The sequence below is a fragment of the Aquarana catesbeiana genome, linkage group LG12 (assembly GCF_042186555.1).
Source record: "Aquarana catesbeiana isolate 2022-GZ linkage group LG12, ASM4218655v1, whole genome shotgun sequence".
Taxonomy (NCBI): domain Eukaryota; kingdom Metazoa; phylum Chordata; class Amphibia; order Anura; family Ranidae; genus Aquarana; species Aquarana catesbeiana.
In genome coordinates, this window is record NC_133335.1 from 182474063 (window position 1) to 182618241 (window position 144179).

Consider the following 144179-nt stretch of genomic DNA (forward strand, 5'->3'; position numbering starts at 1 on the left):
AACCCAGAGGTGATCAAATACCACCAAAAGAAAGCTCTATTTGTATGAAAAAAGGACAAAAAATTCATTTGGGTACAGTATTGCCTGAGTAATTGTCATTCAAAGTGTGACAGCGCTGAAAGCTGAAAATTGGTCTGGGCAGGAGGGGGGTTTAAGTGTCCAGTGGGCAAGTGGTTAATGTCCTAACCGCTTGCAACAAAAGTGAGTACACCCCTAAGTGAAAATGTTCAAATTGGGCCCAATTAGCCATTTTCCCTCCCCGGTGTCATGTGACTCGTTAGTGTTACAAGGTCTCAGGTGTGAATGGGGAGCGGGTGTGTTAAATTTGGTGTTATCGTTCTCACTCTCTCATACTGGTCACTGGAAGTTCAGCATGGCAAAGAACTCTCGGAGGATCTGAAAAAAAGAATTGTTGCTCTACTTAAAGATATGTCCAAAATACGGTATATAGGAAATCCGCCCACTCTTATACTCCAAACGCTGCGCTAATGGAAATAAAGCCTCAACAGAGCAGCCACTTTGATGTGTGTGAATATATAAAAAAAAATTTGATTCACCATATAACTAGCTCCTACCAATAGTGAAACCAAATAGCGGCGCTAAACTAATTAAACTAAATCAAACAAGTGGATAATTACATAAACAATATAAATATTGTAAAGTGTAAATATAAAAATAGTGGTTGATCCACACCACAGTGCACCAAATATTACAAACAGTGTCCTGAAAAAAATGTATGATCAATTATGTGAGTAAGTGATCTGTAAAGACAATACATATATGAAGTCCTTTAAATGAACAACCAAAAGTGTGATAATATATATATATATATATTCCTTTGACGTTAATCCGTGACGTGATATAATGAAGATCTTCAATAAAACAAATCTTCCCCCACACCTCTGTGTCCGTGATTTCACTCCCCTTGGGAAGACAAACTCACCAGCTCCTATTGCCTTACACTCTCGTGTTTGGCTAAATGGCTTTAACCCACACAGAAGGGGGTAAAATAATGACCTCCGATGGTCCAACGTTTAGCATCCAGAGTTTTCAACAACAGTGCTCTCTCCACATGTAAAAAAGAAGTGATCTAATAGTGTAGTACCGTAATGAAATTTATTTAAAATATCAAACTCTTCCACCATTAAATTCACATCTCAGAAAATCACATCAGGCAGAGAAACACATCACGGCAGATTGTCACAGCAACAACTCCAAACGAAAGAAACCAGTATATGGTGGTCACCGCGGACCCAAGGAGTGCACTCTTTGGTGACAGTCTCACCCGTCCCTTGGAGCCGCTTTCCCACTTCCTGGTGTGTCACAGTGTGCTACGCCACACATATTCGATTGTCGAATACGTTTTGACTGAAAAGTCTTCAAGTCTTTTCAGTCGAAACGCATAGGTCTAGCATTTTTAGCTTCCCACATTGCCATTTTATCACCACAGTGATCACTTTTTAATTTTTACCCTTGTATGGTGTTTTACTTCAATAAATCCCAATTTTGTTGACCTGCACGATGTGAAGTTCCCTTTTTCCTTTTCCCATGTTTGAACGCTGAAAACCATCCCTGGATCATCTCTCCCTGGATACGGGTACTGTGAGTGACAGTTGTTGAACCTTCGTCTGGGACCACCCTCCTTGTGGTGTCTATTGGTGCTCGCGACCCACAGGATACTGTCCAGCTTGACATCACGAGAGATCCTCCTTATGCCTTTTCAAAGCACTGCTATATGGTATGTGCGTCCTACAGATCTGGTAAGGGTACCTTTTCCTATTGAATAATCCACACACCCTTTGACGTTCACCGTCTGATTGAAATTGAGGAGATATCCTTTCATTATTTGTTACTGCACATGTGGACTTTTTTATATAATTTTTGCAGTTTCATATTTCACTTATGGACATTTGAATATTATTATATATAATTCTTCATTTTTTCTTACACTTTCTGCACTTGATTGTGTGTATGCTTCACATTTATATGTCAATTATTGCAAATCTGACATTTCTAGTGCTGCATTTGTTTTTAGTTATTTTCCAGTTGACTTGGTTTGTTTGTGTGCTAGCTGCTCCTAGTTTAAACATTTTTGGTTTAACGCAGCATTTCCACTTTTTCTTCACACAAAATATTGACACTTTGGCCCCAATTTGGACATTTTCACTTAGGGGTGTACTCACTTTTGTAGCCAGTGGTTTAGACATTAATGGCTGTGTGTTGAGTTATTTTGAGGGGACAGCAAATTTACACTGTTATACAAGCTATACACTCACTACTTTACATTGTAGCAAAGTGTCATTTCTTCAGTGTTGTCACATTAAAAGATATAATAAATAATTTACAAAAATGTGAGGGGTGTACTCATTTTTGTGAGATACTGGATATACACACACGCATGTGTGTTTGATCTCTGGGGTGCACACCCTAATGCAATAGTCTGTGCACACCAATGCACATAATATACAGGCTCCATCCCCCCAACCACATGACAACATTACATTGTGGGTAGACACAGAGTGTGTCCTGTCTTCTCCCATACTTAAAAGTACAGTGTATGTCTCTGGACTGTAATCTGCACTGGACTGGACTTGAAAGTAAATGCTGCTGGCACTCCCTTCTGTAAAGAAAATCTTTTACATTGCTCATAATGGATAAAGCACAGGTTCTCGTTAAATAAAAAAAAAATTCTTAATACATTAATACATGCCATCATTTTTTTTTTATTTTTTTTTTACTTAGTTAATTTGTATACTTAGTATTACTTAGTATACTTTTTGTTTGCTGCCGTTGTGGGTTGCTATCCTGTATATTTTTTGGAGCAAATTTCAGGACTCCTGTGGTTTATCATTCTATGTTTGTATTTAATGTCTTCATGTTGTGTTTTTTCCATCTCCAGTCTCTATTACATGGAGCTGCAGCCTCAGGGTCTGTTCTGTGTCCAGCTGTGTGGTCTGTGGGAAAGAGGAGGAGCAGAGCGTGCTGTGTGTGTATGTGTGTGAGTGTGTGCTTTATATAAGCCTTTGCAGCCCCATCGTTGCTGTAGTGCCATTGCAGGATCTGCACAGCATCTACAATCTATAAGTGAGCACAGGGGTTAGGTAAGTGAAAACTGAGTAGTGTGTGAACAGGGAAATATTATGCTTTTATTTCTGCCTTAGACTATAATGAATTTGTTTGCTTTTCCTGTTACTTGTGCTTTTATTTCTTCATAGCTCAGACTTTTTGTAACCGTCTAACCAATATATATAATTTGGATTACTCTGTATTACAAAAGCTTGTATTATTACTTAACTTTTAATAGGTATACACAATAATAAGTCAATAAAACAATACAAAGAGAATGGATGTACAGTACAATATCCTACAGCAACCATTGACATCCACCTTTCACCAGTTCATAGAAGTCAGGAAATCAATGAATGATGCATTGCTATGGGTTACTTTATATATTGCCCTTTGCCTTGATCAGTATGACATTTTGGAACTTGATATCCATGCCTTTCCTCTCAGTAGTACAGACCCAGGATTAGATTCACATACTGTATTAGGTATGTCTTGCAGGAGTTTAGCTGGAAATGACAGTACTTATGGCTTGCTCCACAGGTAAGTATCATGAATGACCATTCTATAAATGATCACTGATCCCCCATGGGGCTGTAACTTCTTACTTTAATTCCCCCCCAAATTGTTTTTCTTCTGCATAAAAATATTTTTTTATATTAACAGAGTTTGATTCTACACAAAATATTTCCATTCTTTTTTTGTTGTTGCTGGTGATCGTTTTTCTTACTTTGTTACCCATGTCCTGCTCATTAATAAGAAATCCTAATCAAATCCTAACCCATCCTATTGAATCATATATGCTTCATTACACAAGAGCTGGAGAAGAAGTGGACCAGCTGCCCATAGCAACCAATCACATTTTATTTATCAAATGATACAAGGATTTCGCCAACTTTGAGAAACAAAATACTACCCCCCCTCCCCCCAGTTCCCTTTCTCCAAATTTTGTAACTCATCATCATATAACCTAACATTCTAAATGGGTTCCTGGCTCATCCACACTTTATTTCCTTATCTCAGTTGCTCTAGGAAGATTAACATAATCACAGTCCTCACAGCTGTACTGATTTCATTTTTTGGGCAGTGGGGTTAATTCAGGAAGATGAGGTTATTATGTGTTTAGTTCTCTTATCAGGAGTAAACCTAAGAGTTCTTAGAAGGTTCTTTTATATGGATGAACAGGCTAAACAAAGGCAGGATATGGTGATACAGTTAATCATTGGTGCTCAACTGCAAATATCCTATCCTCAGACAATTTATTCAAACTGCCTATAAATCAGTGAACACTTCACAAGTGTATTCTAGCACTGTCTTTTCCCTTCCAGAGGAGTCAGATGCATAAATGAACATACTCTGCAATTTACAGACATGATTTTCTGGGTTCTAGTAATCTTAGCTAAACATTCCTAACAAGAGTGTCTTTTACATATGCTTTTTGATGGACTTTTCTTTAAGCAAATTCCAACAAGCTTTTCAAGGTCAAACAAGAGATGGTGATTCTTTTTTTCTACTTTCTTTTGCAGATTTAACATTAAAATGGTAGAACAACACATGAGTTGAGAGTTGTGTTGCATCTTGATATAGCACAGTCCTTTACCCCGAAGGGTCCCAACATGCTTACAAACAAATACACATACTAGGGCCAATTTATAGACAGGTTCTGATTAACCTACCAGCATGTCTTTGGAGTGTGGGAGGAAACCCACGCAGGCACAGGGAGAACATGCAAACTCCAGGCAGATGGTGTCGTGGTTGGGATTTGAACCAGCGACCCCTATTGCTGCTAGGTGAGAGAGCTAACCACTACACCACTGTGCTGCCCTTCCATATCATAACAAGCAAAATAGGGTAGTCTGTAATGGTTTGAATGTAAAGTAATAGAATAGTTTGTCATAAAAAACGTAAGAAATGGTTAAAAATCCATCAGTTTTTTTTTCTGCCTGTGTCAAATTGAGGAGATTTGCCTTCACTTCCTGCAATGGAGATGCAACACGATAGAAGAAGAAATGTTTTCATGCTGAGGGAAATTTCCCTCTTAGTCCTGGTTCACACTGAATGCATTTCATGTGTGGCTTGCCGACATCTGTGCAACTTCATGCACAGATGTCAATGCAAGTCTCACATGAAATCACCAAAATAATGCAGGAAACTTTTCAAAATTGGTGCAAGTCAGAGTCACGCTGATATGAACATTTCCATAGCCAGAAAAAGGGTTCGACTTGTCATGCATTTTGATCTGTCAAACTTCATGACAAGTCGCACCGGTGTGAACGGGAGCTTAGCTGTCTCTGGAACAAGTCACCTCAATGAAAGATTTCCCCTCACCTCTTGTTCTGTTGACAGCTCTAAAATGTTGGATCTACCATCACTTTCTGTTTTGGTGACAATGGCAAAGAGGGTGAATCTCTCCAGCAGGGGTACATTCAGCAATGAAAGTCTGAGTGGGGTTCTATACTTTCCCTGCTCTATTCAAATTCAAGAGAAGACATTATGGCTTAACTGTAGTGATCGAGTACCCAATACATATACTCGATCACTACATTAACATATACATTAAACAATAGTATCCATACAATTAATCATTTTACTGCATAAGCCCTGTGTTTACCTGTGCTGCATCCCTCTCACATCTACAGAGGCAAAGAAGAACAATGCACCATCAAATGAAATGCAGAAATTGATTTTTCACATAAGCTCCCTGAGACTGCATGTGACAGGCAGCCCAATTGTCATTGAAACATATGATTTTAAAACATATTTGAAGATAAGCACGTATTAGATAATTTATAAAGCAGTGAAAATGATTTGCTGTAACTCATAATAGCTAGCCAGGCTTCACGGATCATCAGATCAATGAAAGACAATTTATGGCTCTAGGCTTCTGTTGTTTGCATCCTGCTTTTTTGCTTTTGCGTTGGATCAAGCCACCAAAAAATGTGATACTTCAGTTACAGGTGGGGTTTATTAATCTGGGTCACAAGGGGGTAAAGATCCCTCTGCCATTGCTTCTTCCTCTCTTCTCCCCCACCATTTATTTCAGTGTTCCCAACCATCTCAGAGTGTTCCAGTTTGTCCTGATGTAGAAAAAAATTAGATTAGAAAAACAACTGAAAAAAAAGTCCAGTGAGGATAATGAGACCCCACATAATCTACAAGGTAGATGAAACTCAAGCTAGCACATATGAAAAGCTGCCAGGTGATAAAAAAAATAAACTTGTACAGACCAAAATATGGTACTAATACTGGTTGAGAATGTCTAACCATCCACATCTACTGTTTGTTATTTTGATCTTGGCTGTTCTGTATTCATTATTATTGTACTTTGTGTGCAATCTCATCTGGCTGCTGGACAAACCCAAGGATTTGGTAAAGTTTTGCCCATTGACCAAGCTTTGCAAAGATCAAAATTCACTAATACCACACAATGTTTCTAAATTCATTATCAAACTCCAAATATCGACATTAGCACTTAGGGTTAGCACTTGGACACACCAAATATGAGCATATACATACACTAGTTGCTAATAGGCAAATTCAACTTTTATTAGTCTAGTAAAGATGGTTCTGTTGACTGTCCAGCAGATGAACATGCACACTTGTTTCAGGTAGATGTGCATGTTTACACATCATACAGACACAGCTAGTGTTGACCTGGGGCAAATGCAGTCATCTGCTAAGAAGCTGATGGATTCTTTCTCTGATTTTGATCAGTAAGAGGGCTGATTTTCTTAGGCTAAGTAGTACAAATAAATAATCTGATATGAATGGATCATTTGACATTCATCTCATTCATGTCTATGGACCTGGTTGCCCTATCTCATACAATGGGCGTCCTCAATCCTGGTACCTACCTGTTGCTCTGATCTACTTCAGATGCTGAGAAATTGATCACATGATCCCAGCAAAAGCAGTTTAGGGGACTGATATTCAGTGAGAGCTAGCCAAACAGTGGACAAACTTCTTCCTTCAGCTTGGACCACCTGACCAATGCCTAGGCATTTGGTCACAGGACCAATAGTGGAGTAATATTTGCACAGTTTTTTTTTTTTAGTTGAGGTATTTCTATGCCATTTTAATTTGTATTCATGTACTGTATATATGTATTTTGTGGTATTCTGTGGCAGGAGATAGAGTGTTAAGTCTCGAAAACCATTTGCATTGAATGTCAACCTTGGAAGTACTAATTAAACAAATTGAACTTTGGTTTATTAATCAGTCTCAAGTCTCTGACACTACTGTCAGGTTTTACTGAGGTAAAATTCTCAGTCATCTTATATCTTCCCAAGTCTCTTGACTAACAGAGACAGATTTACAGTAGGGCAAGGAAAGCATTTCCCTAGGCGTTTTGTCTTAAAATGACTGTGTAGACCAAGGTTTTTTTGGAGGAAATGCAAAAGTTCTGCTTCAAATGCAAAATGTTTATGCTTTGATTGGACTTACAATATGCTAATGATATATTAGTGTTGAATATACATACTGGGATGTGTTATGGTTAAAGAGTACAGTGCATAGTATGCACTATGGATTATGATTCATTTTCCCAGCGGGTATGTGATAGCGTTCTTCCTATGCCCTCTGGTCCTGTTCACTGACCTGACATGTGCATAGCCGGGAAAACCATTAACATGCACAAGTTGACAGGTTAGGACATGCTGCAGAAACAAGCTAAAAAAAGACAGTAGCATAACGTAACTTACTATGAGCAGATTGAATCACTTTTATGTAAATTCTTATGTTAAACGTATTACAAGATAGAACCTCCAGTGGCATTCTATATCACAAATATGACTTAAAGTAAAATATATCTTGTTAAGTTTGAATTGCAATTTTTAAATTTAAAACTTGATTTTTCAAGGAAATTGACAGTTTTGCCCTTGTCACATTTTGCCATGCAGACTGCTTAGGTGAAATGTGCTTTAAAAAATTACTTGACTTTGTTTTTTTAACAAGATCATGTGACCATTATGTCAGCTGAATGTTTTTTTCGCCCCGAGCCCACCCTTTTTTGAAGCCTTTTTTTATGCCAGAGGCTCTAATCACGTGCTTCAAAAAAACCAAAAAAACCCCTCCCATCCCCATCATAGGAGTTTATGCGTCCGGTGTCCTCAAATGGGCCCAAAATGCACGGGCCGCCACTGCTAACACATGAATATGCTTTGATCTAAACCATTCTATTGTAGCTCTGGCTGTATGTTTAGGGTCGTTGTCCTGCTGGAAGGTGAACCGCTGCCCCAGCCTCAAGTCTTTTGCAGACTCTAACAGGTTTTCTTCTAAGATTGCCCTGTATTTGGCTCCATCCATCTTCCCATCAACTCTGAATAGATTCCCTGTCCCTGCTGAAGAAAATCATCCTCACAACATGATGCTGTCACCACCATGTTTCACGATGGGGATGGTGTGTTCAGGATGATGTGAAGTGTTAGTTTTCCGCCACACAGCATTTTGCTTTTAGGCAAAAAAGTTCATTTTTGGTCTCATCTGGCCAGAGCAACTTCTTCCACATGTTTGCTGTGTCCCCCACATGGCTTCGCGCAAACTGCAAACGGGACTTATTATGACTTTCTTTCAACAATGGCTTTCTTCTTGCCACTCTTCCATAAAGGCCAGATTTGTGGAGTGCGCGACTAATAGTTGCCCTGTGGAAAGATTCTTCCACCTGAGCTGTGAATCTCTGCAGCTCCTCCAGGGTTACCATGGTCTTCTTGGCTGCTTCTCTGATTAAAGTGATTGTAAGGGTTTGTTTTTTTAAAAAAAAAATAACAAACATATCATACTTACTTCCACTGTGCAGCTCGTTTTGCTCAGAGTGGCCCAAACCTTGTCTTCTGGGGTCCCCCGGCGGCTCTCATGGCTCCTCCCCACATCAGATAACCCCCTAGGAGAAGCGTTCTCCCGAGGCGGTTACCTTGCGGGCACGCTCCCGAGTCCAGCAATCGGTGTCCATAGCCGCCGAATGTATGACTCGGCCCCGCCCCAAGGCACCCGCGTCATTGGATTTGATTGACAGCAGCGGGAGCCAATGGCTGCACTGCTATCAATCTATCCAATCAAGATCCAAGAACCCCAGGCTGAGAGACAGAGCGTCCCTGCCAGGTCAAGTTCCAGGGCTCAAGTAAGTAAAACAGGGGGGGCTGGGGGGCCGGTCACTGCCAGGTGTTTTTTCACCTTAATGCATAGGATGCATTAAGGTAAAAAAACACGAAGGTTTACAACCCCTTTAATGCTCTCCTCATTTCATTTATCATTTTCATTCCACTTCACAATTATGTGCCACTTTGTGTTGGCCTATCACATAAAATCCCAATAAAATACATTTACGTTTTTGGTTGTAAAATTTCAAGAGATATGAATACTTTTTCAAGGCACTGTGTGGTAATCACTTAGCTTTGTTTATCAAGAAATGTATTATTAGTATCATTATTCTTCTGCTTTCCTTAAGGGTACATTCACACCAGCCAATGCTTTATAATGCAGTGCAGTGCTAATGCTACTCTTTTTCAGTGGAAGGTGCTCACACATCACCGCAATGCAGTGGTGTGAATTAGGCACAAAGGAAACAAGGCATTTTGCCTTGTCATGTGGTGGGACTGCACTGGAATAACCACCCAGCGCAGTCCCACAACATCTGGTGTGAGTGGAGCCTTAAAGCGGATTTCCAGTCATAAAACTTTTTACATTATTCAGCTGAATTAAATACAAAGAACAACCTTTGGAATTTTTTTTATTTACTCACCTTTTCAGGTCTGTTGCTAGGGGGTCCCTCGTAATCTGCCTCTTCCTCTCCAAGGTGCCTGACGTCATTTCCCTCGGCGCCCGTGCTCGCTAGTGCTCCTGGGAGATGTCTGTCATCATTTCTCAGGAGTCACTGGGCAGCACCGAGGGCTTCCTTGCCATCACAACGGGGGCGGGCACTTTCGACGACGCCACCCGTTGTGATGGCAACGTCAGAAGTGTAGGCCGCTGTGCCGTACATACGGCGCATGTGTGAGAACGGGCGGTGCATGCTGGTCGCTCAGCTGCACCAGAGCCTGGAAGATAGTGCTTGTGGGCTTCACATGCCCACAAGCAAGATGGTAATATAGAAGAACAAGGAATAAAAGAGATCTTTCTAAGGGCCCTTTCACATGGACATGTCCATGTACGGGCTCCGCTTTGCTCAGCAGGGGATCGCTCCGTCGATCCCCGCTGAGCAGGCAGATGACAGGTCCGTCGCTGCACACTGTGCAGGGACCGACCTGTCAGAGCGCCGCTCTCCTCTATGGGGGATCGGATGAAGACGGACCGTAGAGTCCGTTTTCATCCGATACGCAGACGGATGGAATAGTAGGGTTTTCACACTTTAGCGGATCGGAACAGGTCGGATGTCAGCGGATGTCAGCGGACATGTCACCGCTGACATCCGTCGCTCCATAGACCTGTTTGGAGTGTCTGTTCAGGTCCGCCTAAAAAACTAACAGGCGGACCTGAACGGTTCACCCGTGTGAAAGGAGCCTAAATTAAATTGGCAATTGAGCATAGTTTAAACAGAGACACGTGAGTGCTAATAACAACTTTATAAATATTAAGATATTCATACTAAAAATTTATTTTTTTTCACAGCCCCCCACTGAAACATTTTATTAATCACTAAATTCAGTTTAAAAACAAGCCAACAAGTCTTGGGGATCCGTAGGATCCTCTTTGTTAGGGCTGGCTTTTACTGAACTCGGGTAATGTGATGGAAATTATGTCCAATGTTTAGAGCCTGCTTTGGTCACCAGTCTAAAACCTAACAATGTTATCAAATTACAGGATATTAATTAAATTGGTCACTGGTAAACTGTATGTATGATTGTAAAAAACTCTCAATATAGTGACTCAGGGGCTCCACCACAGCATCTGTACTTCAAAGAGCCCTCTGTCCAACTTCAACATATTTTGAGTCATTTTCAAGTAATGTCAGAATTTATGTCAGTGTCTTAAAAAGTGCAGAAGGCTTTACATGCTGATGCATGTTAAGGAAATAATATTTTCAGAAGGAGAGGGTCAACAATGGCTTTTTGTTTCCTTCAAGAAATATGATGCTGGGTTTGGGGAAGTGAGGATAAGGATGAGTTTTTCCTTTACTCAGAGCGGCACGATTCTGGATAAAATGAGAATCATGATTTTTTGCTTAGAATAAAGATTTCCGGCGTAACATCATCTTTCACATTATACAAATTGGGCTACCTTTACGGTTTAGTTTGTTTTTTTAATTCATTGAAGTGTATTATATAACGCAAAAAACTGCGTTTGAAAGACCGCTGCACAAATCTGACATAAAATATTGCAGCAACCGCCATTTTATTCTCTAGGGTCTCTGCTAAAAAATATATATAATGTTTGGGGGTTCTAAGTAATTTTCTAGCAAAAAAATACTGATTTTAACTTGTAAGCAAAAAAAGGCTAATGCCCCGTACACACAGTCGGATTTTCCGACGGAAAATGTGTGATAGGACCTTGTTGACGGAAATTCCGACCGTGTGTGGGCTCCATCACACATTTTCCATCGGATTTTCCGACACACAAAGTTTGAGAGCAGGATATAAATTTTTCCGACAACAAAATCCGTTGTCGGAAATTCCGATCGTGTGTACACAAATCCGACGGACAAAGTGCCACGCATGCTCAGAATAAATAAAGAGATGAAAGCTATTGGCCACTGCCCCGTTTATAGTCCCGACGTACGTGTTTTACGTCACCGCGTTTAGAACGATCGGATTTTCCGACAACTTTGTGTGACCGTGTGTATGCAAGACAAGTTTGAGCCAACATCCGTTGGAAAAAATCCTAGGATTTTGTTGTCGGAATGTCCAAACAAAGTCCAACCGTGTGTACAGGGCATTAGGCTGGGTTCGCACTAGTGCGAATTGGATGCGGAATTTGCCGCATCCAATTCGAATGTCAGGAGATTGTGATTGGCTCTCAATGGAGCCTGTTCACACATCTCAGGTGCAAATTGCACAGGAGTCCTGTGCGTTTTCTGGTCCGTTTCAAGTCCGAATTCAGCCAAAAATTCGGACTGAAACGGTGAACAGGGACGCACCGGACCCTGCTGTGAACCGCTCGATCCCTCATTGTAAACCCAGCCTTAGTCTTTAAGTGGTTAAACTGACCTAATTTACAGTTCATCCCTTTGATTTGAAAAGGAACAGAATGATACAATGTTTCTTTTTATCTCTTTCAGCGTTTTGTTGATAAACATTGCTGGCTGCTTTTTTTTTACATCTGTGAGCAGGAAACTGCACTGCACTTGTTACATGAATCGTTGAAATGCTGGATTAAGATCGTGTGATGGGTGTTAACGAATAATTGCGCAGCTCTCCCTTTACTTAAGGAAGAACTCCAGCAATTTTTTCCCCATTTATGTTATTTATTTATTACAGGTACTTATAGAGCGCAACGCTTTACATGTATATTGCACATTCACATCAGTCCCTTCCCTCAAGGAGCTTAAAATCTAAGGTCCCTAACTCACATACACATACTAGGGCCAGTTTAGACAGGAGCCATTTAACCTACCAGCATGTAGTAGTTTGTAGTGTGGCACACTCAAGCACAGGGAGAACACGCAAACTCTAGGCAATTAGTGCCATGGTTGAGATTTGAACCGATGACCCTGGTGCTGCCAGGTGGAAGTGCTTACCACTTAGCCACCGCACTGTATGGGTTAATTGCTAGTTTTTGCCTATAGATGAGGATGACAGGAACAGTCCACCACTGGACGTGGGGGGGTGTTTTTTTTCCAGAGGATCAAGGATAATGTAAGTATAGCCTTTCAGTGTGCCCCTGGACAAAACGAGCAGTTAACCCATCCAGTGCAGGCACAGCCCCACTGCATGGAAGAAAAAACTTTTCCCCGGAGTTCTTCTTTAAGCCGGCCATAGATGGATCAAATCTCAGCTGGTCCCTGCTGAACTCCAACCATCTATGGGCAGGCTGGATGTGCTGAAGTCAATGCATCAATCGACTTCAGTACAACCAGCTTGTTGGATCTTTTGCATGCAATTACTGCCAGGAGGGAATGGAGCGATTTTCTTTCTTGCAACCCATCATCTACTGTATGACTTGCCTTACTGTCCCTGTAACAACTGTATGAGACAGGTTTCCTTTAAAATTACTTTTTAACATGTCAGTGTGAGTATCTGGGAGGACGGGGGATATAATGGGGACAGCGTAATTTTGTGCCTGTAATTCTCCCCCCCCCCCCCAAGTGTAAAATATACAACATATTTGCACCAATGACTGCCCTGGTGTTGGTCAAAGCTTATAACAGATTGACAGGAAGCTTAAGGGAAAGTTGAATATTATATTGGGAAGTAGGTCACCCATGAACCATCTGTTCTTATATTTTATCATTTAGAATAAATTATGATTCATATGATTGATCCATTTATTAAACGGTCTTCTGAAGTGTTTTATATAGCAAATTGTGCTATGGTTTAGGGGACACTTTACAATTATAATATAAGGAATGTATTGTAAATACAAAATCTTACAAGTGTATCAATTTATAGTATAACAGATTACTGTATGTAGGAAGTGTATCTCTAGTCTCTACAGAGGGATTTCTTTTAAACAAAAAGCAGAAAAGGCAGGGGGCCCCCGGCCACACCAAGAGGTCACCCAACCATCCAACATTGGCAGACAATCACACAAATGACTTCTATCCCAAAGAATATACTGTTTGTGTTTTGTTAGTGTTTTGACTGCATGAACAAAACTGAGAATTCCTTACTAAGATAATATCTCCTGTTGTGAACAGCAAAACATATTTTTCATGACTCTTCCAGCTGGGACAAAAAAATACATCATGAAAAATATTTACTAAAGAAGTCATTCAAAGCTGTTGTGTTGCTTAATTTCTTTGTCACAAAATTTTCACTGTAGTTTGTTAAAGGGGTTGTAAAGGTAAAAGTTTTTTCACCTTAATGCATTCTATGCATTAACCACTTGAGCCCCGGACCATTATGCTGCCTAAGGACCAGAGGTCTTTTTCCAATTTGGCACTGCGTCGCTTTAACTGCTAATTGCGCGGTTATGCAATGCTGTACCCAAACGAAATTTGCGTCCTTTTCTTCCCACAAATAGAGCTTTCTTTTGATGGTATTTGATCACCTCTGCAGTTTTTATTTTTTGCGCTATAAGCGGAAAAAGACCGAAAATTTTGAAAAAAAATGATATTTTCTACTTTTTGTTATAAAAAAAATCCAATAAACTCAATTTTAGTCATACATTTAGGCCAAAATGTATTCGGCCACATGTCTTTGGTAAAAAAAATGTCAATAAGCGTATATTTATTGGTTTGCGCAAAAGTTATAGCGTCTACAAACTAGGGTACATTTTCTGGAATTTACACAGCTTTTAGTTTATGACTGCCTATGTCATTTCTTGAGGTGCTAAAATGGCAGGGCAGTACAAAACCCCCCAAATGACCCCATTTTGGAAAGTAGAAACCCCAAGGAAATTGCTGATAGGCATGTTGAACCCATTGAATATTTATTTTTTTTGTCCCAAGTGATTGAATAATGACAAAAAAAAAAAAAAAAAAAAATATTTACAAAAAGTTGTCACTAAATGATATATTGCTCACACAGGCCATGGGCCTATGTGGAATTGCACCCCAAAATATATTCAGCTACTTCTCCTGAGTACGGGGATACCACATGTGTGGGACTTTTTGGGAGCCTAGCCGCGTATGGGACCCCGAAAACCAATCACCGCCTTCAGGATTTCTAAGGGTGTAACTTTTTGATTTCACTCTTCACTGCCTATCACAGTTTCGGAGGCCATGGAATGCCCAGGTGGCACAACCCCCCCCCCAAATGACCCCATTTTGGAAAGTAGACACCCCAAGCTATTTGCTGAGAGGCATATTGAGTCCATGGAATATTTTATATTTTGACACAAGTTGCGGGAAAGTGACACTTTTTTTTTTTGCACAAAGTTGTCACTAAATGATATATTGCTCACACAGGCCATGGGCATATGTGGAATTGCACCCCAAAATACATTCTCCTGCTTCTCCTGAGTATGGGGATACCACATGTGTGGGACTTTTTGGGAGCCTAGCCGCGTACGGGGCCCCGAAAACCAATCACCGCCTTCAGCGTTTTTAAGGGCGTGAATTTTTGATTTTACTCTTCACTGCCTATCACCGTTTCGGAGGCCATGGAATGCCCAGGTGGCACAAAACCCCCCCAAATGACCCCATTTTGGAAAGTAGACACCCCAAGCTATTTGCTGAGAGGCATGGTGAGTATTTTGCAGCTCTCATTTGTTTTTGAAAATCAAGAAAGACAAGAAAAAACTTTTTTTTTTTTTCTTTTTTCAAATTTCAAAACTTTGTGACAAAAAGTGAGGTCTGCAAAATACTCACTATACCTCTCAGCAAATAGCTTGGGGTGTCTACTTTCCAAAATGGGGTCATTTGGGGGGGGGGTTTGTGCCACCTGGGCATTCCATGGCCTCCGAAACTGTGATAGGCAGTGAAGAGTGAAATCAAAAATTCACGCCCTTAGAAAGCCTGAAGGCGGTGCTTGGTTTTCGGGGTCCCGTACGCGGCTAGGCTCCCAAAAAGTCTCACACATGTGGTATCCCCGTACTCAGGAGAAGCAGCAGAATGTATTTTGGGGTGTAATTTCACATATTCCCATGGCATGTTTGAGCAATATATCATTTAGTGACAACTTTGTGCAAAAAAAAAAAAAAAAATTTGTCTCTTTCCCGCAACTTGTGTCGCAATATAAAATATTCCATGGACTCGACATGCCTCTCAGCAAATAGCTTGGGGTGTCTACTTTCCAAAATGGGGTCATTTGGGGGGGTTTTGAACTGTCCTGGCATTTTATGCACAACATTTAGAAGCTTATGTCACACATTACCCACTCTTCTAACCACTTGAAGACAAAGCCCTTTCTGACACTTATTTTTTACATGAAAAAGTTTTTTTTTTTTTGCAAGAAAATTACTTTGAACCCCCAAACATTATATATTTTTTTAAAGCAAATGCCCTACAGATTAAAATGGTGGGTGTTTCATTTTTTTTTTCCACACAGTATTTGCGCAGCGATTTTTCAAACGCATTTTTTGGGGAAAAAACACACTTTTTTTTAAATTTTAATGCACTAAAACACACTATATTGCCCAAATGTTTGATGAAATAAAAAAGATGATCTTAGGCCGAGTACATGGATACCAAACTTGACATGCTTTACAATTGCGCACAAACGTGCAGTGGCAACAAAATAAATACATTTTTAAAAGCCTTTAAAAGCCTTTACAGGTTACCACTTTAGATTTGCAGAGGAGGTCTACTGCAAAAATTACTGCCCTCGATCTGACCTTCGCGGCGATACCTCACATGCATGGTGCAATTGCTGTTTACGTTTGACGACAGACCGCCGCTTGCGTTCGCCTTAGCGCAAGAGCAGGGGGCGACAGGGGTGCTTTTTTTTTTTTTTTTTTTTTTCTTTATTATTTTTTTGCTTTTTTATCTTATTTTTAAACTGTTCCTTTCATTTTTTTTTTTTAAATCATTTTTATTGTTATCTTGGGGAATGTAAATATCCCCTATGATAGCAATAGGTAGTGACAGGTACTCTTTTTTGAAAAAATTGGGGTCTATTAGACCCTAGATCTCTCCTCTGCCCTCAAAGCATCTGACCACACCAAGATCGGTGTGATAAAATGCTTCCCCAATTTCCCAATTGCGCTATTTACATCCGGCGAAATCTAAGTCATAAAATGCTCGTAGCTTCCAGTTTCTTAGGCCATAGAGATGTTTGGAGCCACTCTTGTCTCTGATCAGCTCTATGGTCAGCTGGCTGAATCACCGGCTGCATTCTCAGGTTCCCTGTTGGGAGAGCCAGAGAAAAACACGGAAGACGGTGGGGGGGGGGGCATTCCCTCCCACGGCTTGTAAAGGCAGTCTAGAGGCTAATTAGCCGCTAGGATTGCTTTTACATGAAAGCCGACCGCTGGCTGAAAAGAATGATACCAAGATGATACCTAAACCTGCAGGCATCATTCTGGTATAACCACTCAAAGTTGTGAATGGCGTACCTGAAGACAAAAAAATGGTTAACAATAAAGCACAGTAAACAGTAAAGTATAAATAATTACATACCTGAAAAACAAACATGATAAAACATAATAACAATAACAATAAAACACTGCAGAATAGAATACAGTAAAAAAAGAGCAGAACAATAGAGAGAGAGAATAGAGAGAGAGAACAATAAAACGACAACTATTTTTTTTTATTTTATATATATATATTTTTTTTTTACACTTTTTTTGTAACTAACTTTTATAACTGTAACGGTTCCAGGTTCGGGTCTCTCAAAATGCGATGGCATCTTGGGAGACCCTGTGAAAGTGTGCCTAGTCTGTGCAATGCTGTACCCTACGCTAATACTCAACTAGTGCATGGTAGCGTTCAAAACATTCACCAATGCAAAGACCAGGATTGTCAGGACAGGAGGGACAATAATAGTGGGTGTCACGCCTATATCCGCGCTTGCTGCAGACACAACATCTTTTTTGGGGGGGTTCGTTGGGTAGCGGTACCCGGGAGGACATAAAGAAAATGCCTCTCATGCAGCTGACTGCATTTGGTTGGGGATGTGAATGGGGGAAGTACGGGCGCTGCAGAAGCGGTGTGTTCCCAATTAGGATTGGCGAATGCAGCAGGAAGGGCACTATGGGCATGACGGGCCTGTGTTTGTCTTTTTGGTGGCAGCGGGACACTAACTTGTGCTTGCCACCTCACCAGCTTGAACTGCACTTATGGGACTCGCCACGTCACCAAGTGTTACTGCAGCGCTGGTTTGACTACGACCGGGGTGTACTAGGCCGCTGGTGCTTGCCAGTTCAATAAAAAGCTTCCAAAAAAACTGTTAGCGATCGCAGGGATCAGGCCTGACTCTGCAAACGCTGCAGTTATGCGTTTAGTGTTTTGTAAGTGACAGTGATCGATCGATACTGCACTTGGGTGGGCTGGGCTGGGCCGTGCGGAGGGCAAAACGCAGGTGCTAGAAAATATCTGGGCTAATCCCGCTAACACTGCGTTTTTGGGAACCCTAAACTGCTGGGGACGCTAGTATAGATCTGATCGGATCAGATGTTGATCCGTTCAGATACTATACCACTAAAGGAGGCGTATGCTGCGTGCGTGGGTGTTAGTGGTACTGGCGCTAACCTGACGCTGCCTGGGGACGGTGCTTGCTAGTTCACCAAAATGCTACCAAAAAAACTGTTAGCGATCGCAGGGATCAGGCCTGACTCTGCGAATGCTGCAGTTATGCGTTTAGTGCCTTGTAAGTGACAGTGATCGATCGATACTGCACTTGGGTGGGCTGGGCTGGGCTGGGCTGGGCGGAGGGGCACAACGCAGGTGCTAGCAGGTATCTGGGCTGATCCCGCTAACACTGCGTTTTTGGGAACCCTAAACTGCTGGGGACGCTAGTATAGATCTGATCGGACCAGATATTGATCGGTTCAGATACTATACCACTAAGGGAGGTGTATGGTACGTGCGTGGGTGTCAGTGGTACTGGCGCTAACCTGACGCTGCCTGGGGCTGGTGCTTGCCAGCTCACCAAAATGCTACCAAAAAAAATGTTAGCGATCGCAGGGATCAGGCCTGACTCTGCGAACGCTGCAGTTATGCGTTTAGTGTTTTGTAAGTGACAGTGATCAATCGATACTGCACTTGGGTGGGCCGGGCGGAGGGACAAAACGCAGGTGCTAGCAGGTATCTGGGCTGATCCCGCTAACACTGCGTTTTTGGGAACCCTAAACTGCTGGGGACGCTAGTATAGATCTGATCGGATCAGATATTGATCTGTACAGATACTATACCACTAAGGGAGGCGTATGCTGCGTGCGTGGGTGTTAGCGGTACTGGCGCTAATCTGACGCTGCCTGGGGCGACGCATATCACCGCCGGGCGATCGGGGGGGCTAAACCTTTATTCGGTAATAAACGGCGGGTGCCCTGACACTATAAAAAATAAACAAACTAACCAGCGTCACCCGTAACAGTTATACGGTGATCAGTGGTGAAAGGGTTAACTAGGGGGCAATCAAGGGGTTAAAACATTTATTAGATAGTTTATGGGGGTCCCTGTCGCTATAAAACGCTGACGGCGAACCTAAATATTTACCTCACTAACTAGCGTCACCAGCGACACTAATACAGCGATCAGAAAAATGATCGCTTAGTGACACTGGTGACAGGGGGTGATCAAGGGGTTAAAACTTTATTAGGGGGGGTTAGGGGGGTACCCTAGACCTAAAGGGGGGTAATACTAACTGTCCCAACACTGTAACTGTCACAAACTGACACCAATGCAGTAATCAGAAAAAAAAAAAAAAAAAAAAAAAAAACTGCTGGTGTCAGTTTGTGACAGGGAGGGGGGGGGTTATTGGGGGGGGGATCGGGGGGCGATCGGGGGGGGGATCGGGGTGTTTTGTGTGCCTGGCATGTTCTACTGTGTTGTGTAGTGTTGGTGCACTTACATTGATGTCTTCTCTCCTCGGCGCTGCAACGGAATACCGAGCCGAGGAGAGATGACATCATTTCCTTTGCTGCTGTTTAGCATACAGCAGCAAAGGAAGTAATCTGATTGGCCGGCGGCGATCGCGAGGGGGGGGCCACGAACGGATGGCCTCCCCCTCACCTCCGATCGCCGTGGGACAAAACGGGACCGCCTCGGGCACCGGGGGGGGGTCCGATCGGACCCCCCACCCGCGGGAGGCAAATCACGTACATGTACGTGATTTTGCCTGCCCGTGCCGCCTTGCCGACGTAAATCGGCGTTAGGCGGTCCTTAAGTGGTTAAGGTGAAAAAACATCCGACAATACCGCCCCCCCCCCAGCCCCCCCCGTTTTACTTACCTGACTCCTCCAAAGTCCCACGCTCGCCCCCGACATCCTCTTCGCTGCTCAGCCTGGCCGTTGATTGGTTACAGTGGATGGATTGAAAGCAGCGCAGCCATTGGCTCGTGCTGCTGTCAATCACATCCAATGACGCCGAGTGATACAGTGAGCGGTTATGACGGGAGCGCACCCGCAAGCACTCAACACCATGCGAGGGAGCTCGCATGAAGGTGTTGAGTCCTTGCGGGGGGAGCCGTGACAGCCGCCGAGGGACCCCAGAAGACCACGTTTGGGGCCACTCTGTGCAAAACGAGCTGCACAGCGGAGGTAAGTATAGCATGTTTGTTAATTAAAAAAAAAAAAAAAAAAAAATGATCTTTAGTGATCCTTTAACTTCAGCCCCAGAAGGATTCACTCCCTTCCTGACCAGAGCACTTTTTACAATTTGGCACTGCGCTGCTTTAACTGGTAATTGCACAGTCATGCAATGCTGTACCCAAATAAAATTTGCGTCCTTTTTTTCCCACAAATAGAGCTTTCTTTTGGTGGTATTTGATCACCTCTGCGATTTTTATTTTTTGCAATATAAACGAAAAAAGACAGAAAATTAAAAAAAAAATTATATTTTCTACTTTTTGCTATAAAAAAATACATGTCTCGGGTAAAAAAAAATCAATAAGCGTATATTTATTAGTTTGTGCAACAGTTATAGCGTCTACAAACTAGGGTACATTTTCTGGAATTTACTCAGCTTTTAGTTTATGACTGCCTATTTAATTTCTTGAGGTGCTGGTGCAGGGCAGTACAACCCCCCCCCAAATGACCCCATTTTGGAAGGTAGACACCACAAGGAATTTGCTGTGAGGCTTGTTGAGCACATTGAATATTTTATTTTTTTTGTCACAAGTCATTGAAAAATTACAAAAAAACAAAACACAAAGTTGTCACTAAATGATATATTGCTCACACATGCCATGGGCATATGTGAAATTACACCCCAAGATACATTCTGCTGCTTCTCCTGAGTATGGGGATACCACATGTGTGAGACTTTTTGGCAGTCTAGCGGAGTACAGGACCCCGAAAACCAATCACCGCCTTCAGGATTTCCAAGGGTGTAAATTTTTGATTTCACTCCTCACTGCCTATCACAGTTTCGGAGGCCATGTAACTAACGGTTCGGTTCCCTCAAAATTCCTCTCTGGAACTGAAAATAATTCCACGAGGGGAGATGACATCACTTCCCCTGCCTGTGTTTACACTTACAGACAGGGGGAGCATTTTCATTCACCAGAACCGATCAGCAGATCCAGGCCAGAAATCATTGGCCTGGACCTGAGGATTGACCGGTTCTGTAACGAAACCGACCGCCTCAGGCACGGGGGGTGTGCCCGCGGGAGCGGGGGACTTACAGGTATGCCCATTTGCGCACCCATGCCATTCTGCTGGGCGTGCGGCGGTCGCTGGTTAAAATTGGTTAAAGTTAAACTCTACAATGTTTTGTTATGCTACTTTTCAATTATACATTTGATAATGTGAGCATTTCGCTCTTTTTTCTTTTGTACTGCTATGTTTGTCAAACAAATTAGAAAAATGTATTAAAAAATGTATTGAAGGAAAATGAAACTCTAAGCAGATGCATGCAGTAAAATCTTGGTTTGAGAGTAACTTGGTTTGAGAGCGTTTTGCAAGACAAGCAACATTTTAAAACTTTGACTTGATATACAAGCAATGTCTTGATATACGACTAGTGTCACGTCACAACGGAGTATAAAAGAGAAGAAAGGCAGTTCTAAGTGTAGCAATATGGTTACATTTAATGAAGGTACAACATTTAGCAACTCACATGGTTGATGATTAAAAGAGGCACATCTAAGTATGCACTATGCAGGCATCCGGGGGAAAAGCTGTCTACATAGACCATCCTCTGCACCGCCATCAACGGCATCCCTTCCATTCTGAGCTCCACGAGCACTTCAAGCCTCGCTTTCAGATCGCTCTACTGCAAGGTAGTCTTCCCGGTCATGATTGCAGACTGACAGCGGTGAGAGCTGGTGGTGCAGGGAATGGTCTTTGTGGACAGCTTTACCCCGGATGCCTGCATAATTAGATGTGCGTCTTTTAATCATCAACCATGTGAGTTGCTAAATGTTGTACCTTCATTAAATGTAACCATAATGCTACACTTAGAGGCGCCTCTCTTCTCTTTTATACTCTGTAGCTTCTGCTGGATTTTGCTTCTAATCCCCTTGTGGAGGCTGCCATTTGTGGATGCACATGTTATGGTTACACAACCTATCACATTGCTATAATCTTTTTATATGGACTATAAACTGAAGGACCTATGAATAAATGGTTGTGGAATTAATCATTTGAGTTTCCATTATTTATTAAGGGGAAATTTGATACACCAGTGCTTTGGATTACAAGCATGTTTCCAGAACAAATTATGCTCGCAATCCAAGGTTTTACTGTAAAAGCACAAATTATTGCTCTTAGACATTCATTGAACCTAAACTATGGGATAAGCAAGCATTATTTAAATATAGGAGACATGCGTATTCTTAAATCTTGGTGCGCCTTGTGTTTTTCCTCCAGATCTGTGCTGTAATACAGTGAAACTTTGTCCCAGTGTAGGTGCTTCCTGTAATAAAGACTGGTCAATGCTGCTCTCTCTCCTTGCAGAGTAATTCATCTTGTATCCATCCCTTTCCTCTAGTATCCTGCAGGCAGCCTGTCCCTTATCTCCCCCATACATTTGACAAAGAGGATGGAGACCTTGAAACAAGTTATGCCTGCCCCCTCTGGACATCAACCTGGCACCCTGACAGCTGTCATACACCATGTGCGGCCAGGGACACCGCCATTCTTCTCCATCACACAGGCTGCCTTTGGCATCCTGGTGTCCCATGCTGCTGCACCCTCGGGGGTACCCAGTTTGCTGTCTGTCCTCTGTTGCTTGCTGTTCTGTGCCATTGGTGTCCTTTTGATGTGCTGCCTTTTCACAGTCAAGCGGTTTGCTAAGTTTATCACATGTAAGTGTATTGCGTTTTAATAAAGCGGTTTTACTGCTTGGTACAAACCCCAGCGCCCTGCTTTTGCCTTTTTCCTTGCCTCATGGGTTGAAAACTATGATGATCTCATTGGTGTCCTGCTGCTCCTCCACTGTCTAATCAATGACGGACTGGAGCTGTAACAAAGCTATATTGCTCATCTGCATTAAAGGAAAGTCAGGGCACAAGCCTTGTTCCACTGTCTGGCAAGTTGGGCAAAAAAATGCTGACGTGGACCCTAAATAAACTTCAACAAAGATGGGGTGCATGGCTCACCCATTCTTATTGTAAAATATAAAGCATTTTCTGGCGTGATTAATTCCATTGATACTTCTTATGCCGCGTACACACGAGCGGAATTTCCGACAGAAAGAGTCCGATGGGAGCTTCGTATATTCCAACTGTGTGTACGCCCCATCGAACTTTTTCTGTCAAAAATTCAGACAGACTTAGATAGAAAATATGTTCTATATTTTTCCGAGGGAACAAATTACTATTGGAAAAACCGCTTGTCTATATGCTGTTCCGACGCACCAAAAACGACGCATGCTCTGAAGCAAGTAGGATATGGAAGCTATTGGCTACTGGCTATTGAACTTCCTTTTTCTAGTCCCGTTGTACATCACCGCGTTCTGGATGGTCGGAATTTGGTGTGACCGTGTGTATGCAAGACAGCTTGAGCGGAATTCCGTCGGAACTCCATCGTAAAAACCTTCAGAGTTTATTCCGATGGCAAAACCGGTCGTGTGTACAGGGCATTATTTTCTTCTTTCTATGGTACCTCACGTACTTATAAAATTGTATTATGGATCCACAGGCTTACTCTTATCTGCTATGTTATGGCAGATAAATCTACCCAATTTTGTATGTATCTTGTTACGCATTGGTGTTTCTTATGCCAAATCTCATACTTTCTCTTTTGATGCAACTGTTTTTTTGTTATTACACTACTATAACTTCAATAAAGATCTATTAAAAAAAAAATGGGTACATGAGAAGGATTTTTGTCTTTACTAACTGTTCTGCAACACCTGTCCCTGGTGCAGGAAAAAAAGCATAGTCTATCCCTTCCTACCAAAAGTCTTTTTGTTTTTGTATATTATTGGACTATGAAAGTGAATTCCAAGAACACTGTATGAGCAGCACAGTTTCCTTTAACTGATAAAGCAAAATTAAACAATGAAAGGAAACTGAAGAATTAAAGAGGTTTCCATTTGTAGGCGAAAATCAAAAACTCTTTCAATTGGCGAGTATAGCAAATAAAAATTCCTCACTTTGAAAGTTCTGAAGTTTTCAGAGCTGCTGGCCCTTGTTTGTCTCATTATTCTCTACTTTCTTACCTTTCTTGATGGCCAAAGAAAGAAATAAGGATAGCCCCATTATAAGGCTCCTGACAAGAGGGCAAAGCTTGATGGGCAAAGAATCAAGCATTCATTTCTGATAAATGGAGGCATACCTTAAACGTCATTGGCTCCAAATACAAATGGCAAACAGGAGTTTCATCTATTATAAATATAATCTTCAACAGCTTATTTTTTTAAGGTTAAATTAATGCGAAAGGTAAAATTAACGTGAATAAAAGATAAAAGTTAATATATTTTGCCCTGATGTCATGGGCCCAAAAGCAAATTCCCCTGCTGTGTCCTCTGTAGTTTTACCTTAGCTGGCAACCTTGATCAAACCAGCAGAGGTCATGGACTTTTATCTTTAGCTTTTTTTTTTTTTTTTTTTTTTTTTTGCAAATTCAGGTTTGTAGATATAGATGATCATTGTTAAAAAATAAAAGGGAAGCTTTCCAAGCAGAGCAAACACGTTGCCCCACCACTACATTCTGAGAAATGAATGGCCGGTTTACACCTGAAACGCATTGGAAAGCTGTCCATGTTCCTGTGTGATTCCTGAGCGACTCAGAGTGGTGCAATTTTCAGCTCATTCATTTGAGGATATTTATAAAACCACACTGAGATTTCGTATCTTCTCATTCCTAAAGTCCTGATCCACTAAACAAATTGACAAATCAATGTGTCCTTTGCGACAATAAACTTTTATTTTGCTTTATTTTACATACATAGGTGTGAATGGACCCATATTGTTTCCCTTTAAAAACACACTAAACCAGTGGCAGCTGGTGGTATATTTCACCCACCCCCCTCCCCCCGTCCGCTTGGCTGGTCGGGTCATCCGCACACCCATTGTATACAATGGGCAGTGGCTTCCCCTTGCTTCTCCTCCTCGGCATCTCCACCTCGGTACTCTGCGCCCCAAGCCCACCCTTTTTTGAAGCCTATTAAAACCTCTGGCTCTAATCATGTGCTTCAAACTCCCCCCCCCAATTAGATTCCATGCGCCCAGCGCCCTGCATGTAGCTTAGGGGGCCGGACGCATGGATAGGGGGGGGGCGTTGCCCGTGCTCCCTGCATTTCGAACCACCACTGCATTATACTAACCTTTTTTTTGGTCCAACGGAAGACTGTACTGTTTTCCCTAGCTCTAGGGCTCCAGAAGGGCCTTTTTCAGAAACAAAGTCCATCGCATTTCTAAGAAGGGCTCTGTGATCTGATTATCTAACAATTCAATAATGTTTGGATCGATTGTCTTTCATGCCTCCATCATTGTTTAATGTTCAATATCTGCAGAGGGAAACCTCTCTAAATCTTGTTCACATTCCTGCATAGTAGTTTTGGCTTTAATTTTTCATTTCCATTTTTCTTTTTTTTTTAAACAAAATTCAACTAAAAAAAAAAAACTAAACTAAACTGTGGGAGCTGTGAGCTAACTACAATAACTCCTTGTCACCGGCTGCATGCAAATATGCAGCCTTGTGGCGCCTGGTCCTTGGCGCTGAGAGGCTACATATTTGCGTGAAATGTGGTCAATATAGCTGTGCCGAGAACATGCGCCCTGCCCTCTCCTGGCACAGTTACTGGTGCCTAACTGAAATCTCCCGATCGCTGCTTATGATCCGGGGTTTTTGGATCATGTGACCGCCGTGACAGCCAATCACGGCGGTCATGTGATCTTAAGCCCTGCCCAACCTCCCAGCAATCTAAACCTCCTAAAGGGCCAAGCGGCGCGGGTGTGAAGAGGCTAAATAAAAAAAGAATTTGTACTTTGAATTACTTTATATGCAGTACAATTCATGTGTTTTACTTGCAGAAAAAGCTTGAGAATGCCCCTGAAAATAAGGCATAGAAGGAATCTCTGTCTTTGCTTCATAGCTAAATTCAAGTTTCTTGTTGTGGGTAAACGTATTTTCGAACATATATAATCATTACTGCGATAATGGAGGCATACATGTCTTGGCTGAAAAACTTCTCTTTGTGTAATTATTGTGTGTGGTTCTCCAGGCTCAATTTCTATTCTTATCCTATATAAAAGAACTAAAGTCTATAATAAGTCTGTATGTACCCTGGGTGTAGCCAACAGCTAATGAGTTGGTCAAATCTCGCCCAGTTGTGGACAGTCATTGCCCACATTTATTTTGTACGGTTATAATAACAGGGATGGGAGCAGACAGGGTTGGCAGATGTATTTTTGCGATGTGTATCCTAGAAACCTCATTTCACTATTATATGACTAAGAGCGCTGCAAAGGAATAGCATGACAGTAAACTCTGCGCATAGCCATCTGCAGACAGTTATAAAAGACAATGCGTGATGTATGATTCACTTTTAGATGTGCATATTGTGCAACTTTCAGGTTTGTTTTTCAAGGGAGGGGTTACTTCAGATCACAATATCAGAACATCTGTTAATGACACTTGTTTATGACTTGACCACATTTGCTGAATTAACATCAATGGCAAACATGAATGCAGCAACAATAAGGGCTTGTGTCTGGTACTTGGACATGACATCACAGGTTATAATGGTGCAATGACTGGAAAAGAGCCTGCATGTTATGAAATTCTTAAACTTTAGTCGCAAAGTGTAATCCCAATCACTAAAATCTCATATAGGATTTAACATGTTCATATATTTTCAAAACAAATGTTAAATATTTTTAAAATGGTAGCTTGTATTAACCACTTGCTTACTGGGCACTTTCACCCCCTTCCCGCCCAGGCCAATTTTCAGCTTTCAGCGCTGTCACACTTTCAATGACAATTGCGTTTTATAATTTTTTTCACACAAATAGAGTTGTCTTTTGGAGGTATTTAAAGTGGTGTTCCAGCCGAAATTATACTTTTTAAATAAAAATACCCCTATAATACACAAGCTTAATGTATTCTAGTAAAGTTAGTCTGTAAACTAAGGTCTGTTTTGTTAGTTTATAGCAGTAGTTTGTTATTTTATAAACTTACAGCAGGCCGTGGCCATCTTAAGTGTGGGCATCTGAAGCCAGACTGTATTTCTTCCTGGATCTCATCCTTGCAGATCTCACACATGCTCAGTGCAGCACAAGCAGTGTAATAGGATTCAGGTCAGGTTTCTATAGCAACGGCAGTGTCAGAGGAAGTTGCCGCCCCTTCCCAGAAGGCATTGCAAACAGGAAATGATGCTATGGGCCACGGCCAGGGAGGAGGAAGTGAAAAATGAATACAGCAGATATACAGTAGGTGCTGAGAATTTTTTTTTTTAAATATCCAATTCGTTTACAGTGCACAGTTTAGTGCGGGATGCTGAAGAGTTGTAAAAGTGGGTGGAACTCCACTTTAACAAACAAAAATCTCCTACATTGATGTGCGCTGATGAGGCTGCAATTATGGGCACTGATAAGGCAGCACTGATGGGCACTGGTAGGTGGCACTGTTGGGCACTGATGAGGTAGCACTGGTGGGGGCTGATCAGGAGGCACTGATGAAGCTGCACTGATAGGTGGCACTGATGGGTGGCACTGAAGGGCACTGAAAGACGGCACTAAAGGACACAGAGAGGTGACACTGATAGGCAGCACTGATGGGCACTGATAGGTGAATCTGATGGCCACTGATAGGCACTGATAGGTGGCACTGATATGCAGCACTGATAGGTGGCACTGATGATGAGGCACTGATGGGCACTGATTGGTGGCACTGATTAGCAGTACTGATGGGCACTGGTAGGTGGCACTGGTGGGCACTGGTTAGCAGCACTGGTGGGCACTGTGTGGGACTGATGTCCCTTTTACAGAAGCCGGTAATTGGCTTTGTTATTTTCTCTTCATGCTGTCAGCATGAGGACAAAAAAAAGCCGATAACCGGCTTCTGTTTACATCATGTGATCAACTATCATTGGCTGACAGCTGATCACGTGGTAAAGGGCTGTGATACTCTGATCTGTGATCAGCCAAGTCCCAAGGATAGAGATGTTTGTTATCTTTATTTAAAAGAATGTTTTCCTTTACAATCGCTTTAAGACTATAATGGAAAAATAAACTCTAATGGACTTTTTAGGCACCACACCACACAAAATGTTCTAAAAATAGATAGTTTATTAATACAACAAAACGTTAAAATGGCAACAAATTACAACAAATTAAAATACTGGCACCGGATGCTAGTAAACTCCCCCATAAACATCACCATTAGTGCCCATAGGTCAGACTAAGCTTTACATATATTTGTTGAATTGCAGTCATCAATGTTTTGGCTGGGCCTAATGTAGGTTCATGTGTGGGGTAGAGAAGCTCAAAGCTCTACATGTTTCGCGATGACGCGCTTCTTCAGGAGCTTCAACATAAGAATTTTATATAAAAGTAGAAAATTAAGAGTAAAAACAAATATTTATAACAATCATGTATGACAATAAGGAGTAACTCAAGATAGCTTGAATAATCATTGGTCTGGACAGCATAACACCAAGGGGCAATCAAGGGTGGAAGCAAAATATGGGTGTGAGGAGCCACTTGGTGATTTGGGTTCTCTGTTCTGCGCCTCAACTCCAAGAACAACCTCAGCCCCTCTGACACACCTGGTTGAATGAAAGTTACTACAAGCACTAAGAACACAAGTATATATACCTTTCAACTGTGAATTAGCACAAGGAAATAGACACAAGACCATTTGGTGGTAAATTAACTCAATGTATTGGTATGGAATAGAATAAATGGTGGTTTGAGCATAAATGAGTATACAGAAGGTAGGTTCAGACACTGTCCGCTAGATAGTATAATAACTGTGCCAAGGTTAGAGTTCTGTACCACTAGACTGGAATCAACTCATAAATCAGCAAAGCCAGCAATAAGCAGTTCATATAAACATTAATTGCAGTGTGCATAAGAAAACTGTAACTGGTTTGGAGTGAATGGCTAGGATATTGTACAATGTCATCTGAGCAGTACCTTTTAGCATAAGCAATAGGTAAAGGTCTCTGTGTAACAGTGGTAATGGGGCAGTCTTTAGTCCTAACTCTTCAGCCAGCAAGTGATGGGGCCCAGTTGTACTGTTGGTGCACATGAGAATAGTCCCAGTCAAGCCTGCAGGCAGCAATAAAGCTAATAGTTGGCTGTATGTTCAGTTCCTAAAGGTTTCAGGCCCTCTCCGTAGCAGCAGAGAGTAAGACCCACAGCAGCAACTCACCATTCCCAGTGATACTGCAGCTCTCCATCTGGTCACACACAGCCATTAGTCCACGCTGTGCTCTGCACCCAGGTAATGATGTCTGTCGGCACCCCCAAACTCAGCATTCCAAATCCCATTAAGGCCGCAGATATGCATCAGTGTGCACTCTTGTTTCCCTCACATCAGGAGGAAGTTATGTCCTATACAGCTCGGGAAAATGCAGCTCTTTCCCCTCCTCCTGCCAATGTCCTCTCTGGGGAACATAGTTCAAAATCTTTTGGTCACCACAACAGTCTCTCCTCCGGACAACAGTTCCCACAGTGCATTGCTGCTTGATTCAGCCTTTTGAATGCCTCCCGCTCAGCAGCTCCCTTCTCTTGATGAAACAACTGTTAACCAGTTCAGCACCACAGGGCAGCAGCTACAAACAGCAGCTGCATAAAATGTTTTTCTCACTCTCCATTAAGCACCTGGCTACATTATATTTTTTAGTGCATTTGCCATCACACAACTGTTCTCATCATACTAGAGAATGCAATACAGAGAAAACTATAGAGTTGGAAAAAATCCCATTATGCACATGGTTAGTGGTAAAGGAATGGTGAAGAAAATTGGGTGCAAAACCATATATGAATTACAACACCCAAACCAGCATGGGTATGAAATTAATAACAACACATAGATCATAAAATAGATCATAGAATAGTGCCAAACGTTATATAATAAAGAAAACATTTTTTTATGATGGTGTAATTCTTCTGTGTACACTGTAACTCCAACACCGTGCCTTCCTAAAGTGCAATGTGCTTATTCCTTGTTAACAGTGCTTCACCCGAAGTGACACATAAATCTGCTCACCAAATATCTCTGGCCACAAAGTGACCACCAGGCGTGTAATATAGGGAAAACTTCCTCGGTTGAACAGGGTCCTCCAAGCCAAATCTCACTCCAAACGACCATTCACACATCGATCAAACTTCAATCACTAGATGGCATTCCTCAAGATGTTACACTTTACAGTGCCAATCCAAAGCTCCTAAACCTTATATCTGTAAAGATTGGCTCCCCCATATACGAGCCAAAAAGAGGGCAATATAGTGTAATATTGTCTTTTTATTTAAAAGCACTTACATGCCATTACATTACAATGGATGGCAGCTCAGCTGAAGGATGAGGCAGGGGCCGGTCCGTCACTCTGATCGTGAAACAGGAAGCGTGGCGTGCGTCTCAGCTGGAAGTGGATGTGAGAGCTCCTGTGTCATGTGACTCAAGCCTCGTTTTCTATGCATTTCATGCTTATGCGCACGTCATCAGGAAAATGGCCATTCAAATAGAGTATGAATGGTCATTTGGAGTGAGATTTGGCTTGGAGGACCCTGTTCAACCAAGGAAGTTTTCCCTGTATTACATACCTGGTGGTCACTTTGTGGCCAGAGATATCTGGTGAGCAGATTTATGTGTCACTTCGGGTGAAGCACTGTTTACAATGAATAAGCACATTGCACTTTTAGGAAGGCACAGTGTTGGAGTTACAGTGTACACAGAAGAATTACACCATCATAAAAATATTTTTTTCTTTATTATATAATGTTTGGCACTATTTTATGATCTATTTTATGATCTATGTGTTATTAATTTCATACCCACGCTGGTTTCGGTGTTGTAATTTATATATGGTTTTGCACCCAATTTTTTTCACCATTTATGCTTTATTAGTTTTTACTAATTTTTTGGTGCAGCATTACCCTATTGTTTGTATTAATATTAGCGCCATTACTCATTTTTATATTTTCAGTGGTAAAGGAATGCTGTTCATTTTTTAACTTTTCTAAAACTGGTGCCTGTGTAGTTACTTGTCTAAAGCACAGTAAAGAACCAAGTTAAGTGTAAGAATCAGAACCTATACATCACAGTGACATAGGCATTTACTGTGCCTAATGAGCTGGTGTTAAAAGCATTGTAGTTCTGAGTCTTTCTGGATATTGTGCAATAGGGTCTCAGTAAATAGATATAAAAGGCTTTAAATTGATGCTCTTGCTTACTAAGCAAAGATAAGGATTTATCCAGTATACTGAATCTTGCTGCAATATATTTATGTTACAAGGTGGTCTCCAGGACCATTAAAATTCAGTGTTTGCTCATTACAACTTTAGTTAGTTGTTAGGACATTGGTTTGCTTAACCCCTTCCCGCCGACCGAACGCATATATGCGGCCTCGGCTTTCCGGGGTTATACCGGGATGATGCCCGCAGCTGCAGGCATCATCCCGGTACCGTTGTTTTCAGCGGGCGATCGGCTACCCGAGTATAACAACCGATGCGGCTAAAAGCCGCTCGGCTGTTATACCGGAGGAGCGGGAGGGGACATCCCCCCCACCCGCCGCCTCCCGCCGCTGTTACCGGGCCTCCCGTGCGATCGGGAGGCCCGGTGTCCGTTCCGCTGCCTTCGGCGGCTGGGGGCGGACTGGAACGAAGCTGCGAGCGGCTTCGTTCCAGCCTTCTTCTTGTAAATGCGGAAGCGACGTCATGACGTCACTTCCCGTTTACTCGGCTGCCAATGGCGCCGAATTTAAAAAAGTACACAGTATTCAGAATCGCCGTTTTCGGCGATCTGAATACTTTGAAGTGCAGAGGAGGGATCGGGGGTCTTTTAGACCCCCGATCCCTCCATAAAGAGTACCTGTCACCACATATTACTGTCACAAGGGATGTTTACATTGCTTGTGACAGCAATAAAAGTAAAAAAAAAAAAAAAAAATTTTAAACACAATTTATAAAGTACAAAAATAAATAAAATAAATAAAAAAAAAAAAAAAAATTTTTTAAAGTGCCCCTGTCCCCGCGAGCTCGCGCAGCGAAGAAAACGCATACGGAAGTCGCGCCCGCATATGTAAACGGTGTTCAAACCACACATGTGAGGTATCGCCGCGATCGCCAGAGCGAGAGCAATAATTCTAGCCCTAGACCTCCTCTGTAGCTCAAACCTGGTAACCGTAAACATTTTTTAAAGCGTCGCCTATGGAAATTCAAAGGTACCGTAGTTCGTCGCCATTCCACGAGTGCGTGCAATTATAAAGGGTGACATGTTTGGTATCTATTTACTCGGCGTAACATCATCTTTCACATTATACAAAAAAATTGGGGTAACTTTACTGTTTGGATTTTTTAAAATTCATGAAAGTGTCACTTTTCCAAAAATTTGCGTTTAAAACACCGCTGCACAAATACCGTGTGATAAAAAATATTGCAACAATCGTCATTTTATTCTCTAGATTCTCTGCTAAAAAAATATATATAATGTTTGGGGGTTCTAAGTAATTTTCTAGCAAAAAATACGGATTTTAACTTGTAAACACCAAATTTCAAAAATAGGCTTAGTCATGAAAGGGTAGTGCATCTCATGCAAAGCCTTTTTAATTTTGGATAGCCTAGGGAAGGATTAGACCCTCTGTCAAGGTATTACTGCTGTGTCCAACATTTGGAGTTGTCACAGGAGCAAAAACAGAGGAGAAATGTCCCCATGGAAATACCTCTGCAGGTGCCAATATCTAAGAAGGGATTTCCTTAACTTTGGAGAGATTTCCTCTGGCTTCCAAAAATTATCAAACAATATGGGTATATGGGACTTTTAAGGTGCTAATCTTTTTACTCTCAGAGAAAGAACACAATACTGTATACCATAATTATCAAAACAGATCTTTAATATCTATTAGCAAAATGTTAAGAAAAATGGACTTGTAAGTCCTCATAAAAATATATTAGATGCATTTAGAAGTATACATAGCGACAGCTACTTTATACACCTTCCTAGTTAGATTCAATCCTAATTGTCACAATGCAACCAGCAGTAGATAAAGTATACTGTATAAAGGTAATAAAGATGACAATGGCAGATGCAATGTCCCAACGTGTTTCGCTGGTTGAGCTTTTGCCAATTCATAATAAAGATATGTTTTTATAATATTGGTATATTATGTTTTTTCTCTGAGGGTAAAAGGATAAGCACCTTAAAAGTCCCGTATATCCATATTTTTTTGTTAATCTTTAGGGATGTATTTATCAAATATATACGCTTTATTCTTGTTCCTCTGACTTCCTGATGTGCCTATTGGGCAGCAAGTAATAGAGAAATCTCCCAAACTGTGCACAGATGGCCAAATAAAGAAAATACTTGACGAGTTTCAGCCAACCCCTAATCCAAACCTAAAAAAATGTTTTTATGTGATTTAGGTTATTTAATGTTTCTTTTACCGTGTAATTGTATCTTTCTAGATCATAAAGAAGAATGACTTCAGTGTCGGTGTACCTTCTTTTACTTGTCATGCCATTTGTGGCATCAAAGTCCTCTTCCCAGAACCCTGGCTGCAGAATAAGGATCACATCCAAGGGGCTGCAGTTTGGTGAGTAGAGTTTGCTAAAGTTGTAATATTCTCGTCACTATGTATGCTTCTTCGTACATATTTACAGTTAGTTAAAAAAAAAGACATATGCCCATTGAGTTCAGCCGCAAGACAAAAATAAACAAATGATCATAAATAATTATTTGAAACCCACATGATCCTCAGCTTAGCTAACCTTCTCTGTTCCTGTTGGGCTATACTCCCTATTGCTGTCTGCAAGGCATCATCATTAAAGCCCAACTCCAGGAAACCACAAAAAGAACAAACAGGAGGGCTCAAACCAATGCCTAGTGCATTACCGAAAGATTTCATTAAACATAAACACAAGTACCAATTCCATACTCACAAAGGAGGCTTTTATATATATATATATCTATATATATGTATCTTGGTTTCTTCACTCTGGAGTACAACGTCCCAGTAGTCTTCTTCTTTTTCTGCATGGGCCCTGGCAAATTCTTGGTGGGCTTTTTTGTGCATGGGCTTTTCGGAGAGGCTTCCTTGGTGGACAACACCCATGCATGCCATTCCTCTGCAGTGTACGCCATATTGTGTCACAGGAAACAATCACCCCAGTTTGGCTTTCTACGTCTTTAGGTAACCGCAGTGAACTTGCATGGCAACTTTCTGTTTACAAACGATTTTTATTATTGTAGAAGGTCATAGTTTACTACAAATGTATAACAGAAACATAGGTACATCCAATATATCAAGTATGTTCTTAATATGAGGTGAATGGTACATATAAAATGAACATAGCAATACAACATAAGAACAATAAAGGTGAGATCTAAGTGTGGATTTTTCCTATCAGGTAGTATAATTTAAAACACAATTTTGTTCTATAATGATATGTATTATTAGGCTATATATGGTGATGATTAGGGATGAGCCGAACACCCCCCGGTTCGGTTCGCAGCAGCACATGCGAACAGGCAAAAAATGCGTTCGAACGTGCGAACACCGCTAAAGTCTATGGGACATGAATGTGAAAAATTAAAAGTTCTCATTTTAAAGGCTTATATGCAAGTTATTGCCATAAAAAGTGTTTGGGGGCCTAGGTCCTGCCCCAGGGGACATGTATCAATGCAAAAAAAAGTTTTAAAAACTGGCGTTTTTTCGGGAGCGGTGATTTTAATAATGCTTAAAGTGAAGCAATAAAAATTAAATATTCCTTTAAATATCATGCCTGGGGGTGTCCTTAGTATGCCTGTAAAGTAGCGCATCTTTCCCATGTAAAGGAAAAATGTAAACTAAAACTGCTTGCGTCTGTAATGTTTTGTCGGATTCTGGCAAAATAGATAAAAATACAAAAAAAATGGCGTGGATGTCACCCCCAAAATCCATACCAGGCCCTTCAGGTCAGTGACCTAGAAGCTGCCAATGCTATCAAGTGCCATTCCTCTAGCTCCAGGGTCTCCTGGATATCTTGTTCCCATTGGGTCATATAAGTCAGTTTTTCTGACACATATGTTAAAATAGTGTAAATTGCCAATATGTGACCACGAAGTTTATCATATTGGCAACACATATTTTCCATAGGTGACATAATGGTAAGGTCTCCTTTGCATGATAGGGTTTGCATATGATGGCATATTTGAGTATTTCTAAAGAGTTCTGAATCCGGCAATTGCTATTTATCTATCAGCAATCTTTTGGATAGCATACCTTTATGGTTGCAGAGGTCTGCAATCTGCAATAAGCCCTTGTTGGACCACCATGTAAAAGCAGAGGGGGTGAGGCCCGGGATGAACTCCTTATTTTGCAAAAGGGGGGCTAATGGGTTGTGGGGTGGTTTAAATCTGTGGGTCCTCGCAATCTATCCCATATGTCTAGGGATAAGGAGAGGGAGGGACATAAAATCCTTGGCCTTTCCTTCATTGGCAACCACATGATATGTGAAATTGGTTTGGGGTAACAGGAAGTAGATTCTATGGACCTCCACGGTGACTGGGGTTGTTGGGAATGAAGTTTGGTGAGTTGGGCTAGTTGGGCCGCGTAATAATATTTTTGCAGATTAGGAAGTTCAAGACCTCCATTCTGTTTTGGTGTGAACAAAGTGCGCCTGTTCACCCTGGGCCTCTTGTCACCCCATATATACTGAAAAAGTTTTTTGAAATGTCAACAGGTCAGAGCTATTAAGCATCACTGGCAAAGTACGAAACAAGTACAATTCTTGGAAGAATGTTCATTTTCAAAGAGTGCAATCTGCCAAACCACGATAGAGGATGGATTAGCCATCAGAACTGGTCTGCTGTTAAACATCTATATAAAGCAGGGTAGTTATGGGAGTATAGGGTATGGAAGGAAGGGGTCAAGTTTATCCCTAGTTGAGGTAGAGCTTCCAGTTCCCAGTGAAATTGGTGGGTCTGTTCGAGGACTTTCTGAGTGGAGTTCAGCAGGGAGATGTTCAATACCTTTGATTTGTCATGACTAATTTTAAGACCCGAAATTGCTGAAAAAGGTTGTAGTATTGCATATAGGTTGGGGTGGGAGGTGATAGGCGACGATAAAACCTTCAGGTTACAGATCTTTTTCGCAAGCGGTTCTATTGCTAGAACGAATAGCAGTGGGGATAAAGGACCTCCCTGTTGAGTTCCCCTACAAATATTTAAGGACCGGGAGGAGTATCCCCTAAGCATCAAAGATGCAGTTGGCATATCGTACAGCGTTTGAAGGAGAGCCAAAAAGCGTTTTCCGAATCTGTATTGGGACAGGACATAAAACAGATAATCCTAGGACAGGGAATCAAACCCCTTGTGGATATCCAACAAGAGCAGCATCCCCTGTCTGGGTCCTTTATGATCTCAGTCAGAATGAATGGCTGAAATTATATCTATGATTCTGCGGGTCTGATCTGATGTCTGGCGACCGGGGACAAAGCCCGCCTGGTCTAGGTGAATGTATTGTGGAAGAATGGAATTTAATCTAAGGGCAAGTACTTTTGTCATTATTTTTAAATCAACGTTTATTAGGGAAATTGGACGATAGTTGGAGCATTCTCCATGATCCTTACCCGGTTTCGGTATAACATGATGTATGTAAGCTGCATTATCGTGTTTTGGGATACTATGATATCCCTTGAGACAGTGAGACAGTGTCGACCATGACCAGACCGTGAGGCCAGAGCTTGGAGTCAGGAACCAGGATGGGGGGGGGGGAGGAAGAAATAAAAGAAAACGAATGAAGAATAGTAGAACAGTTGGCCTTGGGCCCATGTAGCATTGCTTAATAAACACTATGTAGTTATTGTGGTTATGGGTCGAAACCCCTTCCAGGAGTAACATCAATACATGAGGGTACCTTCATCCTTAGAGGGAGGTAGTCTCACTAAAAGGGGGGGCATGCGTGTACACCCTGACCCATAGATCAAAAACAGTAATGTAATAGTGCAAACGGGAACTAGTCTAAAACCATTTTAACATTCTAGAACCTACATTTTCTGAACAGACTGTCCTCCCATTAGAGTTAATTTTAAGTGTAAGTGAATAAAAAGTTGCTATGCGACACAGCAAATAGCGATATGTAAATCAAATACTAATATTAACCATTCTATACAGATAAATATAGAAAACTTGTGTGCAAAAAACAAGGTTATTCCACTCAAGTGCAAAGTCATAAGTGAAAGAGTTCAAAATTGCGTCATGAGTCGCAAAAAAAACAATATCCAAAGTTCATAAGTTGCATTCCTTGGTGTGTATAAAGGAATAAGGGGACGTGAAGGGACTTCCAACCACCAGTGGATCCAAAGGTTGATAACAGATGTATCCTTACCAGACGCGTTGGACCTCCTTTATAGCAAGGTCTTAGAAGCATACAGATTTAGCCCTCTGCAGGGACAGAAGATGACAGCTCACCACGCGACCTCGTTTTAAGTGAAGGGTTAATGTGTGGGTGTGGCGCTGTCCTAATTCATAGAAATACTTGGTAAATCGTGTGTAGCCAAATCCCATATGTAAAGTCGCATATAAAGTGTAAACCAAAATTGCAAATAAAAAATTCAACGAAAATAAAACCAAACATAAAACAGCAAAGTGACCCCCTTTGGAGTGTGTAGTTGTAACGTTGTCCTAGTGGAGAAAAAAGTGGAGAAAATGGAAAAAAATTGAAACAATGGAAGAAATCGCATAAAGGACTGCTGCCTCCACAGATGTGATTTCCACCAAGGTGGAAAAAACAGAAGGTAAGTGAAGGGTTAGTGTGTGGGTGTGGCACAGTCCTAATTCATAGAAATACTTGGTAAATCGTGTGGAGCAAAATCCCATATGTAAAGTCGCATATAAAGTATAGACCAAAATTGCAAATAAAAAATTCAACGAAAATAAAACCAAACATAAAACAGCAAAGTGACCCCCTTTGGAGTGTGTAGGTGTAACATTGTCCTAGTTTAAAAAATACCTTGTAAGTCGTGTGTAGCCAAATCCCACATGTAAAGTCACATATAAATTATAAACAAAATATGAACAAAATCGCATATAGCAAATTTAACGGCTAGGTTGGCCCCCTTTGAATTGGGGGAGGGGGGAAAGGGGACAGGGGATGAAATCAAAAAATGACTTTAGCCAAAACTATTCCATCCGCATAAAAACCCCATATAGTGATTGATTTAAAAGTCTTTGACAAACATAACATTGCTGAATAATTACATAGGTTAAATCGTGACTAGTGCTCAGTGCAACTTAAGTGAAAAACTTGACATCTTTGTAAAACAAGGCAGGTATTTGTATTAATCTTGGTGACCAGGTGCTCGTGTCTTGTGATCATGCGGACACTCACCAGCTTCTTTAACCCCTGCGGGGGTAATGCGCAGTCACAGTGTATGCCACTGTGCGGCAATCCACAGGCTGTTTCTGGGTCACGGTGATGTTTTAGGCAGCTTCTTTAACCCCTGCGGGGGTAATGCGCAGTCACAGTGTATGCCACTGTGCAGCAATCCACAGGCTGTTTCTGGGTCACGGTGACCTTTTAGGCATAAGAGAAGAAAGAGGAGATTCCATAGCGTAAAACCATAAAACACTCTTTATTGAACGCAGATGACAGAATGGTACTCACATTTAAGCAGTTTATAATAGGCAACCATGTGTCATCAAAACAGAAGAGCGTCAGATTTAAGTTGGTGATCCTCTGGGAGATGATGCAAAAGCGTCAAAATAGGCCACGCCCTACGCGTTTCGTCATAGGGACGTCAACTGGAGCGTGCCCCCTTTGCGTCACCTCCCCTCCTTTTATACTGTGCGATGTGCTGCATGCCTGCACACCGGAAACCTCCGGCGGCCATTTTCCCTTAGGTTTTTGCGTGGCCATCTTGCATGTGGCTATTGCAGACCGAAGCCATGTGTATAAACCTTTAGTGGAATATCCCTAGTGTTGTAAAAACAGGAAATAGAACAAAGGGAAATCCGTGGCCATTTTGTGAGAGATTTTGCAGACCGAAGCCCAATAGAGCAATTGATAGGTATATGCTATTTTGCAGGCCGAAGTCCGCGGCCATTTTCTTGTAGGTTCTGCAAGATCTATGTAGGCTATAGGTTTTTTAACATGCCTGAGTCCGCGGCCATTTTCTTGTAGAATGTGCGGGGTATATTTGGATTATACGGTGACCCCGTACGAAGAAACTTCTCCGTTCGAGTGTGTGTCACTCTGAGCCACAGATTTACTCTATCAAGATGGAAAATAAACCCGTAAAGAATCATCATAGGCAGAGGCAGTATTAATTATTCGCACAGTATAATTAAGTATACCTGACGACTTATACATAGAAATATAAAATATAAAATTTAAAATACATATACATAGAAATGTTTAATATTTATTGCTCCAAAGTACTAAAAATAAATTGCACGTCACTATGTACATGCAATATTGTAAAATAAAAAATTAACTAAATATGAAAAAAAATAATAAAAAAAATTAATAAAATTTTATAATAATATTAAAATAAAAATGATAAAAAGGGGGATAAAATAAGAGGGGTGGGAAGGAGACCGAGGGAAGATGGTGTTTGTGTCATCATGGAGCCTAAAATTAATGTCATACGTCAGGAACCTTTTTTATTTTTCACGTCAAAAAAGATTCTAATACATAAGTGACGTGTGTATTATTGCACGTGATCAGGTCCCTGGTGGTATATTCATTTCCATTAGATGTCGACCTAAATTTAGTTGTCTTTTTACTTGTTTTCTTACTTACTCTATATGGTAAACATTTACCACATTTGTAAAAGCCTCTAAGGTTATTCCCTATTTTATTTGTTTTGGGGGGTCAAGGGCATTGTGCACTAGTTTGTTCCTAAGGGTTGGGGCCTTCCTGTAAATAAAAATAGGTTTGTTTGGTAATATTATATATACCTATACCTATCAATTGCTCTATTGGGCTTCGGTCTGCAAAATCTCTCATAAAATGGCCACGAATTTCCCTTTGTTCTATTTCCTGTTTTTACAACACTAGGGATATTCCACTTAAGGTTTATACACATGGCTCCGGTCTGCAATAGCCACATGCAAGATGGCCGCGCAAAAACCTAAGGGAAAATGGCCGCCGGAGGTTTCCGGTGTGCAAGCATGCAGCACATCGCACAGTATAAAAGGAGGGGAGGTGACGCAAAGGGGGCACGCTCCAGTTGACGTCCCTATGACGAAACGCGTAAGGCGTGGTCTATTTTGACGCTTTTGCATCATCTCCCAGAGGATCACCAACTTAAATCTGACGCTCTTCTGTTTTGATGACACATGGTTGCCTATTATAAACTGCTTAAATGTGAGTACCATTCTGTCATCTGCGTTCAATAAAGAGTGTTTTATGGTTTTACGCTATGGAATCTCCTCTTTCTTCTCTTATGCCTAAAAGGTCACCGTGACCCAGAAACAGCCTGTGGATTGCCGCACAGTGGCATACACTGTGACTGCGCATTACCCCCGCAGGGGTTAAAGAAGCTGCCTAAAACATCACCGTGACCCAGAAACAGCCTGTGGATTGCTGCACAGTGGCATACACTGTGACTGTGCATTACCCCCGCAGGGGTTAAAGAAGCTGGTGAGTGTCCGCATGATCACAAGACACGAGCACCTGGTCACCAAGATTAATACAAATACCTGCCTTGTTTTACAAAGATGTCAAGTTTTTCACTTAAACTGCACTGAGCACTAGTCACGATTTAACCTATGTAATTATTCAGCAATGTTATGTTTGTCAAAGACTTTTAACCACTTCAGCCCCGGAAGGATTTACCCCCTTCCTGACCAGAGCACTTTTTACAATTTGGCACTGCGTCGCTTTAACTGCTAATTGCGCGGTCATGCAATGCTGTAACCAAACGAAATTTGCGTCCTTTTCTTCCCACAAATAGAGCTTTCTTTTGATGGTATTTGATCACCTCTGCCGTTTTTATTTTTTGCGCTATACACGGAAAAAGACCGAAAATTTTGAAAAAAAATGATATTTTCTACTTTTTGTTCTAAAAAAAATCCAATAAACTCAATTTTAGTCATACATTTAGGCCAAAATGTATTTGGCCACATGTCTTTGGTAAAAAAAATGTCAATAAGTGTATATTTATTGGTTTGCGCAAAAGTTATAGCGCCTACAAACTAGGGTACATTTTCTGGAATTTACACAGTCTTTAATTTATGACTGCCTATGTCATTTCTTGAGGTGCTAAAATGACAGGGCAGTACAAAACCCCCACAAATGACCCCATTTTGGAAAGTAGACACCCCATGGAAATTGCTGAGAGGCATGTTGAGCCCATTGAATATTCATTTTTTTTGTCCCAAGTGATTGAATAATGAAAAAAAAAAAAAAAAAAAAACAAAATTACAAAAAGTTGTCACTAAATGATATATTGCTCACACAGGCCATGGGCCTATGTGGAATTGCACCCCAAAATACATTTAGCTGCTTCTCCTGAGTATGGGGATACCACATGTGTGGGACTTTTTGGGAGCCTAGCCGCATACGGGGCCCCGAAAACCAATCACTGCCTTCAGGATTTCTAAGGGCGTACATTTTTGATTTTACTCCTCACTACCTATCACAGTTTTGAAGGCCATAAAATGCCCAGATGGCACAAACCCCCCCCAAATGACCCCATTTTGGAAAGTAGACACCCCAAGCTATTTGCTGAGAGGCATGTTGAGTCCATGGAATATTTTATATTTTGACACAAGTTGCGGGAAAGTGACAATTTATTTTTTTTTTTTTTTTTTTTTTGCACAAAGTTGTCACTAAATGATATATTGCTCACACAGGTCATGGGCATATGTGGAATTGGACCCCAAAATACATTTAGCTGCTTCTCCTGAGTATGGGGATACCACATGTGTGGGACTTTTTGGGAGCCTAGCCGCGTACGGGACCCCGAAAACCAATCACCGCCTTCAGGATTTCTAAGGGTGTACATTTTTGATTTCACTCTTCACTGCCTATCACAGTTTCGGAGGCCATGGAATGCCCAGGTGGCACAAAACCCCCCCAAATGACCCCATTTTGGAAAGTAGACACCCCAAGCTATTTGCTGAGAGGCATGGTGAGTATTTTGCAGCTCTCATTTGTTTTTGAAAATGAAGAAAGACAAAAAAAAAAATTTTTTTTTTCTTTTTTTAATTTTCAAAACTTTGTGACAAAAAGTGAGGTCTGCAAAATACTCACTATACCTCTCAGCAAATAGCTTGGGGTGTCTACTTTCCAAAATGGGGTCATTTGGGGGGGGGTTTGTGCCACCTGGGCATTCCATGGCCTCCGAGACTGTGATAGGCAGTGAAGAGTGAAATCAAAAATTTACGCCCTTAGAAAGCCTGAAGGCGGTGCTTGGTTTTCGGGGTCCCATACGTGGCTAGGCTCCCAAAAAGTCTCACACATGTGGTATCCCCGTACTCAGGAGAAGCAACAGAATGTATTTTGGGGTGTAATTTCACATATTCCCATGGCATGTTTGAGCAATATATCATTTAGTGACAACTTTGTGCAAAAAAAAAAAAAATAATAATAATTTGTCTCTTTCCCGCAACTTGTGTCACAATATAAAATATTCCATGGACTCGACATGCCTCTCAGCAAATAGCTTGGGGTGTCTACTTTCCAAAATGGGGTCATTTGGGGGGGTTTGAACTGTCCTGGCATTTTATGCACAACATTTAGAAGCTTATGTCACACATCACCCACTCTTCTAACCACTTGAAGACAAAGCCCTTTCTGACACTTTTTGATTACATGAAAAAATTATTTTTTTTTGCAAGAAAATTACTTTGAACCCCCACACATTATATATTTTTTTAAAGCAAATGCCCTACAGATTAAAATGGTGGGTGTTTAATTTTTTTTTTTCACACAGTATTTGCGCAGCGATTTTTCAAACGCATTTTTTGGGGAAAAAACACACTTTTTTACATTTTAATGCACTAAAACACACTATATTGCCCAAATGTTTGATGAAATAAAAAAGATGATCTTAGGCCGAGTACATGGATACCAAACATGACATGCTTTACAACTGTGCACAAACGTGCAGTGACAACAAAATAAATACATTTTTAAAAGCCTTTAAAAGCCTTTACAGGTTACCACTTTAGATTTACAGAGGAGGTCTACTGCTAAAATTACTGCCCTCGATCTGACCGTCGCGGTGATACCTCACATGCATGGTGCAATTGCTGTTTACATTTGACGCCAGACCGACGCTTGCGTTCGCCTTAGCGCGAGAGCAGGGGGGACAGGGGTGCTTTTTTTTTTTTTTTTTTTTTTCTTTATTATTTTTTTGCTTTTTTATCTTATTTTAAAACTGTTCCTTTCATTTTTTTTTTTTTTTAATCATTTTTATTGTTATCTCAGGGAATGTAAATATCCCCTATGATAGCAATAGGTAGTGACAGGTACTCTTTTTTGAAAAAATTGGGGTCTATTAGACCCTAGATTTCTCCTCTGCCCTCAAAGCATCTGACCACACCAAGATCGGTGTGATAAAATGCTTCCCCAATTTCCCAATGGCGCTATTTACATCCGGCGAAATCTAAGTCATAAAATGCTCGTAGCTTCCGGTTTCTTAGGCCATAGAGATGTTTGGAGCCACTCTGGTCTCTGATCAGGTCTATGGTCAGCTGGCTGAATCACCGGCTGCATTCTCAGGTTCCCTGTTGAGACAGGAGAGCCAGAGAAAAACACGGAAGACGGTGGGGGGGGGGGGCATTCTCTCCCACTGCTTGTAAAAGCAGTCTAGAGGCTAATTAGCCGCTAGGATTGCTTCTACATGAAAGCCGACCGCTGGCTGAAAAGAATGATACCAAGATGATACCTAAACCTGCAAGCATCATTCTGGTATAACCACTCAAAGTCGTGAATGCTGTACTCAGACAAAAATATGGTTAACAATAAAGCACAGTAAACGGTAAAGTATAAAAAATTGCAGACCTGAAAAGCAAACATGATAAAACATAATAACAATAAAACATTGCAGAATAGAATACAGTAAAAAAGAGCAGAACAATAGAGAGAATAGAGAGAGAGAGAATAGAGAGAGAACAATAAAACGACAACTATTATTTTTTATTTTATATTTTTGTTTGTGTTTTTTTTTTTTTTTTTTCACTTTTTTTGTAACTGTAACTTTTATAACTGTAACCGGTTCCAGGTTCGGGTCTCTCAAAATGCGATGGCATCTTGGGAGACCCTGTGAAAGTGTGTCCTAGTCTGTGCAATGCTGTACCCTACGCTAATACTCAGCTAGTGAATGGTAGCGTTCAAAACATTCACCAATACAAAGACCAGGATTGTCAGGACAGGAGGGACAATAATAGAGGGTGTCACGCCTATATCCGCGCTTGCTGCAGACACAACATCTTTTTTGGGGGGGTTCGCTGGGTAGGGGTACTCGGGAGGACATAAAAATGCCTCTCATGCAGCCGACTGCATTTGGTTGGGGATGTGAATGGGGGAAGTACGGGCGCTGCAGAAGTGGTGGGTTCCCAATTAGGATTGGCGAATGCAGCAGGAAGGGCATTATGGGCACGACGGGCCTGTGTTTGTCTTTTTGGTGGCAGCGGGACACTACTTGTGCTTGCCACCTCACCAGCTTGAACTGCACTTATGGGACTCGCCACGTCACCAAGTGTTACTGCAGTGCTGGTTTGACTACGACCGGGGTGTACTAGGCCGCTGGCGCTTGCCAGTTCACCAAAACGCTACCAAAAAAACTGTTAACGATCGCAGGGATCAGGCCTGACTCTGCGAACGCTGCAGTTATGCATTTAGTGTTTTGTAAGTGACAGTGATCGATCGATACTGCACTTGGGTGGGCTGGGCCGGGCGGAGGGGCAAAACACAGGTGCTAGCAGGTATCTGGGCTGATCCCGCTAACACTGCGTTTTTGGGAACCCTAAACTGCTGGGGACGCCAGTATAGATCTGATCGGATCAGATATTGATCAGTTCAGATACTATACCACTAAGGGAGGTGTACAGTGCGTGCGTGGGTGTTAGCGCTACTGGCACTAACCTGACGCTGCCTGGGGCTGGTGCTTGCCAGTTCACCAAAACGCTACAAAAAAAACTGTTAGCGATCGCAGGGATCAGGCCTGACTCTGCGAACGCTGCAGTTATGCGTTTAGTGTTTTGTAAGTGACAGTGATCGATCGATACTGCACTTGGGTGGGCTGGGCTGGGCCGGGCGGAGGGGTAAAACGCAGTTGCTAGCAGGTATCTGGGCTGATCCCGCTAACACTGCGTTTGTGGGAACCCTAAACTGCTGGGGACGCTAGTATAGATCTGATCGGATCAGATATTGATGCGTTCAGATACTATACCACTAAGGGAGGTGTACGGTGCGTGGGTGTTAGCGGTACTGGCACTAACCTGACGCTGCCTGGGGCTGGTGCTTGCCATTTCACCAAAATGCTACCAAAAAAACTGTTAGCGATCGCAGGGATCAGGCCTGACTCAGCGAACGCTGCAGTTATGCGTTTAGTGTTTTGTAAGTGACAGTGATCGATCGATACTGCACTTGGGTGGGCTGGGCCGAGCTGGGCGGAGGGGCAAAACGCAGGTGCTAGCAGGTATCTGGGCTGATCCCGCTAACACTGTGTTTTTGGGAACCCTAAACTGCTGGGGACGCCAGTATAGATCTGATCGGATCAGATATTGATGCGATCAGATACTATACCACTAAGGGAGGCGTATGCTGCGTGCGTGGGTGTTAGCGGTACTGGCGCTAATCTGACCCTGCCTGGGGCGACGCATATCACCGCCGGGCGATCAGGGGGCTAAATCTTTATTCGGTAATAAACGGCGGGTTCCCTGACACTATAAAAAATAAACAAACTAACCAGCGTCACCCGTAACGGTTATACAGTGATCAGTGGTGAAAGGGTTAACTAGGGGGCAATCAAGGGGTTAAAACATTTATTAGATAGTATATGGGGGTCCCTGTCGCTATAAAACTCTGACGGCGAACCTAAATATTTACGTCCCTAACTAGCATCACCAGCGACACTAATACAGCGATCAGAAAAATGATCGCTTAGCGACACTGGTGACAGGGGGTGATCAAGGGGTTAAAACTTTATTAGGGGGGGTTAGGGGGGTACCCTAGACCTACAGGGGGCCTAACACTCACTGCCCTGACACTGTAACTGTCACAAACTGACACCAATACAGTAATCAGAAAAAAAAAAAAAAAAAAAAAAACCTGCTGGTGTCAGTTTGTGACAGGGGGGGGGGGGGGTGATTGGGGGGGGATCGGGGGGCGATCGGGGGGGGGATCGGGGTGTTTAGTGTGCCTGGCATGTTCTACTGTGTGTGGTGTGTTGGTGCACTTACATTGCAGTCTTCTCTCCTCGGCCCGGAACGGAAAATACCGAGCCGAGGAGAGATGACATCATTTCCTCTGCCTCTGTGTACAATACAGAGGCAGGGAAATGATCCCATTGGCTGAGAGCGATCGCGAGGGGGGGGCCACGAATGGATGGCCTCCCCCTCACCTCCGATCGCCGGGGGAGATTTGCCGACCGCCGCAGGCACCGGGGGGGGGTCCGATCGGACCCCCCACCCGCGGGCAGGCAAGGACGTACATATACGTCCTTTTGCCTGCCCGTGCCGCTCTGTCGACGTATATAGTCGTGCGGCGGTCGGCAAGTGGTTAAATCAATCACTATATGGGGTTTTTATGCAGATGGAATCATTTTGGCTAAAGTCATTTTTTGATTTCATCCCCTGTCCCCTTTCCCCCCTCCCCAAAGGGGGGCAACTTAGCCGTTAAATTTACTATATGCGATTTTGTTCATATTTTGTTTATAATTTATATGCGACTTTACATGTGGGATTTGGCTACACACGACTTACAAAGTATTTTTTAAACTAGGACAACGTTACACCTACACACTCCAAAGGGGGTCACTTTGCTGTTTTATGTTTGGTTTTATTTTCGTTGAATTTTTTATTTGCAATTTTGGTCTATACTTTATATGCGACTTTACATATGGGATTTTGCTACACACGATTTACCAAGTATTTCTATGAATTAGGACAGCGCCACACCCACACACTAACCCTTCACTCCCTCGTTTTAAACTCGTGAATAAAGGAGGGGAGAAAAAGAAACTCCAATAGTATAGTAGATAAAAAAAGGGAATTTTATTGCCTTAGACAACTAGGCATCATACAAAAACATCCAAAATATAAAAGCCGGCAAAACATAAAAACAGCAGAGACGCCCGTGCTAAATTACATGGGGCTCTATGGCAATCTGGCATACACTGCGTAGCCACGCGTCTGGTAAGGATACATCTGTTATCAACCTTTGGATCCACTGGTGGTTGGAAGTCCCTTCACGTCCCCTTATTCCTTTATACACACCAAGGAATGCAACTTATGAACTTTGGATATGCGTTTTTTTTGCGACTCATGACACAATTTTGAACTCTTTCACTTATGACTTTGCACTTGGGTGGAATAACCTTGTTTTTTCCCCATGTAATTTAGCACTTGGGTGGAATAACCTTGTTTTTTGCACACAAGTTTTCTATATTTATCTGTATGGAATGGTTAATATTAGTATTTGATTTACATATCGCTATTTACTGTGTCGCATAGCGACTTTTTATTCACTTACACTTAAAATTAACTCTGATGGTGTTTATTCATGTATTCATCTATTTATGACACTCACACAGAAATATAGATTTAAGTATCTAATGCAAGCGCACAATTTTTTTCTTTTTTCTTTTTAGTTCAATTTTTCACCTCATTGATATTTGTGGTTTTTGTTGCAGCTGCAGTCACACTAATTTTTGCTTGGTAGCGCAGGTTTTCTTTCTTTTTTACTTTTTGTCCTCCCATTAGGCCCAGAAATCCAGGGCAGGCTGGTCTCAGCCCCATCGTACGTGCCCTGGAGATGTGGACTCAGGTGCGAAGACTGATGATCACCCCCAGAGGAGGCAGTCGGATCATAATGCCGCAAAGCAGCAGAACAACTAAACTGACAATTAAACTAAAATAATTCGACATTTATCTAGGCAGAACTTTAAACTGATTTAGAGAAATGCAACAGGGACGACAGTGGCGGATTAAACATCCGCAACTAGTTTCAACAGGCCTTACTAGGTGGGCATTATCAACCTCCATACAGGGGGAGGTAGATTCAGTCCGGGTTCAGGTGATCAGAGAGGATCTTCTTGCCGACTGCTTTTTACGGTCTTGCCACAGTGAGGAGAGAGGGTGATTAGCGTGTTGGGATGGTAAGGCGGTTTGGAAGTCCCGTGAGATGATCCCCAGTTCCAATAGTAAATCTTCGCCATCAGGAAATGTAGAGAAAGAGTGGGATCTGCCCTTGTATGAAAATGACAGTTTGAATGGGAATGCCCATCTGTACTTGATCTGTCTATTCATAAGCTGTTGCAGTAAAGGCTTCATGTTCCTCCGTTTTTGGACTGTAAATCAGTGAAAAGCTGGATTGGAGCTCCAAATATGGACAAATCAGGTTTGTTGCGGGCAGCAAACATCAACTTTTCTTTTATGCGATAATAATGCAGCTTGACTATTATGTCGCGTGGCAGGCCATCCGACCTGGGAGCTGTCAGGGTACGATGGATTCTATCGATTTCCATATGCTGTGTGGAAATGGCAGGAATCAGTTCTTTCATCAACTCCCTCATAGCTTCCTCTAAATCAGTGTGGGTTTCCGGAAGTCCTCTTATGCGCACATTATATCTGCCAGAGCGGTTTTCCAAATCTTCGATTTTGGAGTAGGCCTCATCCAGTCTGCCCTGGAGATCTGTAATCATTGTAGAGTTCTGATTGACTTTGGTGACCATTTCAGATACCTTAGATTCAACCAGCTCAAATCTTTCTCCTATGCCCTGAATGTCCTGTTTAAGATCAGTAGTTATTATGGAGCAAGCTTTGGTTAGCTCTTGCTGTAGCATTGCAGAAAAGCGTGCTAGCAGGGCTGCGTCCCCAGCATATGGTGTAGGCTCAGGCAGGTCCCTACCAGGGCTTGACTGGCTGAAAATTGCTTCGGTCATCTCTGCCATATTCCTATCCATGGAGGACATCGGGGAGTCTACAGGCTCTTGAATGTCCCTATATTCATCAGGGGATGGGGGTTGTGATAATGACTCATCGGGTTGTTCTGCATTTAGGTCCCCAGAGGATTGTGATGAGAAGGGGTCTCTGTGGTAATCAGGCTGGGCCTGTTTGGCTGCCTGTCTCTGTGGTCTGGATGTGCCTGTGTCCGTATCAGGGCTGCCTCGCTGTGCCTCGCCATCTTGGACTGATGCCTCTGTCCAGGGGAGGGCCCGGCCGCTTTGTTCAGTTTTTGTTGCTTATACGGCCGTCTTTTCGGCTGTCCTGTCGCCCGCCATTGCATCCCCAGTTATGGAGAAAGTATCAGGTAGGTTCAAGAGTTTGTTCCCGTTCGCAGCGCTGTTTATAGCTGCTTTGGGCTGGCGGTGTGCGGAGCTCACTCAGAGCACGTCTGATCTCGAGGCTGCGCGCATGCGCTTCTTTGCTGGACACCTGTTTAATGAATAATTAGACTCAGCTGTAGTTGAATTCTTTTTAATTAAGATTTGCTCCTAAGACTTTCATTGGGGTGTATTCATTTTTGCAACATGTTCTTGGATTAATTTGTTAGGAAAAATATATTTTTGTGTGTGCAAATTAACAAATGTTGGTTGCAATCAATGGCCCACATTTGTGGGAGTATTTTGTAGTATAGTGTCCCATAGAAAAATGTTGATTCTGAAAGTAATGTAAAGGTTTTCTGACAAATCTGTTAAAAAATGTTGTCATATGACCGTGCATCTTACGCTTTCTCATGCATTCTTTCTTACAGGGGTTACAGGAAACTGTGTAGACACACATTGTGCCAGTATTCCATAGTCTGTTCAGCTTGAGGCAAAATTTAGGTTGTGATAAACAATCTACAGTCAATTTTTGAGTGAACATCCGTACGAAAATTTTCAGTACCTTTGATGATTGACAAATCGAATATTTGATTTGCTTTTAATATTCTATTTAGGAATACATGTCATTTCCTGAACACAAACCACACACACACACACACACTGTTAGAAATTGCGGTAAAAAATAAACATCAATTTGACCCCACTAACTATTAGAAAATCGAACGAACATTCTTAAAACAAAACATTTTGATGGAAGTTTTACTAGTGTGTGGCCAGCTCAAGCCAGATACTTCTTCTCTACATTTGTTATTGGACTGGCATGTAAAGGGTTTTGACCTAAAGTACTGAAAAAATATATTTGATAAGGTATAATAAACAGATGATACACTCCCCACAGCCCCTCTGGTTCTGCTGTTAAACAGATGTTCCTAGAACCATTACAGCAGGTGGCTGAGCCTCTAGAAATTATTTACAGACAGACAACCGAAACTCTGGAAAACATATACTTTTACTCATCCAGTATATAAATATACATCACTTTTTTTGTAAATTAAAGTGTAAATCTACTCAAAATGTTTTTTTTTTCTTAGAAGTAGGTGGGGTCAGAACCCTGCCAGGCTTTTACTGCTATATGGGGTTCCATTAGAGGTATTTACCCTCACTTTTTGTCTTGCTGACATTTTACCAGACAGGAGGTGATGGGAAATGTCTGCATTTGTTTGAATCTGCCTTTTTGTTCACATTTTTAGTATTTATAAAATACAGAGCAGAACATAGAAATAAAAAAAAAAAAAAACTGTACAAAATAAGAATACATTACAGACTGTTCCATACAGAGACCAGAAGGATTCAGAAACAACCAAATTTAGGCCTCATGCACACAGGACGGTAAAAAACTCTCCTAGAATCCTACCTCCTCGCAGCAGGGTTCTTGCAGAAAAAATGTCTGATGCTTGTAATAGTATCTAACGCTTTTACAAGCTTTTAGACACATTTACAGGCTTCAAGCGCTTGGGCGTTAATTCATTTAATTGTCCAGAACAATAATTTATTCTGGCCATTGAAATTAATTAATGCTCAAGCCCAGTGGCAGCTGGTGAAGTTTTAGGATGGGGGGGGCGCCAGACCCCGCCCTTCCTTTTTGACCCCTCCCACTTGGTGAAAATCGGCGCGGTTTCAGCGAATAGTGGGCGTGGCTTAAATGGTGTGGCTCTAAGGGGGTGTGGTTGGCGTCTGAGATGAACGAGGGATGAAGGGAGAGGGATCGAGGGAGGGACAGCAGGCCCAGATCCTACGCAACAATAGAAATACTGTATGTGTGTTCTAGAAAGTTTAACAATCAGCAGATAAAGATTCTCCAAAACCTGGTGTTAGCACTTCAATCATCCCGATACCATGGTTGTTATGGTGTCAGGATGATTGAAGTGATTGATTCAACTTACCATAATACAGAATCAGTGGGAGCCCCGAGTGTGTCACCTGCCACGTCGCCTGCCACCAGATGCCATCAGATGTCCCCAGCGGAGTCTGTCCTTACATCAGGTGCCCCCAGCGGAGTTCGTCCTTACATCAGGTGCCCCCAGCGGAGTCCATCCTTACATCAGGTGCCCCCAGCGGAATCCGTCCTCACATCAGGTGCCCCCAGCAGAATCAGTCCTTACATCAGGTGCCCCCAGCGAAGTCCCTCCTTACATCAGGTGCCCCAGCGGAGTCCCTCCTTACATCAGGTGCCCCCAGCGGAGTCCCTCCTTACATCAGGTGCCCTCAGCAGAGTCCCTCCTTGCATCTGTGTTCCTATCAGCGGAGTCCCTCCCTACATCAGTGTCCCCAGTGGACCCCCTCTCTACATCAGTGTCCCCAGCGGAGTCCCTCCTTACATCAGTGTCCCCAGCGGAGTCCCTCCTTAGATCAGTGTCCCCAGTGGAGTGCCTCCTTACATCAGTGTCCCCAGCGGAGTCCCTCCTTACATCAGTGTCCCCATCAGTGGAGTCCCTCCTTACATCTGTGTCCCCAGCAGAGCCCCTCCTTACATCTGTTCCCCCCATCAGCGGAGTCCCTCCTTTACATCTGTGTCCCCAGCGGAGTCCCTACTTACATCAGTGTCCCCAGCGGAGCCCCTCCTTACATCTGTGCCCCCATCAGCGGAGTCCCTCCTTACATCTGTGTCTCCAGCGGAGTCCCTCCTTACATCTGTGTCCCCAGCGCAGTTCCTCCTTACATCTGTGCCCCCCATCAGCGGAGTTCCTCCTTACATCTGTGTCCCCAGCAGCGGAGTCCCTCCTTACATCTGTGTCCCATCAGTCCTCCTTACATATGGTGTCCCCATCAGTCCTAATTACATGTGTGTCTCCATCAGTCCTCCTTACATGTGTGTCCCCAGCACTGTCCTCCTTACATGTGTGTCCCCAGCGCTGTCCTCCTTCATATCACGTCTGTCTCTCTCTTCAGCTACTTCCTGTCTTTCTCTCTGTGTTCAGTGGAGAGGGGAGGGGCCTCTGCTCTCCGCTGAACACAAGGGGATTAGGCGACGGCCCTCTTTTTGGGCGCTGGAAGTGACTTTGTTCTCACACTGAGAACAAAGCACCCGGCCGGACACCAATCGGATGCTGCTCGGCGCAATGGATCGTGCCGCAAAGCAGCTCCAAACCCTGCGAATGAAGCGCCGCGTCTGCAATCTTGTGATTGCATTGACGTGGCGCCCGCACACAGTGAACTTAAGGACTTTTTTTTTCTTTTTTTTTAAAGGGCCATGTTTAAAAATTTTTTTTTACATTTTTTTTGTGGCTGACTGGGGGGTGGCGTCCACTAAATGTTTCTAAAGCCATAGCGTGCATTGACACATAGAATAACACGGAGGGGCGTTTTGAAGCAGGAAAAATGCCTGATACCCCTAAAAGCAGCACTAAACACGTCCTGTGTGCATGAGGTCCAAATCTGAACAGGGCAAGGATATTGATGACAGGCTTTCATCAGAGGTATACATTAGGTCTGCATTTCTTTAGTTAAGTAGGAAGAGCCTAAACCTCTGTTGAATTTTTATTGCTGTCTGTTAACTTGTTGTGGATTTTATCTTGCGTTCTCTCTGGTGAAACCTTTGAAATAAGGGTAGATCTCTCCAACAGGGCCCCCATATAACAGTAAAAACTTGACTGGTTGTCACGGTCTGGAGTCAGGCTTGGAGGCCAGTAGCTATAGCAGTGGAGGAGCAGCACCCACCAACAAGCGGGACAGGTATACAAGCAGGTCACCCTGGCTGATGATACGGGTTCACCTGAGGGCGAGTCTAAGTACTAACCAGTATTCACCAAAACTCCTGATGGTGGACATAGGTTTTGCTGCGTGCTGGTACCAGGTTGCGGTCCTCAGGATCGCCCCACCAGGAGGTGCGCAAACAGGAGTCAAGTAGCAGATATAGCAGGTAGAGATCAAGCAGATCCGTAGTCAGGAAACAAGCCAAAGGTCAGTAATAAACGATTGCAGGTTGGGATTACGCAGAAGAGTAGTCTAGGAACAAGCCAAAGGTCGGTAACGAATGGTAGCGAAGATACAGATGGCAGCAGAAGAGACAAAAGCTAGATTAGGCTGGAGGGAACATAATTATCTGGCAAACAGGAAGTACAGAGACATGGCTTAAATCAGGAAGTTCATGGGTGGAGCAAAGAGTTCAAGGTTCAAGACAAACCAGATTGAAGACAGGATCATCCAAGGAGTTGTCCAGCATTCCAGGTAGCTCAGCAAGCAGAGTCATTGCCAGACACAGTAGAGGTCGCAGGCTCAAGTCCAGGTGCTGACACAGGTTTACCTCCAAGGATACGGAGAGGTGTGAAAAATAAAAATAAAAATAAAAAGCAAAGGCAGCAGGAGAGATCCTTATAGTGTAGTAGTTTACGGATAGTTCAGTACAATGTGTGCAGAGAGGAATAAAATGCAACAATATACTCACGTCAGTGAGGTTGCCAAGCTCACTCATGGGAGAATCAGCAGTCAATGTGGGGTGAAAGTCTACAGGGAGCATAATTGTCCCTGCGCAACAGTCACACTCAATTCTTCATGGGGTGATCTGGACAATCCAGTGCATTGTGTTCTCTGTATTCTGGTGTATCCACAGCAAGAAATCTTTGAGCCCCAGAAAATAGGAAAGTGGTCAAAAGAGGCGCCCAAATGTAAAGGAGAAGCTAAGAAGTAGATTCCTCATAAAGTCAATATTTATTGCCCATAGAACATTTTAAAAACACAGTCAGTGCGTTTCGTGGGACTTAACAGGCCACTTCCCCAGGATGATGCAAAAAACACTGAAAAACAAAATTTATATATGTGTATATGTGATATTTCCTACAGTGGTTATCAAATCCAAGTAATCAAATAACAATAATATAAATAATCTGTAGGTTCACAGGATGGTGGGAAAACAGCCCAACAGTTAATGTTAACTATGTCAAAAGAAATGGTAATATAATAAAATACACTATATACAGTAAATAGTTCTATAAACCTCCATATAAATTATAGAAATGCAAAACATTATAGAAATAGTAAAATCCTGACAAGTGTCAAAATACTTCCCTACTGTTTCCAAAACTAGAAAATACTGTTTTTGGTTTGACATACACTTTAATGATATGGTGCAAGCAGCCGTAATGGAAGGCAACCCAGGACACATCAACCAGGATACTACTGATTGCTTCCTTCTTGATGGAAAAGCTCATTTATTTCAAATGTTTCAGATGATTACAACACTAGTTTTTATACCAATGCTCCCTTTATTAGATTTATTGAGCTCTAGATCCCCTTTCCTTCTCTGATTCATGGAAAAAATTACATTGTTTTGCTTTCATGTGTGGGATTTGGAAATTCATTGGTGAGAGACCTTGACAACTCTAATCTGGACAGGGTAGCGCTGTGTGATAGAGCTGTGTAAATCTCAGAACTAGGTGGACAAAAATAAAAAATCCTTTGGCAGGTAAAACCATTCCCTTAAATGCATTTTAACTGTGTACTTTGATTTTTGCCTGGAGTTCAGCCCTTTCGGGAGATAATGTGCTATGGGGTGTTATGAGATTTTAAAGTGACTGTAAAGGCAGAAGGACCCCTGCTGCTGTCAATCAAATCCTGTGAGGAGGGAGCGAGGAACGGGGCCGAGCCCCAATGTGTGTGTCAATAGGTGTACACAGCGCAGCTCAGGATTGAGCCCGTATGAGTTCCTCAATAACAAGCAGCTTGCTCTGGGGGGCACTTGGAAGGAAGAATGAGCCAAGAGCGCTGGTGGAGGGACCCCAGAAGAGGAGGTTTGGGGCTGCTCTGTGCAAAACCATTGCACAGAGCAGGTAAGTATAGGATGTTTATTGATTTAAGATTAAAAAACCCTTTAGAATCTCCTTCAAGTGGAACTTTAGTGGAAAATTGAATCTCGCTAGATAGAGCTGCACGATTAATCGTTAAGAATCGAAATCGCAATCTTTTTTCCTTCCTGATCTTCAAAACAGCATGTCGCAATTCTTTCTAACAAGTGCAGAAAGTTCTCACAGCTGGAAAAAAAAAAAAACAGGCAGCCTGCCAAGTTTAATCACAACAAGCAAATATGTAGAAACAAAGTATATTTTCGTTCTTTCATCAAAGGAAAGAACTATGTGTAAATGAAGGAAGTTTAACCATTTAAAGACCAAACCTTTTCTGACAGTTGTTGCTTACAAGTAAAAATCATTATTTTCTGATAGAAAATTACTTGGAACACCCAAACATGATATATATATTTTTTTTTTAGCAGAGACCTGCAATATTTTTTGTCACACCGTATTTTCGCAGTGGTCTTTGAAACGCATTTTTTTTTTTTTAAATACACTTTAATTAGTTTAAAAAAAAAACACCAGATTCTGAGTGCACCTGTTATATTAAATCTCCCCCAGTGTCTCAAAAATAGTGGAACAAGTGGAAAAAGTCCAAAAAGAAATGTCCAAAGTGCAAGTGCAAAGAAAGAAATTCACTACAAATCTAGCTCTTCTAGCAATCACACAATGCTGCAGACCCAGTGTTCAACTGGATTCAAAAACACCCGGGGGGGCAGAAGCAAGAGAAATCAGCGGCTTACCAGATAACCATGACCATCTCTATGTCAGTAAATGGTCAAACTTTCAGGGTGAATGAGGCCAACCCCCAGCCAATGGATCACCACTGCTCCAGACAGCCAGCCACAGCTACATTTAGAAACAAAAGGCAGTAAATGCCTCCATAGTGTAAGACCACATTAAAAAGTTTATTTGTGCATAAAATCTATACACTTACAACATCCAAGGGCCAGAAATGGCTTCACAGCACATAAAATACAAGTGCATAGCATTCATATTGGCTGCTTCAGATCTGTCCCATTTATCCAAATGTTTGCGGTGCATGATGATTTCGCTCTCGAAGGTCCCACCTAATGCGTTTCATCACAGATGAATATGTAGATTTCTCAGGGTGAAACTTAGGCACAACTAACCTTTCTAAAGGTTCCCTCCAATATAGTAAATCTACACATTTTGAGCTCATGTTCTTTTTAATATATGTAGGCAATGCAATACATTTGATTTACATTTTTCAAGTAGAGAATGACTTGTTTTTTTCTTATTTTCAGTAAAACTAGAGACCCTGAAGTTTGTGGAACAGGAGCTGGAGAATATCACAATTCCGGATTTGAGTGGCACTGAGGGGAGATTCTCCTACAGCATCAACAAGTGAGTATGTATCCATACTTACCAGCTGTCCTGGACTAACAATAGTCAAAGTGATGGGACTTTGACTAAAAAGAACCGAGCTCATACAAGTTAGGAATATGTTTGAATGTTCTGAATGCCAGAAGCATTTTATCTGCCATGCCTCACTTCCCCTGCATTTCTTATGAGACACTTGTATCAGAAAAGTGCTTAGAGGCAGAGAAAACTGTCATTTCTCAAATCAAATATCTCTTTGCTTGCTGCGTTGTCAGACAGCCATGGAAGAAGGCGGGATGCTCTGTTTGACCTCATAGCTAGCTTTAGACAGCACATAGGAAGATGGGACAAAGTACAACATGTACTGTGTCCCCTGGGGAAAAAACACTTTTAAAAAAGTGGAATGAAACGAGTGAATAATTTGTAACATAGTTTTGCTGTGGAATCCCATATTGGGGCAAACTATTGTAGCACTAACTCTCGATGGAGCTGCTGGTTTAAGCGGGCTTGTTACCTTTACTCTCCTTCCCTCTGTTTTACTGGCACCGGGTCTAGGGTTCCGTTGAGTTTACCTCCAGACAATACATGCACCAACACTTGAATACGTTTTCAATGCTTTATTAAACGATTTACTAAGGAAGTAACAGGAAAGAGGCAGAAAGGAAACTGCAGAAGAAACACAAATATCTTCTTGTAAGGTTCTTGACAAATGTCCTGGTAGAATTTGGATATTACAATAGAATGCGCTCCCCTCGTGGGACACACTCTTTGCTGGCCTGGATAGGCCTCTCTCACTTGCCTAGCAGCCAGTACGTAGCACGAACAAAAGTCTCTGCCACAGACTTGTTTGGGATAAACCTGTACAATCCTCTGCTACAGGATGTATCAGTTTTCTGCAATGAACGTCAGTCACAGTGCTTGAACCTTTAAGCCAACCTGGCAACACTATGCTGTATAGTTACTTTAGGATACGTCCTCCAACTGAGTCACCAGGCCCCTCTCCAGACCAGCACGCTGCATGATCCTTCCATGACGGGTCCTCCCCTGGGATCTCCTCGGTTGTCCAGCTTCTTCCCTTCTGGATAGACAGCTCAGGACCATTCCTCGACTGCTGTGGTAGGCCCCAGACAAGCTTCTGGGCCCACCCCTGTGCCGCAGCGGCGTGGGCCTCCGGAACGGAGGACCACGAGATTGCTCTCTAACGCATACCTGTCAGCCAGGAGGGCCAGCAGGTGGCTGTAAAAATGAACCCCCTAATATGGTGTCTGTCCCATAAATACCCTCACCCAGAATGCAACTTGGAGGACCACCTCCACCGAGTTGTCTCCGGGACAGAAGAGCATCCATACGCTTCGACACGTTGCCTTTCCAACACTGACCAGTAATAACAGCGACACCCACCGGTCAGTCTGGAAACACACACAACGTCAGCCAAGCTGGAACAGAGGCAAACCTAACCTATTTAATGAACAAGTTACTAAATTTACCTAACATATGGTAGATCGCAAATCTACCAGCGCTACATACTCCCCCCACTACAGTAGATGTTGTCCCCAACGTCTGTCCAAAAACAGTAACAGTAACTCCCAAGCCTGGAAGTAAGTATTTGAGTTTCTTATAACAAAGAGAGAGGAAAAGACAGTGAAAGACACTATAAGGCTTACATCTATAAAACATTATGTTCACATCCGCAAACAAAACCATCCTATGATTGTGCATAACCTCACTATCTATCTTAGCTGAAAAGCCTCCCAGCTTGATAGGAGATCCTATAATTCCTGAAAAAGAAAACTTATTAAACACACATATTTATATACTGTACAATATTAGGAGCAAAGCCTCATTTTTAGAGAAAATGAGCCTCTCTTCCTTTTATCCATATCGGAATAAACTTAAGGAGTCCCTGTACTATGATCTCTTCAAATAAAAAAAATAATTAAATTCGGCTAGCAAAAAGAAGTCCTTGGATTTAAAACACTGAGCAGAATATGTAAATCTTGACCACGCAGATTTCTTTACCCTGACACTAACTAGCTAACTACTTGCAAAGTTCTTTTGTCCAGAATTACCAAAAAAACGAGGATCCAGCAATGTCAGTGATTTTCCCGTCTTATCCACAGTGGTAATGAAATAAACAACATCATCTTTTCCGGGCCTGCAGATAACCACTTTGTCAGCATAGATGAGCCGACCAAAGTTCCAGTGCATGAAACATCCACTAAAATGTTCATCCATCTTAGCAGAACATCCAGTCTTTCGGAAAGGCTTAGGCACAGACAAATAGTCCCAAACAGCTTCACTGTACCAAAGTTCCCGATTAGTTTCAATCACCTGCATTATATCCTGGGGCACATAGGGGAACTCCAAACCATACTCGGCAGTGACACGCTTGTTTAACATCCTCTGCAAACGTGCAAGTTTGGGCAAAGATCTGTCTCTCCCCATACCAGGCGGTACACAAGAATCCAATGACTTGCTCACCATAGACCCAGCCAGTGTCTGTAGTGAACTAGCAACTTTTGGCAAAGTCCCGGTAACGATACTGTGTGGCTCCACACAGGGTGACATCTTCCCAGAACTCAGGGCTGTCCATTCAGGGAAAGTCATAGCAGAGGCAACATCTTCAACTTGTGACCATAACAGCTCTTGTGACATATTCTCAAATAGGTCATCATCCCCGGAAAGATCCGACACGGATTCTAATTCCGAGTCTCCCAACTCTTCTGCTGGTAGATATTTACTCACAGTCCCAGATACATTCCCCATCAGTGGCTTACCTGTTCCTGATGTGGACTCTGGTAGCTCCGGTTCAGGTAACCTCTGTGGTAGGCCTCGACCACGGTCACGGGAAGCCTTCACATATCCCACCTTCCTTTGAATAGGTACAACAGGAGTAGGTGTAGTGGACGCAGAAATCAAAGTAATGTCCCCTGACGAGACGACAGCAGCAGTGTCTCTCTCCAGAACATTATCAGCAACAACAGGCGAAGTGGTGGCCTGTTCTTCTCTCTCCGTAGCGGTAGCAGCTTCTACTGTGGCGATACCTGTTGCCCAATCTATCCGATAAGCACGGGGCGATGTGGTAGGTTGCTCCACCACAAACAAGTACTCTCCACATTGCGGACATCGGCCAAACGGATGAAGATGTAAGGCCAATCCTTCACATTGGTGGCAGATCATACCCAGTCCCTCAATATCTCCTGAGGTGTACAGGACAAACCTCCCCTGCGGCTTCAAACGAACTCCAGTATCTGTAAGCAGAGTTCCAGATAGCACAGTATTCATCACGGTGCTCGTAGGGAACATTCTCGGTCCCATGATTGGCTGCATCGGCGGAAAAGACATGGCCACACTCTGATCTTCTCAGCACGATTACAAGGCCTTTCCTCTGGCGCCAAACACACACACGCGTCCCACGCGGTAACAAGTAGGGTAGGCTCCTCCCACTTGTTCTTCTGGTCACGTAGGTCCCGGGCCTTCACTGGCGCCCGCCGTCTATGCATTCAGAAATAAAGTCCTGCAGTTTAACCTTTTCTCTTCCTGAAGGATTTTTTCAAAGTCCAGCTCTCTCCGTAAACTCCCGGTAAAACACATCTCTGGGTTGTGAGAGTTGACGGTAGCACTAACTCTCGATGGAGCTGCTGGTTTAAGCAGGCTTGTTACCTTCACTCTCCTTCCCTCTGTTTCACCGGCACCGGGTCTAGGCTTCCGTTGAGTTTACCTCCGGACGATACACGCACCAACACTTGAATACATTTTCAATGCTTTAAATGCTTTATTAAACGATTTACTAAGGAAGTAGCAGGAAAGAGGCAGAAGGGAAACTGCAGAAGAAATTCAAATATGTTCTTATGCAAATCTACCAGCGCTACACTATGTTCATTTGATATATACAGTGCAGCAAATTTCTGTTTATCATGGTTTCAGACTACCATAATAAATGTGTTTATTTCTGGTTTTTGAAATGTTTGTTGGCCAAAAACATAAACTATTGGGTCCTCTGACATTTCTGCAAGATTAGTTATTAGTTGTGTTTTAGACCAGAAAGTTTCAAATTGAAAAACAGTACTAGAAGATGTGACAACTATCTTTATTTGACCATAACTAATCTAGCAGAGGACTGACGTCATTGGAAATGCTTTGTGGAGAATGTCTAGTGTTGAGGTTAACAGTGACCCATACTGGGTGTCATATGGTAAAATGTCATGGCAATTATGTTGGAATAGGAAGGGGCCATCCCCAAACTGGGAAACAAAAGGGAACATGAAATTGTCAAAAATGTCTTGGTATGCTGACCCCTTAAGAGTTACCTTCACTGGAACTAAGGGGCCAAGCCGAACCCCCAAAAAACAACCCCACAACATAATTCCCCCTCCACTAAATGATTTGGACCAGTGCACAAAGCAAGGTCCAAAAAGACCTGGATGAGTGAGTTTGGGGTGGAGGAACTTGACTGGCCTGCACCTCAACCCAATAGAACACCTTTGATTAGAGCGGAGACTGAAAGCCAGGCCTTCCCATCCACATCAGCGCCTGACCTCACAAATGTGCTTCTGGAAGAATGGTCAAGCATTACCATAGACACACTCCTAAACCGTGTGGACAGCCTTCCTAGAAGAATTGAAGCTGTTATAGCTGCAAAGGGTGGGCCAACTCAACATTTAACCCTACGGACTAAGACTGGGATGCCATTAAAGTTCATCTGCGTGTAAAGGCAGGTGTCCCAGTACTTTTGGTATCATAGTGTATATGGCTATATTTAGATTATACAGAGAAAAAAATATCTATTATTCTTTATAGCCCTCTGGCAACTTTTTCAAATAGGGATATATTGAAAAAGGTTAGTTTTTCAGTAGTAGACAGTTGAGACCAACAAACCTGGGGGGCAATTATTATGAAGATGCCTAAATGTGAGCTTCCTACATACAGGCATATTGGATCACACATATATAGATAGATAGATAGATAGATAGATAGATAGATAGATAGATAGATAGATAGATAGATATACAGTGTTTTATTTATATTGTGATTGTATATATATTTTACATGTATAGTGACTGTAAATCACTTTTGTCTTCTAGTGTTCGCGTCACACACTTACAGCTCTCGCAATCCGACCTTATGTTTCAGCCACGCAAACAACTGGTGTTAGACATTAGTAATGCATCCATCAGTCTTACCTTCCAGAGGAAACTTCTCTACTGGCTCTTGTAAGTATTTTCTTTATTATAATTGTATCCAAAGGGAGACCAGAGTTTATTGAAAACTTTATTGGTGAAGAAAGAGCTGGCAAGACTAAACAATGGCGCTGTCCAAAAACCGTAGGGCTTGAGTGGTAAACAAGGTCCACCAACACTTGCAGTTAGTGTGACTGATGACTTTTATTTTTTTATATAGCTATGATGTGGGAATGATCAATGCATCAGCGGAAGGAGTGCACATTAAAACAGAGCTGGATCTTTCACAAGATTCAAAAGGACGTTTGAAGATTTCCAACATGACATGTGATGCAACTATCAACAGGATGCAAGCTGGATTCAGCGGCACACTCAAGTGAGTATTTGTGTGATGTAACTCAATTTTAGATGGCGCATTAGAAAACGCCAAATTAAATTTGCCTAAGGTGTGAACAATACAGGTTCACAGTGTCTCCATTTTCCACTCCATTGTGAAACTTTACCTTTGTGTAGGAGCTTCCTGTAATCAAGACCAGTCACTGATGCTTTCTCTTGCTGTGCAGGGTGGCTGGTATTGTATCCGCCCTCCTCCTGTAGTGTTCTGCAGACATCCTATAGTGGGTGGAGCCTGTGGATTCTCTTCTGCAGCTCTTCTCTCTGCACAGGCTATGTGCAGCTCATTGATGATGTAACCACTACTTTTACAAAGTAATAACTGTGTTTACAAAGGTATTTGGCACACAAAAAGGGATTTATATCTTTGTGACTGTTGAGGAATGAAATGAAAGTTTTTGTGCCCGAAGTTCAGCTTTGAGTCCTTCCTGCACAACCACTTTACCACATCCAGAATTTTGCTTTAATAGCATATGTTTACTTCTATTTTGGTCTCAAGTGCAACTGTTCCTCTCATTGCAGGAGGGTATATGAATTCCTTGGTACATTCATAACAACTGGGATGCGATTCCTTCTAAACCAGCAGGTAGGTTTGAAGACTCTAAAGAATGTGAATATAGTGGCATTATCAACAACAGGGGAGAGCTAGCTGGGGTAAGAGGGAACATTTTCCATGGGTTACACTTATTTTTATATATGAATGTCAGGTCTGGTTCTATATAGTTTCTAATGCCGTGTACACACGAGCTGACTTCTCGTCCGCCTGAACTCCGAAGGACTTTTCGATGGAGTTCCGACGAAACGGACTTGCCTACACACGATCCCACCAAAGTCCGATTGTTTCGAACGTGATGAGGTACGACCGGACTAGAATAAGGAAGTTCATAGCCAGTAGCCAATAGCTGCCCTTGCGTCGTTTTCGGTCCATCGGACTAGCATACAGACGAACTTTTTTTTTGATAAGACTCAAGTCCGTTGGAAAGATTTGAAACGTGTTCTATTTCTAAAGTCCATCAGATTTTTCAACAGAAAATGTCTGATGAAGGTCCGATGAAGCCCACACACGATCGAATTGTCCGACGGATTCATTCCGTAGGACCTTTGAGGCCGAAAAGTCTGGTCGTGTGTACGTTGCATTAGACTAGTGTGCCTAGCCTTATGTTGGCAATAGGTGTGACTGTCATTTTTATGCATCAATACACTATACGGTATGGTCATAATTTGATGGACACATAGTTACATAGTTAGTCAGGTTGAAAAAAGACACAAGTCCATCTAGTTCAAACATAAAAAAGAAATAAATAAAATGTAAAAAATCACACAATCCCATATATCCAATCCTATACCCACAGTTGATCCAGAGGAAGGCGAACCCCCCCCCCCCCCCCCCCGAAAAGCAGGATCCAATTTGCTAAAGCAGGGGAAAAAAATCCCCAGAGAGCCAATCGGATTTTCCCTGGATCAATTTACCTATAAATGTTAGAACCCAATTATATTATGTACATTTAGGAAAGAAGCCAGGCCTTTCTTAAAGCAATCTACTGAGCTGGCCAGAACCACCTCTGGAGGGAGTCTATCCACATTTTCACAGATCTTACTGTGAAGAAACCTTTCCGTATTTGGAGATGAAATCTCTTTTCCTCTAGACGTAAAGAGTGTCCCCTTGTCCTCAGTGTTGACCATAAAGTGAATAACTCAACACCAAGTTCACTATATGGACCCCTTATATATTTATATATGTTGATCATATCCCCCCTTAATCTCCTCTTCTCAAGAGAGAATAAATTCAGTTCCTCTAATCTTGCCTCATAGCTGAGCTCCTCCATGCCTCTTATCAGTTTGGTTGCCCTTCTCTGCACTTTCTTCAGTTCCCTGATATCCTTTTTTGAGAACTGGTGCCCAAAACTGAACTTCATATTCCAGATGAGGTCTTACTAATGATTTGAACAGGGGCAAAATTATATCTCTCTCTCTGGAGTCCATACCTCTCTTAATACAAGAAAGGACTTTGCTTGCTGACACCTGATTGTCACACCTATATCAGTTTGTTGGAAATCCCATTCTAAAACGCTTTACACAAGATTTTGGAGTATGTCTGTGGAATTTTCTGCCCATTCAGCCTTGCGAGGCCAGGTACCGAAGTTGAACAAGAAGACCAGGCTATCTGTTTTCCAATTTATCCCAAAGGTGTCCAGTAAGGTTCACTCCTTCCTGCCCTGTCCCTTTAAATAGTTTTGAATGCCTTGGGGGAGGGAAGGATTGCCAATCATGAGGCCACTGATTGGCTGCCACAGTGGTCACATGATTGGGAGCTGGTCCTGCCAGCTGCCAATCATTAATGGAGGCCAAGAGCTGTATTTGACAGCTTGTTCTCTGTTCTAGGGGCATACAGTGAGCACACTCCCAGCACAGAAACATTGGTCACCCAGTGATGCATATGTGCGGTGTGTGGGCCTTAAAATCCAACCATTACACGGGTGGCAACAGGTTAAGGTCAGGGTTGCGTAGGTCTCTGAAGTTCCACTACACCATATTCCTTAAACCATGTCTTTATGTCTTTTTATCCACATACATTTTGACATACTGGGTTTGATTTACTAGAAAACCCGAGTTCTGTGCACGTTTCCTGCACCGCAATCAAAACGCATTGCAGTTGCGATCTGCAGCAGGTGTCAATGGTAAGTTAGCAACACTCCAAACGTTTGCGTTTGCCTGCATCAGATCGCATGGTACAGAAGAAACATGCTATCCAGTTGCAGTGTGTCTTCAAAAGTAGTACATGCACTACTTTTTGTGTGGTGCAGCGCGATTTGAGCCCATTCAAAATAAATGGGCTCAAATCGCATCGCACTGACTGAACAATATGTGAATCGAACATGAACGCGCAGCATGTTCCTATGAGATTCCTAGTGTGAACCAGCCATAAAACATTTTTGCTTTTAAAGTGAATTTTCACTTATTGTAGTGAAAATTCACTTTGCAAAAAATTCTCAATCATGTAAAGTGAAATAAAACAGGATTTCTGTGTGTACATGATTCGATAATTGAAAATAGTACATCTTTGTCTCATTCAATAATTTTTTAAAGAAATTTTTTCTTTGCTAAAGTAGGTCATAGGTGCATTGAATCTCGGATGCTTCAGCAGGGACCGGACGATATTCAATCCATCTACAGGCAGGCTGGTTGTACTGAAGTCAATCCATTGATCAACTTCAGTGCAACCAGCCTGTCATATTTTTTGCATGCAATCACTGCCAGTGATCATTGTGTTCTGCCAGCAAAGAAGCCCCCCCCCCCCCGCAGAAGAAAATAGCACTGCAAGAGGAATTCCCCCATCAGCACTGAATCTGTTGATGGGGGAATCAAGTGATTTTCTTTCCTGTAACCCACGGTTGCAGGAAAGAAAATTGCACCATCTATGGCTTGCTTAACCGCTTACCGACCAGCCGCCGTAATTATACTGGTGTACGTCGGCCGCTTTAGGAGCGATAGGGGGAAAAGCGGTGCTGAAGCCGATTCGCGTGGCTGGCGGCCGCAATGTCCGCTGGCCACCCGCGATCGCTCCACAGAGAGCCAGAATGGGGATCTATGTATGTAAACAAACAGATCCCCGTTCTTACAGGGGAGTAGAGAGACATCTGCTGTTCCTAGTGATCAGGAACAGCGATCTCTTTCCTCCTCCAGTCAGTACACTGGCCCCACAGTTAGAAACACCTCCGTAGGGAACACTTAACCCCTTGATCGCCCCCTAGTGTTAACTCTTTCCCTGCCAGTGACATTTATATAGTAATCAGTGGCTATTTTTAGCTCTGATCGCTGTATAAATGTCACTGGTCCCAGAAAAGTGTCAAAAGTGTCCGATCTGTCCGCTGCAATGTCGCAGTCCTGCTAAAAAACGCAGATTGCCGCCATTACTAGCAAAAAATAAATAACTAATAAAAATGCCATAAATCTACTGAACTTTTGCGCAAACCAATCAATATACGCTTATTGCGATTTTTTTACCAAAATAATGTAGCAGAATACATATTGGCCTAAACTGATGAAGACATTTTTTATTTATTTATTTTTTTTCAAAATTGTCGGCCTTTTTTTGTTTATAGCGCAAAAAATAAAAACCACAGAGGTGATCAAATACCACCAAAAAAAACTCCATTTGTGGGAAAAAAAGGACATAAATTTTATTAGGGTACAGCGTTGCACGACCGCGCAATTGTCAGTTAAAGTGACGTAGTGCCGTACCGCAAAAAATGGCCCGGTCATTAAGGGGGCAAATCCTTTCCGTTTCTTAAGTGGTTAAGTGAACCTTCTTGTTGCAAAGAGGATTTTCATTTAACTTAGTTAATGTGTCTTGGTACATTGGGAATGTGGTTACTCCTTGTCCAAAATGGGCAATGTTTTTGAAGAGTTATTTTACTAGTATTTCAGAAAAAAATCAAGAGGATTATTCTGTTACACAACAGCACAGTTGCTGAATTCATACGTCATAAAATCCCATATTTGCGTATTCTTGGAATTCTGCGCTATTACTGATGTATGTGGTCCCCTGACTAAAGGGAAAAGGTCTGAACCAGGAACAGCTGGGACCTGCGTCATTTGTGGTGTTGCATAAAACAACCTATTATATATATATATATCATATATAGTTTATGCCATTACATGGTTTAACATGAAGAGAAGAACAAGAACAGCAGACACCTGTACTCTATTACGGCAAGCCTTCAATGCATTCCTTTTCAAAAACACACATAATCATCCGGGGGGCCAGACCACATGCGAAAGGCGCTATTAGCAGCATAATTGTAACATATGTATAGGTGATTATAGACTTCATTCTTTCATATGTTCATGCACATAAGGTGCCCAGATGCAATATGATGTTGGTTTTTGCACATGTGTATCCTTAAAATACAGTTGTGAGCATATATTGTATTCTTAAGGGAAACATATAGTCTTTTCCATTATGTTAGGATATACAGTATATATTATAGAGATCAGCTTGATGTAAATAAACGTTATAACTGTATGCTAATGTTTTAAAAACATTATGTTTTTGCTTAACGTTAATCTTAATGTTAGCTTTTGGGACTTATGCTAGTGATACACTGAATGAATTTTGGACCATTGTAAATACTCTTCTCTGACATTCTTCAACTGAAAATTCAAAGTACAATGGCTCGCACTGCAGATTCACCCATCCACAAAGTATAGTGGGGGTGGAGAAATATGTTGATATCAGCATGGATGTCGCACCACTTGTATATCAGCTCCTTCTAGTGGCCATAATGACATATTTTTCCTGAAATAACTCAGTAAGGAAAAATACTGCATTATGGCCAATAGATGGCAAATCTCAAGAAATCAACATATTAAGCAAAATACAGTCAGAACTCGTCACTGCTGGGCGAAAAAAGATTGTGACTTTCATCCAACATTTTTTTTTATAAATAGACCACAAAGTGTATGTAAACTTCAACAAAGAACTTCGCTTATTTGTTTTCTTTTGGTCTCTCAAATATACCTATGTAATAATACAACGTTCAATACAGATTAAATGATTAATGCGTAAACATTTCTCTCAGCAAAGTAAAACATAAATAACTGTAAAAAAAAAAAATTAACAAACACATACAAGAATAAAAAAAAATCCAACCATTAATATAAAAATATACATCAATGTAAAAGTCTGTGAATCAATCAGTTTTGCTAGGAGACGTATCTATAACTTCAGGGAATTGTAGGAATTATACCTAAAATGGTACAAAAATGCCTAAATAATAATACAACACTTTCTACAAAAAGGAAATATTAGTGCAGAAACGTCACGCTCATTAAAATGAAACATAAAACTGCAAATAGTAAACAAAATTCTCATAGTGAATATATAAACATAAAACTCCTTAAACTGTTCCCCAAAAATTCCCAATAAGTGTTAAAAACCTACGGGTATAAATTTCAATGAATGAAACAAATACACCAATTCCAACTGTTGCACTAATCACTTTTTTACAAAGTACTCACAAGGCTTTTTCACCCCCCATATTCAGGTACACTCACCTAATCCTGTTGACCACTTACCTTATTAAGTGATTGGTAGATCAGGTGGAATCTGAGTATTTGTTTTCAGAGCATTCACTGAACTTTAAATGTGTATGGTTTAATCTGGCACGTATTTTACAGTTATTGTAGACTGGTTTATGGAGTTTCATGTGTATAACATGTTTATATATTTATTTTCTTTTTTTTTTTAATGTATTTTTTATAATCCTTAGACTTTATATGTTTAATTTTGCTGAGTGGAACGTTTATGCATTAGTTTAATAAATTTAATAAAATAAAGTTAATAACTATTATTATTATAGGGAGCGTTGTTTTATTATTTAGGTATTTGTGTACCATTTTAGGTATTCATACAGTTTCTGATTTTATGGTTATAAATACACCTCCCAGCAAAAGGTTTGTTCTATTGAATATACAGTTGTGCTCATAACTTTACATACCCTGGCCTAATTTATAGTTTTCTTTTGCCATTTTTCAGAGAATGTGAATGATAACACAAAAACATTTCTTTCACTCATGGTTAGTGTTGGGGCTGAAGCCATGTATTATCAATCAACTGTGTTTACTCTTAATAAATCATAATGGCAGCAGAAACTACCCAAATGGCCCTGATCAAAAGTTTACATACCCTGATGATTTTGGCCTGATAACATGCACACAAGTTGACACAGAGGGGTTTGAATGGCTATTAAAGATAACCATCCTCACCTGAGATCTGTTTGCTTGTAATTAGTGTGTGTGTGTATAAAAGGTCATTGAGTTTCTGGACTCATTGCATCTTCATCTAGTGCTGCACTGATGTTTCTGGATTCTGAGTCATGGGGAAAGCAAAAGAATTGTCAAAGGATCTGCGGGAAAAAGTAGTTGAACATTATAAAACAGGAAATGGATATAAAAAGATATCCAAGGAATTGAGAATGCCAATCAGCAGTGTTCAAACTCTAAGAAGTGGAAAATGAGGGGTTCTGTTGAAACCAAACCACTGTCAGGTAGACCAACTTAAATTTAAGCCACAACTGCCAGGAAAATTGTTCGGGATGCAAGGAAAAACCCACAAATAACTTCAGGTGAAATACAGGACTCATGAAAACATGTGGTGTGGCTGTTTCAAGATGCACAATAAGGAGGCACTTGAAGAAAGATAGGCTGCATGGTCGAGTCGCCTGAAGAAAGCCATTACCATGCAAATGCCACAAAGAATTACAATACGCTAAACAGTACAGTGACAAGCCTCAAACCTTCTGGCACAAAGTAATTTAGAGTAATGAGACCAAAATTAAGCTTTTTGTCCACAACCATAAATGCTACATTTGGAGAGGAGTCAACAAGGCCTATGATGAAAGGTACACCATTCCTACTGTGAAACACGAAGGTGGATCGCTGATGTTTTGGGGATGTGTGAGCTACAAAGGCACAGGAAATTTGGTCACAATTGATGGCAAGATGATGTTATCAAAAAATACTGGAGGAACATTTTTATTCATCAGCCAGGAAGCTGTGCATGGGACATATTTGGACATTGCAACATGACAATGATCCAAAACACAAGGCCAAGTCGACCTGTCATTGGCTACAGCAGAATAAAGTGAAGGTTCTGGAGTGGCCATCTCAGTTTCCTGACCTCAATATCATTGAACCACTCTGGGGAGATCTCAAACGTGCAGTTCATGCAAGACAGCCCAAGAATTTACAGGAACTGGAGGCTTTTTGCCAAGAGGAATGGGCAGCTTTACCATCTGAGAAGATAAAGAGCCTCATCCACAAATAGCACAAAAGACTTCACGCAGTCATTGATGTTAAAGGGGGCAATACACGGTATTAAGAACTGGGGTTCATAAACTTTTGATCAGGGTCATTTGGGTAGTTTCTGTTGCCATTATGATTTAAAAAATGGTAACCACAGTTGATTGATAATAAATGGCTTCAGCCAAACACTTACCATGAGTGAAAGAAATGTTTTTGTGTTATCATATATATTCTCTAAAAAATGGCAAAGAAATCATAAATTCTGACAGGGTATGTAAATTTATGAGCACAACTGTATAATTGAAAGGGCTTTGTAATATCTGTTTGTTATTTCTTTCCCCACCATTTTGTGCACCCACCAGACTGAGGAGGAAAGAACCTATGTAAGCTCCAGGTCACTTTGGGCAGAGCTTACATAGGACTGAAGACTCTCTTCCCAACCCCACTTTGCAGTGCTTGAGCCTTCTGATTGGTCATTTTGGCACCCAAAACTAAGGTGGGGGTGGAAGGGTAGAGAGTCACATGCTCCCTCATCGCTGAAAGTATTAGGTATTAAATTTCAATTTGCTGGGGCTAATGGAATGATGAAGGAGCGAAAGAAAGGTTAGTAAAAGCAACCGGAGTTTAAACGTTTTGGTTAACGTTTTCTATGCAGACTTCTTTGTGCTGATTAAGGCTGGGTTCACACTTAATATGGCTCACAGCAGGGGTCCGGTGCGTCCCTGTCCTCCTTTTTTAGGGACGAATCAGGCACAAATTTTTGCCTGAATTCGGATCTGAAACTGAGCCAAAGATGCACAGGACCCTTGTGCAATGCGCTCCGTGGCCGCCCCAGAGATGTGTGAACCAGCTCCATTGAGAGCCGGTCACAATCTCCTGTCATGTGAATTGGATGTGGCAAAACCACATCTAATTCGCATAAGTGTGAACCCAGCCTAAAACATTTTATTGGTAGTTCTTTTTGTAAGAATTTTTGGTCTATTAACAGAGTGGGGTTGATTTACTAAAACTGGAGAGTGCAAAATCTGGTGCAGCTGTGCATGGTGGCCAATAAGCTTCTAACTTCGTCTTGTTTAATTTAGCTTTGACAAAAAAAACCCAGAAGCTGATTGGTTTCTTTGCAGGGCTTCACCAGATTTAGCAGTCTCCAGTTTTAGTAAATAAACCCCTGTTTGATTTAATTATCACAACAGTTATGTGGCACGGTTAAAGAGAAGAGAAGCAGGGCCTGTGCAAAGATGGTGTTAGCATTTATACATGCCTGGAAATAAATAATTACTAAATACATCTGGGGAGCATATCAAAGCATTTGAATTATATGACCTGTTATTAAAACGTTCTAAATTTATTTTTCCCTAAAGTAATATAAATGATTTGTATTACAGATCTGTCCAGCTCTCAGACACGCAGGGTTGGTCTTACTTAATGCTCTACTTAACACTATACCTGGTAAGTCTGTTTCTACTTATTTATTTTTGCAATCATTTTATCTATATGTTCTATACAGTCACCTCTTTTGTCTCCCACAAAATCCATACATTTGCCTTGGGTGCTTAACATTCAGCAGTGGCTAGCCCAAGGTCATTTTAAGCTCCCGACTTTTCTTGTACTCAATCACCTTATCCCTCTACCACCATGGATACCGTGGAGAAATGTATGGGAATGTAGGCAGAACAATTCAAAATATGTCAACTATAACTTAAATTGTTAATAAATAAATATACGCCAAAACCATTGTGGAATGAAATGACCGTGGCCATTTATTATAGGCAATATTTAAACTTATTTAATATATAACATGAAATTATTTTATTTATTTTTAACTGACACCAATACTATATTTTACATATCCAAGAAAGTTACCATAAAATATACATATGAGCATAACTCAGCCATAAAAAGCTTGAGTTATCCAAAAAACATCCAACATAACTTTTACCGCCCCCTTTCGTGAGAAAGGAGCAAATGCTTCATAATTAGACCTGCGACGTGGGAGGTTGGGGGGGAGATCCTTCCTCTTCTGTCTTCTGCCACTGACTGACAGAGGATGTTGTATTTAGAAATGATAAATGTAACATCCTTTATTTAAAAATCTGTTACCAGACATGTGACTTAAAACTGGGCAATAACATTTAAATATGCAAATGATCTTAACCTACTAGATTTTTCTTTGATCTGCCACGGACAGTTGTTTGCCCCGCTCCCACTTTATATTCAATCGTTTAAAATACTGTATTATAGTAGCATAATATTTAAAAATGTTTTCTTTTTAGTTGCCAAATATAAAATATGGTATATACTGTATGTAGGCAGGCTGCTCCTTTTCCATACGCATGACATATGTCAGCCTTTATTAACCAGGGTGCCTTCAAGTTTCTTCATGGATGCCTTGGCAGAATGCTTAAAAATTTCCCAAAAATTGTATACAAGCTAGCAGGTGGATAAAGTCTGCCTTTTACCTAGACAAAGTCACAAGTTTTCGTTGTGCACCATTACAACCTTCGAGCCGACGGCATCCTAACAACCAATGACGTCATCGATTCATAAGGAGAACGTCATGTACCTGCGCAGCATCCTTGTTTGCTCTCCTCTACCTCTCTCTGTCAGCACTGGGGTCACATTAACTGAGTGAGGGAGAGAAACATTGAAATGTACCAGCGTGCAAAGTGTATTTTCCTTTGAAGAATAAATCACATTGGGTGTAAAACTATTAGTTTAGTTTTTTACATTTTAGAATGGGGTGCCTCAAGATTGTACAGAATTTTAAAGAGTGCCTTATATGAAAAAAGGTTGAGAAACACTGATCTATGTGCAGCAGGGCCCACCTACAGACAGAGTTTCAGGCCAATGATTGGTTCCTTTAAGCAAGCTCACACTTTGTCACGATGCAGGCCAAAAACCTCTCTGACTTGTCTTCCTGGTCCTGAATTCTGTTAACCCCTTACTCCCAGAGCACCTTTTACACGCAGGCCTGTGTTTTCCATGGTTCAGATTAGGGCTCGGGCAGGGGCGTTGCTAGGTGGCAAAAAGACCAATGGCTTCAGCCCGAAGTCCAAGGCTGAAACAGGGGGGGGGGTTGTTGTATGTGACGCAGGCTTTTTTTTTTGGCTGGGCCGTGACCTACCTGACCTACATACACTGACCTACCTGACCTACATACACTGATGGTAGTGACCTACATACACTGACCTACCTGAACTACATACACTGAACTACATACACTGACCTACCTGACCTACATACACTGACCTACATACACTGACCTACATACCCTAAACTACATACACTGACCTACCTGACCTACCTACACTGACCTACATACACTGACCTACATGACCTACATACACTGACCTACATACACTGACCTACATGACCTACATACACTGACAGTAGTGACCTACATACACTGATCTACATACACTGACGGTAGTGACCTACATACACTGACCTACCTACACTGACGGTAGTGACCTACCTACACTGACCTATCTACACTGACCTACATACACTGACCTACATGCACTGACCTACCCACACTGACCTGCCTGACTTACATCACTGACATTTACATACACTGTCTGACCTACCTCAGCTCAGCCGTGGTGTGCGGTGTCACAGCAGGCAGTCAGTCAGTCGTCAGAGGAGGAGCCGAGGAGTGTGGCCGGCCCATTGCAGGCTTCAGAAGGCGGAACCTGCTATGGCACTCGGCCGCACTCGGCAGGACTCACAATCAGATCGGTCCCGGCGCTCGCCGCTCTAGGCTAATAATGGAGAGCTGTATGCCTGAGACTCGGGGCTTCAGCCCCCCCAGCCCCCCCTCTCAATGCCTTTGGGCTTGGGGAATCCATCTGAGCACCCAGGGCCCATGTCACATGGAAGCTTGGGTCACCTTGCGCATGATATATGAGGGGGTCTTATCCCACTGCCAGTAGAAATTCTGGATAACCCTCTGCTCACTGCTATATACCCTTTCTAGCAAACTTTGCAATAAAAAACAGGGATTTTTAGTTTATACATATTGCAATACATGTTTAACCACTTAACAACCGCTCCATAGCCGAATGATGGCTACAGCGCGGCTCGATAATTCTGGGAGGGCATACTATGACGTCCTCCCAAAATCGCGCTCCCACGCGCCCCCTGGGGCGCGCACACTTGAGTATCCATGACCAGAGTATCCAGAGGACCGGGCACATAACGGATCACGGTAAATGGTCGCTGACAGCAGCCATTTACCACGGGATCGCTCCGCCAAATGACCGAGCGATCACTTGTAAACAAACCGGCGTCATGTCTGGTTCCTCTCTCCCCTCTCTGTACCGATCAGTACAGTGTGAGCGGAGAGGGGACAGATCAGGTGCTGTGGGCTGGATCTGTAGTGCCCACAGCGCTGATCTGTGCCCATTGCAGCCTCATCCATCCATCCATGCTCAGCCATCCATCCATAATCAGCAATACTCAGCCATGCTCAGCCATCCATTCATACTCAGCAATACTCATCCATCCATCCATGCTCAGCCATCCATCCATAATCAGCAATACTCAGCCATTCTCAGCCATCCATCCATCCATCTATCCGTGCTCAGCCATTCATCCATACTCAGCAATACTCATCCATCCATCCATGCTCAGTCATCCATGCCTAATCAGCAATACTCATCCATGCTCAGCCATCCATCCATAATCAGCAATACTCAGCCATTCTCAGCCATCCATCCATACTCAGCAATATTCATTCATCTATCCATGCTCAGCCATTCATCCATACTCAGCAATACTCATCCATCCATCCATGCTCAGTCATCCATGCCTAATCAGCAATACTCATCCATGCTCAGCCATCCATCCATAATCAGCAATACTCAGCCATTCTCAGCCATCCATCCATACTCAGCAAAACTCATCCATCCATCCATGCTCAGCCATCCATCCATACTCGGCAATACTCACCCATCCATACTCAGTCATACCCAGCAATACTCAGCCTTATGCAGCCATACCCAGCCATACCCAGCCATACTCAGTCGTACCCAGCAATACCCAGCCGTACCCTGTCGTACCCAGCCATACCCAGCCGTACTCAGCCGTACCCAGTCATAATCAGCCATACCCAGGCATACGCAGTCATCCCATCCATACTCAGCCATACTCAGCCATCCCCATCCACGGCTCATTCATCTCCATTCATGCTCATCCATGCCACATCAGTTCTCATCCATGCCACATCAGTTCTCATCCATGCCTCACAAAAGTGTAATAGGTAGTCAAATTAGATTTGAAATTTATGCCCCTAGAACACCTGACAGTGCTCCCTGCATGTTGGGCCTCTCTATGTGGCCAGGCTATGGAAAAATCTCACACATGTGGTATTGCCATACTCAGGTGGAGTAGGGGAATTTATTTTGGAGTGTAATTTTTAGTATGTACATGCTATGTGTTAGAAATATTGTATAAGTGGACAACTTTGTGTAAAAAAAAATGCGTTTTCATTTTCTTTCCACATTTTCCAAAAACTTGTAGAAAAAAAATAACATGTTCAAAAGACTCATTATGCCTCATAGATTATACGTTGGGGTGTTTTCTTTCCAAAATTGGGTTACTTTTGGAGCATTTCCAGTGTCCAGGGCCTTCAAGAGGTAGTTGCAAGAGGTAGTCAAGAAATTATATGTGTAATTTATGCTCCTAGAACGCCTGATGGTGCTCCCTGCATGTTGGGCCTGTGTATGTGGCTACACTGTGTAAAAGTCTCACACATGATGTAGTGCCATACTCAAGAGGAGTAGTAGAATGTATTTTGGGGTGTCATTTGTGCTATGCATATGCTGTGTGTGAGAAATAATCTGCTAATATAACAATTTGATTTTGCAAAGAATTGTGGGAAAATTACAACTTAAAAAAACTCACTATGCCTCTTACTAAATACCTTGGAATGTCTACTTTCCAAAAAGGGGTCATTTAGGGGGTACAGGCATACCCCACTTTTAAGTACACAATGGGGTTTATTTACTAAAGCTGGAAAGTGCAAAATCAGGCTCACTTCTGCATATAAACCAATGAGCTTCCAGGTTTTATTACCAAAGCTTAATTGAATAAGCTGGGGTTAGAAGCTCATTGGTTTCTATGCAGAAGTGAGCATTATTTTGCACTTTCCAGCTTTAGTAAATAAACTCTATTGTGTACTTAAAACTGGGGTATGCCTGTATTTGTACTTTCCTGGCTTGGTAGGGTCTCAAGAAATGAAATAGGCCACCAGTACTTTAGGTGTGATCAATTTTCAGAGATTGGCACCATAGCTTGTGGACCAAATAATATACACCGATTTGATTTATTTTTACCAAATATATGTAGCAGTATAAATTTTGGCCAAAATTTATGAAGAAAAATTACTAATTTGCAAAATTTTATAACAGAAACGAAGAAAAATGCATTTTTTTACAGAATTTTATAGCGCAAAAAATAAAAAAAAAACAGCGGTGATTAAAGCGGAGTTCCGCCAAATTTTTTTTTAAAAGTCAGCAGCTACAAATACTGCAGCTGCTGACTGTTAAAATAAGCACACTTACCTGTCCAGGGCGCCCGCGATGTCGGTACCCGAAGCCGATCTCTCCCTTGGCTCTCAGATGCTGCCGCCGCCATCTTCGATAAGGGAATCAGGGAGTGAAGCCTTGCGGCTTCACTTTCTGGTTACCTACTGCGCATGCACGACTCACGCAGATTTCAACAGTCTATAAATTAGGAATTCTTCAATATTCTTCATGTGACACTCTTGACAAATCCATAACTTTTGGCAAAAAAAAAAAGGAAAAAGCACAACTTTCCAACTCCTGGATTATTGAAATGGTTCCATTATTTCCAGGAGGGGTGCTATTTACATTTCAGGCATGCTGCTCATAGCTAAATAGGCCCTAGGCCAATGATGACGGACCTTGGCACCCCAGATGTTTTGGAACTACATTTCCCATAATGCTCAACTACACTGCAGAGTGCATGACCATTATGGGGAATGTAGTTCCAAAACATCTGGGGTGCCAAGGTTCGCCATCACTGCCCTAGGCCTTCTCTGGGCCCATAGCTTCCCCCAGGCCGAGGGGGCGCCATCCTGCTAAGAGGAAACAGCCTCCTCCTATGCTGCCGACATCCATGACAAGACGCAGGTTGACTCCACCCATCCCTATAATAGGCAGAGGGTGGGCCTGGACAGGGATATACCTCTAAACGGGAGGACCACTAAATAAAGAAGAATACTAAATGTAACCCCTGCTTATATGTATAATACTGGTTTTGCTGATTTTAAATAATAAAAAACCTTGCATGTAACTTTTAAATATGAGCTGATAGCAAAGCCTTTGCAAAATACAAAATCTTACCTTGGGCAATTTCACAAGTTCATACTATAGAAATTGTTTTTGCCTTGCTATTATCTCTTATCCTTGGACATGACCTGCGAAGTCACCAAAATGATTAGCTTGTAGCAGTAAAAACAGCAATGATTCTGCAATGTAACATCCTGAAAGAAAATATATCCAGTAAACATTTTGAGTTTGAGATTAAGAAGTCTGGCACTTCCTTCTATAACAGATGCTCTGTCCCTGAAGTTATAAATAATATGAGGGTCAACGTTCATTCTATCTGGTTACAAAGCAGACATCAAAATTAATAAGATTTTTTTATTTTACAGCATATTATATTTTTAAAATGTATGTGTCCCAGCCCCCTCCCCATATCACTTGCCGATAGTAGGTCCAAAAGTTACCTGTAAAAAAACAAAAGTTCAATTTTTTTTTTTTTTTACCTTTTCCTGGGCTTCTGTCCATGACTTCTAGGCGAGGGTGATGTTAGGTTTTCCAGGGAATGCAGAGCAGCCCAAAACACAGGAAGAGACACGCTTAGAATGCATTGGAGTGTCTTGCAAGATTTTGCTTGCTCTGCAGGAATTTTCCTAGAAGGATAGTGATGTCACACCCAGCTATTGCAGGAGACAAGGGTAAAGTAATTTTAGAACCAAACTTTTTTCTTTGCAGGTAATATTTTGACCAACTATTAGCTGGCAATGTATACAGGGGGTGCCTAGACAGTATATGCATACATTGCGTTGCACTGCAAGGTCCACAATCGTATATAAATGGACTGTCTCATATGAGATTAAGGCTAGCTATACCCACATAGACTTCTCTGAGAGACATCTATGCATGTATCGCTAAACAAATTACTTGATTTCCTCATCCACACTAAGCAGCGTAAGTTGAGTAATCTGCACTGTCAGCTGTTATATTCAGACAGCCGCAGCACCAACAACTGTCTAAATACCCAGTCACTGCATCTGATTGGATTTAGTTGATGTTCAGGCGACAATTTTTTTTTTTTCCTAATCAGTTAATTTTTATTGAACAATGTTTTACAACAAAACTTACCGTATATACTTGAGTATAGGCTGACCCGGATATAAGCCGAGGCACCTAATTTTACCACAAAAAACTGGGAAAACATATTGACTCGAGTATAAGCCTAGGGTGGGAAAATGCAGCAGCTACTGGGTAAACAATGCCCATCTGCAGCCTCACTGTGCCCATTTGCAGTCTAATTGTGCACATTTGCAGGCTCACTGTGCCCATTTGCAGTTTAATTGTGCCCATTTGCAGTCTAATTGTGCCCATTTGCAGCCTCACTGTCCCATTTGCAGTCTAATTGTACCCATTTGCAGTCTCACTGTGACCATTTGTAGCCTAATTGTGCACATTTGCAGTCTCACTGTGCCCATCTGCAGCCGTACATTTCATTACTAAAACAGCGTGTGTCTCCCTCTGTGTTATGCAGTCTGTTTGGCCGTCCATTGTAACAAAGCCCCGCCACCTCCTCGTCTGTGATAGACGGAAACGCTGATACAGTTTCCCAGCATTGTATCAGTGTTTCTCTATCATGGACGAGGAGGAGGCGGGGCTTTGTTACAATGGACGGCCACACAGCATAACACAGCGGGAGACACACGCTGTTTTATTAATTATAGGTACGGCTGCTGTAGGCTCACTCGAGTATAAGCTGAGGGGGGTTTTCAGCCTAAAAAATGGGCTGAAAAACTCGGCTTATACTCGAGTATATACAAAAACAAAAAAGCCCTTCCATAAAACAAACGGAAGTGAAAGAAAAACGTACCAGGTAAATAAAGAAAAAAAAAAAAGCATAATTACATCATGCAACCTCCAGATCATGCCATAACTTTCGTGTTCCACGTTTTTATTTCCTTATCAAAATAATGGATGAGGTGGACTTAACTTCTGTATAGGCATATTGAATTCTTTACCTAATAATAATGATTCTCTCTATCTTTCCAGTGAAGAATTCAGTAGACGATTACATAGGCATAGACTATTCTTTAATGAGTCAGCCCCTTGTGTCTGAGGACAGTATGGATATGGATTTCAGGGTAAGTGAAACCTCTAATCTGTCTAATGATGTTTTCACAACAATGTTACCTTCGAGGTCAGTCAGTGTGCTGTACGGTTATCCAAAACAGATGAGCGGAATGTATTTGGTAAATTTATCAATCTTGCCTTCAGTTATATTTCGCTGAAACAAAAACTCTTAGTTTTTATCATTGAGCTTATTAGGTTAAATTGACTTTGTTTTCTTTACTTTTCCTTTTTTTGTGTGATAGTTATGTGTGTACTGTTGCTTTAAGGCCTCTTTCACACGGGCAGCCAGGGGGCAATAAAACAGACATTTGAGGCATGGGTTTTAAAACCCCTCTGACCACTCACCTAAACCCTGGATGAGGCTGTTCATATGCTATGGCCCTGTTGCTTTGCCTCATGGCTGGGACAAATCTAACACCACATCTTGAGTTGACAGACAGCACCACTGGTCAAACTCGCCCATTCAAACCCACAGGGCCATGCTACAGTTTACAGCAAGTAAGTTCCTCAGGAGGAAGTCGAGAGGAAGTAGAGAGGAGACATTGCTGGAAGTGGCAGCAGAGGAGTGTTTACGTTACTAACTATGTGGATGTTCTCCTTCGTTTATATATATAAGACACATTGTTTGCCCTACGTCTATTTGCCTTCTATTGGGATCACTGAATAGCATCTGTTCCTGGAAAGATCTGTGATGGCTGATTGCAGATAGTTAATTTATCTGAGCGCATTTGATGCCATGACAGAATACTCTAAAGCCCCGTACACATGATCAGATTTTCCAACGGGAAATGTTGGATGTGAGCTTGTTGACGGTAAGTCCGACCGTGTGTATGCTCCATCGGACAGTTGTCAGACTTTCCGTGGACAAATGTTGGCTAGCAGGTTTTAAAATTTTCCGCAGACAAATGTCTGTTGTCGGATATTCCGAGCATGTGTACACAAGTCCATCAGAAAGTACAAACACGCATGCTCAGAAGCAAGGACGAGCCAGAAGTGGTCGGTCTTGTAAACTAGCGTTCGTAATGGCGAATTAACATTCGTGACGTGGCAAATTATGAAATCTCGAAATGCAGCGCATATTCTCTTCTTCTTTAATGGGTTAATAATGAAGCTGCTTTGCTGGTGATACTGATGGAGTTATTGCAAACAAATTTTCAAAGGCTTTTTTTCTAATGATATCAAGAATAATATTATTATGCTTTTTTTTTTTTTATTTGGGCAAGTTACCATAACACCATTATCCCGTAGTTTTTAAGATCAAAGATACAACTATGTCCCTTGTCAATTTTACATTGTATTTTTTTAAATGTAACTGCCTACTCCCAAACTGTCATTTGAAGTAAAACGCATAGCCAAGTATTATTCTACACAATTTTTTTATTGTGCTTTAAAAAAAGAAAACAAATAAAATTAGACATGTTATCTGCCAATAGAACTTAACCAAAAAGCGCATTCTATGCATCCAAAAATATATAAAATATACCAAATCAAATCATTATTCAACCAAAAATATAATGTCAAAGCAATAACTCCAAGGCCAATACTAAATAACACGTTATCTCCTCCGATTCCACAACATGTCTGGTTGACGAACGACTGTTCAGAAACTAACTGAAAAGCACGAAATGAAAAGCGCAAAATGAAAAGCGCGAATCAACACTCACCAAACTTCTACTAACATGAAATTAGCAGAAGGAGCCCAAAGGGTGGCACTAAAGAGCTGAAAAAAACATGTAGTACCTCACTACGTTTGTGATTGTTGGCCAACAATTGTATGGCCGTGTGTATGCAAGACAAGTTTGGGCCAACGCCCTTTGGACAAAAGTCCACGGTTTTGTAGGCCAACAATCCGAACGTGTGTACGAGGCTTAACTTTGGTAAGAGTCCTTCTCACACTGGGTGGTGGAGCATATTGGTGATTGCTGGATCACGCACATCATCTGTTAATTACTATTTTTTGCAACATTGTATGAACTTTATTCATCATTCCATTTTTTCTTGGATTTCACTTGCACCTTGTGGTATTGTTTGTTCACCATTTCATGGACTTTATTAGCACTGCAATATTTTTTGTTTTAGTTTACAGCAAGTGACTGACTTGTGGTTGTGGTGCATTAGTCCCATTGTAAATTGCCATTTAGCAAAAAATAAAGAAATTATAAATTCAGGAGGCAGCAGGAGTGCCTCCTGAATGCCTCACAGCAGCTGTTTGGCTGCACTCTAAAAAGTGATCCACCGCAGATCAATTTTCTGAGCATAGGTTAGTGTGAGACTAGAGAAATGTGTTATTTTATTAATTTTTTATGAAAATAATGAGGCTAATGAAGGCTGTTTTTGGCAAGAAGAGGTGCAGGATAGTAGAAGGCTAGCTTCACATCTGTGAGATGCAGAACATGCGGTAACTGTACTGTATGATACTCATACTACCGCATCACACAGATTTCAGCAGTTTCAGCTCATGAAATACATTTTTGACAACTAATTTTTTTCTCTGTCTCAGTTTGCTGCCTAGGATTTTAAATACAGGGGTCACCAATAAAAACTGTAATATATGCTTTGCTAAATGAAAAGCAAGCTCATTTGGGTCACTATATTGTTTGATAATGTCTCCTGTGTTTAATTCTACATGCATGCACTCTAATGATGATTATGCATTATTTGTTATCTTTAGGGCATGTTTTATTCCCTGAATGCAGAGAATGACACAATTCCTAACACATCTCCAGCCCTGCACATAAAACAGAAGGAACGCATGGTATATATTGCTCTCTCTGAGTATTTCTTTGACTCTGCAATGTATGCGTACTATCGATCGGGTGTGCTCAGCTTGGAAATTGCTAATGAACAGGTAAGTGTACTCATGCACTATAATTTCAATAGGGAAAATTTATTTCACAAATAGTTTCTACCACCACCTACTGGCCGTTCTACTTGCTTTGAGCACTGAGAGCATGAGAAGCATCTCTCACTAGAAAGAGGCAATTGCACGTTTGTTGTTCAAGAGACATTTTAGTATTCCCGCAATCCATATGCAGGCCTGATCCAGTTTAATATACAGTAGTCTTATAAATAGAAAAAGTTGGAAGCTCAGACTCTCCTCCAAGTCACAATGTTAAAGGACAGCTGTACTATGGTTAAACCTGGCTGGTTAAATTTTCCCTCTGACTGCATCCCACCTGATCTGATACTCATCTGCTTTCTTTATCCAGCAAACTTCACTGTATGGCCCCGTAGGTGGGCTGCCTTCAGGGAAGGTGGCTGCATTCATTAAGGGACAACTTGCACCAAATGTACAGCTGTCCTTTAATCAACAGGACTCTGTGGCCATTTTTAAATTGGAAACACCCCCTATTTGTTCCTATCTAAAACTAGTCATATCCATAAAGATTTCCCTCATTCAGCCCAATGAACTGAACAACAAAGATCCTTAGAGTGCCTCATGAACACTAAACAGCATGGATGGACAAATCTCCCCCTGCTGACTATGGTATTCTGACAGCTGACACCCGCGGCTGTGAGACTACCCAAGAGTGAGTGCAGCTGATTGGCTGCAGTCACTATTCAGCTGACTGTTTCCTGCCCACCTCCTTTAACCGTTTGCCGACCAACCGCCGCAGTTATACTGCGGCAACCTGGCTCGGCTGCATGAATCGGCATCATGTTATGTCGCTTCCAGATTCAGTCACTAGGGGCGAGCTCACGCGCTCCCTGCTCGCCCACGGAGCTCATGTGGGTGCCCGGCGGTCGTGATCACCGCCAGGCTCCTGGGATCGCTTGGGGCACGCCGAGAACAGGCATCTATGTGCGTAAACACACAGTTTCCTGGTTCTCTGAGGAGAGAACAGACAGATCGTCTGTTCATACAGAACAGCGATCTGACATCTCCCCTACACAGTCCCCTCCCCCTTCAGTTAGAACACACACTAGGGAACACAATTAACCCCTTGATCGGCCCCTAGTGTTAACCCCTTCACTGCCAATGACATTTTTACAGTAATCAATGCATTTTCATAGCACCGACCGCTGTATTGATGCCAATGGTCCCAAAAATGTGTCAAAATTGTCCGACGTGTCCGCCATAATGCCGCATTCCAAATAAAAATTGCAGCTCGCTGCCATTACTAGTAAAAAAAAAAAATTATAATAAAAATGCCATAAAACTATCCCCTATTTTGTAGACGCTATAACTTTTGCGCAAACCAATCAATATACGCTTATTGCAATTTATTTTACCAAAAATACGTGGAAGAATACATATCGGCCTAAACTGAGGAAAAAAATATTTTTTTTATATATTTTTGGGGTATTTTTTTTATAGCAAAAAATAAAAAATATTTCGTTTTTTTTCAAAACCGTTGCTCTTTTTTTGTTTATAGCGCAAAAAATAAAAACCGCAGAGGTGATCAAATACCACCAAAAGAAAGCTCTATTTATGGGAAAAAAAGGACGTCAATTTTGTTTGGGTGCAACATTGCATGATCGTGCAATTGTCAGTTAAAGTGACGCAGTGCCGAATCGCAAAAAGTGCTCTGGTCAGGAAGGTGGTAAAATATTCTGGGGCTGAAGTGATTAAAGTGGTTGTAAACCCTAAAAAAAACACAAAACTTTAAGACAAAGGCATAATGTGCTAGTATGCATCGCATACTAGCTCATTATGAAACACTTACCTGAAAACGAGGCTGCTACAGCGGCGCCCGCACACTGCTGAGACTGCTGACATTTTCCCCAGAGTTTCTTCTGGGTTTGCAGGTCCCCACGCTGTGATTGGCCGCAGCTGCAATGACCTCACTCCTGCGCATGTGCGCGGGTGCCACCGGCCACGTCACAGGGCCCCGAAGAAGCAGCACAATCAGCCGTTCCTTCAGTGCACATGCGCCGATGTTGGCTGTGGTGGCGTATATAGTAAATATCTCCTAAACGGTGCAAGTTTAGGAGATATTTGCAGTACCTACAGGTAAGCCTTATTATAGGCTTACTTCCTCTTTAAAATAGAAGTATGGGATTTGTGTTTTTTCTAGAATCATACTTACCTAGGTGCATGCAGCATCGGTGTGATGCTGCATCTGTCCCCTGCCGACTCTAATACTGAGAACCGAGCGATCAAACACCGCCAATTGCTCAGTTCTTAGTGCCTCCTGAGCAGGGAGCCTGTGGCTGTTGGTCACCGGCTCTTTGCTTTGCCCCCCTGCACTCACTGGAGCACTGGGCTGTGGAGGGGGCGGGAGCGGCTGGCTCAGGCTCTCAGCGACTCGCTGAGAGGCTGAGCTGGGTGCCAGTCCAGGCATGTGGGCGGATCCCAAACTTCAAGCAGTGCCAGCTTTAGTTTTGATGCCTATTTAAAGCAGATCTTTCATAACACCAGAGTTCCCCTCTCCCCTATTCTTCATGTTTCCTTAAAGCCTTAAAGTGGTTGTAAACCTCAGACATGAAATATGGACAGCATATTCCTGTATAGGGTGTGCTTGTCTCAATCCAAAGCACTAAGTGTTATTTCTGTCCGCTGCCTTGTTCCTCTGCTATCTGTATGAATCACTTCTGATGAGTTTTCCTGACAGCAGGAGAAAAATGATGACGGGAGGGCACAACCTGTGATTGACAGCCTCAACTCTGTACCTGTGTCCTGTGTGGGGGTGTGTCCTTTCCCTCCAATCAGCTCTCAGAGCTCTCCTCACTGATGTAACTTAATCTCTCCACCCCCTGATTTTCAGGGTTGAGAGATCCTGTGTAAATTCTGCACTTTGAATGGATGTAGGGGAAAGGTGACTGTAGTTACACGGGTACAACTTATGTGCAAAGATCTCTGTGTATCACCTGAGTATAGGTAAGGGTTCCCACTTCACTGGGTATAGGTAAGGGTTTACAACCACTTTAAAGTTAGAAACTACAGTAGAAATTTCAGAATAGTTACTTTGACTGGAGAAAACACTGCTTTAGAACCTCATGGCAGCCTGTCAGATGATTTGGGTTGTAAGGTTGTGCTTGATCTTTGCATGTTTTGCTTGATCTTTCTGTTCAGTAGACATCATATGATCACATTCTGAGGTAGTTGGTCATGTGACCAGCTACTGTGGGATTTCAGAACAAAAGTTCTAAAGTCAAAGTAAATATTTAGTGGCTTCTACTTGCATTTAATAATTTAAAAATGTATATTTTTTTTAGTCATGTAAATAAGAAGGCCAGTATGGAGGCCTGAATTTATGGGAGGAGTCCGAGGGGTATTTAAGCAGACCACTCACCTGTGGTCCTTGTCGGTTCCAGGGCGTGATACCCTCCCTCCCATTCCCCTTTTTCAGGGCACTCCTCAGCACAATTCTCTCCACAATCATCCATTACTTATCTTGGGTATGCCCCCTTTTTTTGGCATACCGACCAGCAGACCAGGGCACTCAGGTCTATGTTATTTTGTAAGTCTGGTGGCCTGTTTATGTGGTTCATATCTGTCCTGGTTGCAGGGCTTTGACCATAAATATAAATTGTTATATATATATATTGTATTTGTTCTAGGCAGCAGAGGGAAATCTCAGGTCCTTTTCAAACATTTTCATCCACCTGTTTTTACACAAAAGAAGCTGTTACAGATCTCAATAGCTTAAGATGAAATTTACATACACCAGTGGATTACTCATCCCAATGATTCATGCCCTCTAGGAAGACTCAGTATGAAGTTTCAATTAGTCAAGCTGAGGCTTGAAGCAGACTGCTACTGCTCTGCTGTCTCTTCATCTGCCTCTTTAGCTTAGTGTTCTAGGAATCCTTAAAGATGTATACATATACAGTACATGTATTAAATGTTATGTAATGTCAGTTTCCTTTATTTAAGGGTAGTGGGCAGGAGAGAAGGTGACAATTTTTTTTTTTAATGATAGGATGTTTTTTAGTGTTAGATTAAAGAGAAACTGCAGTATGCTCACATAATTTATAATAAAAACACCTTTGCCATTCCGAAGCTTCCCCCCAACCAATTTGCATATTATTTTATATATACTGTGATTCTATGCTTGCCAAATATGCTGCAGAAATCTCCCTCCACTGAGTCTGGCTGCAACCATTTTAACTGTGGGCAGCTGAAGCTGCTGCCTGTTCACTTCCTGGATTTACACAGACACACAGAGGCATGCCTCAAGCTCTGCAGCTTTGATTGGACCTCTTATGACTCTTCCCCCCCCCCTCCCTTCCTGGCAAACTCTCACAGGAGTGAGAGAGAGAGCTGTGCATGATGTCATAAGCCTAGGCTTTTTACCATACAAGAAACAGGAAGTGGGCTGTATAAGGTATTTACTGGCAGAAAAAAAATGTTTTACTATCCAAAGTTAAAACAACAAGGGCAGAAGATTTAATAGATGAAAAGATGAAAACGTGACTGAAGTTCCGCTTTAAGGAATAACTAGAATCCCTGTTCTTTCTTTTTCTGTTGGGAAGATTTCCCTTCAATTATTTCCTGGAGACACAACAGGAAGTGAGCGAAAAACCTTATGAATTGATTTAAAATCAGATATCCCTTCATGGACAGTTGTCACTGAAGCAGATATTCCAGTTGGAAGACTTTATCTCATCTCCTTTTCCTGTACCAACTGCAAAATTTTGGATTTACATGATTTTCTTTCCCCATGACAATTGTCAGTTTTGGCATGCATACACTTTAGAATCTTGTTTAGGCCATATTATGGACAGTCAAATATTCACTTATTCCTAACAAACAGTATGATCTTTAACCACTTCAGCACTGGGCCAATTCTGACACTTCTTACGTATATGTAAAAGTCTACTTTTTTTGCTAGAAATTACTTAGAACCCCGAACATTATATATATTTTTAGCACAGGCCTTAAAGAATAAAATGGTGGGCGATACCATTTTTTTTGTCACACAGTATTTGCGTAGCGTTTTTTCAAATACATTTTTAAAAAAAAAATACACTTTACTGAATTTTAGTACACACAAACACTACATATTTTCAGATTTTTAATAAAACGTAAAAGATGATGTTATGCCAAGTAAATAGATACCAAACATATTATGCTTTAAAACTGCGTACACCTGCGGAACGGCGCCAAACTACGGTACCTAAAAATCTCTGATGCTTTAAAATCCTTTACAGGTTACCAATCTAGAGTTAGACAGGTCTGGTGCTAGAATTATTGCTCTCTCTCTGACGTTTGCAGGGACACCTCACATGTGTGGTGTGGTCACCGTTTACATCGCGTACAGGACTGATGCACAGGTTCGCATTTGTGCACGAGCACGGGGGGATAGGGGCGCTTACATTTTTTTTTTTACAATGTCTCTTTAATTTTTTTTAATCACTTTTATTGCTATCACAAGGGATGAACAACATGCCTTGTTATAGAATTGCCCATGACAGGTCCTCTTTATGGAGAGATCTGAGGTCTTCTAGACCCCATATCTCTCCTCTGCCCTCCAGAGCATCTGATCAAACTGAGATCAGTTTGATCAGATGTTTGTACGAGCTGGTAACTGTTTGTAAACAACAAACCAAAACCTTGTCACTTCCCGTTTATGACATCACACAGTGAGAGGAATAACATGCCGCTGGTTGCATCCTTACCGGGTTCCCCCATTGCTCGGGAGAACTAGGTAAAGTTAAAAAGGAAAAATACTGCGCTCAAAAATAAGTATGCGGAGCATACAAAAACATATAAGAGCAGAGGCATGTGGTGGGATATACACACAGAAAACAGTAAGGATTGGAGAAGCCGCGCTAAAAAAATCTCAATCGGTAAGTCCAATCAAAACCATCGATGATAAAAACATCAATGATAAAAAAAAGTCCATATGGAACACTTGTAATCTTGACATCACCACAGTGTACACACACAGATATGAGTGCCCAACCACCGTAACTAAAAGCAGCTTACTAGATGGCAAGCATAAAGGACAGATGGCTATAGCCCAGCCAAGGCCTTTAGCTTTTAGATGTCAACACTGGTGCCGGTGGGCCGGATCGTACAAAACGCTTCCTCTCTCCACCTATGGTATTCGTCCTGCACTCAAACGGATGCCCCAGAAGAAAACAGACTTTTCTCTCACAAAAGCAAACTTCATATAAACAGATCTCTCAGGTTTTTGGCTTCCTGAGTCCCAGGCCAAGAGCTTTTGGCCTGGGACTCAGGAAGCCAAAAACCTGAGAGAGCTGTTTATATGAAGTTTGCTTTTGTGAGAGAAAAGTCTGTTTTCTTCTGGGGCATCCGTTTGAGTACAGGACGAATACCATAGGATTTCCGGCAATATGCTGGTAATGCCAGAATGTATGGGAGATTTTTGGAAAAATGGCCATTAAAGGTGATAAACATAGAACAACAGTGCCCAAGGGACTTGGAGAGACACATTGAAATTAATAAAAAAAATTTACATTTTATTAAAGATACATAGTTTAAAAAGATGCATATCTAAGAAATTAAACACCTCAACAGTGATACATATAAGATAGAGGTAGTTACATGAATTTCAACATTGCACTTCCATAGAAAAAGATTTCCTGCACACATCTCTTGACACGTTTCGTGAGCCAGCACTCGCTTCCTCAGGAGAAGTAAGAACTCATATACTGTATCTGCAGGGAGAAACCAGGTCATTAGGTGTAAAGGAAAAAAGAAAAGGGGTGGGGGGGAGTCCATGATTATACTTACAATTCCAGTAAAGTATCCAGTACGCAGTAAAGTATCCAGGAACAACACTGAATATTGATACAAACAGCACAAAATGATAACATGACCCCAACAACCACAAAAAAAGGCGAAGGAGGACGGAAGAGGACAAGCCACCTAGTCCGCACCATCCTATTCAAGAGTTGTGAGAAAAGGAACAGGGCAAATGACAAAGAATTCCAAATGCCTTGTGGAAGAAGGCGACAAAGTGATAATGGGAGTGATATAAAGCATTACCAGCTATGTTAAAAAAGTGTTAAAGGAAATAAGTGTTGATGAACAACACCACTACATGATGGTCAAACATGGATATATGTGAAAAAAAATTATAAAAAAAACGATATATATATATATATATATATATATATATATATATATATATATAAATGTTGGGGTCCCACAGGATGCAGTGACCCCACAGGAAATTGACGTTGTGATAGATGAGTGATAAAGGGCAGTGGTCATCTGCTGTGTTGATAACATGAAAAATCAGTTGAAGAGTTAAGTGGCAGAGGCAAAAACAAAAAAACACCCATGTAAATGTGTACATACCTACTGGTCATATGTCAAAATGGATGGCACTGTTCCAGAACATCGGCGGCAATGACACCCACCTCCAGGGCTCGCAGGCTTATAAAGCTGGTCCCAGTGGTTGACTCATCCCCTCTCAGCGTCACCATAGCGGGAAACCAGCAAAACACTAGCCGTGAAAAGGATGCGGTGGCACCGATGTAACAATGTGCGGGACGTGGTGACGCATGGCGGCACCGATGTAACAATGCACAAGCCTGGGATGCAGCAAAGGCATGACATACTACGTCATCGCGTCACATGGACAGCACATGTGTGATATGTTCACAAGGGTGGGGACATGCATAACGCCAATCCCACCCACGTCAAACCGCCAAAGGAGAAGGAAGTGTGGAAACCAAAGGATAGCCCGGGAACACCAACCCACAAGGAAAAAGAAGAAAGAAAAAATACAAAATGCATAAAAACACACCAAAGCCAAACTTTATCCTACAGGGCTGAATAAAATGGGATCGCAGCTCCCAGAAAAAGAAACAAGGGAATCTACGAGGCAAGAAAAAAACAAACCCTCCAATCCCAGTAGACACCAGTTTTGGGGAAATGCGTAGGTCAGAGTGCGTGTGACGTCACCGCATGCAGGCAGGTTGGGAGATACCGCGGCCGCTGTGTTTTTATGTTTGAAGCCTGATATTCATTACTTAAATGTAAGTGGAATTACCCTTTATAATAAAATATATCCTGCTGTACTACAATGAGTCTCTCCCTGCTTGCTTCCCACATATGATCCCATTGGTGAGTGATTTAAGGGAGCTGTGAGAGCAGACCCTGTATGATTCTTTTCAATCCATTGATCACTTCAGCACTTTTGAGAAAATACTGCACATTGAGCACTTTTTCCACATATGTACAGGGACATTTAATTATTAGAGTTGGTTTACTGATTGTCATTATATTTATCTTGGATATATTGTTTGTTATCACTGCTTAAACTCTATATGTGGGACACTGAAGGCCCATATGTCACAGTAATTTGCAGCATTCCTTTGACATTTTTTTGCACTTTTTGTATTGATTATAGTGAAAGATTTATTTTTTAAAAGGACAGCACACTATTTTTTGAGATTTGTTATTGGCTCAGTGTTGGGATTATTTATGCTGCAGCAGTCCAGTTAGTTTAATATATTCAACTTTTTAAGTTGGATTGTACTGAGCGCAAGAGTTTATTTTACATTATAACTGAGGAAGCCAAACCTGAGAGAGCTACTGATATGAAGTTTTTGGTTTATGAGAGAAAGGAAAAGGTTTGCATTATCTTCGTTTTGTAGGTGACTGGGAGAAGCCCTTCACCTGTGAGTTAGGAACCTGAAATGTTTAGTTAGTGCTTGAATGACAAGGATTTATTTTCTGTTTTCTTTCTTTGATTTCCATGCAACCCTTTAATTAAAACTGGCTACAAGTCAGATTTTAGGAAAAAAATTGCCGTCTAGATTACCTTTTCCCAGGGAAGGTGATCCCCATTTGAGCTAACCCCCCGCAATATACAGTATCTCACAAAAGTGAGTACACCCCTCACATTTTTGTAAATATTTTATTATATCTTTTCATGTGACAACACTGAAGAAATTACACTTTGCTACAATGTAAAGTAGTGAGTGTACAGCTTGTATAACAGTGTAAATCTGCTGCCCCCTCAAAATAACTCAACACACAGCCATTAATGTCTAAACCGCTGGCAACACAAGTGAGTACACCCCTAAGTGAAAATGTCCAAATTAGGCCCAATTAGCTATTTTCCCTCCTCCTGTCATGTGACTCGTTAATGTTACAAGGTCTCAGGTGTGAATGGAGAGCAGGTGTGTTAAATGTTATCACTCTCACTCTCTCATACTGGTCACTGGAAGTTCAACATGGCACCTCATGGCAAAGAACTCTTTGAGGATCTGAAAAAGAATTGTTGCTCTACATAAAGATGGCCTAGACTATAAGAAGATTGCCAAGACCCTGAAACTGAGCTGCAGCACGGTGACTAAGACCATACAGCGGTTTAACAGGACAGGTTCCACTCAGAACAGGCTTTGCCATGGTCGACCAAAGAAGTTGAGTGCATGTGCTCAGCGTCATATCCAGAGGTTGTCTTTGGGAAATAGACGTATGAGTGCTGCCAGCATTGCTGCAGAGGTTGAAGGGGTGGGGGGTCAGCCTGTCAGTGCTCACACCATACGCCACACACTGCATCAAATTGGTCTGCATGGCTCTTCTAAAGATGATGCACAATAAGGTCTGCAAACAGTTTGCTGAAGACAAACTAAGACTAAGGACATGGATTATTGGAACCATGTCCTGTGGTCTGATGAGACCAAGATAAACTTATTTGGTTCAGATGGTGTCAAACGTGTGTGGTGGCAATCAGGTGAGGAGTACAAAGACAAGTGTGTCTTGCCTACAGTCAAGCATTGTGGTGGGAGTGTCATGGTCTGGGGCTGCATGAGTGTTGCCGGCACTGGGGAGCTACAGTTCATTGAGGTAACCATGAATGCCAACATGTACTGTGACATACTGAAGCAGAGCATGATCCCCTCCTTTCAGAGACTGGGCTGCAGGGCAGTATTCCAACATGATAACGACCCCAAACATACCTCCAAGACGACCACTGCCTTGCTAAAGAAGCTGAGGGTAAAGGTGATGGACTGACCAAGCATGTCTCCAGACCTAAACCTTATTGAGCATCTGTGGGGCATACTCAAATGGAAGGTGGAGGAGCGCAAGGTCTCTAACATCCACCAGCTCCGTGATATCGTCATGGAGGAGTGGAAGAAGACTCCAGTGGAAACCTGTGATGCTCTGGTAAACTCTATGCCCAATGGGGTTAAGGCAGTGCTGGAAAATAATGGTGGCCACACAAAATATTGACACTTTGGGCCCAATTTGGTCATTTTTACTTAGGGGTGTACTCACTTTTGTTGGCAGCGGTTTAGACATTAATGGCTGTGTGTTGAGTTATTTTGAGGGGACAGCAAATGTACACTGTTATACAAGCTGTACACTCACTACTTTACATTGTAGCAAAGTGTAATTTCTTCAGTGTTGTCACATGAAAAGATATAATAAAACATTTACAAAAATGTGAGGGGTGTACTCACTTTTGTGAGATATATACTACATATATATAATGCATTTTTTTCACATGTATCCATGTCTGACCTTCAAGTAGTGGTGTTGTTTATCATCACTTATTTCCTTTAACACTTTTTGAGACAGTAGCTGGTTAATGCTTTATATCACTCCCATTATCACCATATCAATCCCCCAGGTTTCTTTTGGGGGTCTTTTGCACTGATTTGGGATTTTTAATCATTTTTGTCCCTTTCCTCCTGCCCATCTGCCTGTCTCCTCATATGTTGTTTATTTTCTCCCAGCCATTGGCGACTCCGTTGCCTTTTACCATGAGGCATTTGTAATCCTTTCTGATTGGCCCTGTTCCTTTTCTCACAACTCCCAGATAGGACAGTGCGGACTAGGTGGCTTTTCCCCTTCCTTCTTCCTTTGCCCTCTTTTGTGGTTGTTGGGGTCATGTTATCATTTTTTGCTGTTTGGATCAATATCCAGCACGTGTTGTTCCTGGATACTTTACTGGAATCGTAAGTATAAGCATAGACTCCTCTTCTCCCCCCCCCTTTTTTTTCCCTTCGTTCCTAATGACCTGGTTTTTCCCTGCAGATATATGAGTTCTTACTTCTCCTGAGGAAGCGAGTACTGGCTCGTGAAACGCGTCGAGAGATATGTGCAGGAAATCCTTTTCTATGGACTATGTGCAATGTTGAAATTCATGTAACTACCTATATCTCATATGTATCACTGCTGAGGTGTTTAATTTCTTAGATTTGCATCTTTTTAACCTATGTATCTTTAATAAAATGTAACAATTTTTTATCAATTTCAATGTGTCACTCCAAGTCCCTTGGACACTGTTGTTCTATGTATCATTATACTGTTTGGGGCTAAGACACATTATGTCCATGCAAACCAGCTACCACATGTGATGGCCAATAAAGGTGAACTAACCCCACTTTACTAACCTTTAGTGCTTCTACTGTAAACTTTGAGTATGAATTGATTCACAGTGCCTGCAGCTACAGAGGTTAAGGGGGGCTTTTTTAAAGCTCATATACAGCTTGTTAGGAATGTGTAAATACTTACATTTCTATATCCTGGCCACACGTTTTCTTTGGAAATACTTCAGTCAAATGAATCCAACATGTTGAAGTGTTTTCAACGCACCACCGAGTATAAAAAAATAATAACCTAGTATTTCCCTCCCTCTTAAGCCAGTATTACATTTTTACACTCACCAGCCACTTTATTCGGTACACCATGGTTGTTGGCGCCAGACGGGCTGGACTGAGTATTTAAAAAACTGCTGATCTACTGGGATTTTCACGCACAATCATCTCTAGGGTTTACAGAGAATGGTCTGAAAAAGAGAAAATATCCAGTGAACAGCAGTCGTGTGGATGAAAATGCCTTGTTAAGGTCAGAGGAGAATTGGCAGACTGGTTTGAGATGATAGAAAGGCAACAGTAACTCAAATAATCACTCGTTACAATCAAGGTATCCAGAATACCATCTCTGAATGCACAACACATCGAACCTTGAAGCAGATGGGCTACAGCAGCAGAAGACCACACCTGTTGCCACTCCTGTCAGCTAAGAACAGGAAACTGATGCTACAATTCACACAGACTCACCAAAATAGAACAATAGAAAATGTGAAAAACTTTGCCTGGTCTGATGAGTCTCGATTTCAGCTGCGACATTCAGATGGTAGGGTCCGAATTTGGCATATACAGCATGAAAGCATGGATCCATCCTGCCTTGTATCAACGGTTCAGGCTGGTGGTGTAATGGTGTGGGGGATATTTTCTTGGCACACTTTGGGTCCCTTAGTACCAATTGAGCATTGTTTAAATGCCACGACCTACCTGAGTATTGTTGCTGACCGTGTCCATCCGTTCATGACTATAGGGTACCCATCGTCCGATGTCTACCTCCAGCAGGATAATGCACCATGTCACAAAGCTCAAATCATCTCAAACTGGTTTCTTGAACATGACAATGAGGTCACTGTACTCCAATGGCCTCACATCACAACCAGATCTCAATCCAATAGAGCACCTTTGGGATGTGTTGGAACGGGAGATTCACATCATGGATGTGCAGCTGACAAATCTGCAGCAACTACCTGATGCTATCATGTCAATATGGACCAAAATCTCTGAGGAATGTTTCTAACTCCTTGTTCAATCTATGCCACGAAGAATTAAGGCAGTTCTGAAGGCAAAAGGGGGTCCAACCTGGTACTAGCAAGGTGTACCTAATAAAGTGGCCGGTGAGTGTATTTTTAAAAGCACAAAAATACATTTTAAAATGACTGCATAGTGTCAAAAAACAACATCCTTGTTTAAAGCAGCATTATTAGCTTTTTAAATAATTGTATTTCTCTGTTTACTCATTGTAATATAGGTGATTGTTCTTTTTTCTAAAGTTGCTGTATCTATATGATACATTTGTTTGTCTTTTTAGGTGCCCAAAGACTTGGAAATTTTGTTGAGGACATCATATTTTGGAAGTCTCATGCTACTGGTAAGTCCATAGCTCCCAACTGTCCCTGATTTCGAGGGACTGTCCCTGATTTGGAGCAATGTCCCTCTGTCCCTCATTCCTCCTCATTTGCCCCTCATTTTGATCTGATCTGTATAGATGTATATAAAATGCACTTTTTATCTATCAAAAAGTGTTTTCCAGCACTAAACCTTTCATCTGATTTCTAAATTGCTGCATTTGTAAATTCCAAAAGCCAATATAAAGGAATGGTAGTGGTAAAAAAAGCACTTGTGAGATTAACCAATCTTGTTTTTTGTACAATTCTCCTTTAAGGGGGCGTGGCAAGGGGTGTGTCCTATGCCTGCATACTTATGCTGATAGGTGTCCCTCATTCCCATCTCAAAAAGTTGGGAGGTATGTAATGCCGTGTACACACAAGCGGAATGTCCGACAGAAAACGTCCGACAGGAGCTTTTCATCGTATATTCCGATCGTGTGTGGGCCTTTTTACGTTGAAAATTCTGATGGACCTAGAATGAGAACATGTTCTAAATCTTTCCAACTGAACCAATTCCTATCGGGAAAATCGCTTGTCTGTATGCTGTTCTGATGTACCAAAAACGACGCATGCTCTGAAGCAAGTACGAGACGGAAGCTATTGGCTACTGGCTATTAAACTTCCGTTTTCTAGTCCCGTTGTACGTGTTGTACGTCACCGCGTTCTAGATGGTCGGAATTTGGTGTGACCGTGTGTATGCAAGACAACTTGAACGGAATTCCATCGGAACTCCGTCAGAAAAACCTTCCGAGTTTATTCCAACGGGAAAACCGGTCGTGTGTACAGGGCATAAGTCTTGTACCCTTTTGTGGGGATGCGCTCACAACCTGCTGACCACGACATAAATGTAATCCCACAATTCATTTTTGAGGTCCCAGGATTAATATATATGCCAAAGAGAAACCTATGCTTTTAGGAAACCCCAATAATGATAAGCTGACAGCTGGTGCTCTACAAAAACGACATATTGGCACTTCTTCCCAGTTCCCTGTTGTACCCTGTTACCTACATAAAACCTCTATCCCTGCACTGTCAGTACTTGTTTTCTCCCACTTCATCTTTATTGCGCCTTTTATTATTATTATTATTCTTATACAGGATTTATATAGTGCTGACAGTTTGCGCAGCGCTTTACAACATTAGGGCAGACAGTACACTTACAATACAATTCAATACAGGAGGAATCAGAAAGCCCCGCTAGTTAGAGCTTACAGTCTAGGAGGGAGGGTCAAGTGATGCGAAGGGTAATAACTGTGGGGGATGAGCTGATGAAGAAATCAAAAGTGGTTGTTAGGTGGAGACAGGGTAGGCTTCTCCCAAGAGAAAAGTTTTAAGGGATCACCTAAAAGTAGATAGATTTGCAGATAGACTGACAGAGGATGGGAGAGGCTCAGGAGAAGTCCTGGAGGTTAATATGGGAGAAGGCAATGAGGGAGCTAGAGAGCAGGAGATCTTTGGAAGAACGAAGAGGACGATTAGGTTGGTATTTTGAGACTAGGATAGTGATGTAGCTGGGGCCAGAGTTGTGGATGGCTTTGTAACTTATTGTTAGTATTTTAAATTTAATGCGTTGGGTGAGCGGAAGCCAGTGGAGGGATTGACCTTTTCTTCCATCCTCCCCTCTTTTCTCTTTATCTATTGCCTTACTCTGTCCTTCAGTTTTATACCTATCACTTTCCTTTGTTGCTTTTTTCCCCTCCCTCTTTGTACTGTGTCTCTTTGCTTCACCTGTATCTCCCCTCCCCATCACATTTGCCATCCTAGCATTATATCATATATTAAGTCTCTGTCGTATCAGACTGATGATCTGCTATTAAAGCAAGCCATAGATTATACAATTTTCTTTCCTTTCACCTGGGGTGGAAGGAAAGAGAATTGCCCGATCTTTATTTTTTTTAAAGCTATTGTGTTCAGGAAGGCTGAATGGATCAGTACAACCAGTCTGCCAATAGATGGATCGGTCTCACTGAACCGGTCGAGATTCGATCCATCTATGGACAGCTTTACTGTCCTGCTCCCTTTAAAACCTGTTTCTGAAGATTATGGACTAGTACATAAAAGTGATACAATGATGAATACTACGTAATATGTAAACCTCTTGATAGTTTTTTAGCAAATGGGCAGATAGGTCCTTTTCTCTCTACAGGCCAGGTTCAGCTTCAGTTTACTTGTAATAATAAAAAAGGAAAGAGTACATTAAAGTATATCTAAAGCCATTTTTTGTTTTGAATAGAGTAGGGAGGGAATTTTTTCTGCTTGTATCTCATTGGATTATTTGAACCTCCCTGGGTAGATGAAGACCTACCCAACCCAAGGCACCCAAGCAGAGGAAGATGAAGTGGAGCCAATTTCTTTACAAAAAGGTTTATTGGCAGTTTTCACATTATACATAAACAGTAAATTGAATACAGGCATTCAGCAGTGTACAAAATGTGTACAAACTTGCCAATTCTAAAAGTAAAAACCAAATATAAGATAAATCTGTAATAGATTGTAGGGCAGGGTCAGGGTGACAGGGTGGTCGTCACATGCTTCCTACTTCCATCCTCGTTGGTTCCATCCAAATAATGGTCATCTGAGAGGCCTACCCCAGGATGGGTTCTTCTGGACTACGGTAGGCACTCTAGACAGGAACTTTAGATTTAGAGTCGCTGCATAACACATGGGCAGTTTCGGCTGGTGGGGTTTTTTTTGGGGTGGGAGGCAAACAACCCCCCCCCTGCTAGTGGAGCGGCACTAAACCCCCCCCGCACGGCACTAACACTACACCCGCTGTCCTTACCTTGGATGCTGGCAGTAAGAGAATGGCGGGCTCGGGGAAAGCTGCTCTGGTGACCTGTGCCCTCTCCTGGAGCAGCTTCCACTGTGTCTCCTCTCTCCTCCTCCCTAGGCGTCCAATAGAATCACCTGACATTTTGGCCAGTCGGGAAACAGGTTTAATACCTGCTTCCCAATTGGCCGGGAGGAGGATCAGTGTTACAACAGCTAATTTTAATTCGCTGTTGCAACACACCTGGGTGGGCTCCAGACGCAATGCTCTGCGTCCCGAGTCCACCCTATTTTGAAGTCTATTACAGCCTATAGCTCTAATCAGGTTCTTCAAAAAAAAAAAACCCTGGCCGTTCTAATTCATATGCCAGTTACCCGAAAGGGGCCGGACACATGAATAGGGTGCGGCAGTGGCGGCCATGAATAGATTCATGTTATGCAAAAATCTATCCACTGCATATAGGGGGTGGAGAGGATAGGGGTGGTGGCGCCCGGTGCCCCTAATGGATGGGCAGCCCCTGCACATGGGGTACCTTTTCTAGAACAGATGACTGACTTGAGTAAACTTTCTCAAGGTTTAGATGAACGGGTAGCTCTAATCAACTGCACATCAGGTTCAGTAACATAAGAGAGAACTCACAATGATCAATGGTGGGCTCAAACAGCTACACTTGGCATAGAAATCTACATGCTATTTTCCTAAAAGATAACTATATAATATATCCTTTAGATTGTAAGCTCCACAAGCAGGGCCCCCTGTCCCTTCTGTATTGAACTGTATTGTAATTGTACTGTCCCCTCTCTACATTGTAAAGCGCTGCGCAAACTGTTGACACTATATATATTCTGTATTATAATAATAATAATAATCATAAGCTTAAAGTGAAAATGAGCCAAATGTTTTTATTATGCTAGGATAGAATAGGGAATGTTGAACCCCAGTCAGGGTTGTTATCTGTGTTTTCATTGGAGAGTCTTCCTTTGTGGTGACACAGACAGTGGGAGCAAATCCCTCCCTGAAGTAAGCGTAAATCCCCTATCAGACACTTTTCAATTAGACAGATGGGCCCACTGGAAGATTTGCAATCATCTTTTGTTATATAGACAGCTGTAAAATATTGGATGTCATTTCACTGTCCACATGACAATGGCTACCAGTTCAAATACAGAGGTTGCATCTTCCCCAGTGGGGGCACAGATTGCAAAAAAAAAAAAAACAACTGACAATGATTATGTTTTATTTTACATAAAATGTTTTGGCTTTAGTTACACTTTGAGCTGTCTATGAATAAACACATATTATTTCTGTTTTTGCATTATCTCCATTACCTCTTCAGCATGTCATAGTTGACAATGAATGAAATGGGCATGGACACAGGTCTTCAGGCACAAATTAAGACTTGGGACCTGGTTTAGGAGAACAGCAAAAAAATATTTTTGGTTATATCTAACCAAATATTGGAGATTAATCTGCAGGACTGCAATTATGTGCTTTTCTGTTCAGTAGATTTTTGTTGTGTTTTCTTTTTTTTCAAAAAGGTAAGGAGCAGGAGTGAGTAGTAAGGGATGTAGGTTGGGCTGGAGGGGTTTGGTTGCTCATTGGTGGGGTGGAGGCTGTCATCCCCATGGGCTCAGGTTGTAGAGTAAGTAATCATTTTCACAGGTAGCTGAGGCTTGAGGGACTCAGAGTGGGGAGCAAGGGTTCCCATGTTTTGAGAAATTTGGGCTGAGAGTCAGTAATAACGCTGGATTGTTTCTCAATAATTAAAAACATATTCATGCATTCTTTCAGTTCTTGAAGATTTACTCTTTTATTCTTTTAAAATTTTGTGATTTTCATGTTCATAGGATCCTTCTGTGGCTGAGGCCCCAATGAAGCTAGAATTAAAGGTTTCCACTGCCCCCCGCTTTACCATAAAGCCGGCTGGAACAAGTGTCTCAGTCAACGCCATCTTAAACATTTACCTGATTCCACCAGACCAGCCCCCTGTGCAGCTGAGCAGCATGACCATGGTATGTGATAATGCTTAGCTTCAATATTGTTGCTGCTAACCAATTAGGGAAAACTCCAATTTATGTTCATAAAAAGAGAATACATTAACGGTACATGAGCCACATTGTGTTTTAAAAGCAACAAATAATTTGTTATATTTTGTCTTTATTCGTTCTTCATGTTTATATTTGCCATCTGTAGCTAACAGGTGGCTCCAAGCTGGAGTGATATCTAGGCACAAGCTCTTTCTACTACAATGATGTAAATAGACCTGAATAGACAGGGACATTAGATTACACAGGCTGCTAAATGACTCAGAGGAAACACACAGCCTGTCTCTCTCTCTCTCTCTCTCTCTCTCTCTCTCTCTCTCTCTCTCTCTCTCTCTCCCTAAAGCAGGGACAGGGTCATTTGGTTTAGCCAGTTATATGCAGGCTGCCACAAAGAGTACAAGCAGTGTTGGCCTTTCTTATTAAAAAAAAAAAAGCACACCTTGCTAACTGGGTGACATGATATACCGGTAATTAGTCTTCGATTCCAATCTTTTTATTACATTTTTATGTATTTAACAAAACAGAGCCTCCATGGGGAGTGGGGAAAGTAGACACTTGGGTACAGATTCTCTTCAATGGGTAACCAATATAGGGGACAATCAATGGCTTCCCTAGGGGGGGGGCAGAGGGGGCCCTGACCCCCCCCCCCCCAACATTATGCTGTGCCCCACCATGTGCCCCCCAATAAAATTTTTTTTTTTTTTTTTACAAAAAATCAATGTCTAAGAGGGAGAGAGTCCCCAGTCAGCTCCTGCGGGTGATTCCTCCCCCCTCTCTCTGCTTGCTGACACTGCATAATGCGAGCGCTCACACAACCACGGCCGCCCAATCTGCTCCTTCCCCTGCATCCTCATTGGCAGGGAGAAGAGCGAGTTGCAGGAAGGACTCCACCAGGACTCTCAGTTACTGAAAAAACAGACTGATTTCTCCCATCCTTAGGACAGGAGAACCAGCCTGTAAATTCCAAGAGATGCCAGAGCAGAGCAGTCAATAGCAGGGGCAGGACAGCAAGAGGAGGCTGGGAAACCCCACAGTGGCAGAACACCAGGGCCCGGAGGCAAGACAACCTTTGCAACCTCTATCTATCTATCTATCTCTATATATATCTATCTCTCTCTCTCTCTCTATATATATCTATATATATATATATATATATATATATATATATATATATATATATATATGCATTTTATAGTTGCCCCCCTACTTTTGTCCTTGTCCCCCCCATGTGCCCCCCCTAAATATGAAAGCTGGAGATGCCACTGGGGACAATAAGACAGCGCATACGATAAAGGTAAAAAAGGAGAAATACCATTACATCTCAACAATTGCTAGAATGCTAGAGGTTCTAATGAGGGCATCGCCCATATTCAACATTCTCGCCTGCTGTCTTACTTGCACCAAGTGCCTAAAAGAAAGCAAATTACCATCAAGTAGAAATTTTACTTGGGCATCCAAAGGAAAGAAGAAGGAGACAGGGCAAGGGAGAGACAAGAAGAAGTATAGAGAGAAAGGAAGGAAATAGAAAGGATGTGATCAAGATCCCCAGGTCGCACAAGACTCTCTCCATGTACCGCATTTAAGGCTTCTAGGTCTTATCAAACTTTGACTGGGTTTTATTGAGGTTTCACCGACTGGGAACCACCGACTGGCAGCTAGATAGAATGCATTAAGATAAAAAAAACCTTCTGCCTTTAGAACCCCTTTAAATTCTTTCAGTTACTAGATTGTTATTTGTCAAATACCCAACAAATCTAGAGTTTCACCTCAACTATATTTAACTAATGGCACGTAGTATCTTTACAGTATGAGACTTAAGCAGGCCATAGGTGGATTGAAATTCAGCCATTTTAGCAGAAACCGACCAAATTTCCATCCGCCTATGGGCAGACTGGTTGTACTGAAGTTGTTTTCAGTACAACCAGCCTGTCGGGTTTCTTTTGCCAGCAGTGATCATTGTATTCTGATGGTGGGGAAGGCTTCTTGCCGGCAGAACACAATAGTGCTACGGGAGGGTTTCCCCCATCAACACAGTCAACTCATGGTTGAAGGGAAGAAAACTGCATAATGTATGGCCCAACTCCTTCTGAATACATATATTTATTAAAGTGTTCTTTCCTCTTTTCCTAATTTTTGCAAGCATTAAGGTAGTTTTAAAAGATAGAACACATTCAATATTTTTAATTCCCTAGTGTATGAGAATAACATTTAAAAAATGTAATTCAGTATGCCTAATGTAGTCTAAACTAGAGTAGATATAAAGCCAATCAATAACATTTAATATAAGCTTTAATATGTTAATGTAATTTTGTAAGTTGTTCTCAGTATTTTTAAAGAAACCATATTCATAAACAAAACCCAAAAAACTGTCAATCTTGCCATGAAGGTCCTCTGTTTAGGCACATCCTGTGAACAAATAAAAATTATCTCTCGATTGTGCTGCTGCATTGTCACCCTGTGACATGTTCTTGGCCAATGCTGGAGTGCGTGCATATACTGTAGATATGGAGTGGCTGAAAGGGGCTAGAGGAGATCAGCAGCGCTGGCATGCAAAAATGGTGCAAAGAACTAAGAAAGTTTTTTGTTTAAAAGAAAGGCAATTGTTTATGATACATAGTGCTTTAGGAAACAAAATGTCACCAGTTGAGGTTTAATATTGTTTAATTCACCACTGTCTGTCCGTCTCCAGGAATCCCGTCTTAACGCTAAGGTGACTCTGAAGAAGACTACATTACAAGTTCATCTGGACCTTAAGCGGTAACGTAACTAAAACTCCTTTCTCCTTACCGGTCATGTGTATTGCTCTGAAGGGCCTGCCCAGTGTGTGTGGGACTATGCGTTTTTGTGCTACTGCAAATGCAATGCAACACACTTATGCCCCGTACACACGGTCAGATTTTCCAATGGAAAATGTCCGATCGGAGCGTGTTGTCGGAAATTCCGACCGTGTGTGGGCTCCATCGGACATTTTCCATCGGATTTTCCAACACACAAAGTTGGAGAGCAGGAGATAAAATTTTCCGACAACAAAGTCAGATCGCGTCAATTCTGACCGTGTGTGGCCTGTTCCGACACACAAAGTGCCACGCATGCTTAGAAGAAATTCCGACACGGAACAGCTCGGTCTGGTAAACTTAGCGTTCACAATGGATACAGCACTTTCGTCACGCTGCAATGTTAAAAATGGTTTAATACAGCGCACTCTCTTCTTCTTTATAATGTGACAAGAATTGAGTAGTTTTGCTGCTCATATTCACACACACTTCTCACAAACTTATATCTTTACTATTTATCGGGATTCCCTCAATATATTTTGATTTGTCACATCTGACAACATTATTTTTTTTTTGGTTTTTAAGTCCGATTATTTTTTTTTAGGCTTATTTTTTGTTTTTGGGATTTTTATTTGTACTCCTGAAAATTTTTGTGTGTGTTTTTTGTGTCAAGTTACCACACCATTGATATGTTGTTCTATTTAATCTGTAGAAGATTGTTTAGTGGTGTTGTTCCTTGTTAATTTCACATTTTATGTTTGAAATGTACCTGAATCGTCACCAACAAACTGTCCTTTTTGGATGAAAACACACATAGGAGAGGATCATTTTCCAAAAAATAACTTTTATTAAGGGCTCACAACTAAACAAAGAGGGAGGCAACGCTGGAGAAACTGCAGAAATGGGTGAAGCCTTGGACCCCCAGGGCACACATCAATTATTTTCAAGGAAAATTGGTGGCCTGAGGAGTCCTTATCTAAGGGAGTGCAGTCTGGTCCAGAAGTCCCAGAGATCCGGAAAGCAGCAGATGACATCTGTGTCCCCAGGCTGTGGTCATACGAGAGACTGCAGCTTTTGTCAGACCAGACTGAACCCAGGTCATCACTCTCTTGTCTTCCTTCCACGCTTCCTTCCACGCGGTGGCTCTGGTGGTGGAGTTGTGGCAGCAGGAGGAGGAGGAGGAGGAGGATGGTCCAACTCAATCAGGTCGGTCTTGGGTGTTAGTTCCCCACTCACCCCCTTACTTAGGACTTTATAAAGAAGGTCCTCACACAGCTTGCGTTGACCCTCCTGCATGCCCTGCAGTTTTGTGGCAGCCATGCAGGCAAAGGCCTTTTCAGGAGTGGGTAAGGCTCGGAAGGGACGCAGAAGCCTCCTGAATGAGCCTGAGCGCTGAATCCTGCATGGGAGTCGTCTTCCTCGCTCTTTTATATGGAAGGCGGAGGGGAGGAACCTGCGATTCAGTCAGGCTGCGACTGGTCCCAGGCTTCTCCTGGCTGACACTTAGCCCCGCCTCCTCCTGGCTGCCACTAATCCCAGCCTCCTCCTGACTGCCACATTCCACAACCTCCTCCTGGTCTTCCTGTGTATGAAAAAGGGACATAGTTTTATTTTTTTATTCATCAATCACACACAATTGTCACCTCCTCACTGTTGCAAATTGAATGTTAACAAATATAACAGACTATCCTTCTGAGCCCAGCAGTTTTCTTTCTTGCCCCAATTTTGGGTGCCCACTACTGTCTAGTGATATGTAAAACACTTTTTTCAATCAGCAATTAGTGATCAATAATAACATCTAGTAAACATCATTTAGTTATTGACCAGAAATCTGTAGAAGAATGCTATACCTTACTCCAGCTGGGCTCCTCCACTTCTTCCTGGCTGGAATGCCCAGGTTGGACATCAGAAGCCTCAGCTGGGGTGGAAGGAAGAGTGGAAGGAAGAGTAGAGAGGGATTCCCTGACTTCAGTGTGGTCTGACAGAAAGCAAAGTCTCTCATAGTACCACAGCCTGGGGACATAAATGTCATCTGCTGCAGCTCCGGACCTCTGGGAATCCGTGACCTTCTTGCGCTCCCTAAGATAAGTGCTCCTCAGGCCACCAATTTTGTTTTTTAAATAGGGGATGGTTGCTGTGGGGACCACCGGCTTCACCAACTCCAGCAGTGTCTCCAGCGCTGCCTGCCTCTTTTGTTTATTATTATAATGGGGGTGTCTCACCTGCCACAGACAGGGCAGCTCCCTGTATTTGTCTATGAACAGGGGGAGGAAATTGTGGTCATTGAAGCCATCCATTTTCTCTGCAAGACACAACACAAGACAAACCCTAATGTCAGGCCAAACTCTCCTAATCTTGTTACAATATAGGCTTCCATTTCGAAGCAGTATAGGCCCAAGTTTAGATCTTACCTTCGTTATCACGATCGGCGCTTTCGATGCTCCTTCCTCCGCTCACAGATCGTACGTAATACGCACGCGTGTTACGCTTTATACACACTGCGCATGCATGTAACTCCGCCCGCCCCTGACGTTCTTTCTAGTCTATTCCCCGCCCCTTTTCGTTCGGCGCAGTGGGGGAAGAGCACATGGCGGAGACACAGCAGGTGCGTGCTAATTATAGCAACGAGGAGGAGGAGGAGGAAAGCCCGGAGCCTGAAATGTCTGGATCCAGAAGGAGATTTAAGGCCTCAACTATGTCCTTTGGGGAGATGTTGGAGATGGTGGACATCCTGAAGAGGGCCGACTATGAGGGGAAGTATGGACCTTACCCCAACCCCAATGGTCGAAAGGCCAAGATCATGGCGAAAGTGGTGAAGAGTCTGCACCGGCATTTCGGGGTACGACGATCGAAAGATCAGCTCAGGAAGTGGTGGTCGGACCTGAAATTAAGAGAACATGAGAAGTACAGAAAGATCCGGAGAGTGCTGCAAAAACGTAAGTAGTTGTCCTGTGTTCCTATTCTTTATGTTTATTACGTTCGTGCTGCTCCATGTGCTTTTCTTACAAGTCTACATTTTACATGGCAAATTTCATGTTCATGGGTACATTATTCGTTCGTATCAAACATTTTTCTTTCGGCCTATAAAACACCATTGTTTAGGCCATATGCATTTGGCCACAATTTTTACGCCCTACTTGTCATAAACTATTTTGGTTGTGTAGATGGCTTTGTTACTAGAATGAAATGCAAAATAGATTCTGTGTAAGGAGAGGACACTCAGCAGCTGTTTTCACATCTAGACACTGGAGCACTAGTGTGGGACACAAGAACACCCTTTTTATTAGGGGGCCCACACAGGTGCTCCAGTGTATACTATAGGGGGGGCTACATCTGTGAAGCTTGTACCAAACAGGTAAAGTATTGAAGCCTGACAAAGGACACTGAAAATGCCACATTTTGGAACTCTGCCAAAATAGACAATTGTACCCCACTTCCAAGCAATGTTTTCTAATTATAGTTCTGCCATCAAATCACTGTGTGCTAAGTATAGCATTTTTTTTTGACATAGGGGAGAAAAGACTCTGAGGACACCCTTCATCCAAGGAGAACACAGACCCCCCACCTCTGGAAGAAGGGGAAATCCCACCAACACAAGGAGGGCAGGAGGAAGAAGACGTGGTGGAACTAGTCACCACAACAGGTGAGTGTCTGCGACCACAGGCTCAGGTAAGAGATGTATGATGGCATTTTTTTTTATACCTTTTTTTTGGGTTTCTCTCTTTTTAGGTGATCATGATGTTGTGGATACAGATCCTTTCACATCAGAAAGTGCCCAGATCCTGATCGGGGAGATCATGGGGTGTAATTTAGAATTAGAAAAACTCAATAAAAACATCAATGATGTTATTCAAAAAAATAAAAACATCATTGATGTTTTGGGGCGAATTTAAAACCCCTCCAAATCACTTTGTTTTTTTGTGTGCTCCAATGTTCACAATGTTTGAAAGATTTGTCGAAAAGCCTAATTTGGAGGATGCACACAGTGTGCCAACATGTGCTATCTGCCATCACGGGAGATCAATGGACGTGTTTTGGGGGTGCAACCCCTTCCTCAATAATAAAGTAGCTGAGAGGAAGGGGTTGCTCCCCCAAAACACGTCCCTTGATCCCCCGTGATGGCAGCTAGCACATGTTGACATTGGGAAATTTGTGTGCATCTTCCAAATTTGGCTTTTCCTGGGGTGACTTCACCCCATCTGAACGCAATATCAAACACAGTTCCTAAATACTCATGTCTGATATTGCCTTCAAGTTCTACCAAATGTGAACTTTGTAAGTTCAAGATTTGTGTCTTTCTTGTTGGTTTTACACATGCCTGTTTTAGCTTAAATGGACATTTATCTGTTTGATAATGCCACCCCAAAAATTTTTATACCACAAACATGTTGTTTTGTTAGAAAAAACTTTTCTAAATGCACATGTGATTGTGCAGGTATTAAAGAGATTGTTAATGAAGAATGTGTGGATTATTGTGTCAATGCTAAAACACTTTGTTGGTGATGTCATTGCTGTTTTCTGTGAAAATGGGGGTTATTTCCTAAGGGCAAATCCTCTTTGCACTACAAGTGCAGTTTCACTGCACTTGCAGTGCAAAGTGTCTTTGCCTTTAGTAAATAACACCCAACAGTGCTTTGTATAAAAGGTTACACAATCACGCCATTTTCTGGACTCAACACATTTCTGCCACGGTCAGCTAAAACAAACACAAGCAGTAAATGTCCACAAAGATTTTCTTTTTTTTGCTTTTTTATTTGATAAAGGCTTCACAAATTTGCTGGCATATTGATGGCCCCCCTACCCGCAAAGAACTCCAGGTATCGTAACCGGACATCACGGGCACTCAGGGAGGGCAAGCCAGGACGGCCACTTTCAAGCGTCATCAGTGTTGTTTCATGGATCATTCCGGCCTCAGGCCCAACTGAGCCAGCATAGTTGGTGGAATGTTTGCATAAAAAGTAATGGAGAATACAGCACGCCGTAATTATATGATTAAGTTTATACTCCGCCATATGGATGGGTGTCAGAAATAGGCGGAACCGGCTGGCCAGGATTCCAAATGTGTTCTCCACCACTCTTCTGGCTCTGGCCAGCCGGTAATTAAAAACCCTCTTTTCCGGGGTGAGGGTCCTCATAGGGAATGGTCGCATAAGATATTCCCCCAGCGCAAACGCTTCATCAGCAACGAACACGAATGGGAGTCCTTCCACATTGTCCTCTGGAGGTGGCAAGTCTAATGCCGCGTACACACGGTCGGACTTTTCGTCTACAAAAGTCCGACAGCCTGTCCGACAGACTTCCGGCGGACTTTCGGCGGACTTGCAGCAGACTTTCTAACGAACGGACTTGCCTACACACGACCACACAAAAGTCCGACGGATTCGTACGTGATGACGTACACCGGACTAAAATAAGGAAGTTCATAGCCAGTAGCCAATAGCTGCCCTAGCATGGGTTTTTGTCCGTCGGACTAGCACACAGACGAGCGGATTTCGGGGTCCGTCGTACTTACGACGTAAAGATTTGAAGCATGTTTCAAATCTAAAGTCCGTCGGATTTGAGGCTGAAAAAGTCTGCTGAAAGTCCGGAGAAGCCCACACACGATCGGATTACCAGCCAGCTTTAGTCCGTCGGCGTCCGTTGGACTTTTGTAGATGAAAAGTCCGACCGTGTGTACGCGGCATAAGATGCCATTCTGGAGATGCCTGAAGAACTCCATCTGGGCGATGACTCCACCATCGGACATCCGGCCATTCTTCCCCACATCCTCAAACAAGAAGTTGTAATTAGCCGACACCACCGCCAACATCACAATACTATTGAACCCCTTATAGTTGAAATAGTATGACCCCGAGTTGGGTGGTGGGATGATGTGGACGTGTTTCCCATCAATTGCCCCTCCGCAGTTAGGAAAGTCCCACCGCTCGGCAAAGTGGCAGGCCACAGTCTGCCATTCCTGTGGTGTGGAAGGAAACCGTTGAGGAAAACAAAAATAAATTAATATTTTTGCACATAAACCAGGCAAGCAGATTAGACACAAACATTCTTGGCCAACCTCCAGATAGCATTTATTAAGGGGAATTTAACAACACCAAAGTATAAGGTACACCTATCATATTCCCCCTCCCCACCCCTCTCATGGGCCATTTATAACATTATAGGGGGTGTGGAAATCTTGGACAGGTAACCCTCTCCACTTCATTGAGAGATGAATGCCTAAATACAGGGTATTACTTGGAACAGCCCCTCCTTAGTTACACTATTGGCAGCCCACTGGACAGGTAAGAAGTGTCATAATACAAAGATATAAATACACACTGTACACATTTCAGCACATTTGGACATTCTGCTATTACCTATCAAGATAATAATAGGATATAAAAACTTTAAACAGTACCATTTGAAAGTATACAGGCAGACCCTTGCACTGCATGCTTTGGGGAATTCATCCATAAATCTGACCACAAAAGAGATGGGCGTAGTGTGTATGGGTTTGGCAAAGTCAGCAGATAGATGATTGAGGATAGATAGAGAATTGGTATCAGCTGACTTAGCAGTTGGGGGAGGGAGGGTTACTAAAAATGATTTGGGGACACCACAAAAAAAAGCCTCTGGCACTCTGCCTGAATTTAAAGCACAAATCACATTTCTAAACATTTTAGGGGGTGTTTGGGGTAAAGCACTACTATGGAGCTGACAAAATACATTGTTAAGTGACTACATGAGGTGAATATAGGGCAGGAGACCATGCTGGGGAGGTTATTGAAGGCCAATCTGTATGAAGGACCTAAAAAATTAATTACATAAAAATCCAGCATGAATGAGGACAAAGGGGACATTCACAGCATATTACAATCATCCTAATTAGGGAATGAGGAACAAAATACAATATATTATCAATCATTCAATACAATAAAATGTGATATTAAAGGATAAAAATCTTACCTTCATATACTCCTTCTGCAGGACCTGTATGATGGCAGAACAGGTCTCTGGGATAATGATTAGTATATATAAAAAAGTGCTGCGCTTAGGATAAAGTGTAAGGTATGCAGCCCCCCTAAAGGAGCTTCCCTAAGGAGACTCCGCAAAATGTATAGATTGTGTAATGGGGTATGGCGCTCCCTGCAGGGGCTGCAGGATTCTGTGAGTGGGGACCCGAGAGGGGGAGCACAATAAGTCACCATTATCATCTTAAAGCACCGTTGTCACGGTTCGTTTGGAAATCATTTGAATATCGGATTTGAAGATTTTGATCACCACATGGACTATAATTATTTATTATTTATTACTTATTACCAAATCATTGTTGTACACATTATCTACCACTAAATTGTCATTGCACACACTTGCACTTATCTGAGTAAGAATGCACTTGGAAGTCCATGTGATATAAGGGAAAATTACTGATTTAGCACATTTGAAATTGGGAATATATATATTATTTATTTATTTATTTATTTATTTTTATTTTTTTTTTGTCACATGTATGAATTATGTATTGCTTCATCTGAAGACTGCATCGTTGCACATTAGGTTCTTCACTTTATTGGGTTGATGGTACTCCGTACCACTAATAGGGGTATAGCTGGAGTAAATAATTGGTTCCAGTCACAAGGAACCCTGCAACAGAAAACCCTTTCCCCCAACACTCTAATACCCCATTATCCTAAAGGGAGCGCCATACCCCATTACACAATCTATACACTCTGGGATAATGATCCCCAGTGCCTGGGGGGAGATGCCTGTCGAGAACTTGAGGTCCTGCAGGCTTCTCCCCGTCGCCAAGTACCGCAGGGTAGCGACCAGCCTCTGCTCTGCAGTGATGGCTTGCCTCATGCAGGTATCCTGCCTGCTGATATAGGGGGTGAGCGAAGCCAGCAGACGGTGAAATACGGGGTCCGTCATCCTGAGAAAGTTCCTGAAATCATCAGGATTATTCTCACGGATCTCACGGAGCAAAGGCATATGACAGAACTGGTCACGCTGAAGCAACCAATTCTTGGTCCATGAACTCCTCCCCACCCTGTTCATGGACTGGACTTGTGTCAAGGTCAGGACCCCAACACCAAACCCCCGCACAGCACGAACTCTACGAGGAGTACGCATACGCAACATGGCTAGAAAACGGTCGGCTGCTCAGAATGAAGTAACAGAACGCACTGAAGAACAGCAAGGCCTGTGAAGAGCGACCTGAAAAACAGTAACGAATGCACAAGAACACAATGTCTACTTAAAGTCACGCTGAACTTGCTTGCACGCACTGAAGAGCAGATACAAACCCACAAGCACAAACTGAACGGCAGAAAACTATCTGAAAACCACGAGTCTGAAAAAGCGCAAATCGTCTGTCACCAAACTTTTACTAACACGAGATTAGCAAAAGGAGCCCAAAGGGTGCCGCGCTTGGTTCTGAACTGGCCTTTTCTAGTCTCGTTGTACGTGGTGTACGTGACCGCGTGGTTGGCGATTGGAAATTCCGACAACTTTGTGCGACCGTGTGTACGCAAAACAAGTTTGAGCCAACATCCGTCTGAAAAAATCCTAGGATTTTGTTGTCGGAATGTCCGAACAAAGTCCAACCGTGTTTACGGGGCATTACTGTGGTAAAAAGAAACAAAGGAAAAAATTTAAATGATAAAGAATACATAAAAATTGTAAAATTAATCCCACACGTGAATATCGTCCTCAGTGAGTATTTGAAAGTTTCCTCTCCACCAGCATGCAGACACACTATGCACTCACCAGACTTAATTGACCCCTATTATAGGGAGTCAAATTACGCATATGGGAAAATCCAAGATGTCATACATGAGGTCACAGGAATGAATTCAAACAGCTGCTGTCATCCATTCATTATATACATAGATAGCGTACTCAAAGCTCCAGTGTTGCCATATAGAGAGGGAGAAGAAAGAACACTCTCATGGTGCAGTATTTCAAATCATTTATTTAAAAAAGAAGGTTATTGTGAGGCTAGCAGCAGATAACAGGTAACAGTTCAAATGTGCTGATTATGCAAAGAGTTCAATGAACAAGAGCACATACCATGAGCAGATCTAAACAGAGCAGGTCAGCTGGAACTTGTAGTTCACCGCTGTGGATGAAGGTAGATGTTGGCTGGACCTTGTAGTTCACCGCTGCAGATGAAGGTAGATGTTGGCTGAACCTTGTAGTTCACCACTGAAGATGAAGGTCGAGGTTGGCTGGGCCGCCAAGTAGTAATGCTGAGTCTGGCAGTACAGTAGAATCAGGCAAAGCGTAGTCTAGGCAAGCTGGGTCATACACAGGTAGATCAAAGTCCAAATGGTACAGAATCAGAAGCGAGCAAGCAGGGTCAGAAACTAGCACTAGTCATACCTGAAATACACAGAACAGATATCAGCTGGGTTATGAAGTAGCACACAAAGGTAACAAATCTATCACAAGCACTGATTGTATGCTGATACAGGGGATTTAAAGGTGAGCTGGCCAATCACTGTTGTTTCCCAGGCAAAGGCAGTGTCAGGTGAGTTTTGCTGGGTCTTAAAGAGATCCTAGTACTGACAGTTATATTGCACTTAGATCAAAGAAGAAAGGGATCAGCATGTATTGTATAGGAATCACTGGTTTGCGCTCCTCCTGCGTTCCAGCTGACCGGAAATGACGTATCTCATTGGTGTTTGAGATACATAATTTCCAGTCAGCTGGAACGGAGGTGAAGTGCAAACCGGCGATTCCTATACAATACATGCTGATCCCTATCTTCTTTGATGTAGGTGCAATATAACCTTCTTTTTTAAATAAATGATTTGAAATACTGCACCATGAGAGTATTCTTTCCTCTCCCCCTCTATATGGCAACACTGGAGCTTTGAATATGCTACTATCTATCTATCTATCTATCTATCTATCTATCTATCTATCTATCTATCTATGTATATATATTGAATGGATGACAGTAGCAGTTTAAATTCATTCCTGTGACCTCATGTATGACATCTTGGATTTTCCCATATGCGTAATTTGACTCCCTGTAATAGGGGTCACTTACGTCTGGTGAGTGCATAGTGTGTCTCCATGCTGGTGGAGAGGAACCTTTCCTATACACACTGAGGATGTTGTTCACGTGTGAGATTTATACATGGACTTCACAATTTATATGTTTTTTTATAATTTAAATGAAGATGTATTTATTTATTTGTTTATTCACTATGTTAATATGTAATATATGATATAAGAGCAAGGTTTCTTTGTTTATTTTCACATCATAGGTGTTTTTACACTTTCCAACATGCAGCTCTTTATTGTAGTTTATTGGTTTTTGGTTTAAATGTCTCTTTTACAGCACATTCAACTGTGTTGCAAATTATACAATTGACAATGTTGCATCGAGCTTAAGATTTACTGTGTAGTTCAGTCCTGAGGATCATTAAACTTATTATTTTGAGTATTTTTTTTTTAAATTATATATATTAAATCTATGTAATTTATGTTTAGTGGCACTTTAACCTACTTTCTTTTTGTACATGTTAGGAAAAACGTACATACTTTGTTTCTGTATTAAGTGCATTTATTATCCTTCATAGATTCAGAATATATTCCAACAAGTCAGCACTGGAATCCTTGGCGGTGAGTATATTACTACTGTATCTGTTATTTCCAGATGCATTTAAAGTAGTAAATGTATTTAATTTAAAATATTTCTACCACAGCTTATACCTTTGCAAGGTCCTCTGAAGACCCTTTTGCAGCTCACTGTGATGCCTGTCCTTAATGGTAAGTTGAATAAGTTATTTATGGAGTTTATAAATGATAGAAAACTGGGAGGTAGTGAAAAAACAGAAATTGTGATACACTTTATGCCCAAAGTATGAGTTCAGGTATTTCCAGTGAGCAAGGATAATGTTAATTCTATTGCATAAGTACCAAGACTTTTTAGACAACTGCGAACTTCCAACCTTGTTGCCACTTTTGTATTCCTGTATGACTGTGCATTTGTGCACAAAGTCATAAAGACTTGGTTTGCTTAGGTGTAGAGAAAAGTGGCAAGCATAAAGCCCTAAACCCAACCATATTGAGCATCTTGGGGATGAGTTGAATTGGGAGCCAGGTCTTCTCCTCAAACATCAGTGCCTGACCTCACAAATGCTCTTTTGGCTATGAAATATTCCAGTCTATTCACATGGTACATTGGGACATAATATAATGCTGTCACCGCTCTTAAACCATAGCCTACTAGCTCTGCTTAAGGAAACAAATTTCAGCTGTTAGGTTAAATAGGTGCAGCACAATCATACAGCAGAATACAGCATACATTTTCTCTCTGAAAGCAAAAATTACACAGGCTTAAGTAAGCTAGAGTCCCACTAGAGTGCCCAGGCCTGGTATTTGTCTTTTTTGATACAAAACAAAGAGCTGAATTGTGGAAGGTCGGGTCAGTGTCATACTGTATGTGCCACATACCCAGAAGTACTGATTTTTAGTTAAGGTCTCAGGTAGAGCAGGGAAGGTAAGTACAAATAATTTATGAAGCCTGCTGTTTAGCAGACCTGTTATTTTGCCTACTATAAGCAAAGTACAGAACTAGAAAGGTCTCCCCACCAAAATGAGAAAAGGTGTCTCTGCCACATGTGGGCACATTTCTCCTCTCTATCTAGCTGCATGTCAACCACCATTCCAGATGGTCACTAATGCTTCTTCGGGTAGGATCATTCAAATGGCAGCTGAAGCTTACACGTTTGGTCCACTCTCTAAATTAACATTTTATCTTTGGTGTTGAGCACTGCCGCAGCAAACTGTTCTTAGAGAGATGCTAAACAAGTCTCCATTGCAACCAAATGCCAGCTATTTACCCATTAAAACCCCTGCAACAATGTGCTCATAGTCATATCAGCCCAGTGCAGCATACACAAATAAGAACACACTAAGAACAAAGAGATGAGGTGGAGGTACAGAAAAGGAAACCACCCTGAGGGGAAGGGACTGGTAGCCATGTATGAAGGAGATACCTCTTTAAATTGACACAAGGTTTTTACAAGAAACAAAAAATTCTACCTACCTATTTATCTATGTTCCACAGAAAGAACAAAGCGGGGGGTCAGCATCCCACTTCCTGAAGGGTTGGATTTCACCAGGGAAACAACTACACATCATGCTGTAAGTTGCCAATATTCCACACATGATTTAATCTTACATGTTGGTGTCTTTACTAAGAACAAGAGGTGTGATGTTGCTACCTATGTTTTATGCAGGGTTTCATTCTTATTGGTGGAGATCTACACTTCTCCAAGAGTTTGCGTGAGGTCATCAATAAATACCGTCCTGAGACAACACCTCTTCCTGAAACCACCCAAAGCGCCAATGAGGCTGTCTGAGATCCAGCATACCCAAGTCTCTCTGGAGACCATAGAATGAGTTTACTCTAAGATTTAGCTCGGTGAGAGCATATCAGAAATCTAAGGCACCTTTGAGGTAGCCAACAATTCAAAGTGATTCATCCAGAACCATTCAGTAGTCTAAAGGAAGGCCCATGGATCATGTTAGACTATCAAACACATTGTATGAGGGCAACTGGAGGAATCTTATGTCTGATTTTAGAATACCAGCGCACATATTTGTTTTTATCCAACAAGAGACATTTATTGATATGACATAATTATTATAAAAACCAGTAACATATTTGAAGGACTTTACCATCATTGAGAAAAGCAAATTGTTTAACATTTATGATCAATAACACTATGTATAACTAACAGATAACATTCAGAATAACAGAGAGGTCTGGTTTAACAAAGATTTGTGTAGTGTCTCATCGATTGGGGTGATCTAGAGGGGTTTGCATTGATGAAGTGATGTAATATGGTGAAAGCTGCTTCACGTCTGTCTGTTGGTACCACATGACCAGCTTCTTGTAGACAAAGAAAATGAAAATTAACAAAGGATAAGTGCACTGTCAAACAACATGCACATATCCTTTTTATCTCCTCCCGACTGATCTACAATATCCTAGCCTACCCAGATACTAGGGTAGGCTAGGATATTTGCCTCCATCCCATAGCCATGGTCTGGCCTTTAGTGTAACTTTAGATAACATGTACTAAAGTGCTTCCCAAAAAGAGACCTACATCCACTGCTGTGCGCTGTGATTGCACCTGCCAGACTCCATGTCACTTCTGAGTCTAGTAGTGATATAAAGGCAAGTGGGAGGAACTATTAGGGTAGTGAATTGCTTTAGGATAAAGATGTAACCCAACTTAAGTGTACAGTTCTAATACTGGCCACACACAAGCAATTTTTTAGGCAAATTCAACCTGCTTGAAATTGCAAAAATGGCCAAATAAATTAAGGTAGCTAACTAGCCAACTACTGTATGTCAGCTGAGGTTTAGAGAAATATTCCAAGTGGTTTTAACCATAACCAGCTCTATCCAAATAAAACAAAATTGCTTTTGATATACAGTACCTTAAAGCAAACTTCCAGAATGTGTGGGGGATAATCAAATTAGTCACACAATGTCATATACAAAGGCAGATTTGGTCATCATCAATTTTATATCATTCTTGTTATGTCAGTTGATATGACTAGATGGTGAAGTCTAATTTAATCAACATAAGCAGAGATAGATTTATACTCCCTGTCTAACTAAGTCAGTTGTCATTTGCTACCCTTACTGCCCCAGTCGATTAGCTAGCCTTGGTATCACACTGATAAGATCCAACACCAAAGCGACACAAGGCACACCAAGTGGGAAGGAGAGACTCGGCTTGCCCACTCTGCGCTGTGCAGCTAAATAAAACAATAGTGTAGACCATCAGCCTACATTGCTAGTAATTTGGTTCTAGTACAGCAAAACAAAACAAAATCAAGAAAAGCCATCTCTACAGAGACATCAACAAAAAGGACCCAGTCAGGTTGCACTGGCAGGCATGTTGGCACTGCGTTTTAGCGAATAATCTTTTTGGCCTATGAGCTACGTGTATACAGTATACTGATCATTTATAACATTGTGACCACCCACCTAATATTGAGTAGGTCCCCCTTTTTCCACCAAAACTGCCCTGACCCATTAAAGCATGGACTCCACTAGACCACTGAAGGTATGCTGTGGAAAATGACACCAAGCAGCAGATCCTTTAAGCCTCTGCTGGCTTGCCTTCTTCCCACAGGGAAGGGCCAGACTGGCCTACTGGGATAGCGGGAAATTTCCCGGTAGGCCGGCAAAGCCGCCTGCCCTGGGGCTGCTTTGAGGGCAGCGGCGCCTGTAAAAAATATGGCTGCGGGCCAGTGCCAACATGTCAACTACACATCCGCTGTTCCGGAGCCGAAGCCCGTACACACTCGGCCATTTTCGGGCGGGCACATGCGCAGTGATGTAATGGTGTCGGGCGGCGCCATTTTTAAATGTAAGGCAGCAGTGGCACTCGTCTCGGTGAGGTCTCGGTGGTGGCACGTGCCTCTCATCACAGCCGGGACCCCTCCACAGCCTCTGACCACCTCCTGTTATTACTTTCCTGTACCATGTCCACAGCCTCTGACATCTCCTCCTGTACTATGTCCACAGCCTCTGACATCTTCTCCTGTACAATGTCTGCAGCCTCTGACATCTCCTGTACAATGTCTGCAGCCTCTGACATCTCCTGTACCATGTCCACAGCCTCTGACATCTCCTGTACCATGTCTGCACAGCCTCTGACATTTCCTGTAACATGTCCGCACAGCCTAGCACTACCCCCTGTACCAAGTCCGCACAGCCTATGACCACCTCCTATACCATGTCCGGACAGCCTATGACCACCTCTTGTACCATGTCCGCACAGTCTATGGCCACCTCCTGTACCATGTCCGCACAGTCTATGACCACCTCCTGTACCATGTCCACACAGCCTATGACCACCTCCTGTACCATGTCCGCAGCCTCTGACATTTCCTGTACCATGTCCGCACAGCCTATAACCACCTCCTATACCATGTCCGCATAGCCTATGATCACCTCCTGTACATGTCCGCACTGCCTATGACCACCTCCTATACCATGTCCGCACAGCCTGTGACCACCTCCTGTACCATGTCTGCACAGCCCCTGACACCTCCTGTACCATGTCCGCACAGCCTATCACCACCTCCTGTACCATGTCCGCACAGCCTATGACCACCTCCTGTACCATGTCTGCAGCCTCTGACATCTCCTCTACCATGTCCGCAAAGCCTCTGACATCTCCTGTACCATGTCCGGACAGCCTATGACCACCTCTTGTACCCACACAGTCTATGACCACCTCCTGTACCATGTCCACACAGCCTATGACCACCTCCTGTACCATGTCCTCAGCCTCAGACATCTCCTGTACCATGTCCACACAGCCTATGACCACCTCCTATACCATGTCTGCACCGCCTATGACCACCTTCAATACCATGTCCGCACAGCCTGTGACCACTTCCTGTACCTTGTCTGCACAGCCTATGACCACCTCCTGTAGCATGTCTGCAGCCTTTGACATCTCCTGTACCATGTCCGCGCAGCCTATGACCACCTCCTGTACCATGTCCGCACAGCCTATGACCACCTCCTGTACAATGTCTGCACAGCTTATGACCACCTCCTGTACCATGTCCGCACAGCCTATGACCACCTCCTATACCATGTCTGCACAGCCTCTGACATTTCCTGTACCATGTCCGCACAGCCTCTGACATCTCCTATACCAGTGTTTCTCAACTCCAGTCCTCAAGACGCCCCAACAGGTCATGTTTTCAGGATTTCCCTCAGGTGATTACTAAGACAGTGAAACTGATCAAATCACCTGTGCAAAATAATGGAAAGCCTGAAAACATGACCTGTTGGGGCGCCTTGAGGACTGGAGTTGAGAAACACTGTCCTATACCATGTCCGCAGCTTCTTACATCTCCTGGATCATGTCCGCAGCCTCTGACCATCTGCTGTACCAAGTCCACACAGCCTCTGGCATCTCCTGTACCATGTCCACAGCCTCTGACATCTCCTACACCAGTGTTTCTCAACTCCACTTCTCAAGGCGTCCCAACAGGTCATGTTTTCAGGATTTCCCTCAGATTACTAAGGCAGTGATACTGATCAAATCACCTGTGCAAAATAATGGGAGGCCTGAAAACATGACCTGTTGGGGCGCCTTGAGGACTGGAGTTGAGAAACACTGTCCTATACCATGTCCGCAGCCTCTGACATCTCCTGTATCATGTTCGGAGCCTCTGACCATCTCCTATACCATGTCCGCAGCCTCTAACCATCTTTTGTATCATGACCACAACCTCTTACCAAATGTGTGCACAGCCTATGACCCCTCCTGTACCATGTCCGCACAGCCTATGACCACCTCCTGTACCATGCCCGCACAGCCTATGACCACCTCCTGTACCATGTCCGCACAGCCTCTGACATCTCCTGTACCATGTACGCACAGCCTCTGACATCTCCTGTATCATGTCCACAGCCTCTGACATCTCCTATACCATGTCCGCAGCCTCTGATATCTCCTGTATCATGTCCGCAGCCTCTGACCATTTCCTGTACTATGTCCACAACCTCTGACCATCTCCTGTACCATATCTGCAGCCTCTAACCATCTTTTGTATCATGTCCGCTACCTCTGACCATCTCTTTTCTTTTATCATATCTGCAGTCTCTGAGGGGGAGTCGGGAGATAGATATATATACAGTGGGGACGGAAAGTATTCAGACCCCCTTAAATTTTTCACTCTTTGTTATATTGCAGCCATTTGCTAAAATCATTTAAGTTTCTTTTTTTTCCTCATTAACATACACACAGCACCCCATATTGACAGAAAAACACAGAATTGTTGACATTTTTGCAGATTTATTAAAAAAGAAAAACTGAAATATCACATGGTCCTAAGTATTTTTAAGTGGGTCTGAATACTTTCTGTCCCCACTGTGTGTGTATATATATATATATATATATATATATATATATATATATATATATATATATATATATATATATATATATATCTATCTATCTATCTATATCTATATATATAGATATAGATATAGATATAGATATCTATATCTATATATATAGATAGATAGATATATATATCTATCTATATATATATAATCTATATATATCTATATATATAGATATATATATCTATATATATATAGATAGATATATAGATATATATATCTATATATCTATATATATATATATATATATATATATATATATATATATAGATAGATCTATATATCTATAGATATATAGATATATATGTACTGTATATATAAAGCCCTATGTACTTTCATATCTGTCTTATCTATATATAATATACTCTTCAAATGTGCTTTAAAATGCATGGTTTTCTCTTTTACGAACAAGAAAATGATGACGTTATGCTGTTGGGCTGGTATAATAATGCTATGGGGCTGGTATGAAAATATTTCCAGGGCTGGTTTTTATTCCCAGTCCAGCCACAGTGCATCCTGGTGCCATCTCTTCTCCAGGTAAGCCACAAACATGCACCCAGCCATCAACATGATATAAATGTGATTTATCAGACCACCACCTTCTTCCATTGCTCCATGACCAGTGTCCATTGTCAGAGCTTATGGCTGTGGACACAGATCAGCATGGGCACCCTGACCAGTCTGCGACTACACAGCCACATATACAACAAACTGCAATGCACTGTGTGTTTTGACACCTTTTCAATCTGAACCAACATTTACTTTTTCAGCAATTTGAGATCAAGCAGCTCTTCTATTGGATTGGACTACATGGACCAACCTTTGCTTCCCACATGCATCACTGAGCCTTGGCCACACATGACAATGTCTCCGGTTTGCCAGTTGTCCTTCGTTGGACCACTTTTGGTAGGTCCTGACCACTGCAGAACACATGTCCGAACATGTCTGAGCTGATCCCTGATTCTAAGCATAGTATGTTAATCACTTCTGTGCTGCTGAAAATTTGTACGGTTGTTTCAGGTGTATAAGCACTGGCACAAAAGTATTCCAGCATCAGTAAACTCAACGTGAACAAATAAATACAAGCAATATGCTGAATATTATATGGCATATGATGTTTTAGGTCAGCAATAATAACATCCATAAAACAAAACTGAATGGTTTATCCTAACGCCTAAACCTACTATCCAATGTTCAACATACATACTGAACCTCAACCTAACCCCTAGCTCTTAAATTAAGCCCTAGCCCTTCCACTAACTATTGGCCCTCAATCTTACCCCAATGCTTAACTCTAACAATAACATCACTGGTATTATTTTTGCAAAGAAAGGTAACTTGCAAAAAATCAAAAATATGCTATATTAAATTTGCTACAACATAGATAATGCCATGAAACTGGTGTCTACAAATTAAATAAAATCTCTACACTGGATATAATGGATCTACTCCCTGCACTGCGTATTGAAAGCATAGGTAGAACACCATCTACCAGAACCAAGGATGTAAAGTTCTACATTACTGAATAAATAAATAAATGTGTAAAGTTATTTACTGTACATCTCTAGCATCCCCTCCACATTTAAATGGGATACATGTATTTGTTCAAAGGGGTGCACAAACCACTTAATACCAAGTATGGTAAGTTGCAAGCCATGTCTGTATCTCCACTGTATACAAATGGTAGCCTTGGAAAGAAAGAGGCCGACAGCATTTCTTATGAAACAGAAACACATACAAGTGTATACATAAAAAAGTGAGCAATGCAGAGCATGTAACCTATACAGGCGTTGCCTATAAGGCAAAGGGCAATGTGCAGAATATACAGTAGTTTAAACAATGAATCAATGAATCAATCAACCAACCAATCAGAAATTGTTTTAAATTGGTTAATCTGATTCCTGGTGCCTATAGTCTAGACATAATTTTTATACTTTATACTGCCCTATTAAATAAGATTTATTATTATTAAGCATACAGGCTGTTAATAAACAATTTACTAACAATGGGCTACATATTATTGCTGGGATATCAGGAACACTTTAATATTTTACAAAGAAGGCTTGTCTAAGGGCCGTTTACACTAGAATGCTGTGCGAGAAGCCTGCATTCTGTGTCGGTTTCCAGCAACACATTCAAATCGCACTGCACTTGTGATACTGTGCAATTCACATGCAGTTCCTAGTGTGAATGGGCCCTAAAGGGAAGGAACATTTTTTTCAATAAAGAGGGGCTTCAAAGGCCACAGAGATACATTCTCTGTCTCTTCCAAAAATTGTGTTGTTTTTAATGGTCTGTCAGGTACCGCAATATCTTCCCATACAAAATGTAAGCATCAGGATAGGAATATCATTTGCTAAATCAAATAATAAAGTATGTTTCTCATATGAAAACGGGTCACTGAAAAATGTCCTGAAGTATAAGTGTAGTTTTAAATAAAAAATAAAATATATATGTTTCCCATGCATGTCAAGTGGTTTTAAAGGCTCAAAGTTTTTTACCTTCATGTCTTTAACTCCTTCAGATCCGTGCTATAGCCGAATAATGGCTACAGCGCGGATCTGCTTTGCCGGGAGGGCGTCAATTGACGCCCCCCCCTTTGCAAAATGGCCGCGCTCCCCTGCAGGGTGCGCGCGGTTTGCTCTGTGATCACCCGAGTCATTGAGACTCGGGTGATCACAGATCGGAGTAAGGGGTTGATCCCGACCCCTTACCACATAAACAGAGAATCGGTAATCATTTTTTTCTTCTCACTCTGATCTCCTGTTGAAGGGACATTGGTCCCGAGCAGGGAGAGGCGAAGCCACCTCATATGTGCCCACAGTGCCCACAAATCAGTGCCCACAATGCCCACCAATCAGTGCCCACAGTGCCCACCAATCAGTGCCCACAAGTACATCAGTGCCACCTATCAATGCCCACCAGTGCCACCTATCAATGCCCACCAGTGGTGCCTCATCAGTGCCACCTAGCAGTGCTGCCTATCAGTGTCGCCTACCAGTGCCGATCAGTGCCCATCACTGCCACCCATCAGTGCCCATCACTGCCACCCATCAGTGCCACCAATTAGTGCCCTTCAGTGCCACCTATCAATGCCCTTCAGTGCCGCCCATCAGTGCCATCCATCAGTGCCCACCAGTGCCGCCTATTAGTGCCCACCAGTGTCGCCTTATCAGTGCCCATCAATGCAGCCTATTAGTGCCCATCAGTGCAGCCTATCAGTGCCCATCAGTGCAGCCTATCAGTGCCCATCAGTATAGCCTCATCAGCGTACATCAATGAAGGAGAAAAATTACCTGAAAAATGTATTAACAAAATACAAAATGTTTTGTTTTTTGTTTTTTAATTTGGTCTTTTTTATTTTTAAAAAAAAAAAAACAGTGGTGATCAAATACCACCAAAAGAAAGCTCTATTTGTGGGAGAAAAAAATGATAAAAATTTCATTTAGGTACAGTATTGTATGACCGCGCAATTGTCATTCAAAAAATGACAGCACTAAAAGCTGAAAATTGGTCTGGGCAGGAGGGGGGTTTAGGTGCCCAGTAAGCAAGTGGTTAATATCACTTGAAAAGCAGAGTATAGTACAGTATCTTTCCTATACAGAACTGTCAACTCTCCCAACAGACAACACACTTAAAAATATATGGCTGCTGTGAGCCCACCCTATTGAGTCAGGGCTCTTATGGCTCATCTGAGCCTTTTCAGTTGTTCCTTATTTTCGCCAATGAAATTGCAAAGTTTTCGCTCAAAAGTTTGCCATTCACAAACCTCAGGGCTTCTTAGCATACTTGTACCTAATCTCTATGTAGCATCACTGTGCATTGTGAGAGCAGAATGCAGAATGATACTGGAAAATTTCATCCAGCTCGCACTAAATTTATGACGGACTTTGCTTAAAGAAATAACCCAATGTTCACTATGAAACAGGCTGTTAGTGTTGTAAACCAGTTTTACCTTCAATAATGATGATAGCTATTTGAACATTTCACCCATTCTTTAAATAACTATACTATAAGTAAGGCAGCCCATAGATGATACAGTTTTCTTCATTTAACCAGCAGGCTGAACAAAAAACTGACCCGAGTCCCTATCCACATAAAATGTATTGGAATCCCCCCTGCTGAGCTATCGTATTCTGACATTGGGGAGACTTCTCCACTGTTATAGGGCGTACACACGGTCGGACTTTGTTCGGACATTCCGGCAACAAAATCCTAGGAGTTTTTCCGACGGATGTTGGCTCAAACTTGTTTTGCCTACACACGGTCGCACAAAGTTGTCGGAATTTCCGATCGCCAACAACGCGGTGACGTACACCACGTACAACGAGACTAGAAAAGGCCGGTTCAGAACCAAGCGCGGCACCCTTTGGGCTCCTTTTGCTAATCTCGTGTTAGTAAAAGTTTGGTGAGAGACGATTCGCGCTTTTTCAGACTCGTGGCTTTCAGATCGTTTTCTGCCGTTCAGTTTGTGCTTGTGGGTTTGTATCTGCTCTTCAGTGCGTGCAGTCAGTTCGTATTGGAGTTTTCTGTGTGATCTTGCCTGCTCGTTGCTGTTTTTCAGGTCGCTCTTCACAGGCCTTGCTGTTCTTCAGTGCGTTCTGTTACTTCGTTCTGAGCAGCCGACCGTTTTCTAGCCATGTTTCGTATGCGTACTCCCCGTAGAGTTCGTGCTGTGCGGGGGCTTGGTGTTGGGGTCCTGACCTTGACACAAGTCCAGTCCATGAACAGGGTGGGGAGGAGTTCATGGACCAAGAATTGGTTGCTTCAGCGTGACCAGTTCTCTCATATGCCTTTGCTCCGATATCCGTGAGAATAATCCTGATGATTTCAGGAACTTTCTCAGGATGACGGACCCCGTGTTTCACCGTTTGTTGGCTTTGCTGACCCCTTATATTAGCAGGCAGGATACCTGCATGAGGCAAGACATCACTCAGGAGCAGAGGTTGGTCGCTACCTTGCGGTATTTGGCCACAGGGAGAAGTCTGCAGGACCTCAAGTTCTCGACAGGCATCTCCCCCCAGGCTCTTCTTTGTGGACATTTACTGCTTGTGTTTGTTTGAGCTGACCCTGACAGAAATGTGTGGAGTGCAGAAAATGTCGTGATTGTGTAACCTTATACAAAGCACTGTTGGCTGTTATTTACTAAATGCAAAGACACTTTTCACTACAAGTGCACTTGCAACTGCACTGAAACTGCACTTGTAGTGCAAAGTGGATTTCCCCTTAGGAAATAACCCCCATTTTCTCATAAAACAACAATTACATCACCCCAAAAGTGTTGTAGAGTTGAGACAATAATCCACACATTCTTGATGAACAATCTTTTTAATACCTGCACAATCACATGTGCATTTACCAAAGGTTTTTCTGACAAACCAACATGTTTGTTGTATAACAATTTTTGTGGTGTCATTATCCAAAATCAAAATGTGCATTTTATATAAAACAGGCCTGTGTAAAACCCACAAGAAAGACACAAATCTTGATCTTACAAAGTTCACATTTGGAAGAACTGGAAGGCAATATCAGACATGAGTATTTAGGAACTGTGTTTGATATTGCGTTCAGATGGGGGGAAATCACCCCTGGAAAAGCCAAATTTGGAAGATGCACACAAATTTCCCAATGTCAACATGTGCTATCTGCCATCAGGGGGGATCAAGGGACGTGTTTTGGGGGAGAAAGCCCTTCCTCACCGCTACTTTATTATTGAGGAAGGGGTTGCACCCCCAAAACGCGTCCATTGATCTCCCGTGATGGCAGATAGCACATGTTGGCACACTGTGTGCATCCTCCAAATTTGGCTTTGGGAAAAATCACAAAAACATTTCGCACATTGTAGCAGACAAAAGAAGAAAGTGATTTGGAGGGGTTTTAAACTCGCCCCAAAACATCAATGATGTTTTTATATTTTGGAATAACATCATTGATGTTTTGCTTGATGTTTTCCAATTGTAAATTACACCCCATGATCTCCCCGATCACGATCTGGGCACTTTCGGATGTGAAAGGATCTGGATCCACAACCTCACGATCACCTAAAAAGAGAGGAAACCCAAAATAAATTAGGTTTCAAAAAAATGCCGCCATCCATCTCTTATCGGAGCCTGTGGTTGCAGACACTCACCTGTTGTGGTGACTACTTCCACCACGTCTTCATCCTCCTGCTCATCTTGTGTTGGGGGGATTTCCCCTTCTTCCAGAGGGGGGGGGGGCTCTGGTCTCCTCGGGTGAGGGGTGTCCTCCGAGTCTTTTCTCCCCTATGTAAAACAAAAATGGTATAATTAGCACACAGATATTTAATGTCAGAACTATAAAGATGAAACATTGCTTGGAAGTGGGGTACAATTGTCTATTTTAGCCGAGTTCCAAGATGTATATTTTTTATTGCCCTTTGTCAAGCTGCAATACTTTACCTGTTTGGTAAAAGCTTCACAGATGTAGCCCCCCCTATAGTATACACTGGAGCACCTGTGTGGCCCCCCTAATAAAAATGGTGTTCTTGTGTCCCACACTAGTGCTCCAGTGTCCAGATGTGAAAACAGCTGCTGAGTGTCCTCTCCTTACACACAATCTAGTTTGCATTTCATTCTAGTAACAAAGCCATCTACACAACCCAATTCTTTGAAGACAAGTATAGGGCGTCAAAATGGTGGCCAAATGCATATGGCCTAAACAATGTTATTTTATCGTCCGAAATAACAATGTGTGATCCGAACGAATAATGTGCCCATGAACATGAAAGTTGCCATTTTAAACTGTACAACAGTTCCTAAAAGCACATGGAGCAGCACGAACGTAAGAAACATAAAGAATAGGAACACAGCACAACTACTTACTTTTTTGCAGCACTCTCCGGATCTTTCTGTACTGCTCATGTTCTCGTAATTTCAGGTTCGACCACCGCTTCCTGAGCTGATCTTTCGATCGTCGTACCCTGAATTTCCGGTGCAGACTCCTGACCACTTTCGCCATGATCTTGGCCTTTCGGACATTGGAGTTGGGGTAAGGCCCATACTTTCCATCATAGTCGGCCTTCTTCAGGATGTCCACCATCTCCAACATCTCCCCAAAGGACATATTTGAGTCCTTTAATCTCCTTCTGGATCGGGACGTTTCAGGCTCCAGCCTTTCCTCCTCCTCCTCCTCCTCGTTGCTACAATTAGCACGATCCTGCTGTCTATCCGCCATGTGCTCTTCCCTCACTGCGCCGAACGAAAAGGGGCGGGAATAGACTAGAAAGAACGTCAGGGGAGGGCGGAGTTATACGCATGCGCAGTGTGTATAAATCGTAACGCGCGCGTCTTACGTACGATCTGTGAGCGGAGGAAGGAGCATCGGAGATGCCGATCGTGCTAACGAAGGTAGGATCTAAACTTGGGCCTATACTGCTTCGAAATGGAAGCCTATATTGTAACAAGATTAGGGGAGTTTGGCCTGACATTAGGCTTTTTCTTGTGTTGTGTCTTACAGAGAAAATGGATGGGTTCAACGACCACAATTTCCTGCCCCTGTTCATAGACAAGTACAGGGAGCTGCCCTGTCTGTGTCAAGTGAGACACCCCCACTATAATCACAAACAGAAGAGGCAGGCAGCGCTGGAGAAACTGCTGGAGTTGGTGAAGCCGGTGGTCCCCACAGCAACCATCCCTTATTTGAAAGCTAAAATTGGTGGCCTGAGGAGCACATATCTGAGGGAGCGCAAGAAGGTCACAGATTCCCAGAGGTCCGGAGCTGCAGCAGATGATATTTATGTCCCCAGGCTGTGGTACTACGAGAGACTGCGATTTCTGTCAGACCACACTGAAGTCAGGGAATCCCTCTCCACTCTTCCTTCCACTCTTCCTTCCACCCCAGCTGAGGCTTCCGATGTCCAACCTGGGCCTTCCAGCCAGGAAGAAGTGGAGGAGCCCAGTTGGAGTCAGGTATAGCATTCTTCTACAGCTGAGGCTTCCGATGTCCAACCTGGGCCTTCCAGCCAGGAAGAAGTGGAGGAGCCCAGCTGGAGTCAGGTATAGCATTCTTCTACAGATTTCTGGGCAATAAAGAAATTATGTTTACTAGATGTTATTATTGATCACTAATTGCTGATTGAAAGTGCTTTACATATCAATACACAGTAGTAGGCACCCAAAATTGGGAAAAGAATGAAAACTGCTGGGCTCAGAAGGATAGTCTGTTATATTTGTTAACATTCAATTTGCAGCAGTCAGGAGGTGAAAATTGTGTGTGATTGATGAATAAAAAACTAAAACTATGTCCCTTTTTCATACACAGGAAGACCTCAGCCAGGAGGAGGTTGTGGAATGTGGCAGCCAGGAGGAGGCGGGGATTAGTGGCAGCCAGGAGGAGGCGGGGCTAAGTTGCAGCCAGGAGAAGCCTGGGACCAGTCGCAGCCTGACTGAGTCTCAGGTTCCTCCCCTCCGCCTTCCATACAAAAGGGCCAGGAAGGCCACTCCGAGTCCCGTGCAGGATTCAGCATACAGGCTGATCCAGGAGGCTTCGGCGTCCCTCAGAGCCTTCCCCAGTCCTGAAGAGGCCTTTGCCTGCATGGCTGCCACAAAATTGCAGGGCATGCAGGAGGGCCAACGCAAGATCTCTGAGGACCTGATTTATAAAGTCCTACGTAAGGGGTTGAGTGGGGAACTGACACACAAGACGGATGTCATGGAGAGGGACGATCCTCCTCCTCCTGCTGCCACAACTAGACCACCACAGCCAAAGCCTGGAAGGAAGCGTGGAGGGAAGACCAAAGAGTGATGACCCTGGGTTCAGTCTGGTCTGACAGAATCTGCAGTCTCTCGTATGACCACAGCCTGGGGACACAGATGTCATCTGCTGCTTTCCGGATCTCTGGGACTTCTGGACCAGACTGCCCTCCCTTAGATAAGGACTCCTCAGGCCACCAATTTTGCTTTGAAATAATTGATGTGTGCCCTGGGGGTCCAAGGCTTCACCCACTTCTGCAGTTTCTCCAGCGTTGCCTCCCTCTTTGTTTAGTTGTGAGCCCTTAATAAAATTTTTTTAGGGAAATTCTACTCTCCTGTGTGTGTTTTCATCCAAAAAGGACAGTTTGTTGGTGAGGATTCAGGTACATTTCTAAAGTACAATGTGAAATTAACAAGGGACAACAACACCAAACAATCTCCTACAGATTAAATAGAACAACATATTAGTGGAGTTGTGGGAACTTGTCACCAAAAACACACACATACATTTTCGGGAGTACAAATCAAAATCACAAAAAAAAAAAAAAAAAAAAAAAAAAGAGAAACACAAAAAAAGAATCTACATTAAAGTCCAAAAATAAAAAAAAATTTTGTTGTCAGATGTGAGAAATCTAAATATATTGAGGGAATCTCGATAAATATAACGAAAGAAGTTTGTGAGAAGTGCGTGTGAATATGAGCATCAAAACGACTTAATTCTTGTCACATTATAAAGAAGAAGAGAGTGCGCTGTATTAAACCATTTTGAACATTGCAGCGTGACGAAAGTGCTGTATCCATTCCGAACGCTACGTTTACCAGAACGAGCTGTCCCGTGTCGGAATTTCTTCTGAGCATGCGTGGCACTTTGTGCGTCGGAACAGGCCACACACGGTCGGAATTGACGCGATCGGATTTTGTTGTCGGAAAATTTTATCTCCTGCTGTCCAACTTTGTGTGTCGGAAAATCCAATGGAAAATGTCCAATGGAGCCCACACACGGTCGGAATTTCCGACAACACGCTCCGATCGGACATTGTCCATCGGAAAATCCGACCGTGTGTACGGGGCATCAGAATACACTGATCTGTGTTGCAGACTATAGCTGGCAGCGCTGACTGAGCAGGGAAAAGCCACCAGGGCAGATGTACAGCAGTCAGTCGATAGACTGGCTGCTGTACAACCTCCCTGCCCATACATGGATCGAAATTTGGCCAGTTCAGCAAGGATTTTGATCCATTAATGGCCAAACTTACATGGCTGATGAGTAAAAGTGCTACCCCTGGAGCAGCCAAATTTTTTTGGGTCCTCCTGCCCTGCCTAGTGATGACCTGTCCTGTATCTGGACCCTACAATCACAGATTCACCTGGAACTGTAGGATGGGCTTTACTGAAACAGGCATAAGCCCTGAAAGAGAACAATAGCAGTTGCTTTAGAACAATTATAAATATGAATACAAGCTTTTCCTCAGGCAGGGTAAATGGAAGCACAAGTGACCATAATAAAGAATGGCCTACCTAGTAATTAGAATGCCCTGCCTAAGCCACTGACCATTGGAGAATTAACTACTCAGGCACTGGAGTCCTTCAGATATTGGTGCAGCAAACACTCTATGAAAGCATTTGAAATCCACAGAATAAATAAAGGACAATTCAGCCCTCCTTGGCAGGACATTGCTCTCAGCTGCTTACAAGATAAGCAAATGACAATAAAATAACACATAGTGATGGCCCATAGGCCTTTCACCACACTAATGCTTTGAAGTTGTCCTCCCAGGAGCAGGCCATTCTGGATGGCCGCTCCTATGTTCATGAAGGTTGTGAATTGAAGATAGGCTGAATCTCCTGGGTGAGATCAGGCAAAAATCAACTGCAGCTCTGGGCTTCCCTTTTAAGCTTGAACCTCATTGATGATCCCCTTCTTGTGGCTCTGCCCTATATTTCTCTGCAACTGAAGTTCCATGCAGCTTGGTTCTCAGCACAGCTCTCTGAAGCTTTGGTGTCTTTAGCACACACCATTCAGGCAGGTTACACCACAGCCATGTATGTCTCTCTCTGCAGTTTTGTCTCCTCCTGGGCTCTGGCACCAAGAGGGGACACTTTCCTGCTGCCCAGACTCTCCTGCAGCTTTCTAGGCTCTTGTACTCCCAACAGCTCTCTCTACAGTCCTGGGTCCTTTTTCCCTGCTCTTTCCATCACTGTAGGAAGAGAGAAACACTCTGTGACAGAGAAACCATTTTGTCAGGTGGCCTAAAGCGGATGACAGACGATGCTACACTCCCTTCCACCAAAATGTTTTGTTCCCCAAAGAACACAATTTGTGGTCACCAATTAGCTAGACATAACATTACATGTAACCAAGTAACAGTTTAACAAATGACCCACACCTGTTTGGTGAAGCTAACCTTATTTTGAAGCACTCTAGCACCCCAAGGGGACACTTCCCCTCCTGCACAGTCTCTTCTGCAGCTCATCCCAGGCTCAGGCACTCCCAATAGAGAGAGCCCTTCAGCTTGGCTCCCTGCCTCATACATAAGCCCTCCAGCCGCTTGTGTCCCAAGCACAGGATCTGATACCTTTCTGAGCCCTGTACCTGGGCTTACTGTTCCTTCAGTTTGGTAGTGGGCAGAGACCATTTATCAGCTACAATCAATTACAGTCCTCCCTGCCCTGTTGCTAGGTTCAGGCGTAGTTTTAGGCTATGGCTGCAGCTAATCAAAATCCTTTTGTGTTCTCCGCCTTTCCTACTCTGTCCATCACTGCAGAGAGGGAGTAATATTTGTGACAGAAATGTTCTTCCAGCCCACTTAAAGGGGCCACTGGCTATCCCTACAAAAGGTTTGGCTATGAAAAGCAATTGTCAAACATACCCAATCCAGATATACAGAGCCAATGCTGAAATACCAAATCATGGGAGACAACTGTCATAGGAAAACTGCAAACACACAACAATGTGGCTGTAATATGACCACATCTTCCATCCTGATTACTTGGCAGCTGAGGTATTTGTTAGCCCCAGAAATTAAGGACAGCAAATAAATGGACTAAATATCTGCATGTGGAGTTTACAACAACCAAATCTGCTCAATAAATAGTAGGTGTACAGGTGCTTATTCAGAGTTCTCATGACTGATATTGTTGGTACTGTTTACCAACCCTGCTGCCATGACTGCTATTACTACTGGAAGAAAATGGTGTGCTGTAGGGTCACCCCCCCCCCCCCAGACTGGGAGCTCCCCGTGGGACCGACAGCCTCCACACTCTCTCACTCCAGCTCCTCCACATGACAACTCCTCCCCAGCTGTGCTGACCACAGGTATTTAAGGAGGCCTGCCCCCTGCCAATCCAAGTTAGGGATTGGTCAAAGCTCCCCAGATACCTCAAGCAGCTCCACCTCCTCTCCTTCCAGGACCTTCTAGAAGGAAGGGGGAGGTGATGGTGATGCCACCTGTCAGTCACCAAACTCTCCTTGAGCCACTCCCAGCCCAGAATGAAAACATACAGGCCTAGCCACCAGCTAGGCCTGCCCAAATTTTCCTACCCTGTCAAAAAATCCTCACTTCTAGCACTCATTAACTAGAGAGTGCTACACTAATGATTTGACATCAATGCTGTCTAAGATGGAGACCAACTGGTCAAGTATAGGAAAAAGTACAGAAGTCTGACACACCAGACATGTAGCATTTTCAGCAGTAGGCCAGCAATGGTAGCTCCCAATACTGCTGTCATGGCAGAGTAAATTTAACTGTGTGTTACAATGGTTTGGGCTAGGTTTGGGCAAGGGCTAGTGCAAGCAAGCAAATACTACCTCATTCCAGGAATATGAATTGTTTTTCAGTATACTTACGTTTTCTTGAACCTAGCTGGGAGGCCACAAGAAAGCCATGAAAATGACACTATGTTTAGTTTACACAAATTAATCAACAAGGAATTCTTCAAAATCGTACATGTGCTGTGCTTCCAAATTCTAAGCTTTAAATCAAAATAGCGTAGCGCTTATCCTCGAAGGAGCTGCTGGTGGATGCGTCCCCTGATTCTGGATGGCCACGACCCTCCTGGTAATGCCACACCCTCTGACACACCAAGTCTAAAAAAAGAGGTTTTGTTTTGGGAAGTACTCCCCACAAAGCAATATACAGAAAGGCAATAGCAATAAGCAATGACAGATAAAACCAGTGGCTTTGGCGGTGACTCGGGGCCCTGTAGAGACAATCTCTCATGGAACCGATGATGCCCCTTTCCTTCAGCTCACTGGATCTTTTTGACAGCTGTGCCCTCCCTGCAGATGTAGCAGTCCAGTTTCTTTCTGACACCACGGCGACGGCGTACACTTACAACTGGCAGCTTTGCAGGTCAGTGGCCCAGTCTTTGGTCACCTCTCACATCCCTCGCAAGACCGCCTTAAGACCTGGGCTTCTCTCTGCTTTTCCTCCTCCTACAGCTCTCTGTCCTGATGGGGATTGTAGTCCTATGCAGTCCTTGGCTTGATAGAAAGCTGTCTCCTGGGGACTACATCTCTTATAGTTCCATGTGGCTCCAAGCAGTCTTTTCCTTTAACATTTTAAATATTTTATTTAATCACAAATTACTTTAATTTGTTACTAAATGCTGTCCTAATTGGGGACTAGGAACTGCTAAAGGTTCCTGAGAACTGAGGAGAAGAAACAGCAAATACACCAAGCAAGGGCCATGTGCTGTCAGGAAATCAGAGAAGGAGCTACAACCAGGCCCGGTACAAGGCAGGGGCGGAGAGGGCACGTGCCCTGGGCGGTACCATTTGGTATAGGGGGGGGCGCAGGTGTGCGCTCCTGCATGATCCTCCCTTCCCTTCCCTCAGCACACAACTACACTGTTTACTCCCCTACGGAGGAGTCCCGGCCAGAGGCGAGGTGGGAGGACGCAGAGAGGAGCGCAGGGAGGCAGGAGGCGGGAGGCGGGAGCTGTGAGCTGAGAGCTGAGCTGTGTCGGCGCGCTGTCTGTTATCTCAAGCGGAGCCGAGCTGAGGAGCTGCTGCCTGGCTGGCTGGCTCAGGCTGGATTCAATCTGGAAGGTAGAAGAGCGCAGTGCCAGTGTTCTGACTCAGATATTTAGCAGTGGTGGTCACTGGTCATTAACCTCGCCTCAGCCTCCTCCCCTCCCCCCAATCCAGACATTTATTAATCTGTTTTTTAGTGTTTACTTACACAAGTTCAGACTCATAACTGAGTCTGAACTTGTGTAAGTAAACACTAAAAAACAGATTAATAAATGTCTGGATTGGGGGGAGGGGAGGAGGCTGAGGCGAGGTTAATGACCAGTGACCACCACTGCTGAATACCCCACAATACTGTGCAATACTCTGCAATACCCCACAATACTCTGCAATACTCTGCAATACCCCACAATACTGTGCAATGCTCTGCAATACTCTGCAATACCCCGAAATACTCTGCAATACCCCGCAACACTATGCAATACTCTGCAATACCCCACAATACTGTGCAATGCTCTGCAATACTCTGCAATACCCCGAAATACTCTGCAATACCCCGCAACACTGTGCAATACTCTGCAATACCCCACAATACTCTGCAATACCCCGCAATACTCTGCAATACCCTGCAATACTTTGCAATACTCTGCAATAGCCCCCAATACTCTGCAATACCCCGCAACACTGTGCAATACTCTGCAATACCCTACAATACTGTTCAATACTCTGCAATATCCCGCAACACTGTGCAATACTCTGCAATACCCCACAATACTCTGCAATACCCCGCAATACTCTGCAATACCCCGCAATACTTTGCAATACTCTGCAATATCCCCCAATACTCTGCAATACCCCGCAACACTGTGCAATACTCTGCAATACCCCACAATACTGTTCAATACTCTGCAATATCCCGCAACACTGTGCAATACTCTGCAATACCCCACAATACTGTGCAATACTCTGCAATACCCCACAATACTGTGCAATACTCTGCAATACCCCACAATACTGTGCAATAGCCTGCAATACCCCGCAATACTCTGCAATACCCCGCAATACTCTGCAATAGCCCCCAGTACTCTGCAATACCCCGCAATACTCTGCAATACCCTAATATTTGGTATAAAAATAAAAATACATATTAAAAAGTGTGAGTGAAATCTATTTCTATCGCATTAAACATAATTGAACTTGTATTGTTTTAAGTATATTCTTGTTTTGAAACGACATTGATTCTTTATTAAAACCGGGGGGGGGCGCAGTTTGCCATCTTCGCCCTGGGCACCAAATGGCCTTGTCCCAGCACTGGCTACAACCAGAACCTTCATTAAGCCACAGGCCCACTGGACTGCAGCAGGAATTTTGCTGGGACTTCAAAAAACTGCACATGACAAAAATGTACAGATCACAGTGTGGGAAGAACATAGGCTGAAGTTTGGGAAATAATACCTGATATCATGGGCAAGGCTAGATTTCTGCATGACTACCAACCACAGCTCTACCTGCCTGGAGTTTGCATGTTCTCCCTGTGCCTGCAACGGTTTCCTCCAGGTATTTCAGTTTCCTCTCACACTCCAAAGACATGCTGTATGGTTCCTGTCTAAATTGCCCCTATTATGTGTATGCATGAATGTGAGTTATGGTCCTAATGCCATGTACACACAGTCGGACTTTTTGTCTACAAAGGTCCGACGGATGCCGACGGACCAAATCCGGCGGACAATTCGATCGTGTGTGGGCTTCCCTGGACTTTCAGCGGACTTTTCCAGCCACAAATCTGATGGACTTTAGATATGAAACATGCTTCAAATCTTTACGTCGTAACTCTGCCGGATCCAGAAAACCGCTCGTCTGTATACTAGTCCGACGGACAAAAACCCACGCTAGGGCAGCTATTGGCTACTGGCTATCAACTTCCTTATTTTAGTCCGGTGTACGTCATCACGTACGAATCCGTCGGACTTTTGTGTGATCGTATGTAGGCAAGTCCGTTCGTTAGAAAGTCCGCCGCAAGTCCATCAAAAGTCCGTTGAAAGTCCGTCGAAAGTCTGTCGGACGGGCTGTCGGACTTTTGTAGCCGAAAAGTCCGACCGTGTGTACGCAGCATTAGATTCAGCAGCACACAGCTACCCACACAGCATATTATTGACTGGGTCTGGACAATTAGGTCCAAACAGCTTTTCTATTGTAGTTTTAAGACATAATGTGACATGAAAGTACAAGGAGACATGGCAAAGTTTTTGTATGTCAATTTACAAATTGCGAGTTTAAACATATTTAGGAACAATATTTAGGAACAAGCATTAAAAAAAAATCATTCATGGTCACATGACTAGTTTGCATTGAAAATGCCATGTGGTTAAATCTTGCCGAATTATCAAAGCCTGATCAAAATCTGACTAAAATTAAATTATCTGAAAAAGGAAACGGCCAACTGTTATATCTAAAATTTGATAAGACGATTATCTAAAGTATACAGCATGAGAAACAACAAAAGATTGGTACATCTATGATAAGTTTTGAAGCGGCTTCCCTGAAGGATCCGATCGATAATTTTGGGTTCCCTGTTCTGAGACTCAACTCCAAGAACAACCTCAGCCCTACTGACACACCTTGTTGAAAGTAAAACTCTATAAAGACAACAATAGAAAATACCTTTTTCCTGGCTATTTTTAAAAACAAAGAATGAACAGAATGCCTGCTTAGAAATAAACATACTTTTATAGTGGCAAGAGCTTTGTATACACAGTAGTAGAACGTCAATGCACACACAGCAAATGAAGCTGAACATAGTCTGCTAAACAGAGTAGTGACTATGTTAGGACTGCTAAGGTCAGTTTATACAGTAAATATTACATGTTTTGTCAGTAAAATACAGTGCATCTGGAAAGTATTCACAGCGCTTCACTTTTTCACATTTTGTTATGGTACAACCTTATTCCAAAATGGATTAAATTCATTATTTCCCTCAAACTTCTTCAATTACCCCATAATGGTGCATTCCTGTTTCCACTGATCATCCTTGAGATGTTGATTGGAGTCCACCTGTGGTAAATTCAGTTAATTGGACATGATTTGGAAAGGCACACACCTGTCTATATAAGGTATGCAGAAACATTTCTGCAGCATTGAAGGGCCCAATGAGCACAGTGGCCTCCATCATCCGTAAATGGAAGAAGTTGTGAACCACCAGGACTCTTCCTAGAGTGGTCCACAGGCCAAACTTAGCGATCTGGAAAAGGGCCTTAGTCAGGGAGGTGACCAAGAACACAATGGTCACTCTGACAGAGCTACAGCGTTTCTCTGTGGAGAGAGGAGAACCTCCCACAAGAACAACCATCTCTGCAGCACTCCACCAATCAGGCCTGTATAGTAGAGTGGCCAGACGGAAGCCACTCCACAAATAAAAGTACATGTCAGCCTGCCTGGAGTTTGCCAAGAGGCACCTGAAGGACTCTCAGACCATGAGAAACAAAATTCTCTGGTCTGATGAAACAAAGATTGAACGCTTTGGCCTGAATGGCAAGCATCATGTCTGGAGGAAACCAGGCACCACTCATCATCTGGTCAATACCATCCCTACAGTGAAGCATGGTGGTGACAGCATCATGCTGTGGGGATGTTTTTCAGCAGCAGGAACTGGGAGACTATTCAGGATCGAGTGAAAGATGAATGCAGCAATGTACAGAGACATCCTTAATGAAAACCTGCTCCAGAGCGCTCTGGACCTCAGACTGGGGTGAAGGTTCATCATCCAACAGGACAACGACCCTAAGCACACAGCCAAGATAACAAAGAAGTGGCTACGGAACAACTCTGTGCATGTCCTTGAGTGCCCCAGCCAGAGCCCAGACTTGAACTCGATTGAACATCTCTGGAGAGATCTGAAAATGGCTGTGCACCGACGCTCCCCATCCAACTTGATGGAGCATGAGAGGTCCTGCAAAGAAGAATGGGAGAAACTGCCCAAAAATAGGTATGCCAAGCTTGTAGAATCATACTCAAAAAGATGCCAACGGTGCTTCAACAAAGTATTGAGCAAAGGCTATGACTACTTATGGAACCAATCAATAATTGCGCTATTACAAAAAAGTAGTGCGGGTGATAGCTGCCAGCATGTAACAATGTGGTGAACAGTGTAGAAATTAATAGATACTAGACACATGCAGCGCTAAAAATGTGCATTTACATCTTAAACATGTATAAGTGACAAAGTGCTGAGTACATAACTTGTGCCAGAATAGGCAATGTGTGTAGTTGGTGGACGTTTAACAAATAAACAAGTTAGGAAAAAAAGTCCATTGGTGTATGATGAATCATATGTTAGTCCACAGAAACTGGGGGTTCATGGGCATATGTGGTGCCACAACTGCGCATGGGGCAGGGGCTGGAGCAAACTATGTATAAGGAGGCACTTTACACACAGATCTTCTAAAATTCCAAATCAGAACTGCAAACGATAGGAGTGAATATCCTTACCAGAAGGGATGGACACAGTCACTGTACGGTGGAGTGTCATACGGGCTTGAGGGATCCAACGATCGAAACATGTCGGGTTGCTAAAGCCTATAGATGCCCTGTTACCACGCGATTTTATCTTATTCTTTTTGTGATCACGTTTTATCTATTGAAGTGTGCTGTTTAGCACTTTCTAGCTTTTCAATAAAAGCTTTTTTTAACGGATTCATGCCCTATGTGGAGATTTTTTGTTCTTTCCTCCTTCCATGAATGGGACCCCGCTGAGCCTTAGCCATTCTTCTCTGTACATTCATTCCATCTGAGAGAGATATCCCGATTGGTCGTGGACTTACACACCTCTGAACAGCGACGGTCGCCCCGGATGGGACTCCCCATCAGGACTTCTCCAGCCAGATACCCCTGGGATCGTTGGATCCCTCAAGCCCATATGACACTCCACCGTACGGTGACTGTGTCCATCCCTTCTGGTAAGGATATTCACTATCGTTTGCAGTTCTGATTTGGAATTTTAGAAGATCTGTGTGTAAAGTGCCTCCTTATACATAGTTTGCTCCAGCCCCTGCCCCATGCGCAGTTGCCCCAATGGACTTTTTTTCCTAATTTATTTGTTTTTTTTTTGAAAATTTTTGTTTATTAACATTTTAACAGCTCATACAGTACAGTACAACGTGTACCAAAATTCATCCCTCTCCCTCCCTCTCCCTCCCCCCCAACCCTTGTGCAGCCTTTCACTATTGCTAAATCACTTGTACAGCCTTTCAAAATTGCTTTCACTATTGCTAAATCACATTCCATACTCATAACAGTTCAAAAAAATTAAAACATTTTGTTTTCTAGGAATCAATGGTACACCCAGTCATCGCACAGTCAAATGATTATCTAATCAGGATTACATCATCATTTTACCCAATACATAGAGTGCTTGCTAAAGCACTCCCCCACCATAGCAGATCAATTCAAAGTGTCCTTGTCGTCCAGCCAACATTGCCATACTTTCTCTAATTTTTTTGGGCATCCCTGCTTAAGTATGTTGCTTTGTAAAAAGGTAGTGCTTTATTGATTATGCCTTTCCAGTAAGACACTGTGGGCGGTTCAGGTTTTTTCCAACACAATAAGATAGCTTTACATGCATAAAAAAGGGAGAGAGAGATCATAGTTCTTTGCGCCCCTTTGGGGCGCCAACTTCTCCACTAGGCCAAGCAAACAGACTGCGACCGTAATAGGAATCGGTATCGAAAGTACTTTCTGTACAGTGCGTGTTACCCCTTTCCAGAACTCCCTTATCGGCTGACACTGCCAAAATATGTGGTCAAAATCAGCATGGCTAACCGTGCATCGCCAGCATTCTGTTGCACCTGTACCATATATCCCAGCTATCCTTGCAGGGGTATAATACACCCTGTGAAGTATTTTAAATTGAATGAGCCTATCTCTGGCCGACACCAGAGTCTGGAATGGGTGATCCCACATATCATCCCAATCTTCCCCCCCAAAATCTGTTACTAATGCACTCCATGTGTCTTTACATTTGTTAAGCATTTTGAGCCTTTCTACAAATAGTTCTTTGTAAACTTTTGATAGCGGTTTTTGTAGGTCCTCAGCCCCCAGCATGTTCTCCAATGGGGATGATGTGCCCAGCTCTAGTGTGTCAGAACTGAACTGAGTAAGAAAAGCATGTCTTAACTGGAGGTATCTAAATAAATACCAGTTAGGAAGATTATATTTATCTTTAAGTTGGTCAAACGTGAGTAATTTTTTTCCCCCCACTATGTGCTTCAGTTGTTTAATGCCAACCCTGGCCCATATCACTGGGTCAGGGATTGCAACAAAGTGTGTTAGTCTAGGGTTGAACCAGAGGGGGGTGTCCTGTGACCAGCTCCCATCTTCAACTTTCATCAAAATTTGTGCCCTGTCCCATGCGCGAACAGTGACACGCATCGAGGCAGTCAGAGATGGGGAGGCTTGGAGTCCCCTGTAAACTAAGTAAGATAGGCTCTCATACGATCCCATGAGAGCTGCCTCTAATACTGTTGCTGAATCCCCATCGTCCCTTATAAACCAGCGTCTAGCGATCACCATTTGTCCCGCTATGAAGTATTTGAAAAGATCCGGCAGCGCAAGTCCACCTTGACCCCATGGCTCCTGTAAAGTACGGAGACCAATTCTGGGGTGTGCAGTGGCCCATAGGAAGGAGCTAAATAGGCTGTTTACCCTCCTAAAAAAAGAACAGGGGATCCAAATTGGTGTGTTCCGCAGGAAGTACAAGAAAACTGGGAGAATCTTCATTTTAAGTAGGTTGACCCTTCCAATTAGGGACAATGGGAGATGTTTCCACGCATCAAGCTGCGATTTGACCTTGGTCAATGAAGGGAGTAAATTTAGGGACATAAAATCACCAACCCTAGGCGATATACGTATGCCCAGGTACTTGAACTCCATCACCCATGGAATGGGAACCCGTTTGGTTGCCAAGGCCTGGGTGTCTGCGTCAATAGCCATTGCACTGGATTTCTCCCAGTTAACTCACAATCCCGAAAAAATGGCAAATTTATCCAGTATTTCAAACACTGCCTCTAGTGACGGCCCTGCGTCTTGTAGAAAGAGGAGCATGTCATCTGCATAGAGTGCAATGCATTCCCGTATACCTCCCACCTGCAATGCTCCCACGTCAGGGGATCTCCTCAGAGCTATAGCCAAAGGTTCTATCGCTAGGGCGAATAGAGATGGCGACAACGGGCACCCCTGACGTGTGCCTCTACCCACTGTAAATTGGGAGGAGACTGAAGTGCCCAGCTTTATGGCCGCTTTGAGATTACTATATAATAGTGAGATCCAGGTCATAAAAACGTCCCCAAACCCCATGTGGCGCAGTATCGCCAGCATATAATTCCAGTCCACAGAGTCAAAGGCTTTGGCCATGTCGAGGGACACTACCACCCTAGTCCCTGACTTGTCATGGTCAATCTGCAAATGAGCAAACAGTCTGCGTAAGTTAGTGTCCATCGATTTTTGAGGTATGAAACCGTCTGGTCTATGTCTACTAAAGTAGTAATAACTTGAAAAAGTCTTGTAGCTAGGACCTTTGTTAGAATTTTTAGATCCTGATTTAATAGTGCTATGGGTCTGTAGGAGGAGCAGGTCAAAGAGTCCTTGCCCGGTTTCGGCAATAGAATCACCTGTGCCTCTAAGAATGAGTCTGGGAGGCATTTATGTTTAAGACAATAATGAAACAGGGCTCTTAGTCTGGGAACCATGTCCTCTATATGTAGCCTATACCACTCAATACAAAAACCGTCTGGTCCGGGTGATTTATGAGGGGGGAACGCCCTGATAGCCGTTTCAATTTCTTTTTCAGTTATGTCAGCCTCCAAAATGTCCCTATCCGTCTCAGACAGTACCGGCACATTCAGGGACGTCAATAATGCATCCAATTCTTGATTATCATAGACTGGTATAGGAGCATACAAGGCCTTGTAGTACTCCACAAACATATCCATAATATCAGTTGGGTTTGTGAGAATGTCTCCTCGGTCGTTTTTAATACATAGTATGTTTGTTTGTCTCTGTTCTGCCACTAACATTGCTAACAACTTTCCATTCTTATCTCCCTGTTAAAAAATGGATTCAGCTCTTTTTGCCCTGGAAGTATGTGTTAATTTGGTAAAATGAAGAGCCAGCGCGCGTCTTGCTTCTAGCGGCTCTTCATATGTTGTATCAGACTGATCATTTGCAAGTTCACAGACCCTTTCTTTTTCCTGCAATTCCTGTTCTTTTTTATTATGAGACCTGCGGGCCTGCTTAATGGCCGAGATGTAATGTCCACGCATACAAGCCTTGAACGCATCCCATACTGTGGTGGGATCGGCCGAGCCTATATTATCTTTCCAGTAGTCAGTGAAATGTGGCGCCACATGGGAGGACACCTCTTCCACTTCCAACCAGCTGGGGTTCAACCTCCATGTCCCCCCCCCCCCCCCGAGAGCCGAGGGAATACTAATATGCACCGATAGTGGTGTGTGATCTGACATGCCCCCAGCCAGGTAACTAGCTCCTCCCACTAATTGTAACATTGGCGCATTGGCGAATGCCAAATCTATCCTCGAGGAGGAACTGTGTGTTTTTGATAAATGCGAATAGCTTTTGGTGGTAGGGTTTTTCCATCGCCAAAAATTCTGTCAAGCAGGCCACAGCCGCCCAGGCAGAAAGGTCGGCAGGTGCCACCCTAGCTACATTCGATGAGTCTAGAGCGGCAGAAAGTATGGCATTGAAATCCCCTGCTATAATAAGAGGAAGATGCATGTAAAGGGCTAATTTACCAAGGAGATCATAGAGAACCTGTACCTGAAAAGGAAGAGGTATATAGACATTAACTAAGACCATCTTGCATGTACTAATGTCAGCTACAACTATCAGGAACCTGCCGCCCGGATCTGAGATGACATGGTGTATGGTGCAGGGTACCGCATTGCTAATCAGGATTGACACTCCCCTAGCATAGGTGGAGTATGTTGCGTGCATCGCCCGCTGTATCCAGGCTCTACGCAATGCCAGTACCCTGCTCCCATCCAGATGTGTCTCCTGTAAAAACACCACGTGCGGTGTGATCGTCTTTAAATATTGAAACATTAAGGCTCTACGAAATTTGTCGTTTAGGCCTCGGACATTCCAAGATATCATATTAACCTTTTATCCTGCCATATTCACATTTTAACTCAACATATATTATATAGTGTACTTGTATCAAAGAGAAGTAACAAAGTAGATTGTGCAAATCATGTGTGCACCATATCATTTGTGTAACAAAGGGTCTAAAGTGAAAGGCTGCACCTGCCAGGTAAAAAAATCCCAAAACCCCATTAATTCCCTGCTGCTGTGTAGCAAACCAAAACAAAAAGTACACGCAGCTTTTTCCCCAAACTTGCCCAAAAAAAGTCCTGGAAGGCATGACCATAGAAAAAATTAAAATGAAACAGTAGAAAAAAAGAAAAAAAGTGCAAAAAAAAGCACAAAAAAACTGTTCTAAGGTCCATCTTTCTGAAGACGGTGTTCGTGTCTGTAGGGCTCCATGGCTCCGCAAAGATATCCGTCAGTTGTTCACATGGATAAGTTGTTGGTTAGTGCCCCTTCCCTACCCCCAGGATTCGTAAATGTTCCCCAAAAAAAAGGGGGAGGTATACATGGCGCAAACAGAGGCCAAGTTTGAGGAGTCCTGCATTCTATAAAAAAAAAAAAATTCCAGAACAGCATTAACCAGTGGTAGTGAGTAATATGCTAGGTTAATCAAACCGCCACGGAACTAGAACAGATGAACCTTGGGACAAGAACATCAGCCAGGATTGCAGATTGGAGAGAAGGCTCAAGAATTACTGTAATGATAGTAACCAGGTGTTTGCCTCATCGGGGGACTTCACCGAACCGCCATGCTTAACTCGTAGGCGACTTGGGTAGAGCATGGAATATTTGATATCACGTTCCTGAAGTTGTCTTCTAATATCGGTGAAAGTTTTGCGACTTCTTTGTAAGTCTGCGGAGAAGTCAGGATAGAGATGCACCACTGTGTGCTCAAAGGGAAGGGTGGGATGTTTACGGGCCTCACGGAGGATGCGGTCACGGTCTCTGAAATTGAGGAATCTCACCAGGAAGGGCCTTGGTGGCGCATCAGGGGTGCTCCGGTCAGTGGGGACTCTATGAGCCCTTTCTACCACATAAGTCGGGGGGACCTCAGTCAAGTTAAGAAGTGTCTTAAAGAATGCTTCCGCAAATTCAGCTGGGTGGTCCTCCTCCACCCCTTCCGGGAGACCCAGGACCCTTACATTATTCCTCCGAAGGCGATTTTCGGCGTCGTCAGATTTAGCCA

The 144179-nt window shown here is 42.5% G+C and overlaps 1 protein-coding gene across 2 annotated transcripts; it reads left to right on the forward strand.

Moving 5' to 3' along the window:
• The first annotated feature begins 2943 nt into the window (after nt 1-2943).
• PLTP (phospholipid transfer protein) lies at nt 2944-115984 on the forward strand. 2 transcript variants are annotated; one of them, XM_073606268.1, is made up of 17 exons: nt 2944-3101; nt 33774-33901; nt 56902-57001; nt 62062-62190; nt 62378-62533; nt 63073-63136; nt 71742-71805; nt 79686-79777; nt 82438-82614; nt 93679-93789; nt 95542-95601; nt 100238-100402; nt 103125-103192; nt 113778-113820; nt 113904-113967; nt 115271-115347; nt 115443-115984. In XM_073606268.1, exons 2-17 carry the CDS (start codon nt 33787-33789, stop codon nt 115563-115565), a joined length of 1608 nt encoding a protein of 535 aa, XP_073462369.1. In that variant the 5' UTR covers nt 2944-3101; nt 33774-33786; the 3' UTR covers nt 115566-115984. The 2 variants fall into 2 exon arrangements, with proteins under 2 accessions (XP_073462369.1, XP_073462370.1); XM_073606269.1 differs by lacking the exon at nt 93679-93789.
• Nucleotides 115985-144179: the final 28195 nt, after the last annotated feature.

Excerpts from the sequence above, each read along its gene's own strand:
- PLTP (XM_073606268.1), top strand. The coding sequence starts at position 33,787 with ATGACTTCAGTGTCGGTGTACCTTCTTTTACTTGTCATGCCATTTGTG. Across the intron at positions 62,191-62,377 it reads AAACTTCTCTACTGGCTCTT|CTATGATGTGGGAATGATCA; the intron begins GTAAGTATTTTC and ends TTTTTTATATAG. Across the intron at positions 82,615-93,678 it reads TGGAAATTGCTAATGAACAG|ATATATGAGTTCTTACTTCT; the intron begins GTAAGTGTACTC and ends TTTTCCCTGCAG.